The sequence below is a fragment of the Marmota monax genome, unplaced genomic scaffold, assembly GCF_021218885.2.
Source record: "Marmota monax isolate L192 unplaced genomic scaffold, Marmota_monax_Labrador192_F-V1.1 WCK01_AAM20220418_F8-fsc00001, whole genome shotgun sequence".
NCBI classification, from domain to species: domain Eukaryota; kingdom Metazoa; phylum Chordata; class Mammalia; order Rodentia; family Sciuridae; genus Marmota; species Marmota monax.
This window is the reverse complement of record NW_026693777.1, coordinates 51987140-52094588: the sequence shown is the minus strand read 5'-3', so window position 1 is coordinate 52094588 and position 107449 is coordinate 51987140. Positions and strand designations below refer to the sequence as shown.

General features: G+C 35.3%; 2 protein-coding genes across 6 annotated transcripts; both read right to left on the bottom strand.

Annotated features, from left to right (window-relative positions):
- Positions 1 to 4376: 4376 nt before the first annotated feature.
- LOC124104429 (protein SET) lies at positions 4377 to 5975 on the bottom strand. The gene has a single exon (XM_046461385.2). It carries the CDS (start codon positions 5958 to 5960, stop codon positions 5091 to 5093), a length of 870 nt encoding a protein of 289 aa, XP_046317341.1. The 5' UTR covers positions 5961 to 5975; the 3' UTR covers positions 4377 to 5090.
- Positions 5976 to 18851: 12876 nt separating this feature from the next.
- Positions 18852 to 96626, bottom strand: Ap4e1 (adaptor related protein complex 4 subunit epsilon 1). Of its 5 annotated transcripts, none has more exons than XR_006855438.2 (23): positions 96399 to 96626; positions 94658 to 94729; positions 91754 to 91877; positions 84633 to 84706; positions 83388 to 83509; positions 79654 to 79813; positions 78134 to 78300; positions 75121 to 75194; positions 68198 to 68320; positions 67993 to 68102; positions 64230 to 64369; positions 61386 to 61498; positions 61176 to 61294; positions 58036 to 58338; positions 56199 to 56313; positions 49471 to 49594; positions 44285 to 44543; positions 41253 to 41807; positions 38592 to 38782; positions 36774 to 36931; positions 35387 to 35529; positions 21125 to 21636; positions 18860 to 20229 (listed from the first exon to the last, which is right to left on the bottom strand). XR_006855438.2 is itself a non-coding variant. In XM_046461434.2 (22 exons), the coding sequence occupies exons 1-22, from the start codon at positions 96546 to 96548 to the stop codon at positions 21601 to 21603; spliced, it is 3432 nt and encodes a 1143-aa protein (XP_046317390.1). In that variant the 5' UTR covers positions 96549 to 96626; the 3' UTR covers positions 18853 to 21600. The 5 variants fall into 5 exon arrangements, 3 of the variants coding, with proteins under 3 accessions (XP_046317392.1, XP_046317390.1, XP_046317391.1); XR_006855439.2 differs by having other exon boundaries at positions 18862 to 19042; positions 20102 to 21636; XM_046461434.2 differs by having other exon boundaries at positions 18853 to 21636.
- Positions 96627 to 107449: the final 10823 nt, after the last annotated feature.

The window sequence follows — 107449 nt, the reverse complement described above, 5'->3', positions numbered from 1 at the left end:
TGAGACAGGAGGATTGCAAGCTTGAGGCCAGCCTGGGTGACTTAGAGAGACCCTGTCTCAAAAAACAATAACAATAAAACAAAAACAAAAATAAAACACACTAGCTCAGCCCCATGGTCTCTCTCTAGCAGAAGCATTGTGAACAGTGAGAGATGGTTTATAGAAGGTGTGACACCATACCCACTAAGCCTACTTTGGCCCTTCAGCCTCAACTGGCTCCTATGTCAACATCATGCAAACTATCCAGTTAATCTTCTCACCCACAGAACAGAGTAAGTTCATGGGAAGGATGTCCACTAAGGTATATGGAAGAGTTAAGTCAGTCCCTGTTCTCCACATTTGACAAACGTGACCTGGTCTTCCTCTCTGACTCAAGGGCTGAATGATAATGCCCTATGCACCTCTGGACTGGGGTAGTTAACTGGCCATTTGGCAGTCCTGATAGAATTTGCAGTTACAGTGCTCCCCTTCCTTCCATCTGCCTGCTGGACATTGGTCTGGCAGTAGCTGGATTTACACAGGTAGAGGCTTTAAGGCCTTTCTAGGTATACTCGTCTTACTAAGGACTTCCTTCTAGTTCAAGACATCATTCTAGAAATTGGCTCATTTTTCCATTAAATAAGTGGACATTATAGAGAACTCAAATGCAAAAGGAATGGGTGGAACTGCTTTTCGCCCATGTGAGATAATGGGGAAAGAAGGCAGGATCCCCAGCCAAAGAGGGCTGCAGGCATAGCAGGCCACAAGCACAGCAGTGGTGGTAGAAAGAAGGTTGTGTTGGGTTTTGACAGCCCACAAGTCTCTAAAGAAACTCGGTCCTTCCTATTCCAGGCAAGGAAAGATCAGTGTTTCCATCAGCAGGTCTCAGCAAGTATAGTGGCGTGGACTGAAACATTTTCCACTGCCTTAGGCTCCCCCAGTGAGGGAACCAATGGGTTCTCTACTACAAGGGCAGCTGGATGTATCCCAAGTTTATTAACAGCAGCTAGAATGAGCTGGGTTGTCCAGGCAAGTAATCCCACACTCATCTAAAAATACAGAGCCAAACCAATCCCATGTATACTCTTTTTTTTTCTGGGTACAGAGGGATAACCAGGAATGGAACTCAGGGGCATTCAACCACTGAGCCACATCCCCAGCCCCATTTCGTATTTTATTTAGAGACAGGGTCCCACTGAATTGCTTAGCACCTTGCTTTTGCTGAGGCTGGCTTGGAACTCATGATCCTCCTGCCTCAGCCTCCCGAATTGCTGGGATTACAGGCACGCGCCACTATGCCCAGCCCATGTATACTTTTCAAACATACTTTTGGCATCTAAACTCAAGTTATTCTTGAGTTTCATCTGAAGGCATCTGAAAGGCCAACAAATTTCAAACACTTTCCATTACATTCTAGTGACCAAAGAAGGAAACTTATAACATAGTGATATTGGTTTATCCTAAGGACTCCAACTGCATTATTTGGTGGCCATGAAAAAAAAAAGGACAGAGGGTAGCAGATATTTTCAAAAGGAGATTACTCTGTAGATGTGCACTGTGCTCAGAGCTCTATAAAATTTTTCCAATGAGAACCACAAAAGCAAAATTGAGATTATACATTAGGTAATATCAATAATAAAGTCTATCTACCATTTTGTAAAAATGATGGAACAGGAAAATTGATTTCAAAACAAGCAAAATTGAGCTAGAGATATAGGTCAGTAGTAGAGCACTTGCATACCAGTACCAAGGATGGGGGAGAGAGGAGAAGAAGAAAAGGAGAAGGAAAAGAAAAAAAAATCACTCAATTGATCAAGCTGCATAAAGACTTCAGAGAGCAGTACTTGGCTCAGCAAATCAAGTACAGAGACATGACTCATTCTTTAAGGGTGGGGGCGGTAGGAGAAGCTTGTATAAATCATCTGGAAATATCACTGGGTCTTCAAATCATCCTTGAACACCCAGCTCTGGCCTCACATAGGAAACTAGATACTTGTGCTGAAATTCCCAGCCCTCCCCTTGGTACGTGTCATTCCTCATGTGTCAGAACCCTGCAGAACTACATTCCCTGCTGGCTGCCTCCTGTCATGTGTCTGTATCATTCTTCCTCCCTGTGTTTGCATCTGTGAGTCTTGACAGCAACTCCAGGTCTCTGCTCAGTGATAAACCAAAATGAAAGAACTTTCCCATCTGTGCTTCTCTAAACTCCTATCTCTCCCCATCTGTACATTTTTCAGAAGCAAATCAGTTCATTCATTGGCTGCTTCAATGAACTTCTTACACACACACACACACACACACACACACACACACACTCACAGCAACAGCAGCAGCAGCAGTAGCTCAAATCTGGCTTACATGCCCTCTGCCCCAATATCTTTGGGAATTTTTTCTTTTTAACTCAACAAGATCCCAGATGTCAAGAGTACAACCAATCAGTGAAAATTGTGGCTAACTTTGGCTGTGAAGACATCACTTTTGTGGGAGCTGTCCAACAATGGGATCTCAACAATAGCCATGAATCAGATGGCCTTGAAAGAAAGAGGCTCGCCAAAGCCCTCTAACTCAAAGTTGTATGGTTGAATGGATTTCCTCTATCCAGCCTGACCTGCTAAGTGAGCCACAGCCCAAGTTGTGTCCAGCTTCTTGCTCTTTCCTTAGGTAAGGATCTTGCTTGTTAGGAAAGAAGATACATTATTTCTCAAAATAGCATCTATAAATCCCTGTAATTCTTTTTTTTCTTCTTTTTAGCCATTGATGGACCTTTATTTATTTATTTGTATGTGGTGCTGAGAATTGGCCTCACACATGCCAGGCAAATGCTCTACCACTGAGCCACCACGCCAAATCCCTGTAATTCTGAGGCAGGGAGAAAAGTTGAGGAACAGTCCATGAGTTCCAAAGGAAGTTTTAAAGTTTTTGTTCATTCTGACTTTTTAGAATTAAAATCAACATAAGTACATTCTGAGTCATGTAGGAATGACCTTATAGCCAAGCGATGCCATCTGGTTTTAGAGTTTGGGTGTTTATAGTGTCACTGCTGCTAATTGAGCACCTTATGTGAAAAAACAGAATTTAACTTCATGTGCTTCTTACTCAAGGTCTGGCATCCCTGAGAGGTCTGCTGGCATAACTTAGGGTTTCACAAGTGCTCCATTTTGAAAAACATTGCTGCGACATAAGAAAGTGGAGTCTTGCTGAGAGTGGAAAACGTTACCATGCTCTTGACAGTGACCCATATGTGAAAGGTCAAAGGTTGAGGGATAAGTGTATCTAGGGGAAATATAGGTCTGTACTATATATGCAAGTGGGCTTCCACATGCTCTCCATGCCCTTTGAAAGAAAATCGGCCAAGAAAAACTTACCTACAAATCAAATCAAAGAACTGACCATTCTATCCTGGCAATCCTAAAACTAAATCTTAAAGGCACAAAGAGTGTCTGCTGTCTGACAAAGCAGGGACTGTCCTCCCAAGGAAGGGAAGAGAGAAGAAACTTGTAAAGGAGAGAAGTTACCTGCACATGCTTACACTCTGTCCCAATTTCAGCCTCATCTGTGTAAAGTCCCAGGTCTCGGGAGAGCTTGTGTGGTTCCAGAATCCCAGGAGTTACTCCTGAAGAAAGCTACTAGTGACATCAAATTCCTTCCATTCCCAGAAAGGAGAGCTCAGCTAGAGTGAACACTCACAGTCTCTAGCAAGGCTACTAACATGGCCTTTCCTTACTTGTCCTCACTTTGCTGAGCTGGAGCAAATCTCCACACAGGAGTGTCCTGACAGCCCACCCAGGCAGACGGCCCTCCCAGGCTGTGACATACAGCTAGCTCTTCTTTGCCGGCTACTAAGGCCTTCTGGACCAGTTCCTAGGACAAGGGAGTCTGGGGCTTGGCTCCCAACTCAAGGAGGGACTGGGTGGGAGCCAAAGCTTGGCACAAAGTGAGTGCGGGAGGCTAGTGCGGAAGTAGCAATTTGGTTGTTTTAGGGAGAGAAGCACTTTTTCCGGCCCTGTGTCACTTGTGAAGGAAGAGATTGTGGGATGGTCCCCAGGGAATGACTCAGCTCCTTCTATCTCTGAGAAGCCAGTTTCTCTGCTAAGAGGGTCCTATTTCCTTTCTACAGCAGGCTGGGGTAGTCCCTTTGTGTTCCAGAAATTGTTACTACTTGGTTTCAGACATAAATGTTTTTGTGTGTGTGTGTGTGTGTACACATTTAGTTTTATTGTAACAAAGCAACTTGTACACTTTTAACATTTAAAACTGAGCATCATCTTTCCTTTCCAGTGAAAACAAAAAAAGAAAATTTAAAAATAAACAAACAAAATTACAATAGAGAATGTCAATTCCAAATAAAATCCTACAGGTTCTGCTGATTCTCCCATTGAGTGGCAGGGCTCAAGTCATCATTAGGAGAGAATTTTATTTTAAAAGTGTCATCTTAAACTGCAAGGATGTCCGTTAAACATCACAATTAAACATGCCAAAGGAGAAGCCATGTTGTCAAAATGCCCACTTAACCACCCAAACATCTCAAACCCACCCTTTGCTGACCTTCTATAACCCCATTTTTTTAAGTTTTTTTTTTTCTTTTTTTAAACAAGAAAAAGTAGACAGATACATGTTGGTAAATGCTAACTGTCCATATTCACATAGAGACACAGTGTAATCTCTGAGCCCAACATACAGAGAAAAGAGGAAAAAAAGCTAGAATTCTATGCACTACTACACAGGGGCCTAGCACCCTCCAACTTCCAGCAGAGTGAAAGGAGTAGAAGGTTTTTCTTTTTTCCCACAGAGCACGGTGGTGTTGATTCCATACAGTTTTTTGTTTTTTGTTTTGAGACAGGAAGGGATAAAAATGAATTTCGAACAGAAGGGTGTAGAGATTCTTTTCCCATTGTACTCTGCTCAAGGTATTTCCCCCCAAAATAAGTTGAGAAGCATGGTTTGAGAAAAGAGACCTCAAGAACAGGGCGACTGAGCACAAGGGGGTGGGGGGGAGGGGGGAAAAAGACTGCAACTTGCTCCCAGGGACTGAATTAAAAAAACAAAAAACAAAAGAAAAAAACATAAAACAAAAGAAAGAAAGAAAAAGGTTGGAATCCATCAGTGTTCAATTAGTCGTCTTCTCCTTCATCCTCCTCTCCTTCCTCCCCTTCATCATCATCTTCATCTTCTTCACCTTCATCCTCATCCCCTTCTTCATCAATATCTTCCAATCCTTCTTCTTCATCATCATCATCATCTTCTTCTTCTCCTTCCCCTTCTTCATCATCCATATCAGGAACCAAATAGTACTGCAATGGATTTGGCCAAATATCATCTTTGATGACCTCTCCTAACTCATCTGCACCTGCATCAGAATGGTCAGTAAACCAGGTAAAGAACCTCTCTGGTTCTTCATGCTGCCTCTTCCTGCTGGCTTTATTCTGCGTTTGACTTGAACGTTTCGTCAAATCCTTTCCAGATTTCCATTTGATTTCAGTGGACTTTGAAGATGGATCACCACTCTCATTCAGATGAAATTCTTTGGAGAGAACTTTATTTTCGAAGTAAGGATTTTCATCAAAATAAAAATCTATTCTGTAACCTGATTTGATATCTTCAAATTCTGTCACTTCAACTCTGGTCAAATAATGCAGCACCTCTTCATCTTCCTCTCCAAGCAGTGCGGACGCTTGTGGGTGGTTGACAAATGTTGTTACCCCAAAATTTGGGATTTTGGCGATCAATTCTGACCTCTTCTGAAAAAATGGTTGGCGGAGTTTGTTATATTTCTGTTCTACTTTCAATATCTCCTCACTGGCTTGTTCATTAAGTATGTCTATTTCATTTTGTACTTCATCGATATGTTCAGTTGCTTCTTGTTGTTCTTTTTCTCCCTTCGGCAAACCCAGAGAGGCCGATGAATTCACCTGCTCAGGGGCGGCAGGCAGTTTGGGTTTTTTTGTTTGAGACTGGAGCGAACATTGGCGTTTGGGGGCCATCCTATGAGGGAAGTCAAGGAGCAGACCCACAGGTCTCATAGCTCACCAGGGAGAAGTGCAGAGCCATAAATGTTTTGAGTTTAGGTTTGGGGAGTTGGGTATTTGAGGTCTTGTTTTCTTTTCAGCTTTCATAGAGTAGGACATGGAAAGAGCCATTGACATAGATGCATTAAAATATGTTGAAAATTATTTTCTAGAGCCAAGGCCAGACATGGTGTTGCATGCCTGTAATCCCAGCGGCTCTGGAGGCGAGGCTGGAGGATCACAAGTTCAAAGCCAGCCTCAGCAATTTAGTAAGGCACTAAGCAACTCAATGAGACTCTGTCTCTAATAAAATACAAAATAGGGCTAGGGATGTGGCTCAGTAGTCAAGTGCCCCTGAGTTCAATCCCCAGTATTCCCTCCCACCAAAAAAAAATAAAAATAAAATAATAATAATAATAATAATAATAATCTAGAGCCAAGAGTCAGGAGGCTCAGTCTAAGCCTGCCTATCACCTGGTGATTTCCTACCACCTGATGATTTCCTTATACTTCACCTCTATGGGCCTCAGTGTCCTCCAACTGTAAAAGCAGAGAGTAGTACAAGGTCTTGAATCTTTCTAGTTCCATAGTTCTGTGTTCAATGCATCATAGAAGAGCAGCTCTGGGCAATTTTTTCACTGTAGGTTTTTTTGTAAGGGAACCTATTCATAATTCAATAAGCAATAACTTCTAATAGACTGAAAAATGACTTTTCAATGATTCTCTTTAGAAATTTTGAATGTATCTAAGTTCATGGATTTCAGAAGAAATAATCTCTAAGCCAAAAAAAAAAATGTGAAGCAAAATCAAGACTACATAAAGACCAGAAATCTGTATAACATGGGCCCCAAGAGTGATCTAGTCAGCCAGACTAGGAGGAGTCTGCTGGGATTCAGGGTCAGGGCTAACTTTCTATATAGAAAATTTCATTCTGAAATTGTGTCAGACCTCAGTAATTATCTGGACAGATAATAGGATAACAAGTAAAGTTGTGAAAGAGTCATTACTGATTTGAGTCAAATATTATAGAATACTGTATCAGAATTATTTAAAAATATATTAAGAAATCCATTCTTCAAAAAAAAATTAAATGTTTTATGGACATCTCAAATCTATTTTCTTTAACCCATTAAGTCCCAAGTTTTAAATTCTGTGACTATTTCAATGAAATTGACATAGATGCATTAAAATATATTGGAAATTATAATCTAGAACTTTTTAAATGATTTATTACCATTAATAATATTAATAAATATTATCACTAATCAGTCTCCTATTACTTTTCTCAAAAGAATAGAATTCTAAAAATATTTATTTCAAAATTATCAAAAGGGGTATATTTAGTGCTCCATAAATAGGATGATGGGACATAATAAACAATTTCACTGAGATATAATTTATATAATATACAATTCACCTATTTACAGTATATAACTCCATGGGTTTTTATATATGCACAGAGATGTACAACCATTAGCATAGTCAATTTTTGAACACTTTCATCATCTCAAAAAGAAACCTGAGAGCTGGGGTTGTGGCTCGGTGGTAGAGCACTCACTTACCATGTGTGGGGCCCTGGGTTCGATCCTCAGCACTACATAAAAATAAATTTAAAAAAAGAAAGAAAGAAGAAATCTGATATTTTTAGCAATTGCTTCTCTACAGGCTTCAGACATTAGTAGCAATATGAGTCAATCTTTCCTCCCAAAATATGACAAATGAGAACTTCTCAATATTGCAATTGTTCTATAGTCTTAGATTCAGAGCAAGCAAATCCCAATTACATGAGTAATTAAGAGAGATTGTGCTGAATTTCATCCTAGGTTGAGACTCAAACATTCCACTGAAGAAAGAAGCCACATTAACCTCTTCATAGGGGTAGCCTCTGCGGGACAGTGGATTCTGCGAAGTGGACCAGAATGTTCAAGGCTGGCTGCTCCCTTATCTTCCTGTGGTTCCATTGCTGAATGCAAAGTTCATGGCCACATGCTGAGAGTAACATAGGAGGCATTCGGGCACTACCCATGGTAGAGGACCTCAGAATGTGGATCATGAGCTAGTTGCATCAGAAACTGCAGGGGTGGTGGATGGTTCTATTAAAAATATAGGATCCTCGGTCCCATCCCCTAACTACCTGACTCTTGTTGTTACCTCTTATCTTTTCTAACTTTCAAATTGATTTTACCCATTTCTCCCTTGGGCACTTAGCATATCCACACTGCTCTTCTTTTCAAATTTCCATCATCCTGGGGCTTTCAGCCAAGTTCCATCCTCACCAGCTATGAGTGCCTGAAGGACATCTGCCTTCACTGCAGAGCCAGTGGCACAAGGTAACCCATATCATCCTGCCATTGCTGTGAATTTCATATTTGCTGCACTTCTTCCATTTCTCATCTCTCAATTAACTGCCTTCTAAAGTAGCTCTCTGAAATTTTATCTCTAAGGTCAATCATCTAGATGCTGACCTAGAACTATAATTTCCAGAATATTAGGCCCAGTTTTCCCAGGAAGAATTAAGAGTCTCTACCTCTAGAAGCAACATCTATTAGGTCCCCTTTTGGCCCTTTTCTTTCCCAAACCTCTTCTCCAGTAACACAGTATGATCTGGAAGCACCAATATGGGGCAGGAGTGTTCCTGAAACCTGGAGGTAAAAGTGGGCAAAAAGAGCACTGCAGGTGAATGCCATTCTTTTAGCCAATGGAGAAACAGAATCCTAAAAAATATATGAACCCAGGTTCAGATCAGCCAACCTTGAGTCTCTGAGATAGGAGAGAAAAGGGAAGCCAAGGCCACACAGAGACACAGGGGAGAGGCCTTGAGACACATGTACATTTGGTCCCAGGTGCTCTCAAGTTTAGAGACACTCAATCCCTCCAGTGTCCCCTATTTTAGCTCTCTTTGAGCCAAGGGAAGAGATCTTCATCTCATAAAGGGACCATACAGTCAATGAGTCAATGAAGTGATTAAAAAAAAAAGAATGAGGAAGCTCTAGCCATGTTGTGGGGACGGTTGCTCATAGGAGGGCCAGGTCCCTGAGTGCAGTTCCCCTAGAACAAAATAGGACAACCAGTGATGTTGTACAAGGTCACTTCTGGCCAGTAAGGCCCTACAAAAATGAGGGCTTGCCTCAGACCCCATGTGTCTCATCTGACAACAGGCATTTCTGGAGAGGTCAACTAGCTAGTTATCAGGCCAAAGGCCATTTCCCAAACTCAATCACCCAGATCTCAGCAGGGTGCTTTTCTCCATCTTATGTGATGAAGATCCCTTCCCTCATCATTTATTTGGAAAGGGCAGGGAATTGAATGTGTCCTTCCTACTGCTCAACACAGTAATGAGCATCTTCACTCTTGAGTCTCCAGCCTACTCACCCCTTGCCCTACTATATGTATGACCTCCACCCCTCTTGAACATTTAACCCACTGAAGATGTCACGAAATCTGCTCAGCAACAGTATGGGTCACATGGCAGAACTCATCAGTACAGGAGAACCAGAGACTCACATTCCTCAATCTCTCTGACTTCTCTTCCTCCTTATCTTTTTTTCAATTACGTATCCCTTCATGCTTTTGTTCTTTCCTACCAAAGAGATCAAAAAATCTCAAGGAAAGGAGAGGGACCTTCATGATGTTTGTGCACACATGTGGATGTGCAAACACTTTCTTTTCTAACACCCAAAATCATAGCCAAAAAAAAAATCTTTATTTTTCCTTTTCAAAAGTTAAACCTAGTTGATGAATTTCCTAAAACTCTTTCTGAGCTAACTACAGATAACAGAATTGTGTGAAAGATTCTTGGCTAAACGTAACATCCCCAGACCTTGAATGTGGACAAATGGCCCATGTGCACACCTGCATAATGCCTCTGAGTCTGAACAGGTCCTTTGACCATCACTGGAAGAGGGAAGAAAGGAGTAACATCTCCTAGCTCACCCTACTCTTGCTGTCTTGAGTCACAGTGGACTCACTGATGTACTCATCAACACCAGGTTCTTATACTGAGAGACACTGAAGATATTGGGGGAGAGAGACTCCTTCATTCAGGAGAGAACTGCAAGCTTGGCAAAGCTGCTGAACTCAGCCTTTGTAGAGACTGAGTTCCCCCTGGCTCTCCTTCTCTACCTTGTAACTGCCCAAGGAGAAAAGACCCACAGGGGATTGGGTGACCCTCATCATCAAGGCTGGCCAATTCCTTACTTGCCTGTGAGTTCCCAGAGGAAATGCAAACAAATCAGACCACACTTGGCTGCTAGCCAATGAATCTTTGAACTTCTTCAATAAAAAGTCTTTAAAACTTTGATTCTGACCCAAATCTTTTGCTCTAGTATAAAAACTCCAGGGCCTCAAGTGTTTCTGTTTAGAGAAACAGTGTGTCTGTGGCATTTGAATAAGGGCATTTATCTCAAAAATGGTTCCTTGGGTTCCACTATGTTCTGTAAGCTCACTGTGCCTCACTTTCAGCCTTTGAAGCTTCCTGAATATCTAGCATGTGCCCTATACCCTTTGCAGCCACCGTTGAATGCATTTACTTGTGAATGTTTCTAACTCCCATCTTCCAACTTTATAAGCCCCCTAATTATGCCTTATAGAAGACCCATAGGTTGCTGAGTTTCTACTAAAACCAGGATGAAAAAGAACAAATTCTCACCAGAAGTTGTTAAAATATAAATAATTTTTTTGAGAAACTGGTAAGATAATACATGTACTTTTTATCTTTTAGACTAAATGCTATATTATATTTGTTTTTCATTCCCTCTTTGCTGATGCTGACTTCTAGAGAAGATTATATGGCAGATACTTGCTCTCCAAAGCCACATTGCCTATCTTTACACAAAAGGACTGAGGAAGAGGGAAAAACAGTTTTTTCCAGATAGGTGTTCCTCTTCAACCCATATATGTTATCCAAATTAACATTCCTACCACCTTCACTTGCACACCTTCATAGATAAACTTTTATTGAGTTCACTTTGGGCCTCTAAGAGGAGTACTGAGGGAAATCAGAGCAGTTGCCAGCATAAACTAATCAGGTTCCTTTTTAAAACCATCCTACCGCCAAGCAACCTAAACAGCATGGACAGTCAGACAGCAGTGGAACCTTCCTTGTGTATCTCCTGGAGATATAGACTTGAGCCTCTTCGAGATATAGACTCAAGCCTCCTCAACCTGAAATCCACCTGCAATACATTAGGAAATCAAAAGCAATGAAAAGTTCCCCTGAGAGCCCAAAATCAGTGGAAAAGAAGCCTTGGAGTAGAGAAGGATTCCATACTCAAAGAGAGAACCACAGTCATACCCAGGACAAATTTTTTAGAAAACTAAAGTGAACAATGGGTTAATTACCCATTTTCATAATTTCTCCCTTAGCTGGGAATGTAGTTCAGTGGTACAGTGTTTGCCTAGTATGCACAGACTGGATCCTCAGTACAAACAAAAGAAAAGAAAAGAACAAAAGAAAAAAACCCTTCCACTGTGTACAGTGGTGCACACCTCTAATCCCAGCTATTCTGGAGACTGAGGCAGGAGAATCCCAAGTTTGAGGGCCCAAAATTGCCTTCACAATTTTGCGAGACCCTGTTTCAAAATAAAATAAAAGAGCTAGAAATGTAGCTCAGTGGTAGAGCAGCCCTGAGTTAAATTCTCAGGACCCCACCCCCACCAAATAGCCTTCATATTGCTCTTTTTTTTTTAAAATTTTTATTGTTGGTTGTTCAAAACATTACATAGTTCTTGACATATCATATTTCACACTTTGATTCAAGTGGGTTATGAACTCCCATTTTTACCCCATATACAGATTGCAGAATCACATCGGTTACACATCCACTGTTTTACATATTGCCATACTAGTGTCTGTTGTATTCTGCTGCCTTTCCTATCCTCTACTATCCCCCCTCCCCTCCCCTCCCCTCCCCTCCCATCTTCTCTCTCTACCCCATCTACTGTAATTCATTTCTCCCCCTTGTTTTTTTTTCCCTTTCCCCTCACTTCCTCTTGTATGTAATTTTGTATAACCATGAGGGTCTCCTTCCATTTCATATTGCTCTTTAATTAACATTTTCATAGAACCCAAATTGTTCATTTTCACCAAATGACTTTGTGACAACAGATGAGAAACAACTTTGTTTCAGAATTAATTTTCTTTTATGGTACACATGTCATAGGGCATTGGGTATTGTAAAATAACATTTTTTTGGTATTCTTAAAGTGCAGTATAAATTTATATGAGCATAAATGTGTTGGATCTGGTATTTTAGGTTACTACCAAGTCATTTATAAAAATGGACATCACTAGCCAGATTTAAAAAAAAAAAAAAAAAAAGAGGATCTAAAGAGATCTGCTCCATTCCCTATTTTGGCATCATTTCTTTTTAGACTTGAGACAATACATGTAACATTACCTCTTCCATCACCACTGAAAATAACGGTTTATTTTAACCACCCATAAAACAATTTCATATTCTATCATAATATTTATGCATTAAATGTGATACTTGACCTGATTTTGTTCTGTTTTCATTTTTTCTTACCATTACATTCATATGTTTACATGAAAACTTCCAAAATTGGCCAGAACCATGTTGAAGCAGAAAAAATGATGACAGCAAATGAAACAACATGTTTGTAGATATTTATGATGTTGTAACTTTCTAAAGCTTTAAAAGCCAGCTCCTTGTATCAAGATAATATTGGTAGTGCTGGTATTTATGGCAAATCATAAGTGAACATGTTGGGTGCCTATTTTGGGTAATGACTACTTTTAGGGCTATAGAAGAATCTCTCACTGTAGATCACTCTGCTTGACATTACTTGTCCTCAGGAGAATCTCTGGATGACTGTTTAAGAGAGGCTGATCTAAGAAGGAGGTGGCCAGGCTGCATACAAGGGGGTTATGGGCTTTATCACCTGCCCAGGTGAAGAGTGGTTTCTGTTGTTCTCAGGTTGTGCCCTTGAAGCAGGTGAGGATTCACAAAGCCCTATGTCCATTTCTGCTTCTTTTCCTCATCTTTTCCTCCTGCCTACATCCTAATTCTAGTTCTCCCTGTAGACTGACTACTGTGGAACTCAAACACAATTACCTGCCCTATCATTTCTCCATCTGCCTATCTAGGTCCTCTCTCAAGCCATGAAGTCCACACTCCTCTTCCACCCTTCATGTATACCTCTAGATAATAGGACTTAGCTATTCTGTTCATTTGCAGGTTTTTTCCATTTCAGGAAAAAAGTGCCAAAAAACCTTTGGCTGTTTTCAATCAGTGGCATCATTTCATGTTCAGCTTCCCAAATTCTGGTCAGTTTGAGAAAAGAGAAGTTTCTCAGCAGAAGAGCACTATGCGCCTAGTGAAGTTTTAGGAGCTCCCAGAAGAAGCCCGAAATTCTAACATTCATTAGAAATCCTTCTTTTGAGCAATTCACCATGCGGCCATACATTTCTGTGCAGAGTTTGAATACTCTTGAAAGCAATTCATAGTAATCCATTATCATGACATAACACCTTGGCAAGACAACTGTATGTCAAATAGCTGACTTAGCAAATTTTGATTGGAGATGGAAGATGAGGTATGTAAAATGCAGAAAATCCCAGGTCCCATTAAATAGAATAATGATAAGGTGGGCAACACCAAGCACCGAAGGATTATGACAAAAAAAAAAGAAGTGGGGAGAAGATCCAAAACAATCAAGGTTCAATCAGAAAACAGGAATCATTCCAAAAATTTCCAACAAAGAACTGAATACAGAGAATTAATTACCAAGTTGATGAAAGAGCTGAAAATCTTAGCAAAGATTAGTGATGCACTCCAGAGTTAGCAAAATTGGAAAGATACTACCAAGCCCTAGGGCTGGCAGAACAGAGGTTAGACAATGTTACTTGCTCTCAGGAGCTTGAGATGTCCAGGTGAAATCAAAATTTGAAGTAGATTTACACATATTCCCACTTCCATTTCTGTGTAAACCACCTATTCAGGACTCTTTAAAGACTTAACTAAAGATTACTTAAAAGATTAAAGACAGTCACCATATCCCATGGAACCCAGTCTAGATCCCATTAGGCATCAAAGAAAAAATTGTCATTTTCAAGTCTTTGAATAAACATAAAAGAGAAGAATGAATGTCATCAACCATTTCCCCTGTTCTCTCCTATCCCAGACGACTCTCTCTCCCAGACCATTAGAAGTAGGGAGACCACATATTCTGATTTTCCAAGGACAGTCCCAAAATACACTTTTTTCCTGGCATCCCCTCTTGTTCATCCTAGAATTCCCATCTTGTACTGAAGTATTATTATCAAAAATTTCATTAAAATAAACTGGGATAGATTTCCACTTTACACTTCTTCTACTATAGTTTCAGCTAGTGGCATGTGAGACTCATGCACAGGCACAAATTTATTAATTTAACACATTTGAAAGAAGATGATCTATAATTCCTCTTTTCCCAATTCTTCTCTTATACAATATCCCTTTCACAGATGATTTGCACTAATAAAATTAAGTACATCAACAAGTAGGACCAGCTAACTCCAAGGCTTGGAAGTATCTGTCACTTTTACCAGCCTGTTGTGTCATGGCCAATACACAGACTTTCCAATGCATAAAGTGCTTGGACCACTAATTAGAAGGGTTAGTGAGAAGTTATTAGGGTTAGTGTAGATGAAATATGAGATTAAAAAAAAAAAGGCAGAACACAAGGGACGTTTTCTGGATGCTCTTGTTATTTTGGTTATCATTTAGTATATGATGCTAATTTACTATTATTTATTTATTTTGTTATTTGTTTAATATTTTGCAGTGAATTCTTTTGGGAGCAATAAACTAAAAAAACGAAAATGTTTAGTGAAAATTTAAATACCAAATTTCCATTTCACAAGACAGTAGATGATGGATGTTACTTGAACAAAATGTTTGTCTATATTTACCACCTACTGCTGTGATCTGACTACATAAGAATGAGAAGCGTCTGCTTCAGAAATTAACAATCATTTTAAGAAGACGGCATCCAAGGATATTAATTTGTCATATGCAGCTGCAGAAGGTGTGTTTACAAATCATTCCACAAAGCACAACTTTTCATGTGAGCAAATGATTCCCCCCCAAAACTAGGTTTTACTCATTATTGATTCCAAGTTTTCTCATGCATAGACAAAAAACAAATTAACAGTAGAAGAACCCTGCCAACAGTTAAATGATGCTACCTCAAAACCAGTGTTATCAGATGGTTCAGACAGAAAATCAGTTAATTCCAACAATACCTCAAGTTTTCATTGAATTAAATTTTAAAATGATTATTCTGCCAAAAGCATTTGACATTATTTTGAATGTTATAAATTCAATTAAAAAATTGACATTAAAGATAGAATTATTTATTTTTGCAATGGTTTTATAAGTACAAATTTGGTAGAGTTTTTTAATTGTAATAAAACTAATGTGCATATCAAATTACGACTCTAATAATCAAAAGTGTACTTATAATTCATTGTGTACATAATTTTTAATTATAAATATATTTAAAATTATATTGTAAATTATGATATACTACCAAAGTAGCAACTAATTAAAATTTGTACATACTTTATATATTCAGAGTGCAAGATTTTTTTAATAAAAATGTTAAATGTTTTTAAATGCTTCAGTATGACAGTTCAAACTTTTTACTATATATCATCAATTACATTTCAGAAAGTCCAAACCTCTAAGGAATACTTTTGAAATCAACTTAAGTATCCTGAGTGACACTGAACTTTTACATAAAACAATCTCCAAATTTGTTCTAAATTAATTGGAAATCTTTTATCAGAGCATCCTTAAATGAAATGCAAAAAAACGAGTTTTTGAGGTTTGTATCAAAATGTGGTTATCAACAGATACAGAAAAAAGGATTTGACAAAATCCAACATTATATCATGATAAATACACTCAGGAGACTAAGAATAGAAGGAAACTTTCACAATCTGATCAAGAAAACCATGAAAAACACAGTAGTTAACATCATATTTAATGGTGAAAGACTGAAAGCTATCCCTCGAAGTTCAAGAACAAAGCAAGGGCTGCTCACTTTCACTGCTTCTATTTAATATTGTATTGGAGGTTCTAGTCAGGGCAATTATTCAAGAAAAAAAAGTCACTCAGATTGGAAAAAAGAAAACTTATCTCTATTTTTAATTGACATCTTACATATAGAAACCTCTAAAGAACCTACTCTAAAACAAAACAAGCAAACAAAAAAATCTACCATAATTCATAATAAATTATTTCATCTAAGTTTCAGTATATAAGATGAATATACAAAAATCAGTTGTTTTCTATACAGTAGCAATGACCAATCTGAAAATGAAATTAATGAAACAATTAAATTTACAAGAACATCAAAAAGAATAAAATAGGGCTGGGGATATAGTTCAGTTGGTAGAATGCTTGCCTCACATGCACAAGGCTCTGGGTTAAATCCCTAGCACCACAAAAAAATAAAATAAAATAAAATACTTAGGAATAAATTAACCAACAAAGTATAAGACTTATATAATAAAAACTACAAAACATCATTGAAAGAAATTAAAGACATTAAATGCAAAGGCATAGTCATGGATTAGGAGATTTAAGACTATTAAAATGGCAATATTCCACAAATTAACCTATAGATTGAGCAGAATCTTTGTCTACTTTTGTTTTTGAGAAATGGACAGAAACCAAAAATATCATATGAAATTGCAAGGAACACAGAACAACCAAGACAAAAAGTTGGAGGACTCATATGTCCCAATTCCAAAGCTACTCCAAAGCTACAATAATCAAGATCATGTGGCACAAGGACAGATGTATGAAACAATGAGGCAGAATTGAGAGTCCAACCAATAAATCCAAATATTTATGGTCAATTGATTTTTGGCAAAGGTACCAAGGCCATTCAATGAGGAAATAATAATCCTTCAACAAATGGTGCTGGGACAACTGGATACCTACATGGGAAGAATACATCTGGGTCTCTGCTTTATAATACAAATAGAAACACAAAATTAATCAAATACTTAAATATAAGCACTGAAACTATAAAACTCTTACAAGAAAGTACAGGTGAAAATCTGCATTACCTTGGATTAAGCAATGATTTCTTAAATATGACACCAAAGATACTATCAAACAAAAAATAAACTAGATGTAATCAAAATGTAATACTTTTTGCTTCAAAGGACCTCATTAAGAAAGCAAAAAGAGGGGCTGGGGCTGGGGCTGTAGTTCAGTGGCAGAGCGCTTGCCTAGCATGTGTGAGGCACTGGGTTCAATACTTAGTACCATATTAAAAAAAAATTAAAAAGCAAAATAAAGGCATTCTGTCCATCTACAACTACAAAAAAATTTAAAAAATAATAAAGCAAAAAGAGAGCCCAAAGAATGAGGGAAATATCTGTAAATCATACATCTATTAAGGGTCTAATATATAGAATATACAAAAACTCAAAAGACCAAATTATCTAATTAAAATATAGGCATAGGATTCTATAGACATTTCTTCAAATAAGATGTGATGCTGAGCATGTGAAAACAGAAGTAGAAAAATACAAACCAAACCCACAATGAGCTATTATTTCACACCCACGAGGATAAATGCAATAAAAATAATGGACAATAACAAGTGTTGATAAGGAGACAGAGAAATTGGCTGGTGGGAATACAAAATGGTATAGCTACTATGGAAAAGGGTATGGCTATTGCTCAAAAAGTTAAACATAAAGTTCATTAAAAAAAACTCTTATTCACTTCCATAAGTGTCTTAATTTCCATCCTAAGTTATATGGTCACACTATTCAATTTAAAAAAATTAGTCCAGGTCCTCTGTACCATGCACCAAAACATGGAGCACTAAGCAGAACACCACACCTTTACTGAGAAGATGATCCCCTCTGAACACCTAGTAGTGTTCCCACAGTTATCTGTGTCCCCACAGCAATTAGCCATTCAGGAATGGTCATTATGTAATTTCCCCAAACTGGAAACTCTCTAGGGCAAATGGCATTGCCCAGGTACCTAAATGATGTAAAGAAGGAAACAAGGAAAAGAGGAAGGGTAGAGGAAAGATTACCTTCACTTTTTAGCTCTATGATCTGTTCATGCAGCTGAAATCCCCAAGGGTCATGTTCCTTCTGTTCTTTATTGTTTGGTCTCTGGAGAATCATGGGAAGCCTAGCATAACTGGTACTTGACCCCTCTCCTCTCTGAGGCTCTGGGATTGGCAGCCATGAAGCCCTGAATCAGACAGAAAAACTGCATTTGGTCTAACACCAGCCTCAGCTCCAGCCTCAGACAGTTGGCCCTGAACTCCAGGGGTTCCTGCTGCCCTGGGCTGGCTCCCAGGACACTAGACAGGGCCCAGTAGTCTGAATTTTTCATACTGTGCCCTGTTGGAGGCTAATTGTGGCACTTTGACTGAAAAATATTTTATTTAGAGGGTCTCAAGTTTATGTGGCTGAAATAATTTATTAACCTTGAAAAGATATTGATGGTTAATAATATCAAACACATTTATTTCATTAAATATATGTATATACATGGGTAGATGTGTCTACATATTTATGTTGAATTTATTTGCTTGTTTATTTGAGGTGATTATTGTTACTACAATACTACAAAAAATGCCAGTAAATAATTAATCATCAGTGATTAACTTGCTGAAAATAGTTTTCCTCTGGCTTCACAATCATGTATTTCAATAAAATAAAATAATCACAGAATTATTTAATTTCCCAACTCAACTACCAAATTAATCTAAAACAATAAACAAGTTACTACAATCTCTCAATTTTCCTTATTCTAGCTGGACTTTTGGCAGTCAGAATGGCTTTAAGTCCACAAGTAACCAGGAAAAGAAAAAGCAAAATTCGTCTTTTTTTTTTTTTTAATTTTTTATTGTTGGTTGTTCAAAACATTACAAATTTCTTGACATATTTTTTTTTTCAAAATTCGTCTTTTCAGGAGAAAAAGAATCCTTCTCTGTGACAGGCTGTGACTTATCAATCTGCTCACAGACATTAGGATACCCTCTTATTGGCAGAGCTCCCAAAAGGCCAGCTGCTCCTCATCAAAGCCAAGAGGTGTGGAAGAAAAAAAAGAAAAGAAAAATGAAATAAGAAAAAAAGGCAGAGGATATTCAAGAAAGATTATAAAATCCCAGTGCAAGTCCTGACTCCATTACTAAATACCTATATGACCTCAGACAAGTCACTTAAACCCTCTAGGCCTATTTATTCATCAAGAAAATAGGAAAATCTGTGTTACAAAATTTGGGGGAAATTAAGACTAAACACATGATACTGTTTAGAACAGCTTCTAACTCAGTTGCATTTAATGTTTCCGTGTTATAATAAGAATTTACATTTCCTTGGAGGCCTTTTAGAATGTCATTATAGATAGTAGATAAATCATATGGAGAAGTGACTCTGAAATAAACTTGCAATCTACAAGTTTGGAATCTCCTAATGTAAGGGAGGTTGTTATAAATTGATTTCACACAAAAGACAGAGAGGGCAATAGGTTTCATTTTGAGTGGCAATTCAGGTTAACTAGTAGTGAGTGTGTGAAGTGTTATGATAGGAAAGATTCTGAAGTTAAGTCTTGAATCCAAGAGAAGAGAGATGAGATAGATCGTAACATCATGATCACAGAAGAGGAAGTGATGAACTGTGTCATTCCTGCTCCTATGTGCTCAAAGGACCTACCTACAATGAGTTTTGTGACCAAGTTCATGAGAAGAACTCAGCCAATGATATTAAACCAAGAAAAGATTTAGTCAAGAATCACTTCATTTAAAAAAATTAACAAAGGAACATGCCAGTACTGATAACATCTAGAGCATAGAAGGAATGACTCTTTAAAAATATCCTTTACCGACTCACACCCTTAACATCTGGGGAAGAAGTAAAGAAGGAATACTGCTGGGCAGTACAGGAGCATGCCATAATTTTCCACATTTAGAAGTTTAATGTCCACAGAGGGAAAACTTATTTAAGAAACAGCCACCCTATCTTCTCTTTCCCCTGAAAAATTATTGCTGTGTAAATCATTAGTCTAAATCAGTAATCCAGAGTACACAGTATTCTCTCACAAAGAACATTCTCAAATACCACTCACAATTCTGATAGGTCAGCTCAGACTGGTCTACCACAGAGTTCTCAGCCTTGGGCTGCTCCAGCAAAGGCTTCTGCTCTTGTGCCCTTCTGCATAGGTATCTCTTTATGCAAACCTTCAGAGACCTTATTCTGATGGGAAGATATAAGAATTCCTCTTCAATTAGTTTTCTTAATCCAACACTGAGTTGTCACAATTAGGGGCTCTTCTTTTGAGATAACTGCACCTACCTAATTTTTGCTGCATTATCTTCAATAACCTGGTCAAATCAAAACAACAAAGTAGTATTCTGTGTCTATACAGAGTGACATTTGCTTCTTAATGACTTCTTTGTGAAATTAAAACCTGGTTAGAGCTCTATATCTTATGGCTAAGAGTGACAAGAACTGGATTTGCCCTCTAGTCTTAAAACAACTACGAAAATGAAGAAACTTTATGAAATCATGATTTTCAGACAGTGAAAAACAACCAGTATAGGATCCCCCTAAGACAAGTAAAAAAGCAAGGCAAACTATTTGGCCATCCCAGAGCACTGCCTGGAAGCAGTTTCTAGGGCACAGCACAGAAAGGAGAAATCTGAAGAGTTCAGGAAAGCCAGGGTAACTAGAATTGGGGATGGAAATAGTTTGTATCCAACAATCAAAGTATCCCCATGATACAGGGGACATCTCAGAAGGGTAGTGCCCTAGTGGGAATAAATTTAAGGCTGCTCTGGACCCAGATAATAAAGCCAAAAGACAAGTCTTAAAATTATACAACTTATTGCAAGTAATTCAACTGTGTACCCAAACATAAAAGAGTACAATAAAATTCAGCACACAATAACATAAAATTCATAATGTCTGGCATCTAGTAAAAAAAAATTACCAGGCATGTAAAAAGGCAGGAAAATATGACCAATAATCAGGAGAAAATGCATCAATAGAAATGACAGAGATGATAGATTATCAAACCAGGACATTAAGAAAACAGCAATTAAAAATACAATCCACATCCTGGGGTGTAGTTGAGTTACAGAACACTTACCTCACATGTGTGAAGCCCTGGGTTCAATCTCCAGCACTACAGAAGCAAACATTCCGTATATTTATGAAAGGAGATGAAAACATGAGCATGATGGAGCAGTGAAGATATTAAAAATACCTAAATGGAATCTCTAGAGATGAAAAAATATGATATCTAAAGTGAAGAACACACTGGATCAGATTAATACCACACTAGATAAAAAGAAAAGTTAGATATAGAAAGGAGGTAAAGAGGAGAACAATACATATTAAACTCTTCCAGAGTAGAGGGAAGAGTTAATTCTTCCTTTGAAAGTACAATTCCCTCTGAACTGCCATTAAAGTTTAAGTATAGCATAATTTAAGGTTAGAATTAGTAGTAAGGAAAGAACAGTCACTGATTTTTCTCCCTATATTTGATTTTTGTGGGAATATACATTGAGGTCTTGGTTGAAAGGTGAGAGGGCTGGGGATGTGGCTCAGTGGTAGAATGCTTGCCTAGCATGCAGTAGACCCTGGGTTCAATTCCCAGCACTAAAAAAAAAAAAGAAAAAGAAAGAAGAAATTAATAATAATATCAGAGGCAGCACTGTACAACAGAAATAAAAACACAAGTCACGCTAACTTTAAATTTTCAACAACAGCAGATGAGGTAGAGGGGGAAGATGGGAGGGGAGGGGAGGGGAGGGGGGATAGTAGGGGATAGGAAAGGTAGCAGAATACAACAGTCACTAATATGGCATTATGTAAAAATGTGAATGTGTAACCGATGTGATTCTGCAATTTGTATTTGGGGTAAAAATGGGAGTTCATAACCCACTTGAATCAAATGTATGAAAGATGATATGTCATGAGCTTTGTAATGTTTTGAACAACCAATAAATAATGATCAAGTCTTAAAAAAATTTTTCAAGTGGTCATATCAAAAATAAGAAGAGGTGAAACTAATTTTAATAATATATTTTAACAAAATATAACCCAAATATTATCGTTTCAATAACATTAAGATTTTTAAATATTTTCCATTCTTTTTGTACTAAATCTTTAAAATCCAATGTTTATTTTATACTTAGAAAACATCTCAATTCTAACTAGCCACATTTCAAGTGCTCTCTTACTACCTATGGCTATTGGCTAACATACTGAACATGGGTCTAAGCAGTTGAATTATTCAGGGTAGTGCTAGTGTTGTATCAAATCCCCAAATCTCAATGACTGACCCAACTAAAACTTATTTTTACTTAAGGGTATAATCTAGGGAAGTCGACAAGGAAAGAGACTCTGCTCTATTCAGGAACTCAAATTCCTTCCAGTTAGCAACACCCATCCTCACCCTTTTGAAGTCTCACTAGATTCTCTCCATCTAGCCACCTGATAGAGTGAGGGCAGGCAAAATATTTTAGGGGCCATGCCTAAAAATTGTGCACACCATTTCCACCAACATCCATTAGAATAGAATTGGTAAGAATTCAGTCACATAGTCACATGGAAAGTCCAATTACAATGGAGCTGAGAAATATGGAAGAGCATGTGGACATAGTTGTCACAACTGTAGCATTTTACAGATTAGAGCTGATCAATGTCTAATCAGAGTCTGAACAACTGAAGGCCAGCTCTCCTGCACAGCAGAAAAAAAAATGGCCATGAAAAAATGATTCCATTGAACATTAAGATTCAGTGAATTGGGTTGGGGTGTAACTCTGTGGTAGAGTGCTTGCTTAGCACGTGTGAAGCAGTGGGTTCAATCCTCAGCACCACATATAAATAAATAAAATAAAGGTATTGTATCCATCTATAAATAAAAAATTTAAGAAATAAAGATCCAGTGAATTATGCTGAAACTCCATGAGTAAGAGGATGTTCTTCCTCATTGTTCTAGAGAAATGTGTAACAATCTGTTCCCCACTTGACAATAGGGAGAAGAGTAATCTCCTTGAACTAAGAAGAAAGAGTCAGGAACACAATCTGTGACAGAAAAGTCTTGATTTACTTGGAGCAGCCCTGAGACTCTGAATTTCAGAACAAATGAGGATGTAAAATCTATTCTGGTCCTATCGCTCCCTTTACCTTTCAAAGCTGAAAACTAAATCCAAGAAAGAAAAGGAATCTGTTCAAGGTCAGAACTAATTAGATCAGAATTATAAGTTATTATAATTATAAATATACAACTGCAGGTAAATGTTGGCTTCCTGAGTTCATACAGGCAAATGAAGTCAAAGGCAAAGGCAATCTCATGTACTCCTCAGCTAATGCTACAACAATCCTATATAATAAACCATCAGAAGAACTCAGCGGTAACAACAAAAAGCATTTTTTCTCATGTTCATAGATCTGCATGCAGGTCAACTATGTTTAGCTGATCCAACTGGCTTGGTAGGTAACTCTACATCAAGACAGCAGTGCTAGAGGGCTCTAGGCTCCAGAGTTAGGATCCAGCCTTGAAGTTGTAAATTGAGTTGAGCTCCGATTAATGCCATTGAAAAAGCTGCAATTACCAGCATATTATATTCTCATGGAGAATCACAATTATAGAATCACATAGACATTTAAGACCTCTATTCACATTATATTTACTAATATTTTATTGGCTACACTAATAATAATGGAAGGAGAAAGAAGAATGAAACAATAATACAAACTATCACATCTTGTGGATGGTTTAATAGGAAAAGGGAGAAATCAAAGCTGAGCAACTGTTATCTGTCTCCATAGGTACTGATAGTCTGGCAGCCCTTGTATTCTCCAAAGAAGATACAACACAGATTAATAATATAAGCAACAATCCAGGTTGAAACAATGATTCCACTTTATAGAAAATTGCTCAAGCTTCATCACCAGGGGCGTCCCAAGTTGTTAGGATTACAGGCATGCACCACTGTGCCCAGCATGTCTATTTTTGATGACAGGACCATGTGGTTTTGGTTACTATAGCTTTGTAGTACATTTTGAAATCAAGAAGTTTGATGCTTCCAACACTGTAGATTGCTTTGAATATTGAGGATCTTTTGTGGTTACCATATACATTTTAGGATTGTTTTCCTATCTCAGTGAAGTATGACAGGGGTATTTTAATAGAGATTGTATTGAATGTATACATCACCTTGGGTAGTATAGACATTTAACAATATTAACTTTTCCAACTTACAAACATAGGATATGGTTCCAGTTATTTGTATCCTCTTCAGGTTCTTTTGTCAATATTTATAGTTTGCATTGTAAATATCTTTCACCTTCTTGGTTAAATTTATATCTAGGTTGGTTATTTGTTCATGCCTTGTTGATTTTTCAGATAGCTTGCTACTGACATAGAAACTACTGATTTTTGTATGTTGATTTTGCATTCTGCAGTTCTATTGAATTTATTAATTTTAACCATTTTTTGTGGAATCTCATGATTACATATATATAAAATCATGTAATCTGCGAACAGGCACAATATGGGTATCTGTTCTTTCTTTTGCCTAATTGCTCTGGCTAGAACTTCCAGTCCTATATTGAATAAAATAGAGGCAGTAAAAGTAGGCTTCTTTATCTTATCTCAGATCTTAGAGAAAAACCTTTCAGCTTTTCCCAATTCAGTGTAACATTCACTTGGGTTTATTGTATACGAACTTTATTGTCAGGAGATTCTTTCCCTTAATTTGTTAAGCTTTACTTATTTATCATGAATGGATGTTTAATTTTATCACAACTTTTATGACTATAAAAATTATCATATGGGGCTGGAATTGTGGCTCAGTGGTAGAGCATTTGCCTAGCATGTGTGAGGCACTGGGTTAAATCCTCAACACCACATATCAATAAATACATAAAATAAAGGTATTGTGTCCATCTACAACTTAAAAAAAATTTAAATTATCATATGAGTTTTGTCCTTGATCCTATTGAGATGGCATATCACATTTATTGATTTTTTTAATGTTGTCTCTGCATCCTTGGGATGAATACCACTTGATGGTAAATTGATTTTTTTCTCTCTTTTTATGGTGCTGGGATCAATCCCAGGCCTCATACTACTAAGTGCTCTACCACAGAGCTATACCTCCATTACAATGATCTTTTTTAATGTGCTGTTGAATTCAGCTCACTAGTATCTTGTTGAGAATTTTTCAATCTGTTTGTCAGGTACATTGTTGTGTCATTTTCCTTTTTGGTTATGTCCCTGTCTGGTTTTAGCATCAGGGTTATGCTGGCTTTGTAATGAGTTTGGAAAGAATTCTTTCCTCTTCAATTTTTAAGGATAGTTTGGAAAGAAACAGTATTAGTTCATCTTTGAATGATTGGCAGAATTCAGCAGTGAAGCCACTGGACCCTTGGCTTTTCTTCGAAGGAAGACTATTATTGCTGATTAATTCAATTTTGTTCAGGTTCTCTGTTCATGGTTCAACTATAGTAGTTGTATGTGCTCAGGAGTTTATTCTTTCTTCTAGGATTTTCAATTTATTGGCATACAGTTATTTGAAATTATCTCTTAAATCCTTTGCATTTCTATTGTATCCACTGTAATGTTTTCCTTTCCATCTCTGATTTGAGTTTTTTTTCTCTTTGTTTTCAACAAGGTAAGCATTTATCAACTTTGTCTTTTCAAAAAGCCATTTTGTTATTCTCTTGTATCATTTTTAAAGTGTCTATTTCATTTACTTCTGCTCTGATCTTTATTATAATGTCCTTGCTACTACTTTTGGATTTAGTTTGTTCTTGTCTATTTCCTTGAGGCAGATTTTTAGCTTGTTTATTTTAGAGCTTTCTACTTTTTTTTCTGGCAAATATCTTTGGTTTAATAGAAGATAGCTAGATTCTTAAACTGTGTTCCAGTTATTATATTTTTTTCCTATTTTGATATTTATTTGTTCTTTTCAGATATACATGATAGTAGAGTGTACTCTTGACATATTGTACATACATGGAGTATTACTTATTCTAATTAGGATTCCATTCCTACGGTTGTACATGATGCCTAGCATGTATGAGGCACTGGGTTAAATCCTCAGTACCACATATCAATAAATAAAAGTAGTATTTCATTGGTGGTATATTCATATATGAACATAGGAAAGTTATGTCTGATTCATTCTACTGTCACTTTCTACTATTTTAATGCACATGTTTACTGCTATAAATTTTTCTGTTAGGACTACTTTCATTGTGTCATATAGGTTTTGATTATTGTGTTTCTATTTTCACTTGTCTCAAGGAGTCTTCAAATATCCTTTTTAAGTTTTTCATTAACATATTTGTCATTCAGGAAGATGTTGGTTCACTACCATGTTATTTGCATGGTTTTCACCATTCCTCCCGTTATTAGTTATTGTATTCAAAACAGTTACTTGATATGACTTCAATTTTAAACAATTCATTGAAGCTTGTTTTATAGATGAACAAATGGTCTTTCCTGGAGAATGTTCTCTGTGCTGTTGAGAAGAATGTGTATTCTTCAGTGATTGAATGAAACATTCTATAGATGTCTGTTAGGTCCATTTGGTCTAGAATGCTATTTAACTCAGAAGTTTGTTAATGTTGATTTTCTGTATAGATAATCTACACACTAATTAAAGTGGGGTGCTGATGTAATCTACTATTATTCTTTTGTCCTCTCTCTCTCCCTTGTGTCTGTTCCTATTTGCCTTTATATATTTCAGTGTTCCAAGGTTGGGCATATATAATTGTTATGTCCTCTCATCATATTGATCCCTTTATCTGTTTTTACAGTTTTTGAGTTAAAGACTATTTTGTCTGATGTGAGGATAGCTACTTCTACTCTTGTTTGAAAGGTTTCCATTTGCATAGAATTTTCTTCTCATTCCTTCACTTTCCGGCAGATTCATGACCTTATAGGTGAAGTGAATTTCTTTTAGACAGCATATCATTGGTTCTTGTTTTTTTTTTTTTTTTTAACCCATTCAGCAGCTCTATGTCTTTTAATTTGAGCATCCAATCAATTTACATTCAAGGTAATTAATGATTAGTAAGGACTTACTACTGCCATTTTGTTGCTTTCCTGGTTGTTTTATAGATCATCTCTTCCTTTAACTCTCTCTTAAATGTCTTTTTTGTGATTAGGTAATTTTCCTCTAGAAACCCCAAACACAGACTCCACCTTATGCAATTTTGATAGAACAATTTCCATCTTTTTGTGTTGCCTGTCCCTTAACAAGTTTTACAGTTAAAATCCTTTGAGTAGTTTTGTCTTTTAGTCTTCATATTAAGGCTGTAAGTGGATTACATATAATATTTATTGTATCAGAGAATTCTGAATTTCTCTATATACTTACTTACCAGTCCATTTTACACTTTTAGATTTTTTTTTTTTTAATCATGTTAGCATCCTTTCCTTTCAGTTTGGAGAACCCCCTTTAGCATTTCCTGCAGAAGAAATCTTCTCATCATGAATTCTCTCAGATTCTGTTTGTCTAGAAAAGTCCTTCTCTCCCCTTCAATTCTACAGAATACCTTCAATGGGTATAATAGTCTTGGTTAAGAGGTTATTTTCCCCTTCCGCACACTGCTCATTCCTTCCTGACTTACAAAGTTTCCTCTGGGAAGTCTCATCCTGGGTATATTGAGTGAATTTTATGTTATTTGCTTCTTTTGCTGCTTTCTGAATCCTCTACTGCCCTTAACCTTTTACATATTTCATTACAATATGTCATGGGGCAGTGATATTTGGGCTGAATCTTGTGACATCTGACCTTCCTCTACCTGAATATTTTTCTTTCTCCAGGCTTAGAAAGTTTTCTGTTGTTACTTCCTTGAACAAACTTTCTAGTCTTTTTTATTTTCAAGTCTCTGTTGAATGCCAGTGATCCTTAGATTTACTTTCTTGAAGTTGTTGAATGAATCTTGTTTGTTCATTTCTCTTCATCTTTTTTCCTTTTTTCTCCTCTGTGTATTTTCAGCTAGACTGTCTTCAAGTTCACTGATTCTTTCTTCTGCTTGATAATTCTGCTATTGAGGTTCTCCACTGTATTTTTCAGTTCATTCACTATAGTTTTCACACTCTAGGAATTTTTTGTTGTTGTTGTTAAATTCCTCTGGTAAATTTCTGAATTGTTTTCCTATCCTCTCTCAGAGTTTGCTGAATTTCCCCAAAATAGCCTGAATTCTTGTTCTGAAAAATCTCCCATCTCCATGCTAGTAAGCATTCTATTATGCGATCATGTTTTTTCTCTCACCTGGCACAAATTAGCATAAGCTATATGAAACCCTTTTCCATTGACTTATATCTAAAAATCAGATCACTTAACTTTTAGGAGAGACACAGGATTACATTTTTAGGAAACCTTCCCCAAATTGCCTATGGTCCTGTCCTGAATCTACAAGCAATGATCATCCCATCTCCTCATGAAAGTAAACCTTATAAAAGATGAAACTACATTTAAAATAAGTAATGAATTTTTAGACTGACATTAGCTATTTAGAGTTAAGATTACTAATTCTTGCATATTACCTGATCCCAGATTACTTATTTTGAGAAGACAAGTTTTTTTACAGTCATTCATTTAATAAACTAAGTGTCTATTGCTGAGTGCCTATTGTATAATAGGTAAAAGGGACATAAAAATGTACATATCACAGAGAAAAAGAGAGGACATAAGTTACTAATACCAGAAATAAAAGAGGGACTATGACTACAGATTCCCTGGACATTAAAAGGACCAAAAAAGAAATATTATGAAAGCTCACCCACAAATTGGAAAACCTAGAGAAAATGAGACAATTCCTTGAAATATAAAAACAATCTGAATAGACTTATGTCTATTAAAAAGAGACTGAACTGATAACTAATAAAACTTCCAAAACAGAAAACACTAGGCCCAGATAGTTTCACAGATGATTTCAACCAGACATTCAAGTAGTTACACCTGTTCTCTACAATCTCTTCCAGAAGATAAGAGCAGAAAGCCTATATCTTAACTCATTGTACAAGAACAGCATTACTTAACACTAAAACCAGGCAAAGATATTACAAGAAAACTTCAGACCAATATCTGTTATGAACATAGATTTTTTTTAAAAAAATCAACAAATCAAACCCAAGAATATAAAAGAATTATTATACACTATAACCAAGTAGGTTCTATCCTAAGTACGTGAGGCTGATTTCAAAAGTTAATTAATATTTAACTCATAACATCAACAGACTAAAGAGGAAAATTACATAATCACATCAATAGCTGCAGAAAAAGCACGTTAGAAAACCCAATGCCTGTGATAAAAACTTTCAGTTAACTAGGAAGAAACAGGAATTTCCTCAACTTAAAAAGAATATCTACAAAAAAATCTACAACTGGCATTAAACTTAATGGTGAGAAACCAGAAGCTTTCCCACAAAGATCAAGAAAACGGCAAAATGTCCCTTCTCACCAATGCTTTTCAACATTACACTGGAAGTCCTAGCTAGTATAATACAGATAAAAAAGAAAGAGAAAGAAAGAAAGGAAGGAAGGAAAGAAGGAAGGGAGGGAGGGAGGGAGGGAGGGAGAGGGGGGGGGAGAGAGAGAGAGAGAGAGAGAGAGAGAGAGAAAGGAAGGAAGATAAAAAAAAAGGAGAAAGATAATAAAAGGTATACTGAGAAGGAAAAAAAACTGTCTTTGTTTTAGAATGATCATTTATGCAAAAAATCCAAATGAATCAACAAAAAGAATAGCAACAAAAACCCTGAAATTAACTAGCTATTAGAGCCAGGTTGTAAGATACAGGTTAATACACAAAAGTCAACTGCTTTCCTATATGCAGCAATGAAAAAGAATTTGAAATTAAAACATGATGCCACTTACAATTAGCACCCCCAAAAAATGAACGCTTAAGTGTAAATCTAACAAAGTATAAACAAGATCCTTATAAGAAAAGTGACAAAACTTTGATGAAATAAATCAAAGAGAAAATAAATAAATGGAGAGCATTCTGTGTTTCCACATAAGATGATTTAAACACTGTCAGTATGTCTCTTTTTCCTGATTTGATCTTTGGAACCAGCGCAATCCAATTCAAAATTCCAGCAAGCTATTTTATGGGTATTGACAAATTGATTCTAAACTTTATATGGAGAGGCAAAGACCCAGAATGGCCATACAATACTGGAGAACAAAGCTAGAGAACTGACACTTCTGACTTCAAGACTTCCTATAAAGCTACAGTAATCAATATAATATCCTACTGGCAAAGCAAGAAACAGGAATAATATATCAGTGAGGCAGAATAGAGATTAGACATTAAAAAAATAGTTAACTGATTTTAACAAAGAAGCAAATGCAATATAATGGAGAAAACATGCCGGACCCTTTCAATGATAATGGACCAACTGAACATTCTCAAACAGGAAAAAAAAAAATCTAGACACAGACGTTATACCCTTCACAAAAACTCAAAATGGATCACAAACCTAAATGTAAAATACAAAACTATAAAACTCCCAGAATATAACATAGGAGAAAGTCTATATAATCTTGGTTTGGTAATGAGTTTTTAGATACAACACCAAGGCATGATACATGAAAGAAACAATTAATAAGCTGGGTTTAAGTAAAATTAAACATTTCTGCTCTACAAAAGACTATAAAAAAGACAATCAGATTGAGAGAAAATATGGACAAAGACACATCTGACACCCAAAATGTACAAAGAGCTCAAACTTAATAATAAGAAATGGTTAAAATGGGCCAACGACCATAATAGGCAATCACCAAAGATATATAGATCATACATAAGCACACAAAAAGATGATTGACATATTATGTCATAAGGGAAATGGAAAATAAAAGGAGACATCACATACACTTATTAGAATAGCCAAAATTCAAACAACTGATATCACCAAATGCTGACAAGGCAAGTAATACAAACTTTAGTTCATTGTTGTTGGGAATGCAAGATGGCATAGCCACTTTGGAATAGAGTTTGGCAGTTTGTCACAAAACTAAACATACTTTTACCATACAATCCAGCAGTTTTGTTTTTTACTATTACTCAAGGATTGAAAACATACGTTCAAATAAAAATCTACACACAGATTTTTATAGCAACTTTATTCAAAACTGATAAAACTTGGAAACAAACAAAATGTTCTTCAGTAGGTGAGGTGAGTGGATTAAAAAGCTGTGGTACATCCAGACAATGGATTTTTTTAGCACCAAAAAATAAATGAGCAATCAAACCATGAAAAGACATGGAAGAAACTAAAATGCATACTACTATGTGAAAGAAATGATCTGAAAAAACTATACATACTTTTGACTCCAACTATATGACATTGTGGAAAACGCAAAACTATGGAGACAGTAAAAAGATCAGTGACTGTGGGAGATGGAGCACAGGAAATTTTTAGGGCAGTGAAAATACTTTGTATGATACTATAATGGTGAATATATGTTGTTATACAATTATTCAAACCTATAGAAAATATGCCAAAGGTGAATCCTAATGTAGAGGATAGACCTTGGGTGATAATGTATCAAGGCAGGTTCGTCAACTGTAACAAATGTATCACTCTGTTGGCAGGTGTTGACAATGGGGAAAGCTATAAAAGTCAGGAGTGGGTTATGGGAAATCTCTATACCACCATCCTCTCAATTTTGCGGTGGAAATTAACTTCTCTAACATTAAATAATAAGCTTTATTTTTTAAAAAAAACTTACATGCTCACATTTGCATGCACGCACGCGTGTGCACACACACACATACACACACACACTCATTCATACATTTCTTAATCCTAAAAAAAACTCTTTAAATCTCATTATACAAACACATAAACAAATTAACTATCATGCAATCATTAATCCTGACCCATTTTCTTTTCATTTACAACAGTGGGCAGGGTACATTTAAACTTCTTTTTTCTTTAGTACACAAAAGATAGAGCTTCAAGTTTCAGAACTTTTTTCCTGCTATACAGTGTAGCCAACAAGAGGCATAAATCAATGGCTTTAAACTCCATTTCTAATCTAGCTTTGTGCTTTAGGATACACAATGAAGAGATAGCTAGAACACTCAGATTCTTTGGTTAATAAGTTTCTAACTGATTTACTTGTATTTTACATATTGAAGTGTCCATAAAGAAAGGGCAACTTTAAATGCTGTGGCCAGCCTAGGATGAGAGAAGGGATACAGACAAACATCCTGAGAATCAGTCCACACTCTAATTTGTCTGAAGCCCACGAAGTTCTCTGATCATCATACTGAAGAGTTATTTTCATTTTTTAGGTTCTTTGGAGGCTGTTATTAGTAAACTATTGTTTTCATCCCACTCTAATTACTTCTGGGTTTGTTTGTTTTTCTTGCTGATGCCTACCAAATCACTTATCAGATAATTCAGCTATTTAAATAATGAAGAACATATAGACCAAAGAAAAGTATAGATCACTTAGTATTTATTATGTTTAACTGAACTTTTTTAAATTACAGAATTCAACTCCAAAATAAGGTAATAAATGGCTCTTAAATTGTTATTCACTTGGGTTTTTCCTAAAATTTTAACACAGCAAAACACCTTAAAGACACATGAATACGTTCTTTGTACTTCCAGTGGCTTACAATCATGAAACAAAGATCATGTTTATCCATAAAAAAATTAGATAAACAGCTCAATATTTTAAAATATTAATGACATGAAATAAAAGTAAAGAAAAAATAAAAACAATATACTGCAGGTCTACCACAACTGTTTTGGTAAATGACAATAGAATCTTGTTTAAAATAATGCTCCTTTGCAGAGCATATGCTGTGCTTGGTATGCTTGGCACATTAGCACTTGGTAACTGCTCAGCCTCCCCCTGTAGTTTCTTGAGCAGGACCCTAATTCAGGGTCCACTTTCAAACCCTGAGCCTCTCATCTGCCTGAATCCCCAAGAACCCTTCTGATGGGAGTCTGACCCTTCTTCTTCCACAGCGTCTTAAGGCTTTCCTGTCTTTCCTTATTTTTCTCCAGGTTCAAACTAGATGCCATTTCTAATCTCAGCAACTCAAATAGCTGAGTATCCCTCCCACAACTCTTATCTCAGATGTTGTCCTTTCACTGACTAAATTATGGCTATAACATAAAGAGACTGACTCTATCCACAAACATCATTTTCCTTATTTTATGATCACATCCCCTATAATGCAAAAAAGATTGATGATGCCTGATTTAGAACTTAAAAACATTCAATGAGTTTAGGTAGAATATATACTGATCTAAAGTCATTTAATATCTAATCTTTTCTATTATTGTTATTTGCTTTTAAAAATCATAAAAATATAAAAATTGTAAACATTCTATTAAACATTTCAGTAGAAACCCTGTTACTCTGCTTTTTATTTAGAGATTTCAAAAAGAACAAAAGTAATACCATGTTCTTTTTGGCAGACCCAAAATCCTGCTCCAACTCCTAGACCTACCACCATTATACATTTCCCAACACTAGACAGCTCTGTATGCTAAGCATGTCGCTTGACAACTGCTGCTGCTGCTCCTGAACACAACCTGCAAAAGAGCAGCAGAAAACTGATTGTAATCTCTCCCTGAGAGCTGTTCACGTGATCCCTAGCATCTTACCCTTATCACTCCATACCTGACCCAGCCTCAGGAACCATGCAAACATATATAAATTAGGACACAAAAAACTGGAGCACCTCCTGCACAAAAGGCTGCATTACTTGCAAAGTGGTAGCATTTCCTTTCTATTTGTCAGAAAAACAAACAGGATCAGGTAAGGTATAGGGGATGCTGCTGACAGGCAGGAACAAAGAAGAGACTGATGAGGCTAACTACCAGTGTTCACCACAACCCCAGAGTCAGCACATTCCCCTCATTATGACAGTGCTGAACAAATCTGATCTTCTATTCAAAAGGAAGAACTGATCATGCAGGAAATTCCAGTCACTTATTGCTCTTCTAGCAAGGTTTTACTGCATGTTTTTAAGAGTGAAATTAATAAGATGTTACATCTAAATGAATAACTTAAACATTAATTTTTAAAAATACAGTTTTTGCTTTTGTTCTACACACAAATGACTAATGAAATCTATCGGCTTTGGGGAATCCCCTCAGCATCTTTACCAGATATGGCTGATGAGATCATCTAAAACCAGAATGCCCGACCTGGGTGATAAAAGTACCACTTCTCAGAGTATTAATGCAATGACTTAAAACTGTATTACCTGAATAGTATCCACGGTGAAGTGTCAGAAAAAGTGAAACAATAAATATTTTCCACAGCACCATAAGGTTTTATAAAATACTACTTCAGTAAATGTACAATCTCAAGATTTTGGTCCACATTCATACTAGTCACAACCTCTTTTACTGATAACAATTCTGACAGAGGCCATAGAGGCACACTATAACATGAAAATGATTATATTTTACTGAAGAACCTATATGATATAGTTAGCTGGTCACTGCTTCAGCTATATCCATTGAGTACTAGTGGACTCAAAGGCCAGGAAAGATGAGTTTCACCATTTATACTCTAATCACAAATTCTGATTTGCCAAAAGGACCTAAGTGGTAACTGACTAAGATATTTGTTATACCAAAAAGTCTTTATATTGTTTGCTTTCATATTGTGCTCTCTGGGTTTTGTTTCTATATGATAATACTTTGTAAATGGCTGAGTTTTAAAAATAAGAATACAATGATTCTCTTTAAATTTTAAAATAAGCACAAAAGGAAAACAGACTGATTTTATAGCCAAATAATCTGGAATTATGTTTAACAAGTTAATAATAGTAAAAAATATGAGACTGAATTTCCCCAATATCCAGCATGCTTGTGTATCTCCTACGTGTGCTATACCAACTGACATAAGCAAAACATAATTGAAAGTATCAATTTACCTACCAACAAACATACTGCATTGCAAAGCCAAATATTAATTAGGTTTGGGATTATCAATTTCATGTCTCCCCTCCATTAATGCAGAGAACCAAGTCTTGTCTTTACTATAAATTAGCTAAAGCTAGAGTAACTTACTATAAAATTATTTGTAACAAAATAAATATTTTCAGTCCCTCTACACTAAATGATATATAAATCATTAGCATTTTATAATATTAGATTAGGTCACTTTTGGGGACACAAACATACTGTACAATCCTGAGTAAAAAGTTAGGGATACAGTTTCTTGGGGATCTTTCTTGACCAGAAATCAAAAAGAAAACACATAAACCACAACTTGTAATAATCCCCATTTGCATTAAAAGTACCATGAGTTATTTTTACTTTGGTAAATAAGTTTATATATGTAAACCATTTATCTTGATAGAGTAAAATTAAGCAGAGCTTCTGCTAGGATCCCTCCATCACCTTTTGACACTGATATGATAAATAGTCCGGAAGAGCAGAGCAAGAGGATCTGAACCACAGAGCTACTACATTAGTATGAACTCGGCAATGCAGTAAGCAGGGAATGGATGGGAGCATCTGACAGGCCAATAGCCCTTCGTTGCCTAAAATAAAACAAAAATGAAAATTTTTTTTAATATAAAAGGACTTAAATGGACATTTCTCCCAAGAAGATACACAAATGAGCAATGAGACACAAAAAGATGCTCAACATCACTCATTACTAGGAAAATATAAATCAAATCTAAAATGAGATATTACTTCAGATCTAACGGTTGGCAATTATTTTTTTTTAAAAAAATAACAAGTGTTGATAAAGATGTAGAAAAACTGGAACCCCTATGTATTGCTAATGGAAATGTAAAATGGTACAGCTGCTATGAAAATGATGTGGCGATTCCTCAAAAAATTAAGTATTGATAGCTGGTCCTATAATTTTTGTTACTCGAGAAGTTAAGGCAAGAGGATCACAAGTTTAAGGCCAGGCTGGGCAATTCAGCTAGACCCTGTTTCAAAATAAAAATTTAAAAAAGGAAAAGAAAGTGGGAGGTATCCGTGGTAAAGCACTTGCCTAGCAAGTGCAAAGCCCCGGGTTTAATCCCTAGTACAGGAAGGCAGGCAGGCAGGCAAGCAGCAGTCAGGCATGCATATGGAATTCACATGTGATCCAGCAATACCACTCTTGCTATATAACCAAAAGAACTGAAAATAGGGACATGAACAGATATCTCTATATCTATGTTCATAGCAGCATTATTCATAAAAGTCAAAAAAGAAAATTTGAAATAATAAAAATGAGGTATATTCATGTAGTGGAATAGTATTCAAAACCAAGAAGGAAAGAAATTCTGACATATGCAACTATATGAATCAAGCCTGAAGACATTATGCTAAGTGAAATAAGCCAGATACAAAGGAAAAATATTATATGACTCTGTTAATCTAATATATCTAAAGTAGTCAAATTCATAAAGTCATAAAGCAGAATGGTAGCTGCCAGGGACTGAAGAAGGAAAGGGAAATGGGGAATTAATGTTTAATGAATACAGTTTCAGTTGGGGAACATTAAAAAGTTCTAGAGATGGATGTCAGATGGTTGCATAACAATGTGAATGTACTTAATGCCACTGAACTTATAAATTTAAAAATGGATAAAATAGTAAATTTTATGTTATGTGAATTTTTCAATAAAATATCTTTAATGCGATCTAAAAAACACACTCATCTGAAAATGCTCATAATAGTAAATAAAACTCCAAGCAATCTGACACTTGAACAACTTGATTTGAGTTCTGATTATAAGAAAGCTCCTATAAATACAAGACTGCCTTTACATAATTCTACGAACCTATAATGTCAATAACATGAAGTCTCAGTTTCTGTTGCAGTGTTTTTAGGGCAGAAGGCAGAGCAGCTTGAGATTCTGATGTTTTTATATTTTGCTTCACATCATTTGCAAAGGATAACCAGAGTTTGCCAAAGTCTTCAGTTGAGATTTTTAATGGCCTGAAAATAATTTTTAAAATTAGATTTGTGTGCATAAGAATGAAATTCTTCTAAACACATTTTTAAAAACTCATGGAAATAAAATATAATCACTATAAATCTGGGTCCCACAAAATTTATGTTTTTAAACCAAATATAATTAGAATGCTTACAGTCATTCTCCAACCTAATGAAAACACTGAAAGCAGAAGATATTATTAAATTGCAAATGTCTTTTCAATAAACCACTTGATTTTCTCTTTTTCTGGATATTAGTCATTCCAGTAAAATTTTACCAAGTAATCTCATGAATCATTCAAATATAAAATAAAACCTTTCTTTCAAGTACTCTTTTGATTTGGGGTTGATGTGATATTCTAACAAAGCCAGGTAAAAGAGTAGGAATACAAAGATCTAGTGTTTTAACTAAATTAGACCAAGAAAAAGAATTTAAACAAATATGGTTTTAAAAATAGTTATGAGGGGCTGGAGTTGTGGCTCAGTGGTAGAGCGCTTGCCTAGCATGCATGAGGCACTAGGTTCTATCCCGGGCACCACAAAAAAATAATAAATAAAACAAATAAAATAAAGTTATTGTGTCCATCTACAACCAAAAAAATATTTTAAAAAATAGTTATGACACTAAAGATAATATAGTTAACAATGGGCTTCTCAGGGGGTGGGATTATTATTGGAAACTTTCACTTTCAACTTATATTTTTCCATGGCATTTGAATTTTTATAAGCATTAATTTTACATTTAAAGGGGAAAAAAGATACTTTTAAAGATACAGAGGATTTTATCAGTTCCTACCAAACAACTGTTTGTGTGACACATATTGTACTTCTTCTTACTAATGTTCATCATGAAAAATACTTTCACAGTCCCAGAATAGAAGATCTTCTAAGGCTAGATTTTTCCTTATACAACACCATGCACATAAACCCTCTTTGAAAGATTGATAAACACATTTTTTACTAAAAAATGTTAAGGAATGGACAAAAATTATAGCAGTGTAACATAACTGGATGCGTGGAGATTAAAAAATTGTATAAATATTCACAGGCATTCTGCATTCTTGGTTCAGGCAGCCTTCATTTTTGAAAACATTAAAAAACAGTATATTTATAAAACTAAATTAGAGAAGAAGAGCTAAGAAACTATTTTCAATTATTTTAATAAATCTATACACTGCCTAACATAACACAAATGCTATGTTAATAAACTTTAATAACTGTGTTGGGTAATTTTCTTACCAATCTCTAGAGCTTAACAAACTGACTTTATGAAAAACTGATTAAATGAATGAAATACAAATGAAATTTTAAAAGCTTAAAGAGTCATGCAGAATCTATGACATTATTCCAGTTTAGATATTACTTTCTTTCAGAAGTTTCTCAAGATCACCAACCAACCCCAACCTAAATCAGATGTCACAGTATAATCTCTCATTATGCCATTTATTTTCTCTTAACAGCACAAGTCATAATAACATATATTTATGTGATTGTTCAATGTCTCCTCCCTAGACTAAAAGCACTCTGAAGATAGGGGCTGTGTTCAGTTTTTAATTGTTCTATTGCCCAGCATTTAGTATAGTGCCTCCGTCTAGGGAAAAAAAAAAGCCTAAAAAATATTTGCTGAAAGAATAACTAAATTAACATTCCAGAAAATACTTACCTAATGAAATCTAACAGTGATAAGTTTATGGAAAATTCCAGCTGAACAGAATGAGTATCGATCATTTGATAATTTATAAAGCCAGAAAGATTTCCTTCTGTAAAAGGCTTTTCCAACTGTACACTGTAATGAAAGTTTCTGGTGCTTTCTGCTTCCATTACAGGCAAACAACATCCAAGTTGTTCAGTGATCTTTAAATACAAGTAATAAAAGTATTAAAATAAGGATCAATACCTCTATTATATGAACATCAATTTTCTATTTAATTGAAATGGTAAAAAAGATACTAATGTAAGAAGCTAACAAACTACATTATGAAGATGACTGACAACACACTAGCATAGTACTATACAGGCCAAGATTATGTTCACAAGCAGCATTACAGTTAAAACCCAGGTATAATTTTTTTAAAGAGTACTAAATTCTAGTCTGGTGGCTCTCAATCCTGGCTAGGACCAGATTCTTTTTTTTTTTTTTCCCAAGTATTGTGGACTGAACTCAGGGCCTCATGCATACCAGGCAAGCATTCTACCACTAAGCTATACTCCTAGCTGCTGGCACCAGATTTTTAAAGCTGGAAGAGTTCTTAAAATAACAATAATACAGATTTCTTGCATTCTCATTCTCTACACTTACTCAAGCTGGTAGGGTTCAGGCAACTGGAATAGGGTTTATCTTGGGTTTTATTTTATTTTATTTTTTTTTATATTCCACTAGTGATTCAAATGTACATCTACAGTCAAGAACTTCTGCCCTGGTCAGTGGATCAGACTGTATCTCTTTCAACCCATTCTAACTCATAGAGGAAACTGGGTCAGTTTTGTGGAAGACAGATATACTGGTCAAACTTCACTGCAACTCTACCAAGGACATCTATATGCTAATGCAAGTACACATACTTCCAAAAATCACAATGGTAGTCTTTTGGAGCTGCAGAAGCAACAGAACAGTTGCCTGAACACTCAGTAAGAAGTAATACATAAGTGAGAGAAAAAAAGTAGATGGTAAACACTATATTCTTACTCTTTGATGTTTAGTTTTGTTTTATTAAATCTATGAATTTGATAAAAGTAAATGAAATTGTATAGTAGTTTTGATTTGCATTTCTCCAATTACTGGGAATTTTGAACATTTTTTCATATATTTGTTGATCAACTGTATATTTTCTTCTGAAAAGTGTCTGTTCAGAACCCTACTCTAAGACTTTATCTCACGCCAGTCAGAATGACAGTTATCAAGAATACAAACAACAATAAAGTGTTGGCAAGGATGTAGGGGAAAAGGTACACTCAGACATTGCTGGTGGCACTGCATATTGGTGCAGCCAATCTGGAAAGCAGTATGGAGATTCCTTAGAAAACTTGGAATAGAACCACCATTTGACCCAGCTATTCCACTCTTCAGTCTTTACCCAAAGAACTTCAAATCAGCATACTACAGTGATGCATCCACACTGATGTTTATAGCTGCTCAATTCACAATATCTAAACTGTGGAATGAACCTAGATGCCCTTCAATAGATGAATGGATAAAGAAACTGTGTTGTATATACACAATGGAATATTACTCAGGATTAAAAGAGAATAAAATTATGGCATTTGCAGGTAAATGGATGGAGTTGGAGAATATGATGCTAAGTGAAACAAGTCCATCCCCAAAAAACAAAAGCCAATGTTCTTTCTGATAAGTGGATGCTGATCCATAATGGGGAGTGGGGGTGGTCGGAATGGAAAAAATAGAGGAATTTTGACTGGGCAAAGGGGAGAGGAGGAGAGGAGACATGGGGGGCAGGAAAGATGGTGAAATGAGATACATATCATTACCCTAGGTACATGTATGACCACACATATGGTGCAACTCTACATATTATACAACCAGAGAAATAAAAAGTTGTGCTCCATTTGCGTACAATGAATCAAAATGCATTCTACTGTCATATATACCTAATTAGAATAAATAAATTAATTAATTTAAAAAATAGTGTTGATGGGGCTAGGGTTGTGACTCAGTAATAGGGCGCTTGCCTAGCATGTGTGAGGCACTGGGTTCAATTCTTAGCACCACATATAAGCAAAATAAATAAAGGTCCAACAATAACTAATAAAAAAATTTTTAAAGTGTTGAAAAAATTACAAAAAAAAGAGTAAATGAGATATTTAAAGAGTGCAGGAAGAAAGACCCACAAAATATATATTGAAAATAATTTTTTAAAAAAATTTTCATGTGCCATTTATTGCTGTATCACAGATATTAACTCATTTAATCCTCACAATAACAGGCATATACTGTTAACAAAAGAAAGCTGAGGCACAAAACTGCTAAATGTCTTGATCATGTAACACAGATAATATTAAGCTTTAGAAGCAAGATCTAAGTCAAGCAGTATGAGTCAAAAGCCTACATTCTTTGCTGTGCTTTATCTAAACTCGCTTTGTTTCTATGGCCTTTCCCAATAAAATCATTATTATGCTTCCTTGTCTCTTTTGAATATTTTGTCCCTACTCAGAACAATAAAATAATTATCACATCTCTTACCTATTTTTATTAAAGAAGTAAGAAGGATATGGAAGAAATTTACAAACCATCAGACAAGCCAACAGCAGAAACACTAAGTAAGCACTATCCATTTAAGGTAGAATGATAAAATATTCATTGTCTTACCTTGAAATTTTCTGCAGGAAAAATTTCTAAGTTAGCACTTTTCAATTCGGAACCACTCTTACTAGCAACTGACCAGACCATTAATAAACAATCATCTTTCCAAATCTTGCAAGAAGATACTGATACAGCTTCATTATTACAGACCTCCATAAGATCTGAATGCATGTACTCAGTAGTTTCTTCCAACAAAGAAGAAGCTAAAGAGATTCCCTTGGCAACTGAAGCTGCAGTAGATGGAGGAGGATGAAAAATTTCCATGTCGTTATCAGCAAACAAAGAAGGTGCAGACAGGCTGCAATCTGAGAGTTTCTCAACCAAGGGCAGTTCTGTGAGAGACTCAGAATCCAAAAGTTGTGAGCTGAAAGAAAATTTCTTGAATTCTTTGTCTTCTTTCCCTTGCAAAGTATTCAAGTAATTATTTTCACAGGTCACCTTTGATAAAGAACTAAGGGAAGAACAGGTCACACTATGAGCACTGGTTGTTTCTTCACTTTGGGCTTCCTTGCCTTTTGATTTCCTTCTGAACTTGTGAGACACTGTGTCTGCTTTTCCCAGCTACAAAAATAAAACATAATAATAATATAAAAAAACTATTTTACTAGTCATGAGTTTTAAAGATTCTTCTATAATTTCAGGTGAGTAATTTACTCACTTGCTAAAATTCTATCTAAAGCATAGATTAACAAAAAAAATCAGAGATGAATAAAATGTTAAGCCCTAAAATTGTGACAGCTACATAACTTTGAACTATTAGTTAAACCTTGTTTCTCATTAAAAACATAAAATTTGAAAAAGAAATAAGGTCAAAAAGTCAGTCATGAACAATTCCTAAAAACTTGCTAGATTTCAGAATATTCAAAATAATTGGATAAATTAATAACTGTGAGAAACTCAGCACCCACACACACACACACACACCTTTTTTCCCCAGAGTTGTCTTGCAGAAGCCTAAGTTACCCTCAATAAAAGGATGTTCCAAACCCTGATTTAGTAATCTATAATAATTGTGATTTCATAGTCAATGAGTTAATAAACAGGGAAGAAAAGCTGGTTTTACCTGAAGAATCAAATGGCAGAGGCTGACTGAAAAACTCAGCAGGAAAATATTCTGTAACTGATTAGCAATGTTTGCCACAGACTGAGAAGACAGCAATGGCAAAGTGATCTAACCCTGAGGAATGGTCTAAAAATCTTTTTAAGGACAATCATGGTATAAGTGTATATTGGCCTCTAGAACCTAGAATCAGTCAGCAGACTAGCAGTGTTTTCAGTCCATGTCTCCATGCTCCTGGGGGCTTCAACACTGCATGTGAAGGTAGCTCTTCACATGATTCTAATTAACCAGAATTTTACTTCCCTTTTCATACTTTCTCTATCCCTCTCAAGCCCCAACACCTTCCAATTCTCAACAGACTGAGTTTATTTCATATCTCCCAATTGAGAAGTTGTCAAAAAAGAACATTCCATTACCACACACACACACAAAAAAAAAAAAAAAAAAAAAAGAGGGGAAAGGGAAGAAGAGAGGAAGTGGACAAATATTTTCCATTTTTGGTAGTTATGGGATTCAGATTAGATGTATGTTAGACTACCTGACACTGTCCCTCAGGTCACTCTGTTCCTTTTTTTGTTTGTGTCTAATGCTTTCTTCTGCACTGTCAATCTGCTATTAATTTGAAGCTATAGAAGCCAGAGGGCATCATCATTACAATACATAAAAAGCATTGCACTGTATGTCCAGACAAAACGTCTTAAAAATAAAGGTGAAATAAAAAAGGTGAAGGCGAAAAAATAAACTTTGACGCTTACAATAACATGAAAAAAAAAAAAACAACTTACAATAGACCACAGGCCTACAAATAAGAACTAATTAAAATAGAATACATGACAGTGGCTCAGGAGGCTGAGACAGGAAGGTGAGTTCAAGGTTAGCCTCAGCAAAAGTAAGGTGCTAAGCAACTCAGTGATACCCTGTCTCTAAATAAAATACAAACCAAGGCTGGGGATGTGGCTCATTGATCAAGTGCCCCTGCGTTCAATCCCTGGTACCAAAAAAAAAAAAAAAAAGGATGACATGAATATACCCTAGATTTATTTAACTAAGAGCTTTAAACATTAGAAAAAAATAAAAAGGATTGCTGGGGAAAAGCAGTCATCAATCAGGTATGATACAGTAAAAGCATATCCAGTTAGTCCCAATCCTGTTTGCTTTCTACTAGCAACACAGAAAAGGTTGGGGTTGAGAGGCAAAAGGATACATGCTAATTTTATATGGTATAGATTCTTCTCCTGCTTGCTCAGAACCAGCACCTGTCTTTTACTACAACTTTCATTCTTTTATTATGAAAATAATGTCAGCAAAAGACATTGTAAAAATCATCATAATCCTAATATCTAATTATCATTATCAAAATATCATGTAGTTCCTTCTAGCCTCAATAATTTTATTTTCTTTACGTAAAGCTCTAAACAAGATATAAATAAAACTTTATACACTGCATTTTTTGTTTAACATACCATAAGTATTTTCATTTCACAATGCAATTCTGATCATTTTAGTGGCTGAAAAATATTCTGAGAGAATATAATTTATGTAACCACTCTCCTACAGTTACACGTCTATCTAAAATGATTCCTATTTTTCACTATTAAAATTCCACTTTGAGATGTACTTTTTGCACATATTCAGTATTGTTTTCTATTATTATTAACAATATTTCAATCAAGCCTTCTTCCTTTAGTAAACTGTCCTACTCACCCACAGGGGTGGTAATACCCATAGCCACATGTGTAGCTTTACTTGGACCCTGATTCTTGCCCTAGCTGACAGGACCGGAGAGAACACCTGGCTTAAGCTGACCAGATTTCCTCCTCAGGGACATAAAAGGTATGTTACTGGTCGCTATGGAGTTTAGGAGATGATGAAAGCCAGGGAAGCCACTTCTCGCCATGTATACAGATGAAAGCCAATAACAACGAGGAGCCAATAACAGGAAACACAAATTCTTTGAGGAGCATAACTGATTACTTACCAAATTGACTGTACCTTCTGATCCTAGCCCAACAAATAATGATGAAGCCAACAGCTGCTTTTCTTTCTCCTCTTTAGATTGTGTAAGCACTTGAGACTGATCCCTTTTTGTTATAACTTGATCCATATTCTCTATTGTTAAATTCTCTTGAGGAATAGGTGGAGCTTCCACTTCATCACCAATTTTGCTTTCCTTCTTAGGAAGATAGCCCTCTTTTCCCCACAATTTCTTTATACCTTCTAGCTTCAAGCCACTTGTTCTAGGGAAATACATAAGGAAAGCAAGTAAATTTAATAACTGTCAAACAGTTACTTTCTGGAGTCTTTTTTTTTTTTCAATGCGTTTTATTGCCAATGGCCTTTTAAAAGCAGGTTTAGTATTATATTTTATATACCAGAAGAAAACCTAGATCATTAGATTTCATTTTAGTTATGGCCAGCCTCCCCACCCTCAAACCAAAGAATTTAATGTAACAGAACTCCAAACTTAGTTTTAAAAACCTCAGATCAAGGATGGGAAAGGCAGCGGAGCACAACAGACACTAGTATGGCAATTTGTAAATCAATGGATGTGTAACTGATGTGAATCTGCAATCTGTGTATGGGGTGAAGGTGGGAGTTCATAACCCACTAGAATCAAAGTGTGGAATATGATATGTCAAGAAATTTGTAATGTTTTGAACAACCCACAATAAAAAATTAAAAAAAAAAAAAAAATAAATAAAAACCTCAGATCATTTAATTTTCATTTAATTGCTTGAATAAGTTGTACAAAAATAGAAGTACTATAAATCAGTTCCTCTTCTCCATTGACTTTTCAAAAATATCTTTAATTCTGATGGAATAAAATCAGAAATGACTCTTAAGTTTCTTAGCTATATAAAGGGATTAAGCCTAAATTCACAAAATAATAATTCATAAGCATAAATTGACTAAATAAAATCTTGATGAAAGCAAAAAAAAAAAAAAAAAAACTATTCAAATACACTCCTATGTACAAATTTACTTTTAATCCAAAAGATTTTCTTAATGTGAACACTAACTACATTTTCAACTATTATAAATGTCATTTTGTAAAAATGAAAAGAAGGCTGGTGTTATAGTTTAGTGGCAGAGCGCCAGCCTAGGATGTTTGAGACCCTGGGTTCAATTCCTAGCACCACACACACACACACACACACACACCCAAAAAAAAAAATTTTTGTTTACATAAGAAAAAAGATTTTAGGAAAAAGCACGAGACTTAGGAATTTTTTACAGCTGAGTTGAAGAAAAATTATAATGCTGATTAGAAGCCAGGTGCCCAATTCAAAAAGCTAAGACACAGTATCTCTGCAAAAACACCACAGTCAAATTTAGCATACAAACTAACCTAATGTTTTCCCAAAAGTTACAACTGTGAATCTGGACTAACTAATACAATCATAAGCACAGGTAGAAGTAGCCAGACTGTCTCTATTATTCTCACAAAACTGCATGTATCTGTTGATTACTGGACTGTGGTAATCATTCCACAATGTAAATACATTATCATGTATTTACATTTTGATACATTATCAAAAATGCCATGTCGTATACCTTAAATATATGCAATTTTTACTTGCCAATTACATCTCAATAAATCTGTGGAGGGGGGAAAGCAAGAAAAAAAAAAGTCTTTGTACTTGGCTCATCTGTCATGTTTCTAACAGCACTTTAAAAATTTATACTACAAAATAGAGTAGATGCTAAATTTAATCTTTAAAAAATGCTCAAAAATATTTGTACTCATTTTATTACTTGCATCTAATTTGCTGGAATCATGATCAATTTGGTTTTCTGTACTAAACTAATTAAAAATAATAGGTAGTAATATTTCATACTGATACTATTAGGTAGTAAGTAGTTGAAGGGAAAATTGAATGCTAATAAATCATTTCTTACAGAGGATTGGTTCATTTCTCCTCATGATTTTTACTGAGAGATATTCCTTTAAAAATATCTTCATTTGGGGCTGGGATGTGGCTCAAGTGGTAGTGCGCTCGCCTGGCATGCATGGGGCCCGGGTTCAATCCTCAGCACCACATACAAACAAAGATGTTGTGTCTGCAAAATGCTAAAAAATAAATATTATTAAAAAAAATATATCTTCATTTCCCCCTTTTCTTTCAGGTACAGCACAGATTTATAGAAAGTTTTTAAAAGATAGGGAAAAGAAGTTATCTAAAAAACCTCTTGGAAGACGAACATTACATGCACATGTATGACTACATGAATGGTGTGACTCTGCATCACGCACAACAAGAGAAATGAAAAGTTGTGCTCCATTTGTGTACAATGAGTTGAAATGTATTCTGCTGTCCAATACAACTAGAACAAAAATAATAAAAAGAAATTGGTGAGGATATGGGGGGGAAAGGTACACTCACACATTGCTGGTGGCACTGCAAAAAAATTGCAACCAATCTGAAAAGCAGTATGGAGATTCCTTAGAAAACTTGGAATGGAACCACCATTTGACCCAGCTATTCCACTCCTCAGTCTTTACCCAAAGGACTTCAAATCAGCATACTACAGTGACACATCCACATTGATGTTTATAGCTGCTCAATTCACAATATCTAAATTGTGGAATGAACCTAGATGCCCTTCAATAGATGAATGGATAAAGAAACTGTGTTATATATACACAATGGAATATTACTCAGCATTAAAAGAGAATAAAATTATGGCATTTGCAGGTAAATAGATGGAGTTGGAGAACATGAAGCTAAGTGAAGTAAGCCCATCCCAAAAAACCCAAAGGCCAGGTGTTCTCTCTGATAAGTGAATGCTGATCCATAATGGGGGTGGAGAGGTGGGAAGAATGGAGGAACTTTGATTGGGCAAAGGGAAGGAAGTGAAGAGAAGAGGTTATGAGGGCAGGAAAGATGGTTGAATGAGATGGACATCATTACCCTAGGTACATGTATGACCGTATATAGAGTGGAACTCTACATATTGTACAACCAGAGAAATGAAAAGTTGTGCTCCATTTGTGTACAATGAATTAAAATGTATTCTGCTGTCATATATACCTAATTAGAACAAATAAAAAAACAATAATAGTAAACCTCTTGGAAGAAAACTGGTTGTCCTTGCCATAAGCAGATCTAAAACTGGTCATGGGAATCACTAAAATGACCTCTCGTACCTCCAAGATACTCAAAAGCAAGCACTTCTAGGGCAATCATGAATACCCACTGCTGGGTTACAACATCTCTGTACCCCTTTTAACCAAAATATTCCCTTTAATTATTTCCAAAACAAAAACAACAAGAACAGATGTCCATAAATCATTTATTGATAAATGACTCAAATATTAGTTTAAGAAAGAAAAAAAAGATGTGATGGATGCCTTTAATAAAGGACTGTTGCCCAACTGCTGAAAATGCCCAGATCTCAGTCTGTTCAGGGATTTAATCAGCTGCAAAAGGCTACCTTACCAAAGATCATGCTCCTACCAGGGCAGCCCATATCCAATTACTGATGAACAGAAGTATAAAGTTGTGGTCAATCATCTTGGCCCAGCTCAGGACAACTAATTCTGAAAGGTCATTCTAACTCCAAAACTTCCCATGGGATCAGCTGGGGCTGTCATTGGTACTACATTGCCTCTTTGTCTGCCCAAACCTGCTTCTTTCCCTTTCTTTCTACAGATGTGGATCCGTAGGGCACCCACTTAATATTCTACAAACTAAATGCCATTACAGAATGTGCTCCCCAGGGAATCCAATCCATATCAGCAGGCAAAATGGGAAATGGGGGACAAAAGAATGTAAAAGGAGTCCTAAACTATTTTAAAGATTTTTCTCAATTATTTCAACTGCATACATGCCTAATATCAACACATTTTGCTGTGCATTATTACAGTCAGTCTAAAAAGTGGGAAAATAAGTACAAGCAACATAAAACCATTTAATACATAAAATATGCTTCTTAATGATATGAAACATACTGTAAAAGAATTTTTTTAAACGTAAGTCATCTTTGCCTAGATTTTGACAACACTATTATACATGGTTTTATATATTGTGTCTTTGTTTCATTTTTAATCAGACCATTCAGAAACCCAGATGTAAAATCTAAACCAGTAACCACTGAAAAGATTAGAGGTATACTTTAACTTAGCTCTAGGAATTCACACTTAAGGTAAGGTTCTACTTAGTAAAGGACTTATAGGTAAGAAATTCTAAATTAGGCTTGCTATTTATTTATGCTCAGTTTGCCAGGGACTACAAAAGAGTATCTGTCTTCCCTCTAAAGCTGATTCATCTTGCTGATTTAACACACAGGTTCCCAATCTGAAATAATATGTGAATTATGATCTTCTTTGAAAAGAACTTTCAAATTCATTTCTCATGTTCCATTTCACAATAATATAACACATATAATTTCTTAGCAGTCTTGACAAATAACTTTTCTCTGAGGGTGGTACAGGTAGTAGAGGATTTACAAGGCCCTGTCACATCCCCTAGATCCTCATTTAGTTTTAAAATAGCAGAGGCTTTCACCTGTTATGTAGGTGAAAGGGACTGTGTAAGTTTCTCCCTGAGTTTGGATGGTTTATGTCTCTCCTTCCCTTGCCCCTCTGCTTCCTCAATTAAAGTCATTCACTTCATTTTATGTTCATCTCTATATCTGTCAATATTCTAATGAAATGGTTATAAGCAGCATTTATCAGAAGAATAACAAATAAATTATGAAAAATGTAGAATAATACACTTAATACTTACCAGGGTACACAAAATCTGATATGCTTCTTAAAAATTTACAGTATACAGTAATAATATACACATTACTACTATGTGTAAAGTTTAAACACATCTATTTTGAAAGTTAGGTTAGCTCTTATAGTATAAGGAAATGCTGTACAATATTAGTACCTTGAGAGCAATAAACAGAAACCACTGATAAAACAGCCCATACAGAATTTATGGGACTTTTAGGAACTCTTCAATGCTATTATATTAAAACACATTATCACAAATGAGCCTCTCTCTGAATTTCTTGAAAACCAATGGAACAATAAATTTCTTGGAAGTCATCATAAAATAAGGAAATAATAATCCAGATGACACAAAGCAGTGGCAGAAAGCAAATGCTTCAAATGCTAAAAGACATTTAAATACTTCCATGTTCTCAATTTTAATAAGAAAAAGAACTTACTCTTTCAGCCCTGTCTCAGCACTATTCCCAGATACATCTGAACCAAGAGAAATTCCAGCAGGAGACTGTCGTCCAGTGAAGCCAGATGAGGAAAAGGAGAGTCCATACGGTTCAAAATTGAGAACTAGAATTTTAAAATAATAGTTTTATATTTTAAAAAAGAAAGAAAAAAATATCAGTTTCCATTCAATACTGAAATAATTGAACACTGAACTCCAGTAACAATTTTTAAACTACATAGGGCTTTGGAAATGATACAATCATATACTTGTAATAATAATAATAAAATAGCTGGGAGTGGCAGCACATATCCATAATCTCAGCTACTCAGGAGGCTGAGACAGAAGAATCACAAATTAAGCCAGTCTCAGCAATTTTAGCAAGACTTTGTCTCAAAATATAATTTAAAAGGAACCTGGAGACATAGCTCAGTGGTAAAGTGCCTGCCTAGTATTCACAAGGCCCTGGATTCAATCCCTATTCTCACACACATACACACACACAAAAAAAGTAATAATAAAGCAACTACCATTTATTGAGCATTTACTGTAAGTGTTCATATACTAGGTGATTAGAGATAAACTATTCCTTCATTTTTATATTTTTACCTCCCTTAGAAGCTAAAAGATAATTTAATTAGAAAAGACAACAGATAAATTAGGTCTACTGAAAAACTGCCACTCTCACAAAAAAAAAAAAAATATTTAATGAGCTATAAATGAAGAAAGGACCATGTTTTGTTTAATAAAATATTCCTAGGCACATTCAAATGAACTGATAAAGCCCTCAATCTGAAATCTCTTACTGACAAAAAAGCTTACTCAAGTTTTGATTCTTTTGAATCTGTATAACCTAAATGAATTCAATAGGAGCCATGAATTTAATTTAACAATTCTGAATTATTCAAAATTGTTATTATGGCAGAGCAAACACCAATCTCCATTACCTTTCAATACTTAGCTAAGTACATAGCAAGCCAGAAAAGAGACATTTCTAGACCTTATGGCCATGTGGTTGGATTCCTAGTCAATAAAATTATGCATACATTTTGTATGCAACTTCTTAAAGAAGTCTTCCTGAAAGGGAAATCAATCACTTCTCTTCCTCCCTCTTTCCTTCTGGCTAGACTGCAACTAGCTACTGGAGTGCAGGCAATCACCTTGGATCATGAAGTCACACAGGATGCCAGCACAGCAAAAGAGGTGGAGCTTGAGCTTTTTATACTTATGAAGCTATCAACTCCAGGATACCTATTTCTTTTGAGGGCCCCATATTATTTGTGTGTGTTTTTTGTTTTTAACCTCATCCTAACTGGCAAACTTATCTTCTGCAACTGTATAGATTATAACAAAAAGGACTTTCTTAAGCCATAAAAAGTATGTTAGAAAATATCAACTTCTGAAATTATTGTCCACATTTTACAAATGAGGAAACTGTGGCAGAGTTTGTCACAAACTTATCTCAGATGTAGGAAATGTAGGAAATGACAAAGCCAGATACAAATTCAGACACTCTAGCTCCAGAGATATACTCTTTTTTGGGGGGGTTGGGGGGCGGTGTTGTTTGCTGGGGATGGAACTCAGGGTCTTGAAATTATTAATTTCACTGGTCAATGAAATTATGCATACATTTTGTGTGCAATTTCTGGGAAGACTTCTTCTGAAAGGGAAAACAATTTCTTCTTCTCTTCCCTCTTTCCTGCTGACTAGACTGCAACTTGGTTGCTGTCCATAATTTCACTGACCATTGATCTCTATCACTGAGTTACACCTTTATCCTAGACAGCTGTACTTTCAACTATTATATTATACAGTCTCCTCCAAATGAAACAACACCTAATCCAAAGAGTACTAAATAAATGCTTGTTAGCTAAATGAATGACATAGAAAGGGAATCAGTGTACATGGGCTAAAGGAGGGGGAGCTAATAATCAAGAGACAGGAGTTCTTGATGTAGGCCTAATGTTAAATTATGTGACTAAGACCTTTTTTATTTGTCTGTAAAGAGGTAGGACCAGTTCAACAGTTTATAAATGCTGATCTGATAACCAGGATCAAGCTAACTTCATAGAATCTCCTAACAATCTTTTTATAAATGTAACTAAGCTTTCAAAGACTCAGATACAGAAAATATACATATAAGGAGAGCTCAAAAATATGCCTCATTAAAAAAAAAAAAAAATGACTCAGCAGAAGGATCTCAAGTTCAAAGCCAGTCTCAGCAACTTAGTGAGGTACTTAGCAACTCAGCAAGACCCTTTCTCTAAGGACTAGGAATGTGGCTCAGTGGTTAAGTGCCCTTGGATTCAATCCCTGGTACCAATTAAAAAAAAAAAAACACATTGTGATTCTGATTCATAATCATATTTGCCTAAGTTTCTTTAAAGTCCTTTTCAGTCCAAATATCCTCTCATCCTAAGCTTTTCAATGATCCAATTTAACCTGCTATCCAATTCCAGCCTCCTCTTAATATCATCTATGATAGTCAGTAATCAGCCTCTGCATTAACACTTCAATAACAGTACCTAGCTCAAGACTCAAGAAATGTTGTCTACACACTATTAAAAACAGAGTTTCGGCTGGGGTTGTAGCTCAGCGGCAGAGCACTTGCCTCACACACGTGAGGCCCTTGGTTCGATCCTCAGCACCACATGAAAATAAATAAATAAAAGTAAAGATATTATGTCCATCTACAACAACAACAACAACAACAAAAACACCAAAATTTAAGCGAAAGAAGTTCAAAATTAAAGGCAAGGAGTTCGAGAGAGGAGAAAATTAGATATGAGTAAGGACAAAATCTGAAAAGCACACAGATAAAATTTCTATTCTAAGACTAAAGATTGTCATCTAAGGAAATATGGAAAGGCTCAAGTTTGAGATAGAAATTCAAGCCACGGTACTTTCATTCTTTAGTGAAAGCTCCCCCCAAGATTCATACAATGATGAATGACTAAAACAGGCAAAGATTTTGAGAAGTTAACTAGATGTGCATATGGGAAGCAGAAGAAGAAGAGTGGTCTACAGAAAGAAATAAAGGGAAGAAGACATTTAAACTACAAGTGTGAATATGGAGAAGTGAAAACAGAGAATGAGGGCAAAGGGAAATTCATGCAGAAGACAAAGTATAAGCTAAAAATAGAATCCTTAGAGTTGGGAGTTAAGTAATACGGGTTTGAGAAAATATAGTATAAACTATTCTGGGTATAAGTAATTCAATATTAACCTCTTTGTATCTTCATGCTTTAGAAGACTGTATCATATACACATTTCTTTATTTTACTTCACACTTCAATTCTTTTATACCTTGGTCATTTGGCTATACTTCTCTGACTATACTCAGCTACTATTATTATTTAATTTTACTTATTTAAGTTACTCAAATAATTTAAATTATTTAACTGTTTATTTATTTATTTTGAGACTAACAACGTAATTTGACATGATTTTCTAAAAGCCACAGTTCAACAGATAACAAATTATACTGCTATTTCCCCTTACTATTTCTAGTGTTATTCAACACTGGGACTACAACACTTTTAAATAATGTTTTATTAAGTAATCTACACTGATTCCTACATGCTTTCCTTAGGTAAAAACTAAAATTGGTAATAAATTTTATAAATTTTATTGCCTACAGATCTCAGAGATTTTGCCAATTCTTAGTTTCCTGGAGTTTAGATATATAAACTGGACATTTTTCTATCCACAAGAGCTAAGTATCACTTATTAAAGCTACATTTAATAATTTAAATATAGCTCTCTACAAATGATTTCTTAAAAATCATCAGTATCAGAACTGACTGATATGTGAAGGATTTCAGAATTAACTCTTCATGAGAAAAAAATTATTTTTCCCCTATCATATCATAATTCTAAGATACATAATTTTACTTACAGCCAGTCACAATTCTAAGATACATAATTTTATAACTTATTCCACATATATTTATTAAGTACTTGCTATGTCCTATCTCATAGCCAATTTTCTTTTCTATAATAGTCTAAGCTCATAGAATTTCAATTTTGCTTTAAGGAACTTTTGAAAAACAGATTTGGAAGATGCTAATTTGAGAGCTTACTCTCATTTATAATGATGATTCTATGGGGAAAAAAATTACTTGGGAAAGGACTGCATCAGCTTGGAGAATTCAGGACTATCTATTATATTTGTATTAGCTATTTAACTTATTTTAAGAAAGAAACATGCAGTGTCAAGAATTAGTTTTCCCATTCTACCTCCCCTTCCCTACCCGACTCTTGACTTCAGTAATGATGACTGATGACTCCCAGATATATGAAAATAAAGAAACTGAGCAACTGGATCATGTCTCCACCGCGGAACTCCAAGAGACTTTCACTCTATGTCCTGGATGTCATGGATCTTTATATGAAGTACATAGATTGGGCAATTGTAATTCAAAACTTTACCCCCCCCCAATATATTCTATTAATACATAAGGAGTTATTGAGGAAAGAAACTGCTTGAATATTCTAGGCCATAACTATTACTAAATAACACATCAAATGCCTCAGAAGATCAGGATTGCACTGAATCTGCAAATCACTTGTAGTAGTAAGAACTTTTAACATGAACTTCCAGTCCATGAACAAAGGATGTCTTTCTATTTATTTGTGTTGTTTGATTTATCATTAATGTTTTATAGTTTTTCGCATACAATCTTTTACCTCCTTTAGTTTATTCCTAGGTATTTTATCTTTTGGGGGGGTACTATAAATAAAGCTACTTTCCTAATTTCCCTTTCAAATTAGTGTAGTACACAGAAGTGCAACTGATTTTTGTATATTGATTTTGTATCATGCAACTTTCCTGTATTTATTTATTAGTACTAAGATTTTCTTTATGGACACTTCAGGGTTTCAAGATCCCATTGTCTGAGAATACGGTCAATTTTACTTCTTCCTTTCAAAATTGGGTTTATTTCCTTCCTTCAAACCACCCTCCCTCCCTTCCTTTCTCCCTCCTTCTCCTCCTTCTTCCCTTCTTTCCTTCTTCTCCCCTCTGCTCTTTCTCATACCTATATAGCTAGGATTCCTAATACTATCTTGACTAGACATAAGATAGTATGGACATCCTTGCCTTATTCCTGATTTTAAAGGAAAAGCTTAATTAATGTTAGCTATGTGATTTCTCATATATGGCCTTTATTATATTGAGGTATTTTCTTCTATTTCTAGTTTATTGCAAGTTTTTATCATGAAAGAGTGGTGAATTTTGACAATTGCCTTTCCTATATCTATTGAAACAATCATGTGACTTTTATCCTTTATTCTGTGAATATAGTATATCTTATTATTTGATTTTGCATACCAGTGGGATTTCCTACTTAGCTGTGGTATATGATCCTTTAATATCTTGCTGGATTTGGTGTGCTAGTATTTTGTTTAGGATTTCTGCACCTATATTCATAAAGAATATTGGCCTATTGTTTTCCTTTTTTTGTGGCATCTTTGTCTGGCTTTGGTATCAGGGTAATGCTGGTCTCATAAAGGGAGTTTTGAAGTGTTTCCTCCTCTTCTAATTTTTAGAAGAGTTTGAGAAAATTGTCCTTAATTCTTCTTTAAATGTTTGATAGAACTTATCAGTGAAGTAAATAATCAAACCAATCTTGAGAAAGTAGTATAAAGCTGGAGGTGTCACATAGCCTGACTTGAAAATCTATTGCCAAACTACAATACTCAAAATGATATTGCACTAGAATAAAGAAAGACATATAGAACATACAAAGGAATATTTTTTAAGCCTTAAAAAAAGAAGGAAATTCTGCAATGTATAACATGGAGGATATTATCTTAAGGAAATAAGCTAGTTACAGAAAGACATACACTATATGATTTCACTTATATATAGGGTATCAAATTCATAGACCTGAAGAATGAAATAGTGGGGAGGAGAAAATGAAGAGTTACTAATCAACAGGTATAAATTACAGTAAAGCAAGATGAATATGCACTAGAGATCTGCTGTACAATACTGTTTCTATAAGGCAACAATAGTGTATTGCACACGTAAAAATTAGGAGAGATTTCATGTTGTGTTCTTACCCCCAAAAAAATAACATGAAAATAGACTTTTAAAAATTAAAGCCTTAAGACTTAAAAATGGCATACTACAGGGACACAGCCACATCAATGTTTATAGCAGCACAATTCACAATAGCTAAACTGTGGAACCAACCTAGATGCCCCTCAGTTGATGAATGGATTAAAAAATGTGGCATATATACACAATAGAATATTACTCAACAATAAAAGATAAGTAAGATCATGGCATTTACAGGTAAATGGATGGCATTGGAGAAAATAATGTTAAGTGAAGTTAGCCATTCCCAAAAAAACAAATGCCGAATGTTTTCTCTACTAATGTTTTCCATACTAATCAGGGTTTTTTCCTGAAACTTTCACACAGATTGCTCACACTAATGTGTCAGCTATCCAGGACAGTGACCAGTATAATTTCACCTTCCAGTTCTTTGAAAATTCCAGAATGGTGGTCACACCTTGGGCATTTCTATATATGGATCTTGTAGTTTTGATCTGAGCTTTGTGACTTTTATTTTTGAGTTCTGAAAACCAGGTGGGGTAAACAAATCACAACAGATTTAAAGAAGGATAATAAAAAGTAAATATCCCTTGTTCTTTAATATCAATTACATTAAAAATTTAGATCTCTACAAGCTAGCATGTTATAAACTCATGAAAAATCACCTTTTTCCTGAGAAAGCTTTTCCTCTTGGCGTTGGTGGTGAGGTTTATAAGGTGCTGCCCCCTGACTGAGTCCTTCAGCCACAAAACCATCGAGAAAAGATAAGGAAGCATCTACCTACATAAAAATTTAGTAAAAATTAGGAATTACAAAATTTACTCTAAACAGTATATTGACATAAATAATTTTAGCACATATATCCTAAAAATATTTAAGCTAAAAACAGAAGCTTTAATTCTAAAAATGCTACCCAATTCTCTCACTTTCTGAAATATATCATCAGATCACCTAGCTATGAATCAACTTAAAACATTTGCAGTTATTATCAATTTTACTGCACAGCAGAATGTTTTTGAATATCTAATATGTATAATATCTAATATGTATAATATCAACTGCTATGATTAAGACAAAGGAAGACAGAGTTTCAAACCTTCAGAGGATCTATAACCTATAAGAAGAGACAGACATACCTGGTATGAGTTAGAGTAACCGCCAGGGACTAAAATCAATGTTGTTGGCAGAGCCTTCTGGATCCTCCAGGGGAGAATCCATTCCTTGTCTCTCTGAGTTTTTCTCTAGACTGCCTGTATTCCTTGGCTTGAGGCCACATCATTGCAATATTTGCTTCTATTACTACTTTGCCTTCTCTAACCCTTGTGATTATATTACAGCATGACTACCTCGATAACCTAGGATAACCTTCCTGTCACAAAATACTTAATTTTATAACATTCACAACATTTTAACAATTAAGGTAAGACATACAGTTTCCTAGGATTAAAACATGAACATCATTGGGGGCCTTTAATCAGTCTCCCCACAGTGAAGAAATTATAAAGATGACCAAAGTGAAGGTAAAGGGATAAGAAAAAGAGATAGCAGAAATAACCACTGATTTGCTTCTCCTGACTTAAAACTTAATGTACAAGTGGCACCTCACACCCTGAATTTGGAAAGGTTTAGTTTCACTGAAATTCTTCAGAGATGGGGATGTGTCATCATTGTTATCTTTTATTGGGGGAAAAGAAAAGTGTAGCTACACATAATGAAATACTATGGATAGCATATTCATTCATCATTTAATGAGAGTATCTAGAATGCCTAATAAATGCTAAAGAAAGGCCTTTGTTTTTCAGATGCTATGGAAAAACATTAAAAATGTTCAAAATTAAAATGATATAAAAACCTGAGTCAAAATTAGTGGGAATATTAGTGAGGATAGGCATATCTTCTTCTCTTTCTCAATTATATGACAGCTAATGCACCAAAACTTAACAAATCTGGCTTCCTTTTAGAAATTTTCTGCTTTACACCAATCTGAAGGAAGGGATAATATGAATTAAGAAGGTGAACAGTAACTGACAACTAGAGATTGAAAGGTGTGGCAGGTCAAAGTAGATGAGAAAAGTAAAGGTGATCAGGTTCCAAAGCAGTATTTAGATAGGAAATTAACAAAATGAAATTAAGAATCACTTTTTCTTTTTTTTTAAATAATCTCAAAGAAAAGAGCATGACTAAAATGACCTATAGAATTTCAAAGGAGATAAAAATAAAGGAAATTCATGAAATATTATATATTAAAAGAGACTGTCACAGGATATAAATATTTTTACTACCATTCTTCAGAAGAGATACTCTTTTCTTCCTGACAATTTAGAATCTACACTAAATGGAAGTTCTCAAATTCTCTCCCCTACTAATGTGAGAAAACTACAACCTTCATTCTGAATGTTACAGAAAATTATATTGATATATTCCTTATATATATATATCACAAATGCAAGAATTACTGTTTAGACAACACAATTTTTAAAAGATCAAACACAGATGTCTTACCACCATTTCTTCACAACTCTTATCAACTGGAAACAAACTCTTCATAAGTTCTATATTTTCATGCAAATATTTTAATTCAAATGCATGCTGTCTCATACAAGTATCCAAAGATATGGTAAATTCCTGGATTAACCTCTCAACTAGATTAGAAGAATGTGCTTGGGGTGTCAACTTGGTCACAGCAGCAAACAGCCAGGCTTTTGTTTCTGAAGAAATGGAGTCATTCATAAGTAACTTGTAAAGCCTAGTTACAACATCCTCTGGCTTTTCCTTTTCTAAGAGGTAGGAATACTCTCCTAACACCTATGGATAAAACAAAGATTACATACACAGATATCAAGTTATACAGTAATACACATGCAGAAACCTAAAACAAAGTGAATTTAATCTAGATTAAACATACTTTCATGGTGAACGAATTACTAAAGAAACCATTGTAGTTTTTTGGTTCAAAATTATACCAAGAATTATATGCTCAATACAAAAGAACTAAACTCAATACAAAAATATTTTCCACATCCTTGTCATTAACAATATATAAGCAAGATACTTTTGTAACTTGATTTTCTTCTGAACTTTCAGAGTTAGTTGCCAGTTTCTACAAGCACTTTCCTCTAAGAATTTAAATCAGTGGTTCTTACATACTAATACGCATGAGAGTCACCTGAGATATTTCATAAAATACAGATTCCCAGTCTATCCTCAGATATTCTAATTTAGAATGGCTGTGGTGAGGATCAAGGATATATATTCGGACAAGTATTGGCAATTTTGATATAGATGGTCCACAGAACAGACTTTGAGGAACACTGATATATGTTACATATCCTTTTTCTTTTCTTACATCTAACTTACTCAGGTGACACTGATATATGAACCATAAAATGATAATTCAGGGAATAAAAGATCTTTCCTAAATGATATTTTGGAACTTTTTGTTTTTGGTACCAGGGATTGAACCCAGGGGCACCTTTACTACTGAACCATATCCCCATCCCTTTTTATTTTATTTTAAGACAGGTTCTCATTAAGTTGCTTAGTGCCTCACTAAATTGCTGAGGCTGGCTTTGAACTTGCAATACTCTGCCTCAGCTACTCAAGCCACTGGGATTATAGGCATGGGCCATTGTGCTCAGTTCTTCAAATTTCTAAAGAAAAATTAACAGCAATTCTACACATTTTATACACCTTAATACCAAAACCAAATAGAATACCAAAAAAGAATATAGAAAACAACAGACTAATATACCTCATAAACATAGATACAAAAATTCTAACAAGCTCTCAAGGAATCTATAATTTAAAAAACTGCTTGAACACTAAACGAGTGCAACCAAAAGATCAAAATATGAAAAATCTGTATATATCAGCAACAAACACATGGAAACCAAAATTTAAAATATCATACATTTAAAAGTGCTCTAAAGAAAATGAACCAAGTATAGAAACATGTATAGGAATTACATGGTATAAGAAGAAATTAGACAATCTAAATAAAGTGACATGCTATGTTCATGGAGAAAAAAAAAATTAATGATCACCAAATATATCCATTAATTCAAGAAGGATTATCAGTAAAATAAATAAGATCCATTATTCTGTATAATTAATCTCATTCTTAAGAAATTCATATAGAATTTTTTAGAAGTCAACTGTCATGCTATCTGCAATTCAATTTTTTAAATTTTTTTATTTGTTCTTTTTAGTTGTACCTGACAGTAGAATGACATATCATACATACATGGAGTATAACTTCACATTTTTGTGGTTGTACATGATGTGGAGTTACACTGGTCATGTATTTATATATGAACATAGGAAAGTTATGTCTAATTAATTCTACTGTCTTTCCTATTCCTATTCCCCCTACCTTCTCCCCACTGCCCCCTGTCCAATCTGGTGAACCTCCATCCCCTCTCCCCACATTATGAGTCAGCGTACATACATCAGAGAGAACATTTGACCTTTAGTTTTGGGGGATTGGCTTATTTCACTTAGCATGATAGTCTCTAGTTCCATCCATTTACTAGCAAATGCCATAATTTTGTTCTTCTTTATGGCTAATATTCCATTGTGTATATGTACCATAGTTCCTTTATCCATTCATCTGTTGAAGGGTACCTAGGTTGGTTCCATAGCCTAGCTATTGTGAATCAAGCAACACTGATGTGGCCACATCACTATAATATGCTGATTTTAAGTCTTTGGGTATATACCGAGGAGTAGGATAACTGAGTCAAATGGTTTGGGTTCCATTCCAATTTTTCTAAGGTATCTCCATACTGCTTTCCAGAGTAGTTGCACCAATTTGCATTCCCAACTGCAACGTATAAGTGTACCTTTTCCCTCACATTCTTACCAACATTCATTGTTACTTGTACTCTTGATACCTGCCATTCTGACTGAAGTGAGATAAAATCTCAGTGTAATTTTAATTTGCATTTCTCTAACGCAATTCAATTTTAAATGGCTCAGTAAACACACTGTATATAGGCAGACTGACCTAGATATAAAAATAGATGCAGATGTAGTAAAGCAAATATAGTTAAGAATATAGTTAACTGGGAGGCTAAATTTCAACTTTCCCACAGATGAGAAAATAAACTATGAGATTATAAATCTGTGGGTGTTTTTTAAATTTTATTTTATTGGTTCTTCTTAGTAATACATGACAGTAGAATAAAGAAAGAAAGAATGACTTTACACCATTCGCCAGTAAATGGATGGATATGGAGAATATCATGCTAAGCGAAATAAGGCAATCCCAAAAAACCAAAGGTTGAATAAATCTGTTTTTATAAACCACTAAATTTGTGGTAACATTGTTATATAGTTACAGAAAGCTAATATATAAAAGATATGTAAGTATTCACATATTCAAAAAACATACTGTTTACATAAAAACTGTAAACACATACTGTAAACACAGATATCTCAACAACTACCCATATTTAGAAGATCAGACAAGTAAGATGGCAGAGAGAAAGAAGAGATAAATAAATAGTTAACTGATAGATGGTAACTTGGGAAAGAAAAAGATATCTGAAGCAATTAGCTGAATAGAACTGAATGATTTCTGGGGGAAAATATGGTAATATTTGGTTTTTATAAAAATTTATTATATAATGTAAATTGCTCACCCAACTCATAACTTGAAGAAATCTCTGTGGATAAAATGCATTTTCCATATCTAGTAAAGTAAGATAAGACTGAACTGCATAAAGCCTCAATTGCTGATCTTCTGTTTCATCATCAAAACCTACAAAGAAATTGGTATACCATTTTAATTTCCACTAAATTCCCTAATGACTCTATAATGAAAAACATTTAATTTTAAAATCTTTACCAACCTTCTGCTAGCAGTCTCAGGAAGTTATTGGGAATATCAGGATGCATTACATCTCCACCCACTGAAAACACAGCATTCATTGTTTGAATAAACCATGCATTATCAGGAGCATATGTGTCCACAGTGTTAAGAACAAGTACACTTTCAAACTGAAATTATCTTTCTGTAGCAATCTTTTTTGCCAGAAACAAAAAACAAACAAACAAACAAAAGACCAGTTTATCTTTATCTTTAACCTCTGCTATAAATGTTCTATGTCCCAACGTTTATGTAAAATGTCTGCTCAATAAAGTCTATTTAATAAACTGCATTTATTTTATCTAGCACTAGGCTTACACATAATAGGTACTCAATAAGTAAATGAAAGAAATGAACTAGCTAACTAGGAACAAATAAATAAAAGAAAGTCATGCACACTTCAGAGAGGTTAAATGTTGTGAAGTGTCTACTTGAATAATTTATTTAACTTCTTTTCTAATATGTTCCTCATCAGTTCTAAAATTCTATCATTCTGCTGCTGGCCAGTGTTATATCACTGTCTGGATTAAATCACACTTAAACAACTTCCAAGATAATTTAATTAGCATTATTCATTCTTTCTCTCTTAGAATAACAGACATCTTTAAAAGAATGCAATATCCTCATGACTTACAAAGTTCCTCTGACTTTTAAAAAAGGATTGGAGAGAGAAAGGGATTCAGTTTCATTTTGTTGCATATGGATTTCCAGTTTTCCCAGCATCATTTGTTGAAGATGCTATCCTTTCTCCATTGCATGCTTTTAGCACCTTTATCAAATATAAGATAGTTGTAATTTTGTGGATTGGTCTCTGTGTCCTCTATTCTGTACCATTGGTCCACCTGCCATGCACAAAAGTTAACTCAAAATGGATCAAAGAGCTTGATATCAAATCAGAGACTCTGCATCCGATAGAAGAAAAAGTTGGCTCCAATCTACATATTGTGGGGTCGGGCTCCAAATTCCTTAATAGGACACCCATAGCACAAGAGTCAATAACAAGAATCAACAAATGGGACTTACTCAAACTAAAAAGTTTTTTCTCAGCAAAAGAAACAATAAGAGAGGTAAATAGGGAGCCTACATCCTGGGAACAAATTTTTACTCCTCACACTTCAGATAGAGCCCTAATATCCAGAGTATACAAAGAACTCAAAAAGTTAAACAATAAGAAAACAAATAACCCAATCAACAAATGGGCCAAGGACCTGAACAGACACTTCTCAGAGGAGGACATACAATCAATCAACAAGTACATGAAAAAACGCTCACCATCTCTAGCTGTCAGAGAAATGCAAATCAAAACCACCCTAAGATACCATCTCACTCCAGTAAGATTGGCAGCCATTATGAAGTCAAACAACAAGAAGTGCTGGCGAGGATGTGGGGAAAAGGGTACACTTGTACATTGCTGGTGGGACTGCAAAATGGTGCGGCCAATTTGGAAAGCAGTATGGAGATTCCTTGGAAAGCTGGGAATTGACCCAGCTATTCCCCTTCTCGGACTATTCCCTAAAGACCTTAAAAGAGCATACTATAGGGATACTGCTACATCGATGTTCATAGCAGCACAATTCACAATAGCTAAACTGTGGAACCAACCTAGATGCCCCTCAATAGATGAATGGATAAAAAAAAATGTGGCATTTATACACAATGGAGTATTACTCTGCATTAAAAAATGACAAAATCATGGAATTTGCAGGGAAATGGATGGCATTAGAGCAGATTATGCTAAGTGAAGCTAGCCAATCCCTAAAAAACAAATGCCAAATGTCTTCTTTGATATAAGGAGAGTAACTAAGAACAGAGTAGGGACGAAGAGCATGAGAAGAAGATTAACATTAAACAGGGATGAGAGGTGAGAGGGAAAGGGAGAGAGAAGGGAAATTGCATGGAAATGGAAGGAGACCCTCAGCGTTATACAAAAGTACATACAAAAGGAAGTGAGGGGAAAGGGAAAAATAATACAAGGGGGAGAAATGAATGACAGTAGAGGGTGTAGAGAGAGAAGAGAAGAGGGGAGGGGAGGGGAGGGGAGGGGAGGGGAGGGGAGGGGGGATAGTAGAGGATAGGAAAGGCAGCAGAACACATCAGACACTAGTATGGCAATATGTAAAACAGTGAATGTGTAACCGATGTGATTCTGCAATCTGTATATGGGGTAAAAATGGGAGTTCATAACCCACTTGAATCAAATGTATAAAATATGATATGACAAAAACTATGTAATGTTTTGAACAACCAATAATAAAAATTTTAAAAAAATTAAAAAGGATTGGAAAAAAAAAGTAAATTATGAGTGGAGTTTTCAACTACTTTATTGTGACAATTCCCAATGTAAACAGTATCATAAAAATGCATTTTAGAATCCTGTCCCTCCACTTTATCCTCTCCTACCCCAAAACAAGAACTTTTACTTAGAAAAAGAAGCTCAGTAGAAAGTCAAAGATAAGAAGAGACTGAATGATAAATCATCATGAGAGAAAGAGAGAGAATGAGAAGAGACAGAGAGAAAGAAAAAGAAAAACAAGGGAAAAGAGAGAGAAAGAACAAACATACAAACGAATGAATAAACGAGGTAGTGGCTGCTATGTTTTCCTGCTCAAAATACTAACCAACTGAACAAAAGAAACCAGGGAAAAAGCCATCCTCCAAGAAGTCTACATAAATTCCTATCTTTGACAATGACAGACTTAAGCATCAAGAATGCAAGTTATTGGTGGGTCTCTGACCTCAACTTGCAAAAACCATATATATACCGATCATTTTAAAGTTACTGCATAACTAACGGTATTTTATGACTCCTGATCCAAACAAAGGATATTTCTCAGCCAGCTCAGCTATTTTGCCAACCAAATTGACAATGATATACTCTTCTTTGCTCTGATGTAAATATTCAAGCATCTTCTGGACAATAACTGTTACATTCTGTGCATTTGTAATTCTGTAAAGAAGTTCCAGAGTCTATTTAAGGAAGAGAAATAAAAACAATATTATAAAACTATGCATGATAACATTAATAAACATAATAATATTTTTTATTAAATAGTTGATTATTTCACTTTTATGTAGATCTACTATTGACAATCAGTTAACAGATGATCAAGAAATACAAATTTTAACTAAAAAAAAAGCTTAAGTAAAAATTAGCTGGGTGTGGTGGCACATGCCTCAACTCCCAACTACTTGGAAGGCTGAGGCTGAGTTGCATATTTGAGGTCAGCCTGGGCAACTTAGCAAGAGCTTGTCGCAAAAATCAAATAATAAAAGAGGGATGGGGAGCAGGGGGATGCAACTCAGTGAGTGTGTTTGCCTAGCACGCATAAGGTCCTAGCTCAATTCCCAGTACTACCAAAAAAAAAAAAGTAAAATTATATTGTCAAAAAGTAAACTGTGATCAATCTCAAAATGTAAATATTTTCTATTGGGATAATTGAGATATGACATTTCTATGATAGAATATGCAAAAACTAAAAAGTTAAAAGGTTTATAATATATTTTCTAAAAATGTAACAGCTCTTAAATGTTAAATGTACATTACTTATGTCTATGGTTGTATGGGTAGGCACACATGTATCTATAGTGTGTGTGTGTGTGTGTGTGTGTGTGTGTTTATAAATTCAGTGTCACAAACTATTCAGCACTACTCAAACAACAAAAAACAGCACTTAAATGCATTTGGCAGTTGAGGGCAAATGGTCTCTAATGGATAGACAAAGACTGATAGTTCAACTGGTTCAAATGTAGCAAGGCTTACATTCAGAAACTCAAATATCAAAGAAGAATTTTTTTATTTTATTGGTGGGATTCATTATGGTGTATTAATATATGTACATAGGAAAATTATTTTGGATTCATTCCATTGTCTTTCCTTTTCCTGTCCCCCCTCCCTTCCCTTCATTCCCCTTTGTCTAATCTACTGAATATCTATTCTTCCCCTCTCCCCTCTTATTGTGGGTTAGCTTCCACATATCAGCAAAAACATTAACCTTTAGCTTTTGGGGATTGGCTTATTTCATTTAACATGATAGTCTTGAGAACACCCATTTATTTGCAAATGTCTTAAAGTCATTCTAAAGAAGAACTATATCCCATTTGGCTGGCTTTCCAAGTCCCTAAATTAAGATTCTAAAACATAACTCAGAGAAATCAGTGAGTCCAATCAATATGTCCAAAGGCAATACTGAGAAAGCATCATTTACTGGTGTTTTAGGGCCAAAAATATTATCTACAAAAGAATTTCCATCTATCCTAGTTATCAAACATGTTAAAATATCTTTAGGGCTCTTTCTGATTTTTCAATCCTTACAGCCAGAATTTCTAGTACTAATGATAATACATTTTGAAATGTGTTTAAGTTGTTTTAGTTAATGCCTAATTCCATTTAAAATCTATAAACATACAGTTCTCCATTATCAATAGCTCTCACTCTATTAAACTGTTTCAGATATGCTCTCTGTGGATTCCAAACTGTATGTTTTATGTTATTAAATAATCTACACTTAATTTCTTTCTTACTCTAAGAATTTAATTTGGCATTTCCAAACTGGAAGGGAGTACTATGTGAGAAATTACATGGCTGGAGGTTTTTTCTGTTTATCCTTGATAACTCATTCTTGCCTTTTTTCTCCCTATAGGAAAAATAATAAAACCATGTGAAAAGGAATCCCATCTCATATAACAGATCACTCCATGCCCAAAAAACAAAGCTCTTGCCATGTCACTATTAACAGAAGTTAAAAGTAACAAAGGCATTGAGAAGAAAGTACAACAGTACCCTCTGTGGGTAACCACTGATACTCAATATCTTCTCCAAAGAATTTGAACTACTTTCCTCACTGTAAGCAATTGATCTAACAGATTAGACCTGGTAATTTTGAAAGTTGCCTATTTTCTAAGTCTCATTTCTAAATGAGAGTCCAATAATTGCATATATTAATAAGAAAACTATAAGTCAGCCCTGTTCAACCAAACCCCATTAGTAGTTAATCACACAAAGAAAACACATGTTCTATATCTGGTATAGCAGAAGGACTGTATAATTATTTTTTTATTTTGTTGTCCCTGGAGCCTTTTCATTTTTCTACAATGCCTGCAAACAGAAATTTGTAAATCTGCAAACTTCCCAGATTCATTCAAGGCAGGTGACAGGTAACAATTTTCAGATGATTAAAAATATGAATATGCCAGGCACGGTGGCACACACCTGTAATCCCAGAGGCTCAGGAGACTGAGGCAGGAGGATAATGACTTCAAAGCCAGCCTCTGTAAAAAGTGAGATGCTAAGCAACTCAGTGAAACCTTGTTTCTAAATAAAATACAAAATAGAACTGGGGTTGTGGCTCAGTGGTTGAGTGCCCCTGAGTTCAATACTTGCTACCCTCCCCCCAAAAAAAGAATAAATATGTGTTTCACATGTTAATATATACTTAGGTACGTATAAGAGGGTAAACTTCTCAATATTTTTGTTTCAAAATGCCTTTTAAAATTAAAAATTCATAATTTTTTAAAATTACTATTGTTAAGTACTATATAGTATTCATCTAATAAGCTCTATTGTTATCTCACTGCTCTTAAGATATTAAGATATCTTAATATCTTAAGAGATAACAATAGAGCTTATTAGATGAAAGTTTAGTATATCCTATTTTTTTAACCTTTATTATTTTTAAGATCAAAATAAAACTTTGCATTCTTCTTAACTCTTTTGTGGAGTTAAATAGCCTTTTAAATGAAGATACTCTTTGAAATGAAGCTACAGAGTGATTTCTCTACATGAGAATTAATAGAAATATTTATACTGACACCCAATGGAACATTGAAATAATTTTACAAAAGGAAAGAGTTGAAACAGAACTAAGTACATAAATATTTATTCCCGTACGTGGAAGCTAGAGAGAAAAAAGCAGGGCGGGGGGCGGGGGGTAGCAATCTCATGAAAATAGAAGGGAGACCAGTTGGGTAGAGGAAAGGGACCAGAGGAGGGTAAGGGGAGATACTGGGGAATAAAACTGATGAAATTATGCTATAAGAATGTATCATTAGGCCATAATGAATCCCACTACTATGTAAAACTATTACACACTTAGTTCTGAAGAAACAAAACTAAGTACAAAATTATACCTTTTCTTCCAAGAAGTTCAAATCATTTTATGGATATCTTCATTCTTTCAATATTCTTATCTAAGTGAATTCACTAACTCATTTTACAGAAGTAAAAGAAAATAATGGAAAATATTAACCATCATAAATTATAACTTATGTAATAGGAATACATCTTATATTGTAACCATAAGACCTAGGACTAGAATTCAGGTCTCTATTGGTATAATGCTTAAGCCAAAAAGATATTAATGAACCCATACAGATAATTAGAACTAACCTCTCCAACTCATTAATTTAAAAACATTCCTACAGACATTGATGATACTTTTTTAAAATGTTACTTACATTTCAGTAGAATATATGCAAAAGCTAAAATACATAAAATACACACACTACCCACTACTTTAATCTCTCTCCAAAATACCAACAAAGAGTTTTAAAATTTTAACACTTCAAGTGCATTATTCAAAATACTCATTTACCTCTCTCTTAATAATGGGATCAGGATGGTCTAAGCATTCAATTATTGTCATCTGGTGCTGAAGAGCCAGAGTAGGATCCTGTTGAATAACATAGGTAAGAGCCTTCAGTCCTAGAAACAAAAATTACATGAAGTGACTTCAAACAAGTATCCAGAAAATTTCAAAAGTTCTCTATAACTTCCATCAAAAGAATCAATTACCTTACCTAAATATTTAAGATTGATTTTAGGGGAGAGAACAAATTTTCCAATGCACTTAGCAGCCTTCTCAAGTAATTCTGACTTAGGATAAATAGAATAGACTGTATGTACGCATTCAAACAGAATAGCTAGAGAAAGAAAACATAAAAATGGAAGATATATTAGGTATAATACATGAACATATTTGTGTAGAACTTGTAATAAAAAAAACTAACTGAAAATTCAGCTTTAGTCAAAAATTTTTTATGGAAAAATTTCAAAGAAAGTACCTTTACTATTTCCAGGCTTATACAGTTATTAGGATTAAGTTATTATAGTACAATTTAAAGAAAATTACATTACTAATGATAAGAATGATACATTCATTCATGCAACAAATATTTACTGAACATCTCCTATGTGCCAGACATGGTATTAGTACTATGAATACAGCAGTGAACAAAACAGAGAAGAAAAACCCCTATCCTCAAGAAGTTCACATTGTAATAGGCACTTAAGCAATATATTCATAATTGGTGTATAAATAGATCTTTCCAACACTCATTGACTGCTTTAAAAATAGTTTATTCACATGTAGTTTCTACCACATACACAGAAATTGCATCTGTAGTTTATTTCAATATAATCATTTTAGGGTACTCTAACATTGACAAAGATAGGGTCACTATTTTTAAATGTTCAGGCTACTTTAAAATTCACTTCAAATATGTAGAAGAGTCTAGTATACATCTTGATACTGTCAAAATTTAATTTCCCAATACAGTCATTAGTCTACAGTGATCAAAGTGGAAACTAAGATGTTTTCAAATTCTTTTATTTTTTTTAATTTTTTATTTTTTTATTTTTTAGGTGTAGATGGACACAACACAATGCCTTTATTTTGTGTGTGTGGTGCTAAGGATCGAACCCGGGTCCCGCCCGTGCTAGGCGAGCTCTACTAATGAGCCACAATCCCAGCCCCTCAAATTCTTTTAAATGTGAGTTGACAAGTTGGAGTTTTGCAATGGAGAAGAATCACAGAGACATCATTAAGTCCCATAAGTACCATGGAATCATAGTATCAAAAATGATACACAGAGAAGGCACAGAATCAGACAACTTAAAAATAGTTGTACCACAAACTGAAGCATATCAAGTGTCAACAGAATTACTCTTTATTTCTAAAAGCTTAAAAAATAACAATCAGATACTTTCTTCATGTATAAGACACATTAATGAGTATTCAACTTGCTATGTTTTATACTATGTTGACTATCAACTAATACACAAATTTTACCAAAAAAATACATAATCTATTCCATAGAGGAAAAAATGAGGATTTGAATTATTCTTTATCAAGGACTCTAACACAAATACTATACAGTAAGTTAAATAAACTTAAAGATACTTTGCATATTCAGAGGATCTGCTTTATTCTGCATGGGGGGGGGGTGACTTTGATTTTGTGAACTAAATAAAATAGACAAAGAGGACTTTGATTAATCCACTAACTACCTAAGTCAGGAATGGGCAAACGTACACAATTCAGCCTTCAGTCTATTTTTATAAGCCTATGAACTAAAATCATTTACATATTTTTAAGATATTGTATAAAAAGAAAACCCAAAAAGAATACACAATAGAAACCTATGTGACCTGCCTGAAATATTTACTGTCCTAGTCTCCCGTGTTTAAAAAAAATTAAAAATTGCCAAACCCTGAACTGTCATGGCAGCCCTAAGTAAGGTTAAAAATGACAATAATCTGTTTTCCATTATAACTAACAAATTTTTCTTTGCAGTCACCTGCTACTGAGAACTCTCCTAGTATCAAATATGTTTTACTAACTAAAACATGTCATTACCTACCTAAAATCCAAACTCTTATATATAGAGATGCTCATAAGATTTCTGAGATGCTAGGAAAAATTAACAGTTCAAAAATTATAGATATTATTAGTCTCCCCAGGCATAATTGGGTTGAAAATCAATTCAATGGACTTTTAAATTATTTCCCACCTACAGCTAAGTCCATAATTGAAAGAGCAGCTACTTGCTATCTCCTCTTTGCAGTGGTTAAAAAATGAATGTGCTTCTTAGGATTTCTAAACTTAAAAACACATCATAGAACTTTGTTTACTCTTCAGTAGTAACCCAGGTCCTAATTCAAATACCAAGTAAAATTTACTAAATTAAAAATAATGTTCTAACATTCACAACACTAATTTTATCATTTATATTTTGGGTTGGATTATATTCAGACAAAATTTGAAGTTTTTCTGGTACCTTATCCTTCAGACTGGACTGCACTTTCACTTTAAATCTCTATCTACTAATACCATTCCGGCAGGGGAGAGTGAGGAACTGCCCAACATGAGTGGAAGTCCAAGTTCTCCACTCTGCCTCCTTTGACATGTGGAGAGGGAGATACTCTTTGTCATGCTGGGTAAGAGGGTTATCTGCTCATATCACCTGCCTGTGAGAAGAAGGGGTCCCTCATTATTACTCCCAATAAGGACTCCACTAACACTGAGAGGGGGTTAACCTCATTGTCAATGATCAGTGGTGAAAGCCCTGACTCCATCAGGCTTCTTTTAACACAACCCCAGCAGACAGAGTACCAGGTGGATATGAAATCCAGCATTCCCATACTGCTTCCACTCAAAATGCAGGAGATTGGGGCCTTAATCCCTGCCTAACAGGAGTAAAATTCTAGCTTCCTTCTAGGGTTCCTCTACCACTACCTAATAGGGAGAGTCGGAGGTTGGGGTACCTCATTCTAACTGGTGAGAATGGAAATCTTGGGTCTCCACTTGACTTTCACTGGTTGGTAGTCACTTTTTTCTGTGTAATACTTGGCTAGAATAGAACATTTATTGTCAGCAAGTTTTCTGTCTTGCTAGTTTTGGCCTTTTCTTCTTGGTTGTTTGGAATTTTTTCCTGTGTTTATTGGTATTTCCAGATTGCTGGCTCTCCAGTACCCAGTAGAGGTATTGAAGCAAAAAGAAAACCCAGAATATTCAACACTGTGTCTTTCCTTGTGCCTCAAGGTTCCCAACGAGCCTGACATTTTTTCTCCATCTTCCTGAGTCATACTTTTCTTACATTATTAATATCCAGGTTTTCAGGTAAAGTCAGTGGGGAAAAAAAACAGGGGAAAGTGCTTAATATCTACTTTTGATGGCTCTGTCCCTTATGCTGCATTTTATATATTTCTCCCAAATTACAAGTTTCCTAAAAATGCCATTCTCATTTCAGCATCACTCTGCCCCCAAATTTCTCATAGCTCCAGATTTATAAGTCCAAACTTATTTGGCTGCCATGAGAGGAACTTCACAATATCGGCTTTCCACTGCTCCCCACCATGGTCATCATTCAGAATGCTGTTCTCTGAAACAGTATTAAACATCCCCAGTTCTATACCTTCTCAAATGTCCCTCTGCCTAGAAGTCCCTTCAACCTCCCTTTTGCCTATCTAAATCCCACCAACTTTTCAGGATCCTACCAAATCTACTAATGTTCATCTTTGCCCTCAAGCCCATAGTGATCTCTACCACCTATGAACTGCTATAATATTTATTCCCTGTATCACCCCTTCACTTTCTGCCTAATACTGGTATATACTTTCATGAATAAGCTATCTTTTCCATTATACTATAAATTCCTTAAAAAAAAACTACAGCTTATACCTCTTCATATCTTCTATACCACTTTATACAATGCCTGGCACACAGCAGATACCCAATAAATGTCTTTGATATACTTTATTTCTTGATTTGATACTAAGATAAGTTATAATGATGGAAATTCTATAAAAATATAGTTTAGAAAGTACTGAAACTGAAACCCAATTAGATAAGTAATTAACTTTCTCTTCCTCTAAATAAAGCATATTAATCATTGATTAACCAAGTGCCAAATACTGGAATATGCTGGTCAATTAGACAGACATAATCCCTGGCTTATGAAGCTTATAATTTAAAAATCACATTTTTTAAAAAACAATACTTAAATTAGATTATTAGATAATACTCTACCAATGATGCAATCAATGTAAGTATAAACTATCAATACAAATATGGGGGAAACATAACAATGAAAAGCTAAAGAAAATAAAACAACAGAAACTCTAAGGTCTTGGTGGGAAGGTTAAACACTGAACCAACAACCTATAAATATAAAAATTGTTGGTGTTGGACCAAGCAATAGAAACAAAAGGGTCCTAGTGGAGAACAATAAAAAATATTTCCTCAGGTATACAGTATTCTCCAAGTCAAAAGGAATAGATAATAGTAATTATCTCCAGGAAGGGGAACTGGGTGGTGGATGATAAGGGTAGGAAAGAGACTTACTGTTCATTGTATACCCTTTTGTATCTTTTGAATTTTGAACCATGTGCATATATTACCTATTCAAAAAATAAAAAAATTAAAACTGAAATGTCAATTATATATATATATATATTTTAAACTTTCTGCCAAAAAAAAAAAGCAGAGTCTAAAGTAATCTTTTTTTTTTTTTTAGTTGTTAATAGACCTTTATTTATTTGTATGTGGTGCTGAGAATCAAACCCATTACCTCACACATGCCAGGCAAGTGCGCTACCACTGAGCTCCAACCCCAGCCCTCTAAACTAACTTTTAAACAAAAGTCTTTAAGAGTCTTTCAAACCCTATCCTGGACACTGATTACATCACAGGCAAAACATTTCCATTTACTTCAGCTGGCTGGAAAGAAGCTGACCCTTTGTTGAATCTTCTGACACCTCTTGACTGAACCATCTGCCTCAGTAAGGGTCATCCTCATCTGCATCCCCTTATTCTTACTGTATAGCTAGAACCTAGATAACATCATCAATTCATTATAACGTGCACTCATAAGGGGAGAACTGTGTCTTCCGTATTCTTCCTTTATCTCCTACACCTAACACAGAGGAAGACTTAGTCCCAACAACTCTCTCCTCAATCTATATCTTGTTTAAAACAAATATCAAATTTTAATTGCACAGGTCTTCAAATAAATACAGGTTGAACAAACGAATAAAGTACTCATATTGCCTTAATTACCATTTGTACACACAAAATATAAATCTCTCCTTCAAAATTTACTATTCCAACCAAGGGCAGTGGCACAGGCCTATAATCCCACCTACTAGGGAAAGTGGGGCAAAGGGATCTCAACTTTGAGATCAGCCTGTTTAACTTAACAAGACCTTGCATCAAATAAAAAATAAAATAAAATAAAACAAAAAGGACAGGGAATGTAGCTCAGTAGTAAAATGCCCTGGGTTCAATTCCCAGAACCAGGGGGGGAAAAAAAACAATATACACCCACATATACAACTATTCCAATTCACTATCATATTCATTATTTTTCAGAATCCTTTCTCCTTATAATACTTGTCAAACAACTTTTTCTCGGGGGGTGGAGAGGGTACCAGGGATTGATTTCAGGGGCACTTGACCACTAAGCCACATCCCCAGCCCTATTTTGTATTTTATTTAGAAACAGGGTCTCACTGAGTTGCTTAGCACCTTGCTTTTGCTGAGGATGGCTTTAAACTCACAATCCTCCTGCCTCACAAGTAATGCTGCTAACCTGCTACTTCATGGTACAGTAAGTCCTCTGTACCCACATGTTCCACATCTATGAGTTCTACATCTACAGATTCAACCAGCTGCAGATCAAAAACATTTGAAAATAAAAATCTGAATCTGTACTGAACATATAAGGGTTTTGTTTTTTTTTTGCCATTATTCCCCAAACAATATAGTATAACAACTATTTACATAGCATTTACATTCTATTAGGTATTATAGGTAATTTAGAGATGATTTAAAGTATGTGGGAACATGCGCAAAAGTCACCTACAAACACCATGCCACTTTAGGTAATGGACTTGAGCATCCAGGAAGCTCAGCTGGGGTTGGGGTTGGGGCTGGGGTAAGTGGGCCATGGGTGGGGAGTCCTGGAATCAATCCCTTCTAGATGCAGAGAAACAACTTTATTTTACCAGATTAAAAATATATTCTCATTTGAGATATTATCTCTCAGTGCCCCTTCTACTGATCTCCTCTAAAGCACACAAAATTTAAACAGCTTTTTTTTTTTCCATTTTTAAACAGCTACAAGAATCTAAATTTCTTCACTGATCTTTCACAGATCGGGTCAAAAAAGAATAGTTCCTCTCTCTGGCTGAATGTTTCTTGGTTACTTTCTCAGTTGTCTACCCTTCTCCTCCAACTTACCTTTTGAAGTCAAATATAACATTTATTGCCTCATCACAAAATAACATTATTACTCTACAGCTACGTATTTTTATCTATATCCTACTTATCCTTCAGATGTCTTCTTAAGCACCACTTTTCAGGAAAACCTTCCTATTCTCCTACTTGTCAAGACTAGCTGCTACATTCTACCAGAATACCAAGTAAGTCTCTCCTGTAACATTTTACAACACCTTTCCATTCCCATCTATGTAGTCTGTAAGCCCCATGATAATACTATTTTATTCACGGCTGTATTCCAAGCACCTTGTATGGGACCTGACAAATAACAGAAATTTAATTACTTGACAAGTAATTGACTACTTAAAAACTTTCTTCAAATATAAACTTTCACAAAACATGCAACAGACTTATAGTTATCCCTGCAATCAATTAGATATTTGATTAATGTTTTCAATGAAAACACAAAGTATAATGAATTTAGGTCCATATTTAGAAAATGCCAAGATTTCAAATTATTGCTATTTACTTATTTAAATAAGAAAATTTTATTTTTTATTTTAAATAAATAAGTAAAATTTATTACTTATTTAAACCCAAAGAAGTACCATAAAAGTAATGTAAAAAATTTTACTGGAATTTATGGTTTATTAATCACAGATTTAGCTATAGTATAAAAAAACACCATTAGTCATTAAAATAACATATACATACATTACCTACCATAAGTGACATTGTGATTTAACTCAGCTCTTCGTAAGGATTCATCAAGAACATCATACATTAATTCACTTGTCCTGTTTAAAAGACATTTTATTTGCAGTAGAATTACAGTATTCTAAACCAATAAAACATAGTTTTTCAAACTTCTCTCTTTAAAACTGAGGATCTACAGAAGAGAAGTGAAAGAAATTCATTTTATGGTGAAGTTATACAAATTTCACTTCCAAAAGATTTCATTTGCTCTTTTCATGAGTAGAACTTCCACTTTATCAAAGTTGACTAATAAGTCAATGAAGAGATATATGTATAAGTCAATCAACTCTTTCCTCACCTATTCTATGTTGACAAACTAGGTTATTTGATCAAACACATTATCTTTTACATTTCCTTTGCAACAAAATATTTCCACCTGTTTTAAATTTCTATAGTAATACCTGACATATCCAGATAATTCTAGATAGTCTATTGTCTGTTTTTTAATCAGTTTGTCATTTTTAAAATATCCAAATACTAGTCTTTCCCTTAACAGCAATAAGGTTCTCTAGTGAGAAAATTTTTAACTTTCATTTATATTAAAAATAAAGAAATGTTTTTTGAAATTAACAGATTTGTACCACTCACATTTCTCTGTGATTATTGATTACAGTAACCATAACTGAGTTGAGACAGATTATTAAAAATAAATTAAAATGCAATGCCTATGAAATCCTAGCACTCTGACACCAAGTCTCCAGGAGAAAAGTTCTTGCCAAGAGACCAATGTGAAAACTATTGCCTCTGAGCTGGTATTTTTGTATGTTTTACAAATTAGAAAAACACTAATGGGGGCAAAAAACAGCAAGCACATGTTACATACAGTGGTCTTGCTGAGAAACCAAACTATAAAACAAAGAAATACCAAAGTAACCTAGGGCTATATATATTAGATATCATGAATATTTTACATTTTCCTTCAAAAATTTGTCTTCTCATCCCAAATACAGAGCTATAAAATTTAATTTTAAGTACATGTATTTTCATTCTGTCTTAACATATAAATATCCAATAATAAGAATCTAGAACCATATTCTAAAATCTCTCATTTTATTATACAAACGTTCCACAACAACAGGTATTACCAATCTTCATCCATGAAGAAAAGAAGATAATGACTTAAGGAATTAGTAAATAAATTCATTAAATGCCTCCTAACAATATATGATGGCATAAGTTTCTTTTACACCAATAAAATATAATGCTCTCAAAAAAACTAAAATGTAGCCAGGCGCCGTGGTGCATGCCTGTAATCCCAGTGGCTTGGGAGGCTGAGATAGGAGGATCACAAATTCAAAGACAGCTTCAGCAATGGCAAGGCGCCAAGCAACTCAGTGAGACCCTATTTGTAAATAAAACACAAAAGAGGGCTGGGGATATGGCTCCATGGTTCAGTGCCCTTGAGTTCAATCCCCAGTACCTTAAAAAAAAAAAAAAAAAAAATACTAAAATGTAATCAAACTGCCTTGAACAACTCAGAAAAAAATTTTAAAAATAAAAATAATATGTACTCAAAGAAAGAGAATAATAAAGCAAATATAAATAACTACTGATCTAAGAACAGGGTATAAGGGACCTCCTTGTACCCAGTACTATTCTTGAAACTTAGAAAGTTTGTAAATTTTAAAAGTATGGTAGCAGGGCATGGTGGGGCACACCTATATTCCCAGCAGCTCAGGAAGCTGAGGCAGGAGGGAGGATCAAAAGTTCAAAATCAGCCTCGTCACTTAGCCAGGCCCTAAGCAACTTAACCCTGTCTCAAAATTAAAATAAATAGGGCTGGGATATATAGTTCAGTTGGTATAGTGCTTGCCTCACATATACAAGGCCCTAGGTTCAATCCCCAGCACCACCAAAAAACAATTAATTAATTAATTAATTAATTAAAATAAATAAAAAGGGCTGGGGATGTGGCTCAGTGGTTAAGTGCCCCTGGGTTCAATCCCCAGTACCAAAAAAAAAAGTATGGCAAAATTTAAAGTTACTAAAAATACATATAGTTGGAAAGATAGCCATAAAAACTTTGACATGTCACTGGCTGAAAAAAATGATTCAAAATATGAATTTAAAAAGTGAGGCTCTCACATCCAACTAGAGCAAAAGTTGGCAAACTACAGCCCACAGGCCTCATCTGGCAAAACACCTGTTTTTTAATGGCTGTACACTAAGAATAGTTCTTACATTTTTTTAATGGTTGGGGAAAAAATCAGAAGGATAATATTTTATGATGTAAAGACTATATAAAATTTACGTTTTAAAATCCATATTTTCTTGGAACACAGTCATGCTCATTCATTTAGGTACTCTCCGTGGCTGCTTTCACACTGTTAACAGCAAAATGGAGTAGCTGCAACACATATGGCACACATAGTCTAAAATATTGCCTGGTCCTTTGCAAAGTTTTGCAACCTCTACTAGAAAAATTAAGAAAGCTTACAGGCTGAGTCTGTAGCTCAGTGGTAGAGTGCTTGCCTTGCATGCATGAGGCACTAGGTTCGATCCTTAGCACCACATAAAAATAAATAAGTAAAATAAAGATATTGTGTCTATCTACAACTAAACATATATATATATAAAGAGGTTGGGAATGTGGCTCAAGTGGTAGCGCGCTCACCTGGCATGTGTGAGGCTCTGGGTTCTATCCTCAGCACCACATAAAAATAAAATAAAGATATTGTGTCCACCTAAAAAAACTAAACAGTAAATATTTTAAAAAATAAAAATAAAAAAAGAAAGAAAGCTTTGCATGGAAGCCTACACCCAGTTACCTTTCACAATAGGGAGTATTTGGATAAGCTGAGTACCAGGACTACATCAGCAACTTGAAAGAATTTATTTACTTCTTTCACTGGTTTATTAACTATTAGAAATCAAAGCAAAAAGTATCAGAATCTGATTTATCATGAAGCCTCTACATGACTAAAAAGCCTAAGATTATCATATGGTATAAGATCATTAAATAACTTACTTAGAAGTTTACCTTTGATCGTCTTTTCCTAGAAGTCCCAGTATTCTCAAGAGCTGAATTTGTAACCATGGTGCTGGTACACTGTGGTAATTGAAATCTACTGGGAGCTTTCCTCCAACTACTTGCTTTAAAATAGTTACAAAACTCCCAGTCAAGTCTTTATATCCAGATGAATTCTCCTATACCCCAAAAAAGCAACTTTCTGTTAATAATAAAGTCTCATCAAATATAAAACAGACCTAGCTGAAATGCCATCTGGAACCTAACTTAAACATGCACACTTAGAAGCTTATGTTCACACTTAATGAAAGAGTGCATATATAATTTCTTCCACAGTGAAATTCCTCTGGCTACCTGATTCAAAGTTAAATCATCCCCAGAAAAGCTCCACACTCTCTAATTTTTCCTACACATAGTTTAATCACATTTCAAAGTTCTTAAAATTATGTCTTTCAATAGAATCCTCTTATTAGCCAATACTAGCAATAAAAAAGTAAAAAAAAAAAAAAAAGGCATACTGAAAAGGGGCAGTAATACCATCATTTTGTATGAAAAATAAGGCCTATCTGCAAGCTTTCAGCTCTGTACAAAAGACTTCACTCTCATAGAAGAGCAAAGCCAAGACTATTTAAATGTTCAAAGCCCCCAATAGCAGTGAGCTGTCAATCAAAAATTTAATTAGCCACATAGTAATAAACATACTTCTATTTCTGAATGAGAGTGCCTTGATTATCTGACTAATCTCTTGGACTGGTCAAATTAAATAAACACTATTTAAAATGAACATTAGATTCTTCATTGTAATTTTTATTAGATATCAAGGACAAATTTTGGAAGGGAAATACAGCTCTTTCAAATTTTAGTTAGAAGGAAAAGAAGATTTAATATCAAATATGTCTAGTACCAAGCATCTATTTACACCATAGTATTTTGGAATATAATGCATAAAAGACAAGCTTTGGTTCCATAATTTTGAGTGAATTCAACAGCATATTTCATTTTGTTGTTGTAGGTGCTTGTGAAATCTCTCACAAAGATATGTGATTTTGAACACAAAACATTTCAGGCAATACAATGAGAAAGAATTAGTATAAACCCATCATCATCATTTACAAAAATTTCTTACCATACCATTCAACCCTCTTTTCTCATCTGATGACACAGTCAACACTGTAGTCTATACCTGACACAACCCACACTGGCTTCCTCATTTCTAAAAACTGTTATATAGCCCTTGAGGCTATATAAAAAAGAACCACTGCTTGAAAAACCATAAATCTGGAAATTCAAATCACTTTCCATAGCTATCATTTTTCCATATTTCTTCAGGAAAATGAAAAAATTGTAGGCATTTTAAAAAGTCCAATTCTATAATGTGCCTACAACTCATGTTACCAACAACTTGTAAAACTCACTATTAAAAAGTCAATAATAGCCTAAAATGTTAATCAAGCATTTTGCTGAAACATCTGACTCCTCTTTTAATTATACAATTACATTTTTCTCAGTACTTACTGAAATTTCCAACTTACCTTAATCATCCTAAGGTATATGTGCAAAGAAGCAGCCATGACCCCAACATCTCTGTCACAAAGTGCCTTCCGAAACTTAATGTGGATATGTTGTACTTGATTAGGAGCAATGAGATAGAATTTGTATAATGCCAGAACAGCTTTTCTTCGTATAATCTCCCTATGGATAAAAAAATAAAATCTAAACAAGATAATCTGAATCATCAGGCTCTTAGTTGAAAATATTATGTGCCAGATGATTTCAAAATGTCAGTCATTACCTTAATCTAAAAAAAAATACAGAATGATACATTTATTATTAATGTCCTTATTCTAATATGACAAACTGTAAAAAGTAATTATCTCTAGGAGTTAAGACCTGAAAAGACTTTAACTGTCCACGTTAAAAAAGTTTCTAGTTATGGAACTTTTTAATAAGATGCATGTATTACTTTTGAAATCAGTTAAAATAAGAAAAATTTCTAAGTTCCCTGATTTCATTTTTAAAACCCTTATCTTTAGAAATTGAGAAAACAGCCAATGTTAAGTTTAAATCAGTAATAGGTAATTTCAGTCAGTAATATTAAAATCTCTTCATTAATATTAAATTTTTTTTTTTAAATCATGGGCAAGCCTACCCCAAATACTCTGGAGACCAAATTCAGGGCATCATGCATACTAGGCAAGCACTTTATCACCAAGTTACATCCCCAAAGCCCCTCTTTTCTTTCAATTTTTGTTATTTCAGACAGGTCTCCCTACATTGCTCATAGTCCTCCTGCCTTAGCCAAGTAGCTATAACTGGGATTATAGATGGACACTACCACACTCAGCTCTTTATCTTATATTCTTGACATAGTTTCCAATGAAATATATTACTTGTTATTCTCATGTCTATTTCTACATATCTCATTTTTGTAGACTACACTAGCAGTGATCACAGTAACAGCAAACATGTCAAAAATGAAGAACTTAAATTTCAAGTGTTCCTTAACATATATTTATATTACCTAAAATCATAGAGATTATTCAATGCAATCCCTGATGTTCCACTGAAGAATGTCTTCTTTTTTTTTGGTACTGGGGATGGAACCCAGGGACACACAACCACTGAGCCACATCCCCAGCCCTTTTTTATATTTTATTTAGAGACAGGGTCTCGCTGAGTTGCTTAGGGCATCATTAAATTGCTGAAGCTGGCTATGAACTCACGATCCTCCTGCCTCAGCCTCCTAAACTGCTGGGATTACAGGCATGCAAGATTCCTAACAAGTGGTCATCCAGCATCTGCTACATTCTACTTAATAAACAACTCATTATCTACCTAAGTAAACTATGTCACATAAATTCTTCTCACATTAAAAAGAAAAAAAGCAGATTAGCAACATATTTGCCATTAGTTTAATACTTTGGTAACTGCAAGCTATATACAAATATATTGCCAATCGATATTATCCAATATTAATTCTGGCAGAGATTAGGTAAACAAGGTGAGGGAAAAGAATTATAAATTCTGAAAAGGCTCAAGAATCCCTAAGGCTGGCCCTAAGTGGTAGTACTAACACAAGACATCAAGAAACTTGGATCTGGGATTGGTATATTGAAATACAGAAGGGATTTAAAAGTTGAGCCCAAGCCTGTCTCACACCTCTGTGACATCTACTGGCTTACCCATAGTTCTATTCCATATTCTTTAACTCTTCACTCCTTAGCACAGAGTTAGGTATAGCCATAAACTGCAGAAATAGAGTTTTAAAAAGTCTAAACTTTAGCCAGGATGTGAAATTAAACTAGATGGGAAGCAATAAGGAAAATATTGACAAGTGGCCTTTTAATTCATAGAATGATTTCCAAAAAAATGGTCAATAAGTATGGTCACCACAAAAGAGTGGTGGCGAAAAGAAAAAAATTACACAAATAACAGCTGCTACAATCAAATCAACCTATATTTTACTTCCAACAACCAAATGCCCATAATCACCCTTTTTCTTCCTAAACAAACTTAATATATAAAACATAATTAAAAAGTCTGAAAACCTTCTGATGTTATTCTATAGTTATTAGTGAATAGTATCATTTTAGCTGGAAGATTAATAATCCAAGATTTCCTAAATAATATAAAATACAAGACATTTTTACTATCTTAGAACATTAAAAACATTGACTTAAAGCATAGGAAATAAACGTTGTATGAGTAACAAAAAATCTTCATCAAGAATATAATCATGTACAACCAGAAAAATGAAAAGCTGTGCTCCATTTGTGTAAAAAAAGTAATTAAATTTTTATAAAAATACTAAAAAAAAAGAATGTATGTGTATCACCGGGCAAGGTAGTGCGTGCCTATAATTCTAGCAACTTGGGAGACTGAACCAGGAGGATAACAAGTTCAAAAGCCAGCCTTAGCAACTAAGCAAGGCCCTAAGCAACTTAGCTAGAAGACCCTGTCTCAAAAATAAATAAATAAATAAAAAGGGCTGGAGATGTGGTTCAATGGTTAAGTGTCCCTGGGTTCAATTCCCAGTATCAAAAGAAAAGTGTATGTGTATACAGCTGGAGATTATCTCAGCAGCAGACAACTTGCCTAACATGCACTGGATACAATCCCTAGTATTACAAAAAAAAAAAAAAGAGAGAGAGAGAGAGAGAGAGTGGAAATCAAATACTGTAATCACAAAGAAAGAAGGAAAATGACTGCAAACTTTTCTCTAATTTTATTTTTATTTTATTTTTTTAGTAGCACTGGGAAATGAACCCAAGGGCACTTTAACACTGAGCTATACTCCCAGACTTTTTTCATTTTGAGACAGGGTTTCATTAAGTTGCCAAGGGGCCTTGCAATGCTAAAGCTGGCCTCAAACTTGGAATGCTCCTGTTTCAGCCTCCCAAGTCTCTAGGATTATAGGCAAGGGTCACAGCACCCAGCCCTTTTTACTTACTTTAAAGATTTTGAAGTTAAGGAGCTTAGTCAAAACAAACTGTAAGTGTGGTGAAAAAGTGATTTAAAAAATGAGTTAAGTGTGGTGAAAAAGTGATTTAAAAAATGAGTTAAGTGTGGTGAAAAAGTGAGTAGAAACTGAAGGAATCTTGGACTGGGGCTGTGACTTAGTGATAAAGTACTTGCCCAGCAAGTATGGGGCACTGAGTTCAATTCTCAGCACCGTATATAGATCCATATACAACTAAAAATATATATATAATTTTTTTTTAAAAAATAGAGTGAAGGAATCTTATAAAAGCAGATTACCAAAATACTACAAGTAATGTTTATTTGGATATATCCTGCTGTAAATCAGAATTTGAACATTGTGATTTTGATATAAAAAGCATCTTTCCAATACACTAAAGTTTTAAATAAGGGAAAAAATACACTGAAGCTTTGTATTCATAGCACTGGAACTATTTTCAAATGTTTTCTATTATTTCACTCTATATTCAAAACAACTACATGAGAACTAAGGAACTTTGCCAACTCCATGTAGCCAAGGGAAAAATAAGACAACGTAGAATTGGGAAAAAAGCAAAGGACTCCTGATACCAAGGCTTACTGTCTCTCAATTTAACTTCAGAAAGCTACAGAACATTCTTCTAAACACACATAAAAACAATGATAATTCTATTGGAGACTTCTGTGTTACACCTGCCAAAGAATATTCTCTATTCTACTAGCACTCTGTTTACGTTATAACAACATTTTTAGAGTATAAAATATAAGCTAAAAGGTGTAGACGTCTATGCCCAAAGAATTTACTTACTTGGAATGCTGAAGTTTATCTTCTATTAATGGAAGAACAGCTGGAATCATTTCTCGAGGGAAAATCTGGCTGACGATAGTAAGTGCCATACATATTTCTACCAGGTTAGTGCTCTGTAAGTCCTAGCATAATTATTAAGCAAAGAAAATATTCAATATAAATTCTGAAACTAGGGATGCTAACTCAACACTGAAATGGTCCTATATACTTAGTAATTTTCTCCTGATTTATAATTAATTTGTACATTCAGACTTATGTAATTTTATAGGCATAACCCTATTTATTTCTTATGCCTTTATTGTCAGTAGATAAAGACAGCAAAAAAGCAGCTGATACAAAAGGAAACTATTTCTGTTCTGATACTGGTCAAACTAGTCACCTTTATTATAGATTGAAAACTTTTCCAAACCAGTAACAGAACATTTTATGATTTTTTCTCATTTAATAATTAGTACAAAGTTAAAAGGAAATAATTCTATGCAATTACTACAATTGCAAAATTCTAAAATTTATACAATAAAATAAATATGTTCCTCTATATTTACTTATGCACAAGGTATATAAATCATTCTAACAGAATTTCAAACTATATTTTTTAAAGAAAAAATTTAAGCTACTCCAACTTTAGTATATGACTTAAAATTCAGAAAATTCCTCACATAAACACACTCTCACATATCAAAATGGACACAAAAGGAAAAAGCTCAACAATTCAATTATATTTCATTATTAATTTTAATTAGAAGCTTAGAACAAAATTTTGTGAGGGTAGATTAAACTGTGTTTTTATCTGTACAATTCAGTTACCCAATATATTCTACTGCCATTTAAAATGACTTTTTGGATTTTAAAGACAGTTATATCTATATCCTATAAAGACACTTGTATCTATATCCCTTTAGATTGAACCTAAAGAGAAAAAATAGTAGCATGGAAAGTGCTTCTGTCTAAGAGTCTAGCAATCTGGATTATAATTCCAAAAGTGCATTTCAAAATGAAATAATAATACAAACAACAAAAGCAGATGCAACAGCAGCAGCTAGTACTTCAGTGTTTCCCTTAATCCTTACAACATTATAAGTTCTATTATTTATCCCCACTTTACAAATGCAGAAACTAATCTAAATTATCTTTCTAAGCCCTCCTATTTTCCAAAATTATTTAACTCAATATAATTGAGGAGAAACATCAGGTGCCAGCAGGAATAACTGAACACTTCATATTAACCAATATACAATACGGTACCTTTACTACTGTATTCACAAGGAGAAGCAACAGTTCATGGTTTTCATGTAGAAATAAAGAAACAGCCAAATAACCTACATAAAAATTAAAAGGAAAGGTCTAATTACTACCTATAAAAAAAATTTTTTTCCCAAGAAAATTTTCCCCAAGAAATTAAACAAAACAATACTAAATTCCAAGTTTTAGTCAAATAATCAGTTAGAGGTAAACATAAAAACAAACTGAAAATATGAGGTTAAAACACTTCAGTAACAAAGATTTCAGGTATTCTTCATCCTGAAGTTTTTCAAAATACATATTTCACCAGGCATGTGACACATGCCTATAATCCCAGCAGCTCAGGATGCTGAGGCAGGAGGATGGCAAGTACAAAGCCAGCCTCAGCAACTTACCTATTAACTTAGCAAGACCTCTCAAAATTAAAAATAAATAAATAAATAAATAGAGATGGGGATATGGTTCAATGGTAAATTGCCCCTAGGTTCAATCCCTGGTACCAAAAAAAAAAAAAAAAAAAAATTACATATTTCACAGATGAGTGCCAACTTAAAGCATTTAAATAACATTAAAATATGCCTTCTATGTCTCTTATGAAATTTCTATACTATCAATCAAAACATTATCTTATAGCCACATATATAATTATTAAAAAACAAATAATTATTGCAATTATTAGTGAGTTACTGGTTATTTGCATTACTGAATAAGCCACCTAATATCAGCCCACATAATGTAAATCATATATTCAGTCACACACACAATACCTTATTAAAAACACACTGTTGAATGAATAATAACTGCAAAGGAAAGAAACACTGTCTACCACATTAGATGTATTCATTGGCTGAAATAAGCATTTCTATTTTAATATTATTAAAACATTAAAAAGTATATTTTAGGATTGAGGAAATACATTAATAGCATAACAAATGTCGTATACCCGGAATCCACATAATTCATGCCATTTTCTGTGTCACCTTTCATGTTGACAATAACATTATTAGACAGTTAACTCTGGGTCAAGTACTTTAAAAAAAAACCTTATTTAATTATTGAATCAACACTATAAAGGGTAGGTATTATTCTTATGCCAATATAACAATGAGACCAAAAAGAGGTAATTTCCTAAGGCCTACAGCTATTATATGGTGTAGACATGATTCAAACCCAAAAAGTCAGAGTCAAACAATGTGTACTGCCTCTCTATGTGTTACCATTGTTTTTTATTCAACTCTTTCAAACATGTCATTAGAGAATCTAATATTATTCCATCATTACCTAGGATCAATATTGTCTCTGTTGTGCAACAGGAGAAACTGTTCTCACAGCCAAGAAGCAGCATCATGACTGATAGTAACATCTTCACTGACAGAGAAGCAGAGTTATTTCTCTCACAATCATAAGAGAGAAAGACAAAAAAAAACAAAACTGTACCAGATTAGTACTGACTTAATAGATACTAAAACAGATTAGGAAAACCCCAGAGAGCACTTAAAACAGAAATTAATTCTTATGAGATGCTGAGAACTCACTTGTTCACAAGTCACCCATATGAAGGCCCAAAACTCCAAAGATCATCTCAAGAAAACCTTGATTCTATCCATTACAAAGAATATCCTAACTTTTTAAACAATCAAAGAACAGGGGTATACCTCAGTGGTAGAGCGCTTGCTTTCCACGTGTGAGGCACTGGGTTCGATCCTCAGCACCACATAAAAATAAATAAATTAATATTTTGTGCCATCTACAACTAAAAAAAAAAAAAAAAAATTTAATTAAAAAAAAACAGGGGAAAATACTATGTATCTCATAAAATGAAAAAAATTTTAAAGCAAACAATAATAGCTATGATTATGAAGTAAATTTGATATGACTAAGATTGAGTTATAAAATAATAATATTAATATAAGACTTTGACTCAGAAATTTAGGTTCACATTCTGGCTCCACCATTTTGTTCTATGACCTTGAACAAATGACTTGACCTTTCCAAGCCTTATGTTTCTCATTTAAAATGAAGATAAATACTATCTCAAAAGATAAGGCACTTAATAGATGTCTGACTTAATAGATACTAAAATTTATTTATTCAACACTATTCACTTGAATCACAGGAAGGCATTCTCCACCAGAGAAAACACCAAAGCTGGCCTTAGAAATCCCAGGATGATGAGGTAAAGCAGCATACACCTGTAATCCCCAGGGACTCAGGAGGCTAAGACAGGAGGATGAACAAACAGCTCAAGGCCAGCCTGGGCAACTTAGTGAGACCCTGTCTCAAAATATAACTTAAAAATTGAATCAGTTCAATCCCAGGAGAATAGATGAGGCAACAGTACTAGAGTGAAGATTTACAGAAGGTTTAAATCCTATCTTTAAAAAAAAATATTTTCATTCAATAGTATACACTAAGAGTATCTGATGCCTATGGATATATGCTCTCTCATTGGCAAGAAAATATTTTCCTAAAGATCATGAATCTCAGCAAAAATGACTCTGAGATCTCATTTAAGATAAGCTTTCATAATTACGAAATAATACATGTATAATATTATCTACTGCAACATCATTTATAAGTAAAAGTCAAAAACAATCCATGTGTCCAAGAGGGACCAAATTGAAAAAAATATGGAATGTCCACCCAATGAAAATTATGCAACTATATAAAAGTATGACAACATCAAAATAAAGTATAAATGCATCAATTAAAAAAACATTTAAACAGATGATAAACCATCAAAATTTTTAAAAACTATAGTACAGAATAACCCATATAATATGCTCTTTTGTATGAGAGACAGTGTATGTAACATGCTGCCTTTTGTAACAGTTGAGTGTCTGGTTTTTTTTGTTTTTGTTTTTTTTTTTCTAAAAGAAACAATGGAGGGGCTGGGATTGTGGCTCAGTGGTAGAGCGCTCTCCTAGCATGGGCGGGACCCGGGTTCAATCCTCAGCACCACATAAAAATAAACGCATTGTGTTGTGTGCATTTACACCTAAAAAATAAATATTAAAAAAAAAGAAACAATAGAAAGATTAATCAGATATTAATGAAAATAGTGGCGAGGATGCGGGGGAAAAAGGTACACTCATACACTGCTGGTGGGACTGCAAGTTGGTGCAGCCAATTTGGAAAGCAGTATGGAGATTCCTTGAAAAGCTGGGAATGGAACCACCATTTGACTCAGCTATTCCTCTTCTCGGACAATATCCAAAGGACCTAAAAACAGCATACTACAGGGACACAGCCACATCAATGTTTATAGCACTGATTCACAATAGCTAAACTGTGGAGCCAACCTAGACGTCCTTCAGTGGATGAACGGATAAAAAAAAAAAAAAAATGTGGCATTTATACACAATGGAATATTACTCAGCAATAAAAAAAGAATAAGATCATGGCATTTTCAGGGAAATGGATGGCATTAGAGAAGATAACGCTAAGTGAAGTTAGTCAATCCCCAAAAAACAAATGCCGAATGTCTTCTCTGATATAAGGGGGGGTGACTCAAAATGGGGTTGGGAGGGAGGGCAAGGGAGGAAGATTACCTCTAGATAGGGAATATGGGTGGGAGGGAAAAGAAAGGAGAAGGGGAATAGCATGGATGGTGGAAGGAGACCCTCATCATTATACAAAATACACGTATGAAGATGTGAATTTGGTGTCAACATACCTTATATACAATCAGAGATATGATAAATTCTGGTATAAAGGTGTATTAAGAATTGTAATGCAAAAATAAGAAGAAGAAGAAGAAGAAGACAGCTCATGTATAATGGCATAATTTGGAGTGAACATACTTTATATACAGAGCTAACGAAAAATGGTGTTGTGAATGTATAATTATGATTGTAATGCATTCCACTATTGTCATGTATGTAAGAAATAAAAAATAGTAAAATAAAAAAAGAAAAATGAAATTATGCCATTTATATAGGAAAATGGGTGGAACCAGAAACCATCACATTAAGCAAAATAAATCAAATTTAGAAGGTCAAGGGTCATATGTTTTCTCTCCCATGCAGAAGCTAGAGAGGGAAAAGGAAAATAAAAGTGGGTGCATATTTCATGAAAACCAAAGGAAGAAATCAGTAGAGGAAAGAGACCAAGGGTTGGAAGTAGGGAGAAAGGGGGAAGCACTGGGGATGGATATTGGCCAAATTACATTGTTATATTGAATATGTAACAACAAATTCCATTATTATGTACAACTATAATTCACTAATAAAAATGTGGGGAAAAAAAGAAGAAAATAGTCACCTTTGAGAGTACGGTACAAACTGGGTAGTGGGGCTAGAGATGAAAGTGAGTATTATTTGATTATACACTTTTAAAAAGTCTTAATTATGCAATGCTGTATAATGCTCTATATAGTTTAAGAACAGACATGAAAGTAGAGGAAGAGAATAGAGAGGGAGGAAGAAGGGGAATAAAAGGGAAAGTATTAGGGCATGAAATCAACCAAACTGTGCTACGTGCATGCATTAACATAGAAAGTGAATCCCATGTTTATGTACAATTATAATTCACCAATTTAAAATAAATGAACAGAAAAAAAATTAGAGGCTAGGGGTACAGCTCAGTGATAGAGAATGCACAAGACCCAGCAACAAAAAAGAAAAAATTTTAAATAAAATTTGAAAATGAAATCTAAAAAGTAGAATGTAGCAATAGCTGCACAAAATAATTATACCAACTATCTAACATTTATTGATTATTTTCAAAATTTCCTGCCTGTGCTAATATGGAAGTCAGACAAATAACAAAGAAGAGCAAGTATAAAGCCCATCTTCATGCCAAAGGAAGCCAAAGGAAATTGGCAGGACCAAATCTAATTCTAACTAAACTCTAGCCATGCAATATTTAAACAGGTTCTAAGTGATTTCGTTACAGAATGCTCATATGAAATCTAATAAGCACATTCTCCTCTAAGTCTCAGAAACCAAGGAAATTGAGGTTTTCATAATTGTTCTTATGCCTGACTACATGAGTACAATGTGTGGCATCCCTTCATGAAGGCAATTATGACATGATAATGTAACTACTAATTTCTATGTTTGTCTCTATCCTCCACTCTACCACTGCAAGGGATTCTCAAAATGGAAAAAAATACATATGTCTGACTGCAGCACCTAACATACAATGGATACCTATCATATCTATTCTATGAATACTGAATAAATTTTATAAGTAGACAACCTCTAAGAAGACTTTCTACTCATAACATCTTTGCCACTCAAGCCAAAAGTTCACAATTAAGGTTTTATTTCTTTGGATCTGTTTTCCAGAGTCCTTAACAAAAAAATAGCTACCTCTAAGAAGGATATCATATTTTTTTTAAAGTGCTGTGAAATAACATGCAAAGGGAATAAAGGAGAATTAAAACTTGAAGAGTTTAAAAAAAAAATTATGAGGGCAGAGAAGCAAAAAAGAAAATCAGAAGAAGAGGAGGCAAAGAAATACCAGACTTCTGCCTGTAATCTCCATCACTGTCTCTTCTTATAGCTAAATTTTGGACATTTCCAAATGTATTCACATCTAACATGGTTCTCCTTAAAATGAAAAAAAAATGAAGTTGGTTTTCATTTTCCCCAAATGCTCAACAATTGTTGAAAGTTCCTTTTTTATCTTTTCCTTCTTAGGGAAAAAAATAAAAACAAAAAAACAAAAAAAACACTCCAAATACAAGAGTGACATCACTTAAAAAGACTTGAGACATATAAAACTCTTATTGAGGTGAATTTTCAAAGTGTAGGGTGATCCTGAATGTGACAAGAAGGGTTCTGCAAGTCTATGTGAAATAAAACACTAGTAGAATAAAATTCCACTTTCATGTTTAAAAAAATCAAAATTTTAAGAAAAGTAAATTACTAATAAAGACTACTTTAATAACAAACAAAGTCCTGCCTTTAGAAAGCTTCTAATTAGTTCAGAAGCTAAGACATTCATATATGAAAAGACAACACCATAAGGTAACAGACTATAGGAGCCACCTGGGTGATCTTAGAACTGTTAAAACTTGATTTGGAATATGAAAAGGGAGAAACAGGATGTCAGAGGACATTCTAGGTGAAGAAAAGAACACAACAAATCTATAGATAAAAAAGTATTGGGAGTGAAATGGGGTTCAACAAATGGAACATTTTGTGCATACAATCTCAGAATCTGTAAACCCAGACATCTATCACTCCCTCACCATCATCCGATAGCACAGGTGAATATAACTTATGAAGAAGGCATGGGCACAGTGGTGCATGCCTATAATCCCAGGGACTCAGGAGGCTGAAGAAGGAGGATCCCAAGTTCAAGGCCAGTCTCAGTAACTTAGTGAGACCCTGTCTCAAAAATAAAAAGGGCTCCGAAGTCCAAACAACGCATCCCTATGCTAACATGTCCCTTCATCCATAATCTTACTTGGCATCTAAAATGCAGCATGTCAATTTTAATATACTTTGTTAAAACATTCAAAAATTACAAATTGTTAATAATTTCTAATGAAAACATTTTTCATATTTAAAAATCAAATTACAGGGCTGAGTTTGTAGCTCAGCTGATATAAAATTGAGCCTTTATGAAATGGAAGACTGAAGTCATTGAGAGAATTTTTCCTAAAAGCCCTACAGGATGACAACAGGGACAAAACTTTTTAAAAGATACCTCTAATCCTCATAGCTAACATTAGTGAAAGTGAGACCAGGATATTTAAAATTATTCTAGTCAATTTAAGTTTTTAATTTTATAAAGAAACGTTTCTAACCATTAAACTGATAAGATTAGACAAAGTTCTTCAAATAAGCTTTTTTAAGGTATAATTTACCTTAAAAAAATCCGCCCATTTAAGAAAATTCACCGATTTTAAGTTATAGCTCAATGAGATTTGACAAATATATATAGTTAGTTATCTAATCACCAAAATGCTGTAACTATTCAAAATTCTATGAATTAGGAAAACCAATTTTCATTTATAGGCTTTGAATTTCTGAAATATTATCTTTTCAGGCTTTGGAAATTATAATGCAATATTCTAAAAACATATTACATACCTGCCATCATTCATTTTATATAGTAGATGAAACTTTAAGGACATCATTAAAGTAGGAAAGTCTTAAACGCATACATACCTACTCTTTTTTCTAAGAGGTTTCCTTGTTGAGCCAACTTGATTGCATGTATATAGCCAAAAGAAGCATCATATCCAAGCATTTCACAATATATAAGTCTCACCATACATTCCTTCATCATTTTCTGAAATGCAAAATATCCAGTCACTATATAACCAAATAGAATGTTCTAAGTTTGTGTGTGTGTGTTTTCTACTCATTTAAAAGGAAAATCCTTCTATTCTGGCACTGAAAACATAATTATATATCAAAAATTGATCACCTAATATCAAATTTGAACCCCATCTTAATTACCAATAGTATCAATTTTAGCAAAATCATTTCAAATATTTTGTTGGTAGTAATTCTACAAAATAAGCCAACTATCACTATTTCTATGTGCTAATAGTGTAAACTTTAGTTATAATGTGATACATGTGGTCCCTCGATAAAATTTCATCTATAATCTTACTTGGCATCTAAAATGCAGCATATCAATTTTAATATACTTTGTTAAAACATTCAAAAATTACAAATTGTTAATAATTTCTAATGAAAACATTTTTCATATTTAAAAATCAAATTGCAGGGCTGGGTTTGCAGCTCAGTGGTAGAGCACTTGTCTTGCGTGCCTGAGGCACTGGGTTCAATCCTCAACTCCACATAAAAATAAATAAATAAAATAAAGATATTAAAAAAAAAATCAAATTGCACCCCAACATTTTTCAGAATTATTATGCTACAAATAATTTATAATAGTCTACTTTATAGGTATTTTTAAATATACAATTATTATGAACTGAGAAGCATTTAATACTCATTCCAATATTTAATTTTTAACGGGGTCTTTCAATTATTTACAATATAAAGAAAATTTTTAAGAGATTTACACATTTGTTTTATTAGTATGACAATATTTACTTTCTAGTATTTACAGCAAATGATTAGAGCTAATAAAAACAAAATAAAATAAATATATATAGCAAAAATTAATCAGAAATAAAATACAAAATGTTTCCATTTGTTTTAATGTCTAAAAATTAATAGAGTTAGCATATTATAGGATTACTAAGTTACAAAATGCTTAGGAAACAGTAAAATATTTTAAAGCAAGGATGGTAATGTTTAATATTCCATATGTAGGTTGCACTTGTATATAAAGAGCTCAATGAGAAACCATAAAAAAATCTTAGGGAAATGAGATTTAATATAGGTCACTTGTACTTAAAGCAGAAAAAGATAATTAACATATTAATTAAGACTACTAAATACTAAGAGAAACTTAAATGATACTAGAAGTCCTTCTTCAAAGACTTCTATATCAATTAGGAATGAAAGCATTAACATAAGCCATTAAATTTTAACTCTGAATTTGTAACATTACCTCAGTTTGTTTGTTTGTTAGTTACTGGAGACTGAACCCAGAGGATCTTTATCACTGAGCTACATCCCCATCCCCAGTCCTTTTATTTATATTTTTTTATTTTGAGAAGTCCTCAAACTTGCAATTCTCCTGCCTCAGCTTCCAGAGTCTCTGGGATTATAGGTAAGCTTTACCACAAATGGTTTACCTCAGTCTTCCTAAAGTCACAATGATCTTTATTTAAGCAAAATTACTGCCTACATTACTATTTTCTTGTATTTAGAGAAGAAAGTACATTTGCCAATGCAGGAATTCTCTTTACAATTTCTCTAACAGTCATCCTACCTCTACATGATCACCTTAGAAACAGACTACTCTGAGATATGCCCAGAGCAGGATGGCCATCATTATACTATCATCCTTCCAAATTCTGACTCCTGAACTTCTACCTATTAATCTTAAGTTCTACCCAACACTAGGTTTATATCTTTTAGCAACAAAAACTGTATACAGTAATACCAATTATAGAAAATGAAAATCTAATGTGTTCATGCAAAATGATTATCTTGATATTTTTATTGAGGGGAGAGAAAACATCCATCCCCACAGTGACTTAAACATAAAAGGCACTCATTAAATATTTGCTGAATAAATGTTGTTTGGGAAAAAAAATCTCATTAAAAAGAAACAAGGGCTGGCTGGATATTCAGCTCAGTGGCAAAGCACTTATCTAGCATTTGAGAGGCACCACAAAAATAAATAAATTTTTTAAAACCTGGCATTACACATAACATACAAACACTGAATTATCATACCATATCCCATAAAGTTATAAAATCATTATATGTCAATTAAAAATAGTAATAATAATGATAACAACAAAAGCCTATATTTTAATCTAACTATGTGGAAATAGCCTCACAATGGCCTTCATATTCAGAAGCCCCCAATACAGTTGCTAAAGGAATGCTGTTTGAAAAATCAAATTATATAGAACCAAGTTTAAAAACAACTAGAAGTTGATCTAACTAATATGCCATATACTAGGTTTCATAGCAAGAAAACAATTATTCTACTTGGTCAGCCAACCTATACTCCAAAAGGTATAGTATCAAAATTAAAGATCTACAATGTAAGAGCAGAAGATACAGCTCAATGTAGAGCATGAGCTTCAGCATGAATGAAGCCCTGGGTTCAAATTCCCAGTACCACCAAAAAAAAAAAAAAAACAAGAAAGATTTGTAATATATCAATTTAGGTCCAAAGATATTGTTAAATGATAATATCTTAGCCTTTTCCAAGTATACAATATGATAAGTACTGGAGTCCTATGAAGATTGTTGTACTTTCGCAATTACCATTACATTTGTCCCGACAGGCAAGCCTTCTTCCAATGCAGCCAGTCAATGAAAAACCTGTTAGTCTGACTTGCTACGATATATAACTGATTTTGATATAATTAAATTAAATTTTAGAAATATCAGTCAGATATCAAGATTGAATCCATCCATAGTGGATCAGATTTCAAATTCAAATGTTTGACACTGACTATAAAAACTTACGAGTGTGGTAGTAGGAGCAGAAACAGTTGCTTTCAGACTATTCAGTTCCTGCTGGATTAATTTCTCTTCTTCCTAAAACAGTGAAAATAATTAAATGCTTAAATAACTGTCTTTTCAAACTGTAAACATATTATCAAGGGAAAAATAAAACATAATAATTAAAAGGAAACATGATCTTAAAAGTGAGTTATAAATATTATGTGCTTAAGATCTACCTAAAGATACTCATTTCTCCAACCCTCAAAATCATCCCTCCAGAGAATAAATGTTCCAGGCTAACCTACCATTTTTCATCTTTTCACTCAGTTACTGTCCCTTTAAAAACCTATTTGGCAGAAAATGCTAAAAAAAAATAAAATAAAAGTGGAGAGAAAGCAGAAAAAAATTCTCCATGTTCTGGCCAGCATAAGAGTCTCACATCTTCCCCTTAAAGAAGATTTTTTGCATAGGGTAAGAAGGCAGATTCCCCACATTATTCTCTCACTTTTTATATCAAAAACACCAGTGTGGTCACTTTCAATGTTTGCATTGTATATCTCCTTAAGCAGTTAAAAATTGGCCCCATTTTAAGCTAATATATTGTTATCTTTAAATTACACATGAAATTAGCAGGTGTTCATTAGACAGTTAACCCAGAACTACCAGTGAAGTACTGCCACAAAGCTATCTACAGTTTCAGACTACCTTTTAAACTTTCAGAGCACTTTGCTTTTTTTTTTCTCCTTCCCCTTCTCCCCTTCCCCTTCCCCTTCCCCTTCTCCTTCTCCTTCTTTCCTGGCACTTATCTTACATTGTAGTCATCTCTTCCTAAACCCAAAATGAATGATCAAGTCCTTGGGAGAGGGAATGTATTTCACTATTGTCCTCAGTGTGTAACACATAACCTTGCTTCATAAAAGTATCTGTTGAACAAATCCTGACAAAACTCGTGTTTTTAAGATATCAACTCCTTTGAGATTTTGAATCAGAATCTTACACAATCCATGTAACTACCAAAAGTCTGTGGGAATTTTATTTTATTTTTTCATTTATTTTGGTGCTGGAGATTGAACCCACAGCTTTGAGCATGTAAGGCAAGCATTCTGCCAACTGTGCTATACCCCAGCCCCAAAGGAATTTTAACAACTTATTATAACTGCTCATTCTCAAAGCTCATCTGAAGCACAGACTTACTCAGCAAATATTTTAGTTTGGAAGAATGAGGAGGTGGTATTATTGTTGGTATTCTTTGGTCCAACCCACTGATTTAGCCTAAGAACCTCAAGCTCCCCCATCCCCAGAGATATCAACAGCAGGCTCAGATGGCACAGAGTGGCCGGTTCAGGTTCATGAGGTCTACCAGGAGAAGGGACTGGGGAGCAGAGCAAACTGAGCAGGGAACCAAACTTTATAAGCGCCCGACACTTCCAAAGCACTGGGTATTTTCACATTTTGACATTTCATCTAGTCCTCACAACAACTTATAACATTTGTATTGGCACTCTTCCACTTAAACACTGAGAAAACATACAAAGGGTCGGAGGTTAAACAAATCTGCCCCCAGATCGGAATGAGTCAGATTCAGGGCCAGCTGTAGAAACCCGGCCTCCCTGCTGTCAGTCCCGGCAGGAAAGTGAACCTTCCAGACAGACTGCAGCACGGGTCCACACAGGCAGTTCCCTGATCCCCGCGGGAGCGCGGGCGCTGACCCTCGCCGCGGGCCTCCCCCGCGCCCCGGCCTCCCGGCCCGCTGGGCACCTACGTGCTTGGAAGTGAGAGCGGTAATGCCGCGGACTAGGCCGCCCAGCCTCGAGGAGAAGGTCGCCTTGGGGGCCGCGGGCCCGCCAGCCGGCTGGTTCTGCAGAAACAGTCCCGGCAGCGCCGTCAGCGTCTTCTCCACAATGTCGCTCATCTCCGCCGCCAACCGCGCTCGGGTCACCGCCCGGCTTCATGCCCTGCCTCCCCCAGCGGCTCGGCCTCCGTAGGCACTTCCTGTATTTTGAAGAAGAAATCTTTATTCGCGTCCCGCGTGTTCAAACAAAGTGTCGTTCTAGGGAGAGGCCGCCGGAGGGCGCAAGAGTCTACGGGAACAGAGTCTCCCCGAGCTGGTGCTCCGAGGCTGGCCGCCAGTGGAAGCTGACAGGTGTCCGAAGCTCGCGGTTTTTTTTTTTTTTTTTTTTTTTTTTGAATTTTTTAGCATTTATTTTTTAGTTTTTTGGCGGGCACAACATCTTTGTTTGTATATGGTGCTGAGGATCGAACCCGGGTCGCACGCATGCCAGGCGAACGCGCTACCCATGACAGCGCCAGAGCCTACGCAATTGTGAGTCCTCCTGAGGAAGCCTCTCGGGGCCTGTCAGTCTTCTTAGCCCCTTTCTCCTTAGCTATCTCCGCCAGCCTCTTTAGGGACGCCCGAGGTCAGCCACCCCTCAGGGTCTGCAGACTGCCGGCACCCCGCCCCTCCCACTGCGGCACCCCAAGAAGCGTCTCCACGTGGGTCCTGGCGTTGTGCGCGGCGGGACACACCCAAGGTGTTGAATGACAGCCCTGGGGACTGCCAGGGTGGTTCCCCGCCCTCCCCTATCCTGTATCCTGGGTCGTCTGGAGGCTGACGCGGGGACGTGGGCGGTGTGACTCTGCAGAGTACTACTCTGCCCGCCGCAGTCTAAAGGTCACTCTTCTGAGCCGACTGCTTACTTGGCAGGCCAGGAGAGGTCTCCCTGTGCCACCTCTCACAACTCTGCTTTCTTTTCCATTTTAGAACTGATCACAGTTGCCCCTACATAATATTTACCTGTCTCTACAGAGAATATTCTAGTCATAGCTACTACCCCAGCTCCTAACTAGAGCAGAATCTAAGACAATGATTCTCAAAATATGGTCTGGTGAATTCTGAGGGGCCCTGAGACCCTTCCAGGAAATCCCCCAAGTAAAAATGATACTTATAATAGTACTTAAAAATTATTTGCAGTTTTCATTCTAGTTTTCTGGAACTCTCAAGAGGCTAGATGACACATGAGCGCTTTGTTAGCTGCTGAAATGTGTGTGCTTCCAAGGTACTAGGTTAAAGGTATAAATATGAGCGTTTGCAGAGGTTAACTGTCCTCAGTATCTTAGTGTATTTTTTCAGGCTTTCTTTTGAACTAGCTCTCATCTCTGAAACCTCCTTATATAAGTCCAATATGTGGGTTTTTCTGAAATCCTGAAGTTGTTCTTGTACCTGAGCAGGAATTCCAGAAAAAAAGGTCTGCTTGTTGACTTGTTTTGCAAGAGTCATTTTTTGTTTTGTTGTTTTGTTTTGTTTTTTAAATTTCTTGGAAATTTTTCTAAATATTTCAACTTTTCTGAAACTCAATTTCTTTTAGAATTTAATATTTTATCCCAAAATAAATTTTTTTATAATTTTTAAATTTAGGATTTTCATTGGCTAAAAAAAGGGGGAAATTAGAAGATTTGCTTTCTAACTTTTTCACATTTAAAAATGAATTTTGTAAATGATGCTAACATCAATATCAGAGAATTATCCGACTCAAGAGAAATCTGTGCAAAACTGCAAGAAAGGGAAGTATCACAAAGGTTTCTTTCCCTTGGCTTTGGAGATGTTTATCATTTACCTTATTGTATCTTTTTTTTATTTTATTTTTTTTTTATTTTTATTTTTTTTTTAGTTTTCGGCAGGCACAACATCTTCATTTGTATGTGGTGCTGAGGATCGAACCCGGGCCGCACACATGCCAGGCGAGCACGCTACCACTTGAGCCACATCCCCAGCCCCTACCTTATTGTATCTTATTTAATAGAATATTTCCAAATACTGTTATGGAGCCAGTTTAGTGGAGGCATTATTTTCAGATCAGTCAGAGTTTAAAGAACAGGGAGAATTTAGTATTTTAAACATAGACATGACAAACTTTATAAAAACCAATGCTTTGTTGTAAACACTTCTGAAAGTAGAATGAAAACCTCACTAATGCATCTTACTGCAGGTTAAATTATTGTGTTCATTGCATTGGCTGAAGAAGGGCATGCAATAGCTGAAAGATCTAAAAAGCCTTGAACCTTACTGGATGAATGCCTGCTATGTCAAAAATCAGTAAAAGAAATCATGGTGGTGCCACTTTCCAAAGATGCAGCAACTCACCAAAAGTTACTATAAACCACAGTCATCAAGACAGTGCAGTACTGGAGTAAATATTGTACTCAAATATTCACAGTAGCGTTATTCACAATAGACAAAAGCTGAAAACAACCCAAATATCAAAAAACTGATGAATGAATAGAGAAAATATGGTATATCCATACAATGGACTTGTTATTCAACCATCAAAAGAAGTAAAGCACTGATAACATGCTACAAATGTGACTACCTTGAAAATATTATACTATGTGAAAGAAGCCAGTCACAACAGACTAAATGTTGTGTTAGTCCATTTATATGAAATGACCAGCAAAGGTCCATCAGTAGGCAGAAAGCATATTGATAGTTGCCTAAGACTGAAAGTGAAAGTGAGAACTGACTGCCAATAGGGAGCTTTCTGGAGTGTGGAAATGTTCTAACACTGCACTGTGACAACGATTGCACAACACTATAAATTAATTGAAAAACCATTGGCCATACACTTACAATAGTGAAGTTTTATGATATGTACAATGCACTTCAATAAAACCATTAAAAAAAGGCTTTGTGAATTTTGAAATGCTGATTCATATTGATTTACAATTTGCTATAGGATCTTTCTGGGACTTATTGACCAGAAATGAATGCAGTCATAGAATTCATTTAGAAAATAATAATAATAATAATACATTGAGGAAGGTCTGTAAATGATGCCCAGAGAAAAGCCTTAGGAATAGTGAGCAGATGGTCAGGAAACTTTCCAAGTGGAGAGGCAAGGCCTACTTTATCACTACTGGGTGGTGTTCTAGGTACTACAATGATGGGGATTTGGCAACTTTAAAGAATACAGTCCCCCTCCTATGCCCAAGGGGGCGCCAGAGGAGCAAGACTGGGTCATGACTGAAGACATTCCCAGCTCCATTCCCAGCTGGAGCACTATCTGAGTTCATTCAAATTCTAATCCAGGTTCTTTAGAAACCAGAACTCTCCATTTCCTCGTATTTTTAGGCAACAGTTATAGCCAAAAGAAACGGCCCAAGAAGAGCTTTTTCAGGATGACACATGCTATTTTCTTCTCTCCTTCCATGACTCAGATTCACATTTCACACAGACCTCTGCCTGTGTTTTCTTTCCCCTGCCTTGACCTCAAGCCAACACAGACTCTGTCCTCAGTATTTTCCCACTCCTGCTCCCCAGCCTGAATCAGCCTGGTAAAAACATTAGCTGGAAGAAATCTGAATTTACTGGGTAAATTCCTGTACAACATCTATTGAGCCAAAATTGTGCACAGCCCAGCTTATGTCTAATGTAGTTCAAGTCACAATCCATGAAACAAAATTCTGTTCATTACTATGTATTTAGACCATCTTGTTGAGCTACTTGTAAAGAGATTTGCCCTATAATATTTTCTTTTCCCCAAGGAGCTTAAAAAATAAGTAGAGGCAAAAACAGAGCCCCCTCCATGCTTGGAGAGTATTTTCCCACATGCACTCATTTTAAAAATCTAGTTCCCAGAAAATCTTTGTAAAAACTTTTCCCAATAGTCTACTAGATTGAGGACAAGGAAAAGAGATACATTCCAGAAAGGGTAAGCTGGGACCTTCCCAGAAGGATGGGAACATAGCATCTAAAAGGGTCCTGATCCAGTGTATTGTAGGAAGTGATCAAGAAATCAGAAATGAATTAAATTTAAAACAAAAGTAACATCCCCAAAAGGTGATAGTACTACTGAAGCCCAACACTGCACAAATGAGAATCAAGTATTTAAAAGCTACAGTTCCTACATCATTTGACAGAATTAATTGCATCTGTAGTTTTTGTACACTGCTGAGAGCAAAACGTTACACACTGCCAAGAGCATCCCTATTGAAGGAAGCCTTTTCACTTTCTCAGATCCATAAAATGGATACTTCTAATTCACAAGATTGTTGATGAGAACATTTAGCTTCTGTTCTTTCCTCGCTCACTTCTCCAGGAAGGAGTGATTTATCTTGTCACCAAACAAGTTTCGGTTCTGCCTGCCACAAAACAGCCAATATTCGAGAGATGAGAGTGGGAAGGAAATCAGGTTTTATTACAATAAACTAGTTAACAGGAAAATAGCCAGACTGTCATCCTCATGGCCATTTCAGAAAATTCAGGTAAGTGAAGAGGGTTTTGAGAGGAGGTTGAATGGGAGAGTGAGGTGATGGACAGGAAGGCTGTGCGCTGATTTACACATCTTCAGGGCATGCTTTTCTTTCTTTTAGTGGAAGGGTCCTGTGCTTACAAAGGACATTAGCTCCTGGGCCAGTCCTATAATCCTTTAGATAAGACATTATTTTCATGCAAGTTAAACATTATTCTTCTTTTAATTAGAGAACGGGATTAGCAATTCCTTGGTTACATGTTGATGTTATTTGAGGACTACCAGGTGTTCTAGTTTCTATAAAACTAAAAAAAGGGAACTGAGGTTGTGGCTCAGCGGTTAGAGCACACACCTAGCACGGGCAGGGTGCTGGGTTCGATCCTCAGCACCACATAAAAATAAAATAAAGGTATCGTGTCCAACTATAACTAAAACAAAATTATTTTTTAAAAAAAACTAAAAAAAAGAGAAAAGGTTTATATTAGGAAGTCAGGGGACCAGTTTTTTCCCTCTTTTTCCCCTTTTCCTGGACTAGTTGCCTCTAATAGGTAATATCTCAGCCATTTAAAGGGGCTTTTAAAAGTTACAATATTGAGCAAAGGGGAAAACAAAGAATAACTTTACAAGGGGCAGTTTTGCAGAGTAAAGCTAATCTCAGATAGGGCAACAGAAAACAAAGTGGTGCAATCATTATTGATGTTACAGTCTTACTGGGCCACCAGGGAAGGAACTAAGCACACTTGCCCTTTTTTTCATCTCTTTCCTGGGACTAGCCTGCCATCTAAGGAAGTGCATTCCATACCCCCACCCCAGCCTCCAGTGCACTGGGGCCCTCCTGCCTCCCCAGAAGGTCTGAGGCCAAGTGTTAAAAGTCTGATTGTGAACCCTGATAAATGACTTTTTGGCTTTGGCCTCACCTCTCTGAGGATTTTATCTCCAACTATTTTTTTCTTGCGTTAATTTCTCAAGATGTTCTGAATCAAAGGGGCTCTGGCTGTATTAATTGGTCTCTTCAAAGCTCCCTAATCAAGACTTGAAGTAGCTTTGACAATCAAAGTTTGAAAACCAAAGACTAATACAAAGAAATGACTCTAGCAGGGAGCTAAGTTAGCTGTATGCCCTTGAGCAAGGATTGAGTTCCTCAGTCAAGGAAAGATGCCACTTCTCCCAAGGGAAAAAATGCAACTTAAGGGGATTTCACACCAGGCTATGAGGGAGGAATAGATAGCTTCTCAGAAGATTGGAATGGGGGAAGTCAGTGTCACTTAACTATTTCCTTGTGTCTGATGTGTAAAGTGATGGCAAGAACCTTAAACTGGGACCCAAAAAAACTTGTAAAGTCCCAGGTTTTATAAAATGCTCAGCCTTTACCATGTTGAGCTTTGGTTTTCTTATTTGTAAATGAACATAAACATGGTTCCTGCCTACCCTTTAGGGTTACTGTGAAAATCACGTATTATACATATGAATGTTCATATACACTGAACATTGGAACAATAGAAACAGGGTAGTGTGAACAAATGGCGAAAAGGTTCTAGAAGATATTTTGGAGTGAAAGTGTTGGGTATTTTCCATTTGCTCCTCCAAATTACTCTCAACTCCAATGTGTGTCCTGGAGGCTGAATTGCCTGAATTCCATCAATGGGCTCCCTTGCCTTTTGGCTGCTGGTTAAATTTGATTGATGAAGAGCAACAAAGGGAATTGAACAGGAGGGAGATTTGGCTGATTGGGTTTAATTTCTCTGGTGCCCTCCCTGCTGGGTCTCCTTGAGTTAGCCTCATCTACTCTCTCCTTTGTGCAGTAGTAACAGGAATTAAACCCAAGGGTGCTTTACCACTGAGCTACATCTACAGCCCGCCTATTTATTTACCTATCTATCTATCTATTTATTTATTTAATATCATGAATTGAACCCAGAGGCACTCTACCACTGAGCTACATCCCCAATCTTTTTTTTTAAGGCAATTCTGCTGAATTGTAGAAGTTGGCTTCAAACTTATGATCCTCCTGCCTCAGCCTCCCAAATCACTGGGATTAAAGGTGTGCACCACCTTGCCTGGCTTGACCTCATCTCTATCAAGTACATAGTTTTCCCAGACCAGTAGCATTGTCATTCAGGAAGTCTGTGGAAAATACAAATACTCTAGTCATACCCCCTGACCTATTGAAGCAGGAACTGCAGAGGAGTGGGGTCTGCATTTGAACAAGTTGTCCAAGTGATCTGATGCACATTGAAGTTTGAGAACCACAGCTGTAAGGAACTACGACTCCCTTTCCTCTTCTCACAGTAACTAACCCCGGGATATAAATAACCCAATCCCTTCTTGCTTCCCCAAACTCCATTTACCTTTGTAAGTAGTCTTTTATCATACTTTCCTCCTATTACTCATCTTGAGTGTGGCATCATTTCCTGCAGGATTCTGGTGTTGTATACTTGAAGGTGGCTTGGGAATCTCAAAAATAAGCAACTGCTTTGTATTCCACCTGTGCAAGAGACAAGCCCACTGTCCAAGGTAAAAGGAAAAATAAAATCTGTCAATGGGAAACCCAAACAAGGAAATCTATTAAACAGCATCATAGGCTGAACAGTCCCAAATATTTTTAGGCTGAAGCTCGCAGTGGGTCTCTGTGTTTTAGGAAATGTCTCTGGTAAACTAAGAAATGATGTAACATCCTAATGAGACCTATGACTAAAACCTGAGGTTTTTGTGTGGGTTTGAGCTGACGTGTTGGTGTCTACCAAGGCCTTTAGTCTGAAGACAGAAGCTGCTAAAATAAGTGGCTATGGACAGAAGGAACCCTGCTATTATTTTACCCCCTTGGCTAAGGCCAAACCTATAGTGAGCTAAATTCATACCCGCTAGTTTTCATCCAATCTAAAAGTTTCAAGGGCCACAACACAACATTTGAGAAGCTGTGGGTGATAAACAAATTCAAAGGAGTTCAAAGTATACACTCAGTCTGACTTGTGTATGTAAGGCCCCAAACAAAGAGAGACTGTTCTAGGTGTTTGTTTCCTCTCGCCTCTTGTCATAGAGACTCTTCTTGTTTCCAGGACATAAGTCCAGGGCAGGAATATTCAACAGAGGCTGAGAAGGGAGCCTATGTAGAAGTTGAGAAGCCAGGAACCAGCATGACATTTCCTTTGGAAATGTGTAAGGGTTCAGAAGTCTTGACTCAGTAAGAAGAGGGGTCTGGAAAAATTTAGGCCAAAGTACTACCCAGGTTTCTCTCACCTTTGTGGACTGAGTCCATTGCTTTTGCCTACAAGTAAAGAAACCAATTTTCAGAGTAGCATCTCTTATTTCCATCTAATGATTAATTTAACCAGTAAGAGTTGGACCCTGAAAAATAGTGAGGCAGACTAAGCTTGTCTTCAAGTTTTTCCATTTAGCTATTTATTTATTTGTTTGCTTATTTATTTATACTAGGGATTGAATCCAGGGGCACTTTATCAATACTACACCCCCAGCCCTTTTTATCTTTGAGGCAGGATCTCACTAAATTGCTGAGGCTCTCCTTGACCTTGGGATCCTCCTGCTTCAGCCTCTGGAATTTCTGGGATTGCAGGTATGCGATACCATGCCCAGCTTTCCTTAATCAACTTTTTAGAAACAATCTCCTCCACCACCCCCACAGAAACCTGGTATCCACAAGCTGTAACATTTCTCTTCATAGCCCATCACTTGAACACTCTTCTCAGGTGTTTCCTTCTTTGAACTTTTTCAGAACCCACTCAAAATTTAAAGGAACAGGGTCCTAACCTCAGGGCCTGAGTTTTGCTGATGGGAGGCAGAAGGATCACAAGTTTGAAGCCAGCTTCACCAACCTAATGAGGCCCTAAGCAAGCGAGACCCTGTCTCAAAATAATAATAATAATAATAATAATAATAATAATAATAATAATAATAATAATAATAATTTTTAAAAGGACTGGGGTTGAAGCTCAGTAGTAAAGTATCACTGGTTCCAAGCCCTATTGCAGAAAGAAAGATCTATGTCATAATATGTACAATTCTACAATAGCTTTTCATTCTCCATTGCATTCTGTGCCCTTTTTTCTAAATGTGATAAAATACATATAAGATAAAATGTACTATCTTAGCTGTCGTGAGCCAGCCATGGGCTGCATGTGTGAGCTATGTACATTTGAGCATATGATGGAAATGGACTGATGTTGCTGTACTGACTGGGCTGTGCATATACATATGTGTCCTTTTTGCTCACTCTGCCTATGATCCCCACACAGCACCTGAGATAGGTGTGACTTTCTAAGATGTCCATCAAACTACTGACCCCAAGACATCACCCCTCCAAGCTCTATTCCTCCCATGCTCCCCCTCCCTACCCCACTATGAATCAGTCACCTTATATCAGAGAAAACATTTGGCATTTGTCTTTTTGGGATTGGCTAACTTCACTTAGCATTATCTTCTCCAGCTCCATCCATTTACCTGCAAATGCCAGGATTTTATTCTCTTTTATTACTGGGTAATATTCCATTGTGTATATATGCCACATTTTTTTTATCCATGCCTCTACTGAAGGGAATCTAGGTTGGTTACACAATTTAGCTATTGTGAATTGTGCTGCTAAAAACATTGATGTGGCTGTGTCCCTGTAGTATGCTGTTTTTAAGTCCTTTGGGTACAGATCGAGGAGAGAAATAGCTGGGTCAAATGGTGGTTCCATTCCCAGTTTTCCAAGGAATCTCCATACTGCTTTCCATTTTGGATGCACCAATTTGCTGTCCCACCAGCAAGGGCAGAAGGGTGGGAGTGGGGAGAGGGGGCAGAGGGTTAGCAATGATGGTGGAATGTGATGAACATCATTATCCAAAGTACATGTATGAAGACATGAATTGGTATGAACATACTTTATATACAAACAGATGTGAAAAATGTGCTCTATATGTATAATAAAAATTGTAATGCATTCCGCTGTCATGTATTTAAAAAAATAAAATCAATTAAAAATAAATAAATAAATATTTAAGTAGTCAAACCTAAAAAAAAAAAAAAAATCATCAAGCAAGACTCCACTCTCCGAAACCCAACCCCTTATTATCTTGTAATATTACCTTTCTGCCTTATTCTCCAATAAAATCCAGGGTTCGCAGAGTGCTCACTCTCTCTTGCCTGCCTCTCTTGCCTTTCTCTTGCCTCCCTTTTGGAAGCTGAGGCCATGGAGCTGTTACTGCACTCCAAAAAAGGTATTTTCTGTGTTTGTGTGGATTTTAGTTGCCAGCTCAATTCACACGAGTGAACCTGATTCAGTCTTGTGTCACGGTACTTAACCACTTTAAGTATGCTATTCAGTAGTATTAATTCACATTGTTGTGCAGCCATCATAATCACCCATTTCCAGGACTTTTTGATCTCCCCATACTGAAACTCTGTACTTTATTTATTTATTTATTTATTTTATATTTTTAATTTTTTATTGTGGGTTGTTCAAAACATTACAAATTTCTTGACATATCATATTCCACACTTTGATTCAAGTGGGTTATGAACTCCCACCTTCACCCCATACACAGATTGCAGAATCACATCAGTTACACATCCATTGATTTACATATTGCCATACTAGTGTCTGTTGTGCTCCGCTGCCTTTCCCATCCTCCACCCTCCCCCCTCCCCACCTCTCCCCTCCCCTCCCCGCCTCTCTCTCTACCCCCTCCACTGTATAACCCTGAGGGTCTCCTTCCATTACCATGCAATTTCCCTTCTCTCTCCCTTTCCCTCCCACCTCTCATCCCTGTTAAATGTTAATCTTCTTCTCCTGCTCTTCGTCCCTACTCTGATCTTAGTTACTCTCCTTATATCAAAGAAGACATTTGGCATTTGTTTTTTAGGGATTGGCTAGCGTCACTTAGCATAATCTGCTCTAATGCCATCCATTTCCCTGCAAATTCTATGATTTTGTCATTTTTTAATGCAGAGTAATACTCCATTGTGTATAAATGCCACATTTTTTTTTATCCATTCGTCTATTGAAGGGCATCTAGGTTGGTTCCACAGTCTTGCTATTGTGAACTGTGCTGCTATGAACATCAATGTAGCAGTGTCCCTGTAGCATGCTCTTTTTAGGTCTTTAGGGAATAGACCAAGAAGGGGAATAGCTGGGTCAAATGGTGGCTCCATTCCCAGCTTTCCAAGAAATCTCCATACTGCTTTCCAAATTGGCTGCACCAATTTGCAGTCCCACCAGCAATGAACAAGTGTACCCTTTTCCCCACATCCTCGCCAGCACTTGTTGTTGTTTGACTTCATAATGGCTGCCAATCTTACTGGAGTGAGATGGTATCTTAGGGTGGTTTTGATTTGCATTTCTCTGACAGCTAGAGATGGTGAGCATTTTTTCATGTACTTGTTGATTGACTGTATGTCCTCCTCTGAGAAGTGTCTGTTCAGGTCCTTGGCCCATTTGTTGATTGGGTTGTTTGTTCTCTTATTGTCTAATTTTTTGAGTTCTTTGTATACTCTGGATATTAGGGCTCTATCTGAAGTGTGAGGAGTAAAGATTTGTTCCCAGGGTGTAGGCTCCCTATTTACCTCTCTTATT

Bases quoted from the DNA above. Each gene is read 5' to 3' on its own strand.
- LOC124104429 (XM_046461385.2), bottom strand. From the start codon at position 5,960: ATGGCCCCCAAACGCCAATGTTCGCTCCAGTCTCAAACAAAAAAACCC.
- Ap4e1 (XM_046461434.2), bottom strand. From the start codon at position 96,548: ATGAGCGACATTGTGGAGAAGACGCTGACGGCGCTGCCGGGACTGTTT. The intron at 84,707-91,753 runs GTATGTATGCGT...ATTTTTATGTAG, and splicing joins CCTCTTAGAAAAAAGAGTAG to GTTATTTGGCTGTTTCTTTA. The intron at 68,321-75,120 runs GTAGGTAATGTA...TTCTTTCTCTAG, and splicing joins AAATCACAATGTCACTTATG to CTATTCTGTTTGAATGCGTA.